At 48.9% G+C, this 121896-nt stretch overlaps 1 protein-coding gene and 2 long non-coding RNA genes across 13 annotated transcripts; all 3 read right to left on the bottom strand.

Annotated features, from left to right (window-relative positions):
• Positions 1-1288: 1288 nt before the first annotated feature.
• On the bottom strand, positions 1289-94986 carry NCAM1 (neural cell adhesion molecule 1). 11 transcript variants are annotated; one of them, XM_054647361.2, is made up of 21 exons: positions 94796-94986; positions 50053-50127; positions 49404-49622; positions 48032-48175; positions 47069-47206; positions 46538-46655; positions 45318-45493; positions 44248-44390; positions 40510-40539; positions 35261-35411; positions 34469-34653; positions 34024-34120; positions 32950-33120; positions 32203-32334; positions 30700-30714; positions 20067-20191; positions 18004-18184; positions 8947-9154; positions 8162-8278; positions 6503-7255; positions 1289-5083 (listed from the first exon to the last, which is right to left on the bottom strand). In XM_054647361.2, exons 1-21 carry the CDS (start codon positions 94848-94850, stop codon positions 4969-4971), a joined length of 3348 nt encoding a protein of 1115 aa, XP_054503336.1. In that variant the 5' UTR covers positions 94851-94986; the 3' UTR covers positions 1289-4968. The 11 variants fall into 11 exon arrangements, 10 of the variants coding, with proteins under 10 accessions (XP_054503336.1, XP_054503337.1, XP_054503338.1 ...); XM_054647362.2 differs by lacking the exon at positions 30700-30714; XM_054647363.2 differs by lacking the exon at positions 40510-40539.
• Positions 94987-96686: 1700 nt separating this feature from the next.
• On the bottom strand, positions 96687-107840 carry LOC143695644 (uncharacterized). The gene is made up of 2 exons (XR_013185062.1): positions 107758-107840; positions 96687-97107 (listed from the first exon to the last, which is right to left on the bottom strand). It is a non-coding gene; the product is annotated as an uncharacterized LOC143695644 (long non-coding RNA).
• A 4912-nt stretch (positions 107841-112752) lies between these two features.
• On the bottom strand, positions 112753-119925 carry LOC143695646 (uncharacterized). The gene is made up of 2 exons (XR_013185067.1): positions 119742-119925; positions 112753-112939 (listed from the first exon to the last, which is right to left on the bottom strand). It is a non-coding gene; the product is annotated as an uncharacterized LOC143695646 (long non-coding RNA).
• Between the last annotated feature and the right edge of the window lie 1971 nt (positions 119926-121896).

Here is a 121896-nt window from a genome sequence, read left to right as displayed (position 1 = left end):
ATGTGAACAGGGAGAGGCACCTTTAGTCTCTGAGTACTTCAAAAAGCCCTTAAATTATGCTCTGAAGCTCATGCATGATATTTACATACTGCTATCTGATAAAAGGCCAGATAATGATGATTTCTAGAAGGGATGAAAGAAAGAGCACAAAAATCTCCCTCCAGCCCCCAGCCCCACTCAGACTTACCCCAAATTCAGCCCAGGGGAAAAGGAGCCACACTCAGCCAAGATGACACTGCCAGTCAGGTGCCATGGCCTTAACAGAGGGAGAGACGAGGGAAAATTAAAATTAAATGGAAATTAAAAGGTCTGAGGGTTGAGAAAACGGCCAAAGAAACACAAAGCTCTAATAAAGGATCTCTCAGTGATTTTGCCACTGAGCACAGCCCCAGCTCCAGGAGCAGGAAAATCCCTTTTCAGTTCTCTGGGAGAAGAGGGAGGAAGCCCTGAGCTCCTCCAGGCTCAAAGGGTGCAGCAGGGAGCCAGGAAAGGCAGGGCACAGGTCCCACGATGCACAGGGACCGGGGGGATTGAGGGGGCTCTGAACCCAGAAAGGACAACCCCAAATCTCCAGGGGCAACCCCAACCTCCCCCTCCAACCCCAACCAGGACTTGGGCCAACTGGTGCTTCCCCACTTGGCAGATTTGGTGTTTTTTACATCAAATGGTCAGGGAGTGACTTAAAAAGCTCTTTTTCAGCTAAGTGGGAACTCCTGTGTGAGAATCAACTCTGGTTTGCCTGAATTGGTGAAGGTGAGACAACCCTCCCCTCCCCATAATCCCCAGAGTAAAAAAAAATTAAAGTTGGGCATTTGGTCAATTTTTATCTAGGATTTAGAAAAAAAAAATCAAGACTTTAAAATGAATTAATTGAATGAATTAATTAACTCAAACCTCATTAAGTTCAGGCTGGGCAGAGGTCACCTCTCACACCCAACACTCGGTCACACTTTCCACAGCCAGGCAACACAAAAGTGCCTTTTTGGGAGCTTCCCAGTAGCTGTGAAACTGCATTTTTGTGTTTGCTATCTCCAGGAAAGAAGCAAATAAATGTGGAGGGACAAAGAAACAAACTTGTAAGTGCTCAAGTGCTTTTGGTGCCACTCAGGTGGGACGAGGAGCAGGAGCAAAGAAGGGCAGACTGCAGGCATCAGCTTTTTTTTTTTTTTTTTTTTTTTTTTTTGTAGTTTTTATTTGAACACAGTATTCTGACAGAATGCAAAGTCAAAATCCTCAGTTAGTATCAGTATTTACACCAGTGAGAATGGGGATAAAGGTGGAGTCGATGTTTCACTCGGTAAAAAGATTTTTTGTTTTTTTCTTTTTTTAACAAGATAGAAGGCCCCCAAAAGTAGGGAATGCTGGGGAAGGATGGCCATGGAGGGGCTGAGAACAACTATCAAAACAGCCTGGTGGTGAAAGACGTGGGGTTTGAAGGCTCCATAGAAAAGTGTGAAAAGAAAACACCACTCTGGAAGCTGACGGGCGGGATGCACTATTGTCACCTGTACGAATGGTGCAGCACGAGAGAGATGGCACCGCTCCTGTGACACTGGGGACAGGCAGGGGGCAGTGCCACCAACCCTGGGGATGGACAGATGGAGCAGCCACGGCAGTGCCACCAACCCTGGAGCAGCCATAGCAGTGCCACCAACCCTGGGGATGGACACACAGAGCCACAGCAGTGCCACCAAGCCCAGGATGCACACACAGAGCCACAGCAGTGCCACCAAGCCCGGGGATGGACACACAGAGCCACAGCAGTGCCACCAAGCCCGGGGATGGACACACAGAGCCACAGCAGTGCCACCAAGCCCAGGATGGACACACAGAGCCACAGCAGTGCCACCAAGCCCGGGGATGGACACACAGAGCCACAGCAGTGCCACCAAGCCCAGAGCAGCCGTGGCAGTGGGGAGGGGTCACTGGAAGGAGCTGCTCCCTCCTGAGCTCACTCCATCCTGCCCAAACCAGAGCTTTGGGATGGAGGGATCATCCAGCCCAGCCAGTGCCACCCCCAGGCTGTCACCAGGTGCTGGGCTGGGCTCTGAGCTCGTCCCCTTTTGGGACAAAAATGCCAACCCAGGTGGGGCAGCTCCCCCAGTGCCCACCTGGCAGGTGCTGGTGGAGATCCCTGGGCAGGGTTTTGGGATGGGGCTGTGGTTCCTCCCAGCTGCTCAGCACACAAAGGTGACAAAAGCAGCCAGAATTGGGCACAAAAAGGGACAAACTGTGCTCACCCACAGGTATGGAGGCACTGCTGCTGCCCAGCTGTGGTATAGATTCATTTCTTTGGGGAAAAGGCTCCATCCTGCCCAAAATCTGCCAGAACAGGCGGGGCAGCCTCAGCTGCACCCCCAGAGCCCTCCCTGGGGTCCCAGGAGCTGAGCAAAACAAAACCAAAAACCCCACAGTGAGCACAGGACAGAGCACTGCCCCTCACAGCTGGAATGGATCCTCACAGCTGGAATGGACAGAGCACTGCCCCTCACAGCTGGAATGCTGGGATGCACTGGAACAGAGGGAATATTCCCAAGGAACACACAGACACAGCCTCCACACCCCTCCTCAGCTCGCTCCTCTCAGTTAAAGGCTTCTGCTCTTTCTAAGAGTTGTTCTCTTCCTCTTTTTGCTTTAAATTAATTCCTGAATATTTATTTCTCATTTTTGTTTCTCAAATCTGAACTAGCGCTACACCTTCCACATCCAAACTATGTTGAAGCTTTTATTATTTCAATACTATGACAAAAAACACGGTTCACACTAAAATAGTCACGCACCCACAGTGCACAAGCTTGCAGATCTAAAGTAGAATTAAAAAAAAAAAAAGAAAATAAAAGGGAAAATAAAATAAAAATTAAAAGAAAAAAGGAAATAATACCCAAAACCCCAACAGGAGGAACATCTCTATACAATGGGCTGGTCTCTCCCTACACTCCTCTGCCTTCCTTCTGCTCAAAGCTCCTTTTCACCCCCAAATCTCAGTGTTGCTCCACGATTCCTGATAATAAATCCCATTAATCAGCACTCCCACCCCAAATCTCAGTGTTGCTCCACAATTCCTGATAATAAATCCCATTGATTAGCTCCCCCATCCATAATTTAATTTTTCAGGTGCTGCCTCAGCCCTTGCCCAGGGATGGCCCTGGCACAGAATTCCAGCCCCTGCTCCTGATTCCAGGGTGGGTCCTGCTGGCGCTGGACCTGCAGAAGGGCCTGGGCTCTGCCCAGCACCTGTGGGGAAAAGATCTTTTGGGTTTTAGCTTTAGGGTCAGAGGACATGGTATTTACAGAAATTGGAATTGACTGAAATGGGGATTTTCTGAAATTGGAATTTTCTGAAATTGGAATTTTCTGAAATTGGTGTTTACTGAAATTGGGATTTTCTGAAATGGACATCTTCTGAAATTGGTATTTACCAATACTGGTATTTTCTGAAATTGGTATTTTCCGAAACTGGAATTTGCTGAAACTGGAATTGACTGAAATTGGGATTTTCTGCAACTGGAATTTTCTGCCCTGATCAGGAGGGATTGATTTGGTCACACACCTGAGCCCAGACCAGCCCAAACTGTCCAACCTCCCTTGAGCCCCTCAGAGCTGCGGGAGGGTTCTGTGAAGGAAAGGGGAGAATGTCCTAAAAAAGCAGAGATGAGATTTCTCTTATGCAGTCAGGCCCAGGTCCAGCGAGGGACTTCAAACTAAATTTAAGGCCAGAAGGATTTTCTCCAGCAACTCCCTGACCCCAAGCAGATTTGGGGATTGCTGGGTAAAGCCCTTGACTGGTGCCAAGAGGTTTGAACACCCCCACCCCCCAAAAAAACCCCAAACCAAACCCCAGCATCGCTTTTCTTCTTACTCCAGTAAGAAATAATAATAATAATAATAACAATAATATAATAATAACAATAATTAAGAAAAGATAAAAGGGGAAACGACTACTGTAAACATCCATGGTTGAAAATGTCTCCCTTTGCAAAGCAAGCATGCTGCTACCCTAGTGTCTACAGGACTGGATTGACTGAAAAACCAAAACCAAAAAGAAAAAAAAAAGGCAGCTATTTTACACATCCATTTCAACACAACAGAAGTTAAAAAAATATCTGTCAATTGTAAACACTGGAAAGAACCAAAGTTGGCCAAAAAAAAAAAACCAACCAAAATTGAACGTAAAGTTGGAAAAGAAATGTAGAGTCTGAATACTGCAAATTGAAATACATCCCCCAAAGCTGCAATTTTGGCATTCTTCCTAAAAAATAGATAATAATAATAAACCCCAAATAAAGGTCTGACGTGGCGAGCAGGATTCAGTCACAAAGAGCTCGAGACACTTTGCATACTGACCAGATACAAGGTGAACAGAAATTATAACTTATTTATGAGGCTTTACATATTTCAAACTCGACTGAAAAGTATAAAAATAAATTGTGGACTTTGTTCTTTAAGCACCAGCTGTGCCCAGAGGCACAGTGGTTATCTCTGCTATACTAACAAAGGAAACAACAGGGTCTCTTTTCTTTTTTTTTGTCTTTTTTGTGGTTTTTTTTTGTGTCTAGGACTACTTGATTTTGAGCTTCCCAACCACATTGCAACCAGCATTGCAATGTTTGCTTGTTTGAATATACACAGGGCCAGCTGAGCCCTGATTTGGTGACGGGTTTAACCCTGTTTTTAACATGTTTTACTTTTTAAAAGCAAGTGCACAACGAATAGAACCTTTCTAGAAATCTCAAAGAAAGCAAAAAATAGAAATCAAAATTAAAAAAAAAAAGAGAAGAAGAGAAAAAATTAAAAAAGAAAAGGAAAAAAGAGACATTCCCTCCCTCCCCCCATTTATGCATTTTTCTGGTTGGTTTGTTTGTCTTTCTTTTTTAAAAAAAGGCAACAGACACTAGAGGAATGAGATGGGTGTGTGGGTTGTGATTTCAATGCTCGGGTGAAGGTTTCTGCCGTCCCCTCTGGTGCTGATCATGCTTTGCTCTCGCTCTCCTTTGTTTGTGTGGCTTCGTTGGGCACCGTCTTCACCTCTGCCGCGGGGCTCTTCCTGTCCTGCACGGCGCCCTTGTCCTCTGCTGGCATTTTCCTGGGGAGAAGCACCACAAGGACAGGCTTTAGAGGCACAGAAACACAGCTGGGCTGAGCTAGCCACGGGGACAGAGTGGCTGGTGGGAGCAGATCCCTCTGGGAGAGCATTTCCTGATGCAGGAGTCTGGAGAGCCCAGCTCAGCTCCCCACCCTGCTTCATTCAGGTCTAGATTAACATTTTTTGGCTTTCCCTGCTCAGCTGCAGGGGTGCAGAAAGGAGCAGCAAGGAAAGCTCCCCCAGCTGCAGAAGGATTTGGTTTTAGCACCCCAAGCTAAAGCCAAATTGTCAGCTCGCTCCTCTCAGTTAAAGGCTTCTGCTCTTTCTAAGAGTTGTTCTCTTTCTCTTTTTAAATTATTTTAATTCCTGAATGTTTGTTTTTTAAATTTTTGTTTCTCAAACCTGAACTAGTGCTACACCTTCCACATCCAAACTATGTTGAAGCTTTTATTATTTCAATAGTATGACAAAAAACACGGTTCACACTAAAATAGTCATGCAATTCAGCAGCAAGGAAAGCTCCCCCAGCTGCAGAAGGATTTGGCTTTAGCACCCCAAATTGGTATTCATTGGAATTGGGATTTTCTGAAATGGAGATCTTCTGAAATTGGTATTTACCAAAACTAGTGTTTTCCGAAACTGGAATTTGCTGCAACAATTTGGAATTTGCTGACAATTCAGCAGCAATCCCATTTTTTTGTGTTCCTACAGGAAGCCAGTCCTGAAACCCCTGGGGTGCTGGAGAAAGGGGAACACAGAAGACGGGAATTCTGTCACAGACATCTTCACAAGCCTGAGGGAGGTGACCACCCTCAGAGGTGACAACTGCCAGCCCAGCCAGGGCCCAACATCTGCAGCACAGCTGGGACCCCCCAGCCCCCAGGTGCTGCTCTCTCTCTCCTGCCCAGCTCAGGGTGCTCCCCATCTCAGCCAGGCTCACACTGCCCCAGCCTGGGGACAGCTCCAGAGCCTCCAGTGCTGTCAGCCCTGCCCAGGGCACTGCCTGCTGCCCAGCCTGACCCTGAGTGAGCCCTGAGGCTCCTCTGACCTGCAGGAGATGGGATCACTGACCTCCAGAACATCAGCACTCTAAGGAGAGCTCTTTATACCAAACTGAACTATTCCTGCTCTTCCTTACGAAACAATAACCCAGGACAGACAAAGCTGCCCAAAAGCCTGAGGAACAACAACAATTTATCTCTGATCAATTCCCAGCTCCCTGTCCCTGCCTCCCTGGCACAGCCTCTCCTGCTCTCCTCCTGGCACCTTCCAAGCCAAGCCCTGTGGCCTCTCAGGTGAGTTAGTTGGCTAAGGGAACAGTGAGATTAGTCAAGAGAACACCCAACAGAGGACACAGCACGAGCACCAGGGCACGAGGGACACAGCACACAACCAACACAAGAGTAAAGGCGGCCGTACTCGGTCTTTGCGGGGGCAGAGCTGTCTGCAGCGGCAGCAGCAGCCTCGGGGGCTTGCCCACCAGCCCCGTTGGCAGCAGGAGGAGAAGCAGTGCCAAGAGCTGCAAAAACATCCTTGGCAAGGTCAATGTCTGGTGGCTTGAAGGTCCCTTCGTCCATTTTAAAGTCCTCGTTCTGTGAGGGGTTGGCGGCGCTGCCCGCGGCAGCCTCGCTCTTCGCGTTGCTCGGGTTCTTGGGGGTCTCTGCCGGGCTCTTCACCGTGCTGGGCTGCACGGGCTCCTTCTCGGGGCTCTTGGCCACCTCCTGCTTGGCCTCGTTGGGAGCTGCAGGGCTCGTGAGGCTGGCGGGGCTGGGGGCGCCCGCCTTGCTCCCGGCTGGGGCGGCATCGGCGGCGCTGGGGCTGAGCACGGCCTGCCCCGGCAGCACACCTGAAGATAAATTATTGGTGGCCGGAGCAGAGCTGGGGGTGTCGCTGAGATCGACCAGAGGGGCCACTTTGGGGGCGGAGGAGGGTGTTGGTGACACTGCCGAGGTGGCGGCCGTGCCCTTGGCCGGGGTGGCCTGGCCGGGAGCCGCGGCCCCGTCGGGAGCCCCTGCGGGCGGCGGGGCAGCGCTGGAGGTCAGCGTGGTGCTCTCGCTGGTGGGGCTGTTCTGGGCAGTGGCAAAGGTTTCAGTGATAGTGTCAGAGTTAGTGGTGCCCGTGGTGACAGAAGGCAGCATGTCCTCCACGGTGGCCGCGGTGTCAGCGGGGTGCCTGCGAGGGGGACACGGGGACAAGAGAGAGAGGGAGAGAGAAGGAGAGAGAGAGAAAGACAATGAAGGCCCGAAACGACAGCAGGGAGAGGGGGCAGAGAGGGCAGAGAGGGAGAGAGGACAGCACACACATGTGACATGGAGGGGGACTCGGGAGCAGAGACGTGCAGAGGTCAGACATGCAAAGGGAGCAAGGCTGGGATGGCTCAGGATCATCAGGAAGAGAAAAAAGCCAAGAGGACATGACCTGCAGGGATGGTTTGTTCATGTGGAGTGCTTGGGCTGAGGCAAATGGGATCCTGTCAGCTTGCAGAGACTCTCCTCACCTAAAACTCTCCTCTCAGCCTGGTGGTCCTGAGCTCTCCAGGCAGCTCTGCCACCCCCCTGAGCCTGCAGCCCTGTGCCACCAACACAACACAACATGGGACCCTGGGTCCAGCCCCTCACCTCGTCCTGTCCTGCAGCTGCAGGTTTGTCTAAGCCCCCCTCAAACCCAAACTCCTTCCTCACACATAAATGCAGACTCAGCTCCCAGCTCTCTCTCAGAATGCTCAGCCTTGCTGTGACTCCACATCCAGCGCCCAGCTCCTGGGGAGGATCTCTCCCCACGGGTTCAGGCTCTCACCCAGCACTGCTGGGGCTGGTTTTGCTCTGGATCCTTTGCAGATCCTGGACAGTGCTGGATCTCCACACGGGACAGAGCCTTTCAGCAAACACTGCTTCCTTCCACTTCCCTTCCAGTGCTGGGAACAGCAACCACTGCAGCTTGACAGGAGGCACTTCCTCACTGGCACGTGGAGATTTTACCTTTCTTCCTCTCTTGCTGCCCTAACTGCTGTTCCTGAGGGGCTGGGGCAGCTGAGGGCAATGCAGTGCCCCTGTGCTAGGGCTGCCTAAGGCCACATACTCTGGCTCTGTCAGCGGGGTGGTCTCGTTGGGCTCCGTGTGCTTCCCCCCGTCGTGGTTGGGGGTCCTCTCCTCCTCCGTGCGCACCTCCACGATGGGCTCCTTGGACTCATCCTTCCTGCAACGAGGGAACGGCAAAGGGAGTGATGGCTGCTCCTGCAGGGACAGCCAGGCACGGCCACGGCCACGGCCAGACACACGGCCACGGCCAGACACACGGACACGGGCCTGAGCGCTCCTGGGGTCACTGCTCCTTCCAGGCACCCAGCACGGAGCTCCGGGGGTGTCCAGCACTGGGATGACTGGGGTGTCCAGCACTGGGATGTCCAGAACTGGGATGACTGGGGTGTCCAGCACTGGGATGTCCAGAACTGGGATGTCCAGCACTGGGATGACTGGGATGTCCAGCACTGACGTGTCCAGCGCTGGGATGACTGGAGTGTCCAGTACTGGGATGTCCAGCACTGGGATGACTGGGATGACTGGGATGTCCAGCACTGGGATGTCCAGCACTGGTGTAATCAGCACTGGGATGACTGGGATGTCCAGCACTGGAATGTCCAGCACTGGGATGTCCAGCCCTGGGGTGTCCAGCACTGAGGAAACCTATTTGATGGCTACCAACAGGAACAAGACAAAACCCCAGAGGAGCAGCTCCAAACCCACCTTCCTGCCAGCCCCCTCCCTGAGGCAGCTCCTTTCCTGCCCCTGGGGCACAGAGGGGGTTCTGGGGGCACAGAGGGGGGTTTTGGGGCACAGAGGGGGTGTTTTGGGGTCAGTACTCACGAGAAGGCCGCCTTGCCCTCCTCCATGTCCTTGCCCTTGGCCCCCGGGCCGGATTTGCCGCACAGGTTGACGGCGATGCACATGAGCAGCCCACACTTGTTCAGGAAGTAGCAGGTGACATCCACGGCCACCAGCAGCGCCACGAACACCACCACGAGGATGCCAATGATGGCAGCAGTGCCCAGGCCCGAGGCAGGGCTGGTGCTGGCTTCAGACACCGAGGGAGAGAAGAAGAGAAGGCGTTCGGGTTAAAATGTGGGGTTTCAGGGCTCACACTGGGCTGCACTAAGTTGCTTTTTTAGAAGTCCACCCCTGTACCAGCCCTGTGCAATACCAGTGCTTCATCCTACAGAGAATCTGCCTGCAAGGATGGCCCTGCTGGGGCTTCTCCCATGCCTGCTGGGATAAAGCCTGGGAAGCAAACAGCACAGTCCCTGCTGTGCACACAAGGCAGGGCTCCTGCTTCCCTCTTCCTCCTCAGGAGGAAGGTGCAGAGTGTCCCTGGCCCTGCCCAAGGAGCAGTGGAAGCAAAGGCCAGGCTCTGCAGCAGGGTTTTCCTGGTAGGATGCAAATCACTGGGGGATGCTCAGCGCTGGTGAACCCCCAGCTGGGGGGTGAAACTGAGTCAAAGCCCTCCCTGGAGCTCAGGTGAGACCCAGCCCTGCAGAACCTGCTCCTGGCTCCCCAGCCTCCCACCAGCCCAGCCCCTGGAGCCCCAAACCCTTGGAATCTTTGCTCTGCAGAACCCCAGCAGAGCCCCTTGATCCCCACTTGGACAGGTGAGAAGACCCTTCCCAGGGCTTGGAGAGAGCCACAGCCCCTGCCACGCATTTCTTTGGTTAAAAACAGGAGGCAGAGAGGTGGTGTTTCATTTTGTGACCCTGAGATGGATCAAGGAATGCAGGTCCCAGCAGGAAAAGTGCAGAAAAGCCACAGTGAGACACCTGCGGGATCACAAGTCCAGCCCCTGGTGAGCAGAACATGGTCCCACAGCCCAGCCCCTGCCAGCAAGCTGCAGGGTGACATGGTGACAGGGATCCACCACCCTCTGGTGCCTGCAGGGAGTGAGGAGGGCAGGGCTCTTCCCCTCTGGGTGTGCTCAGGATCCCTGCAGGGATGATTCAATAATTCAGGTGAGCTGTGTCACACTTCCCATCCACCGCCCTGTGTGGGCCAAGGGGACCATCCCGGGATCAGACTTCTCTGGGTGCCTCCAGAGCTGCAATTCTCCCCTTCTGGAGAATTCCACTCCCACCAGAGTGCTGCTCTTTGCCTCCTCTTCCCCCCCCAGCTTTTCCAGGAGCTGTCACCCCCCAAATTCCTGCCCTGACAGGAACAGAGCCCCGTGCTCCCCCAGAGCCCAGAGGGGAGCCCTCCAAAGCCCCCAGCCCTGCCCCTCTGCCCCAGGAGGAGGAGGAGGATGGAGCTGGGGAGAAGCAGGGCAGGCCTGCAGAGCAATGTCCCTGTTCTTGTGCTATTCTGGGATTTTACACCTCAAGACAAGGAAACTGGGCCAAGGTAATTGCCTGCAATTTGGGTTTCTAGGCTGGTAAGGGAGCCCTGCAATTTGCAGGAACTTTCCAACCTTTTCCCATTAGCTGTGGTTTCAGAAATCCTAACTCGTGGCATGAATTGAAATTCTAAACCTTCCAGGGACTGGCACAAGGAAACATAATATAAAAATCCTCCACAGCCTCATGGACATGGGAGGCTCTTGGTGCTGCCTTTCTTTTTCCTTGTAGAGGAATTTTGCTGCTCCAACAAAATGCAGGATCATAGAAGAGATTACTCTTTTCACAGACTGTCCCATCTGATTAAATTCAATTGATCTCCAAATACTTCCTGAAACATTCCCTCCATCCTGTAGCTGGATTTATGTTGTATTAAATGAAACTAATATTTAGACATCCCTCAAGGGTTTGCTGGAGCCTAAACCAACTCTGTGTACAAATGAAATGCATAAATAAATGGAGAAATAAATGTATAAATAAATAAAGAAATGTATAAATAATGTGGAGCAGCTGCTCACACTGTGTGTGTGAAATAAATGTAATAAATTGATGTTGGACATTTCTGACCTGATCCACATCCAGCCCTTCCATTACTCCCCTTTTGCCATTCTCAGGACATGGAGGAACAACATTTCCACCAGTTAAATAAGGAAACACAAACCATTAAAGAACTTCTGGAGTCCTTCATTCTAAAGAAGTGAAGAATTTATTAATTACAAATTATGTTTTCCAATGGAAAATGAGCTTCCTGCGAGACTGGCTTTTCTAATCCCCCTCATTTCACAGTGCACAGGAAAACCACCCAGCAGTTTTAATTTCTGCACAAAACCTGCCCTGACAGAGAGAGCTCAGCTGTGTCTTCCTGGGGGGGTCTCACTACAGAATGTCCAGGCACAGCAAAGACACAAAAAGGGTGGAGAGAAGCAGGTGGGACTGCAGGCATGGCCAAGGCCCTACAGGATTTGGCAAAAGGGAGAAAAAGAAGGGACAAACCCAACAAAAATCCACTCTGCAGCCAGCAGCCAACCCCAGGAGAACAGCTCTTTGTTCCCTGTGCAGGAGGATTCCCAGGGCTGTTCCCCCAGCCCACCCTGGGGACAAGGACCCTGCTCTGCCAGGGACAGAAATCCACATTCCAAACCCTCTGAGTGAGCTCCCAGCAGCTTGGGGAGCTGTGTCCCTGCTCTCCAGGGGCAGAAATCCCTGTTCCAAACCCTGTGAGTGAGCTCCCAGCAGCCTGGGGAGCTGGCCTGGGGCAGGGATGGGGATTTGGGATTTCCCAGAGCTGCCCTGGATTCCTGTGCATTGTGGCCTCAGAGCTCTGCTCCTTCTGGCTCTATTGGGCCTGAAGGGACCCTAAATCCCATCCACCCCACCCCTGCCACATCCAGGGCCACCTTCCACCATCCCAGGCTGCTCCAAGCCCATCCAAGCTGGCCCTGGGCACTTCCAGGGATGCTGGGCAGCCACAGCTGCTCTGGGAATTCAATCCCAGCCCCTCTCCACCTTCACAAGGAACAAAACCCCACCTAACCCTGCCCTCTGTCAGTCTGAAGCCATTCCCCCTTTCCTGTGCCCCCATCCCATGGAAATCATCTCTCTCCCTTTTTCCTGCCAGCTCCTCCAGGTCCTGCAAGGGGCACTGAGGTCACCCCAAAGCTTCTCCTCTGCAGGCTGAACAGAGAGTGACACCAAAATCCTCTTTCCTGGATAAATCACACCCTGCCCCAAGTGCCCACCCCACCCCAGCAGCTCCAAGAGCCAGGAGAAGCTGGGTTTAAAACCTCTTAGATAAAACCTTCCTTTTATCCCCCAGAACCCCGGAGTGCAGGCACCTGCAGCTGCTCCTGGTGGAGCAGGACATTCCCAAACCTTCCAGCCCAAACAATGCTCTGAGAAGCAGCTCTGGGAATGTGGAGGGACTTTAAGAGACTGGGAATCCTCCAGGGCTGCAGCCCCTCACACACACACAGGAACTGCAGGTGCCTGGGGCAGGAAAATCCCAGTGCTTGAGCCTCTTCTGCTTCCACATCTGAGCCTCTGCCTCCTCGCTGGCTTTTCTAAAAACTCTATCTAAAATTTCATTTTACTCACACCAAGGGCTGGGACCCTGAATGTGACACCCCAAGGGCCTGATCTCTGGTACCTGGCATGTTACAAATCTGCACAAATTAGTGCTAAAAACCCAGTTCTGCTCCATTCTATCCAACAGAAAGAAGCAATTTCTGTCTAATCCATGCTGGCTGGGCTCCTGGTTGCTGTGGAGCTGGGGATTCATTTCAGCCACGTTAAGGGTGCCACAGAGAATCCTGAACCCCTCTCAGGGACAGAACCCCCTCCACAGGTGCTGCTCTCTCTGCACACCAACCTCACAAAGTCACAGAGATCACTTTAATAGCTGTGATTTTGGTGAGAAACAGCTCAGCCTCAGGCAGGGACCTCCCTCTTGGATAAGGGGAAACCCACAAAAAGCTGATTTCAGATCTACAATGAGCTCAATTAATGCAGTTAGAGGGCAAATCACACCATTTTTTAGTATCAGGATTATTTTGCTGCACTTCAGCAAACTCCAAAGCTCTAACAAAGTGTCTACACTCTACAACACTGGAAATGAGGGGGTTTGTAATAAAAAATGAACCCACAGGTTTCTGCGTGTGACACCTGCATCAGGTTTGCATTCACAATCCAGACAGGAGAGTTCCAACACAGCAGAGCAGAAAAGGCAGAGTCAGCCACGAGTGAGGGCAGGATTCTGTCTGTCCCTGTGAGAATTCTGTCAGGAAGATGAACCCACCCAGCTGAGAGGCCTTGAGACATTGGGCACAGACAATCCAAGGGAGAGACCCCTGGTTTTAGGGGAGCATCAGAGGGGATGGATTTCATATCCCAAGTTTTCCATCCCAATGGATCTCCTATCCCAATGGATCTCTTATCCCAATGGATTTCTTATCCCAATGGATCTCTTATCCCAATGGACTTCATATCCCAATGGATTTAATATCTCAATGGATTTCATATCCCAAATTTCCTATCCCAATGATTTCCTATCTCAATGGATTTCCTGTTCCAATTGATTCCATATCCCAATGGATTTCCTATTCCAATGGATTTCCTGTTCCAAAGGATTTCCTATCCCAAAAGGATTTCCTATCCCAACGAATTTCATACCCCAATGGATTTCCTATCCCAATGGATTTCCCAAAAAATTAATTGGGGTTGTTTTGTCAGGTTTTTTTGGGTAGATTTTTTTTGGAGGGGGGGGTGGGGAGTTCTGTTTTTGGGTTTTTTTGGGTTTTTTTTTCAAAGAAGCAATGCAAAAATCATCTGAGTTTTGTCCAAGGGAATTCCTGGGATTTGATACCAAAGATGGCTCTACTGAACCAGTTTAGCCAGGGATTAATGCTGCCACACCCACAGCTAGCCAGGAAGATGAGCAAGGATCAGTAATTACAACTCTGCTGCTCAGCTCACTCCATCCAAGCCAAGACTTCCTGTCAGGACAGCAAGGAAAGGGATCTGTGAGAACACAGCTCTGGAAATCCACGGGCACTGGGTGTGTCCATGGGCTGGGCGTGCCCAGCTCCACCCTGCACACCAGGGAGGGACAAGGATGAGGAGGAGGAGGAGGAAAAGCAGCAGTGGGATCCCAGCAGATGTTTATGGTCAGAGCAGCACGGCAGGAAAACCTTCCAGACATTTGGATCCACATGCAAGAGCCCCCAGAGACATCTGGGCAATCAGCAGGATGGTCTCTGACAAATCTTCTCTTTCTTTTTACAGTCTGTGGGTTTGTGGATGGGGCCTCCTTTTGCACAAGATCAGCACCAGATGTGCAGAGAAATCAGTAAAAAGCAGGATCTTAAAGGCTTTCAACATTGCACCTTCCTTTGATGAAAACAGCAAGCAAACAACACAAAAAAATCTTTCTTTACATCCATTTAAAAGGGCAAATTCATTACAAGTAACAAAAAAAAAAACGTTAAAGAGAAAAAAAACTTGGCTTAAACCTTTTTTCCTTGTTACAAAATACTGACTCTTTCAAATTAAACATTTTTTTTTAAGTTCTGTGTTTCTTTTTTTTTTTTTTTAATTTTTCTCTGAACTGACACGATCCTCTGAAGCAAAGTTATCTCCTTCCACACCTTGGTGGGACCCAGGCCTTCCCAAGCAAATATTGCTTTATTTGACTCTTTTTTTTGAAAGTTTCTAACAGAGCAAAAGCAGAGTCACTGCAGAGAGAAGCAATGAGACAAAGGAGGACGACGTTGATGGACTTCCCAAGGTCGCTGCAGGTGCCAGACAATGGTTCCCAGGAGGGGGGATATGGTTGTTTGAAAAACAAATTTGGTGCATGTGGCAAGCGTGGATGTTCCCCGTGAGATCCAAGGTGACCATGGATGACAGACATAGGAAAGGAGTTGGGGGAAAAGGGAGAGGGGAGGGAAAGGAAGGAAGAGAGGAAGAAAAAAAGAAAGAAAGAGAGAGAGAAAAAGAGAGAGAGAGAAAGAGAGAGAAAAATAGATAAAAAAAATTAGGTCATAAATACAGAAAACATAAGAATCAAAGGTTTAATTTAATCTTGTAAATTAAAATGGCTCAGGGTTCAAGGAGCAGCACATTCAGCACAAAAGGGGCAGAAGCTCAGCAAAGCCCAAAGCTGCAGAGCAGGGTCCAAGGCAGGGAGGGTGGGGAGTGCAGGCAAATGAGATTAAAATGAGATTAAAATGAAGGGACAGAAGGGGCTCAGCGAGACACAGGGAGATGGTGTCTGGAGCCTGAGAGCACAACGCTGCCTTCAGCAGGGAAAAAAGGAAAACAAGAAAAGCTTTGGTGCAGCACAGAATCCACCTGCCTGTCCAAGCCCTGCCCCAAAGCCTGGGTAATAAATCCACTTTATCCTGAGGCAGCACCAAGGCCTCAGGAATCCTCTGACTCTGCCATTCAGCCTCCCAGCTGCCTGGGAACCACTCCAATGCCAGTGGGATGATTGATGTTATTATTATTATTATTACTGTTATTATTACTGAAAATAACACCCTTATCCTTCCAGCCACTCAGAACTCTGCACAGGTGAGGGGAACAAAGGACTCCACACAATAAATGCACATTTTCCTGCAGGGAATCCCTGATCACTGCTGTCAGGTACAGCACAATTCCTGTTACAGCTCTGGCTCTGACTCCTGCACAGCTCATTCTGAGATAAAACCACAGAAATGCCATGGGAACAACAAGGAAAGGAAAGGGAAAGGAAAGGAAAAGAGGAAAGGGAAAAGGGAAAAGGGAAAAGGAAATAGAAAGGGAAAGGGAAAGGGAAAAGGGAAAAGGGAAAAGGGAAAGGAGGAGGATGAGGGAAAGGAGGAGGAGGAGGAGGAGGAGGAGGAGGAGGAGGAGGAGGAGGAGGAGGAGGAGAAGGAGAAGGAGAAGGAGAAGAAGGAGAAGAAGGAGAAGAAGGAGAAGAAGGAGAAGAAGGAGAAGAAGGAGAAGAAGGAGAAGAAGGAGAAGAAGGAGAAGAAGGAGAAGGGAAGAAAAAAGAGAAAGAAAAGAAAAAGGAACACACAGAGCCTCTTCCCTGCTGCAGCTTGGCAATGAAACCTGTGGGGCTGCACAGCAGAGGAAAAACCAACCTGTCCTGGAAATATTCTCCTCAGAATCTCAGTCTGGGCACCAGGGAACACCTCGGGAGGCCAAAATGACAAAAGCCCAGGAGAGAGAGTCACAAAGGCAGCAATAAGCAGGGCACTGCACCAGGACACAGCCCTTGCTGAGGAGCAGCTGAGCTCCAGCTCCTGGGGCAACCCTGCACACCCCAAATCTGCTTTTCCACCTGCAACACCAGAGAGGCAGCCTCAGACCCCGGCTCCTCCTGGGCTCCACACCAAGCTAAGCAAGGAGTAACTGCAGAGAGGCCAGAGAAGTTTCAGCTCTGGTAACAAACTGGCTTTCCCCTGGTTTTTAGTGGGTTCCTGCTCATGTTACATGGGTTAAAGGGCTCAGAGGGGGAGCAAGGGTTAGAGCTGCTGAAAATGAGAACCACAGAGTGAGTTAATGAGTTACTGAGGGTCCTTCCACCCAAAACTACGCCCTGTCCAAGCACCCCCAGGCTCTCCTTTGGCCCATCTCCCTCCTCCTCACTGCCAGTCCCACTTTTCCCACTTTTTCACCCATTTCTGTGCTCAACAATGTGGCCTGCCTCAGCCAAGGGGGCTGCAGCATTCCCACAAGGTCTGAGCTGCTCCCTCCAGCCAGGGAATGGGCTCAGGGGAGCAGGGACTGAGTTCTCAGGGAAAGACTGAAGGAAACTCTCTGCTTTCAAGAGAAAACATCAATGAAATCCCATCAGGATGGGCTGGAGCACCAATCCTGCCTGTGCAGGGAGGCCCTGACTCAGCACCCCTGTCTTCAACCACCACAACTTCAATTTACAGCTATTCCAGCCACACATCCTCAGGTTTTGGTTGCTTTCTGTGGGTTTCCCCACTGCTTTTTTAAATGTCCACGTGTAGAAAAGAAATCTTAACTATGCTTCCAACAGATTGCCACAAACTGCTCAGTTCCAGTTTCCCAGCTGAGAGTTCTGCTTGGCTTTTGCAGTAATTGCCCTTATCCCTCACTTTATGAGTACACTCTGTTTTAAGAGCTTCCAGCAGCACCCTAAAGCCTTTGAGTTATTTTTTCCTGATGTCCTCCTCAACACTGAATCATTGCTGTTTGAAAATCACTGTCATTTGGTAATTTGAACTGAAAAATGCTCAGAGAGAGATCTTTCACTGTAGCCATGATATTTTCTGAAAAATCCTTTCCTTAGGATTTTTCTTTCTCCTGAGAAGCTGAGAGGCCGCAGGAACAAAGTGTAACCAATGGTTATCTGCTGCTGTGGAATGCAACAGGTGGGTCTGGGATTGGCCTCATGTGGTTGTTTCTAATTAATGGCCAATCACAGTCAGCTGGCTCGGACTGTCTCAGTCAGTCACAAGCCTTTGTTATCATTCTTTCTTTTTCTATTCTTAGCCAGCCTTCTGATGAAATACTTTCTTCTATTCTTTTAGTATAGTTTTAATACAATATACATCATAAAATAATAAATCAGCCTTCTGAAACATGGAGTCAGATCCTGGTCCCTTCCCTCATCCTCAGACCCCTGTGAGCACGGTCACATTTCCCTGCCTTCTCATCCAACTGCCAGCAAACTCCTGATGCCTTTACTCCTCCAGAGATGGACTTGGGAAATCTGCCTTGTGCAGAGCATCACCCTGCAGAGCTGAAGGCCCTACTGGGGTTTAAAACACAAATTCCACTTCCCACTCTCAGAAAGCTTTTCCTACCCCACACAAGGAGCCACCATTCCCTGGGAGCAGCCAGGCAGGGGTTTCACTCCCACATACCTGCCACAGGTATGCACGCAGCCACGACCCTCAGCCTCGGATGGGGGCACCAACCATGAGAGAATGGGCTGGAAGCAAGCGAGCTCTGGGGGTTACTGGGGCACACGGGGGCAGCTCGGTGGCATTAGGGGGCGGCAGGACCCGGGCGGGCACAGCAGCGGTACCTGGGATCACCGTGGGCTGGGCGGAGGTGCGGAAGGCGTAGTGGGCAGGCTTGGACTTGCCCTGCTGGTTCTCGGCCACCACGTAGACCTCGTAGTCGGCGTTCCAGTCCAGGGACTTCAGCATGACGTGGTCGCTGCCCGACGGCAGCCGGATCTCGGGCTTCCACTCCGAGGAGTGCTTCTGCAGGGAGGGCACAGGGCCACAGTGAGCACTGACTCTGACCCACAGAAAGCTGACTGTGGAAAATCTGTATTTAATTTAACAGGGCGTGGCTGTCATAGTGAGCACTGACTGACTCTAGACCCACAGAAAGCTGATTGTGAAAAATGTGTATTTCTGTGACCCGCAGATTGTGAAAAATGCGTATTTTATTTGACAGGGCAGGGCTGTTATAATGAGCACTGACTCTGTGATGCACAGAAAGTTGATTGTGAAAAAATGCATAATTTATCTGACAGGGCGTGGCTGTCATAATTAGCATTAACTCTATGGTCTACAGAAGTTTGATTGTGAAAAATGTGTATTTCTGTAACCCACAGAAAGCTGATTGGGAAAAATGTGTATTTTATCTGACAGGGCATGGTTGTCATTTACTCTGTGAACCACAGAAAGCTGATTGTGAAAAATGCATATTTTATTTGTCAGGGTGTGGCTGTCATAATGAGCATTAACTCTGTGATCTACAGAAGGTTGATTGTGAAAAAATGCATATTTTATTTGACAGGGTGTAGCTGTCATAGTGAGCACTGACTCTGTGATCCACAGAAAGCTGATTGGGAGAAATGTGTATTTTATTTGACAGGCCACTGCTGTCATTGAGTCTACGATCCACAGAAAGTTGATTTTGAAAAATGCATATTTTATTTGACAGGGTGTGGCTGTGATAATTAGTATTGACTCTGTGATTCATAGGTGGTTGACTGTGAAAAATGCGTATTTTATCATTGGCTTTTTGCAAATATTAAAATGAAAATTATATGTATTATGTTAGAAAGTTATGCTGTGTTAATTTTCTTAACTTTAATTATATTACTATTTTTATAACTATTTTATTACTACTAAACTTTTAGAATTTTAAACACAAGTGATATCTCCTGTTCATGGCCACTGAGTGTCACTGCATGACTGACAAACATTCCATCATCCCATTATGAGAAGCTCCGCCCAGGGGGAGGAGCCAAGCGTTCCTACCTGGATATAGTCTGAGGTTTGGGACACCAGCACAACCTTTCCACTGCATTTCCCAGAGGAAAGGGAAATCCACTTTTCCACTGGACTTTCAGAGGGAGAAGATCTACACCCTTTTCTCCAGGATCCCTGCTCCAGCAGAACCAGCCCTGGCACTGCAGGAGGGCTGAGCCACAATTCCAATGGCTCTGCTGCCCACACCCTGACCCACAGGGTGTCAGGCTGGGTTCTGACTCTGGCAGTGTTGGTTTAGTTCACTGCATTGTTTATTTTATTTTTGTTTTCTTCCCTAATAAAGAACTGTTATTCCTGCTCCCACATCTTGGCCTGAGAGCCCCCCTTAATTTCAAATTTACAGCAATTTGGAGAGAGGGGGTTTACATTTTCCATTTCAGGGGAGGCTCCTACCTTCCCTAGCACACACCTGTCTGCTCAAACCAAGACAATTAAGAAACCCATTGCTTTTATAGACAGGTAGATTTAATTGCTCCTCTAATTCAAACGCTATTGGCTAGTTAAGAAACTTCTCTTTGGTAAACAAATCTCTATGATACATTCCACGTGTTCACAATACCAGGATTCACTGAAACCTTCAAATGCTGTTGGGGGGAGAGGCTGAGATGCCAAAGCAGCCTCTCTCCTGCTCAGAATCCTGTTTTCTGAGACAAAATCCCCTCACCTCCTCCTCTCATTCTGTCCCATCACTAAATTATTTCCAGAAGGCAAAAACTGCAAGTTCTGTTCCTTCCAAAGCACTTCTTCACATCTCAGCACGTCAGATTTAAACCAGGTGAGTGACAGAGATTCCTCCCTTCAACCCATCCCCTCCCAGAGCCCAGGGAGGCCCAGGGGCTCGGGGCTGTGCCACACTTACAGCTTTGTACTTGATCAGGTAGTGCCTGATCGGGGAGCCACCGTCGTCCTGCTTGATGACGTTCACCTTGATGGAGTTGCCATCTTCTCCTATGTGACCTTCCAGCTTGGGGGCACTGGGTTCCCCTGCAACGACGGGGCATTCAGGGTTATTTGGGGAAAAAACCAAAAAGCATTGTCAAGGAAAAAGTGCTTGGAAAAATTCAGAAAAATACTTCATCGTCCTCAGCTCAGGGTATGAGCTGACCCAGACACAGAGCACGCCGTGTGTCTGAGGTAAATATTTGCCACACCCAAGTGTTTCTTGCATTTGAAACACCAAATTTCCGTTTTTGTGTGTGCTGGAATGGAGTCAGTGTGAAAGAGATCCCCCCTCCCCAAGGAGACCCCAAAGCAAGGAGCAATTCCTGTGCTGTGGAACCCCTGGCAGACACCAGGAGGTTCTCGGTGGCTGCTCCTGAGGATGGGATGTACAGAGCACCACTGGGAAGGACCCCGTGCCTCTCACACAGACCCAGGTCTGCACCCTGAATTTGTTTGGGGGTTTTAGAGCTGCTGGACCATTTAAATGAGTGTGAAAACCCCTGAACAGAACCCAGAGCACATCCCCTCACTCAGCCTGCACTGAGGAACTCCAGGGCATGCTGGAGAGCAATTCTGAGAAACCCCTTTGCTCCTCTAGAATAATTTCTCCATTTCCAGGAGAAAAAGGCTATCATGTCCCAGACTGCCACCAGCAGAAAATGGAAATGTCCCTTCCTCCTGCAGGGCACCCTGATCCACATCCCCAGCCCTACAACCCACAGCTCCCACGCTGCTTTTCCTCCCCAGCTCCTCAATTCCTCCATGCCATGGAGGATCCCAGTCCCACCCTGCAGCTCTGATAAAAAAGCCAAATACAGAAGGTCTGACTGCAGATTTGCACCCTGGATTTATGGACAGGAAGGTTCATCTCCCACCATCCTTCAGAGGGAATCTGAAGCCCTTTCCCCTCCCTCCTCCCTTTCAAAGGAATATAAGCACAGCTTTTTGGTGAAATACCAATGGGAAAACTGCAAGGAGCTGTGATTGAAGATGAATTCCAGGCTGCAGCACTGCTCCAAGAAGGGAATGAATCCCACTGCAGGAGTGTGGGACACACACATTTGTGTTAACAACACAGCAGCTCCTCTGACAGATGTAAAGAGGCAACTCTCCTTTTTTCCAGGCTGTCCTGCTTTTCCAAATCCTCTCCTCTGCCTTTATCCCCACTGCAGGGCTCCCACACCCCCTGGATGCTCCAGATGTGGATCCCACCCTGGACAATTTCCCAGTGCACACCGAACAGGAAAAGGTGACACAAGTGTGGTTTAAGGCACAGATAGACAGGAAACCTCCATCCTCACCTGGGCACATTGAACACATCAGTTAAACAAGCAGAGATATTTTTTCCTCCATCCCAAAAGACAAACAGCACCACAAAGTCCCTGCTCCTGACTGTGGGGCTGAGGGGCAGGAGCTGCTCTGCAATAATTGTCCTGGTTAGTCACCAATTGTCCTGGTTAGTCACCAATTGTCCTGGTTAGTCACCAGAACTCACAGAAACCAGGAGCCAAAGCCTGGTTCTGTCACCCTGAGCCCCCAGGAGCAGCTGGGCTGAATTCTCAGTGTTTGTGGCAGAGGGACAGAACAAGAGCAGCATCTCCTCGCTCCCTCCCCACTCCCCATCTCAGAGATGATCATTAATTAATCATTAATGAGCACAGAGATCCCCACGGGCTGAGGGAACACTGCACTTACAGAATCTGACCTTTCCTCTAACACAGCCTGCATTTTGTTCCCAGTCACTGAGCACTGAGAGTAACAGGAACATCCTCAGAAAAGATGTTTATTCTTGATTTCAAATGTCAGAGATGCTGCTGTACTTTACACACAGCCATTCCCATGATTAATTACCTGCTCTGCTGAAACTTTTCCTGCTTTTCTTCACTTTGAATTATCTAATTTCTAGCTCCTGATTCACTCCTTTCTCCCCCAATAGTTTAAATTCATTTCAGCTTTGAGAAACATTTCTCTTCAAAGAAAAGAACACTCCTAAGTGCAGAAAACCAACAGGTGGAGCAGTGCAAGCCCTGCTAAGGCATAGTTTTCTCTCCAGAAATAAGTGTTTATTTCATTTATCTCAAGCAGGTGGATGCAATCCAGACAGAGGGCTGTAAAATGAAAACTGGGTTAGTGTGTCAAACAGAGGAGGAAGAAGTTTAGTGGGAAAAGTTTAGTCCAGCAGATCAGCAACCCTATAATGAGTGAAGATGTGAGTAGCTGCAGAGAGAAGTGGTCAGCAGCAGGACTCATGCTCAGACATGCACGGGCTGCAGGGCAGAACAGCATCCAGGGGTGCTGCATGCTCAGGCAGGCAGGAACCAGCCTGTCCCTCCCTCCCCAGAGCCCTCCCAGCTCTGAAACAGGGGAACCCTCGGGGGACCCCCTTGGCTGCTGCTGCTGCTTGGCTGGGGAGAGCCAGCAGCTCCACAGAGCCCACATCTCCTGCTGGATCACCAAATATCTGATTAAACCCTCTCTGTGCAGGAGGGTGCAGGACCTTGTGCTCCCAGGGATGGAGGCTGATGCTCAAAGCTCCCCCAGGACACTCAGAAAGGAGGAAGCCCCAGGCAGGAGCTCCAGCAGTGAGAGGAGCAGCCTTTGCTGGGCTGGGATCCAGGGCAGCCCAGCTCCACAGGAACCCAGGGGCAGTCTGAGCAAGGAAATGAGGACTCTGCTCCAGGCTCCCAAAGCTGCTGGTGGCAGGGGAGCTGAGGGCAGGGCTCTGAGCCACTGCATTTCCAATTTAATTCTCACCCACTCCCTGCTAAGCCATCACACTCTGATCATCTGCTGCTGCAGGGCAGCAGGAAATGTTTCCTGGTATCCTCTGAACCCTTTGGTTTCTCTTCAGGGCTTCCTTGTCCTGACACTGCTCTGCTGGATTGCAGAAATTCTGGTTTTTATTGTGTTTTTCAGAGGGTGCCACGAGCACCAGGAGTGGGTGCAACTTGAGGTGGGGAGAAAATGAAAAATCTCTGAGGTTAAATCCCTGCCCAGCTGGCAGCAAGGCAAGGTCCTGCATCCTCCCTGTGCTCAGAGAGCAAACCTGGAGAATTCTGCAGCAGAGGAAGGAGGGAAGGGCTGATTTCTGCAATCTGTGAGCACCACGAAACCAGGACTGGGAACAGACACCAAGGAGAGCCTCCAGGAGGGCAAAAGCACAGAGAAAGAACAGGCTGGGGTCAGGGTGCACACCAGGGCAGCAAAGAGCAGCAGCAGAAATAAGGAACAAAAGCAGAGGTGCAGAAACGAGACAGGAACATCTCCCACCCTGCTGGGTCCAGCAGAAACGAGACAGGAACATCTCCCACCCTGCTGGGTCCAGCACAGGGAGGAGACAGGAACATCTCCCACCCTGCTGGGTCCAGCAGAGGTGCAGAAATGAGACAGGAACATCTCCCACCCTGCTGGGTCCAGCAGAAATGAGACAGGAACATCTCCCACCCTGCTGGGTCCAGCAGAAACGAGACAGGAACATCTCCCACCCTGCTGGGTCCAGCACAGGGAGGAGACAGGACAGGGCTCTCTGTGCATGCAGCCACGTGGGGAGGTTACTGGTGTTAGTTCAGTTTTCCTGGCAAAGCCCAGCCTAAATCCTTTCCCGGCCAGAAAGGTGATTCCAGAAGCCCTGGATTGTCAAAAGCCAATTCCTGCCTGGCTCTCCCAGCTGCTCCTGTGGCTGGGGCAGCAGCAGAGCAGGAGCTTCCCCCCCTGCCCTGCTGGGACTGGGCCCAGGGTGAGGTGTGGCAGTGCCAGGAGCTGCTCTGCAGCACCCCACAGCTGCTGCAGGCTGAGTCCAGCTCAGACAGAGCCAGGCTCAACCATCTGCTGGGGACAGCAGCTCCTGTGAGCTAAGCTCAGCTTAAAGCCTTGCCAGGCTCAACCATCTGCTCCTTGTTCTCCTGGGGACCAGCAGCTCCCAGGAGCTGAGCTCAGCCTAAAGCCCTGCCAGGCTCAATCATTTGCTCCTCAGCTTAAAGCCCTGCCAGGCTCAATCATCTGCTGAGCTGAGCTTAAAGCCTTGCCAGGCTCAATCCTCTCCTCCTTGGTGTGCTGGGGACCAGCAGCTCCCAGGAGCTGAGCTCAGCCTAAAGCCCTGCCAGGCTCAATCATCTGCTGAGCTCAGCTTAAAGCCCTGCCAGGCTCCCAGAGCCTTGGTGGGAGGAATGAGGGGCTCTGGCAGGAGCCAGATTCTCCCTCTGATGAGATCTGTGTGAGGTCTGGCTCCCACCACAGACTCTGTGTGTGCTGTTTCATAGGATTTATATGCAGAATTTTGTACAGAGAGAGGATTTTATAACAGCATTTTACAGAGAGAGTATTTCATAACACAGCTCTCATTCTAGCTATGCTTGTTTTACTCACAATAAAAAGGGAATTATTTCTTAAATCAAAGTGTGACATACTCCAAATAACCAGATTTCAGAGAATTCAGGGTTATTTTGGAAGGCTACTAAACAGTGTGGATGTGTGCCTATATCTCTATAGAAATGTGTATTTTATAGGGTCAAAATGCTGCTAAAGCAACAGGAGAGAGGGTGCTCCCAGAATTGAGCCCTAATTTCCCATTTGAGTCTGTGGCTGGTCCCACAGAGAGGCAAAAGGATTTTGGCCTTTGGTGCTCACTCCAGAGGATTTTTAGCACCTTCCTAGGGAAGTTCCTTGCTGGACTCTGAGAGTGAAGCAGCAAATGACTGAGCCAGGTGATTTTTTTGGGTTTTTTTTTCCTGTTTTCCCTCCAAGTCTTTTCCAGCTCAATGCAGAGGACTGAAGTCGAGTTCTTCCCATGCAGACAGTGATGAGCAACTCCTCCAAAAAGGCTCGGTGAGATTTTTTTTGGGGTTTTTATTTTGGAATTTGGAGATCCCACAGGGGAATCCTCACCCCAAAAATCTAGGCAACCAATCAGAACAAAGTGTTTTACCTTCTGTTCACCAGCGAGGACGACATCATCAGCACCATGCAAGCCACATGACAAATTCACATGATACGCACGCACATGAGTTTGGTTGAAAGGAAAGTGGAGGAGGTCACATGGAAAATACAAAAAAATTAAAAAACTGATGTAAACAATGGGCAAGGGAAAAAAATCAACAACAGAATTACAGAGTAAATAAAAATAGGAGCAAAATTAAATTAGCCAGCATATATCAGAAACACTGAGGGGAGGGGGACAGTAAAACCGCCTGGAAAATAAGAATATTAACCACAGCAAGCACTGAGTTATGGCCTTGTGTTAGGCACAGCTGCGTCACTGCTTAGTCATACAAGGAACAAAAGGGACAAAATCATTGGAGTGAGTGCCAGGACTGCTGGAGGAATCCACCAAACTGCTGGGAAGAAAAAGGGAATTATTGTTATTCCGAGGCAGAGGAGGTGAAAGGGTCACAACCAGCCCAAAAGGAGGACAAACCACAAACCATGGCACCCCACAGTGCTGGGTGTGTGTGTCCTCCCTCTGCAGCACAAACTGCTCCTGATCAACAACAACAACAACAACTGCAGGAGAGAAAACCCTGCTGAGGGGACATGGCCAGGGACACTTCTCATCCAGGAGCTGTGGCTGGATGGGGACAGTGAGGGGACGGGCTGGGCTCTGCCCCAGGACAGGGAACCCATCCCCAAAGGGGCTCAGGGACAGGGGATCCATCCCCAATGGGGTCCAAGGACAGGGAATCCATCCCCAACAGGACCCAGGGACAGGGAATCCATCCCCAGTGGGGTTCAGGGACAGGGGATCCATCCCCAAAGGGACCCAGGGACAGGGAATCCATCCCCAAAGGGACCCAGGGACAGGGAATCCATCCCCAGTGGGGCTCAGGGACAGGGAATCCATTCCCAACAGGGTCCAAGGACAGGGAATCCATCCCCAATGGGGCTCAGGGAATCCATCCCCAATGGGGCTCAGGGGAGGCAGCAGCTGCTGGCAGGGATGGGCAGTGCAGGAATGAGGAAAAATCAGCTGCCAACTCAGCACTGAGCCCGAGCTCCCTTCCCAAATCACTCCAGAACTCCCATTTCTCACCTCTGTCTCACCCTAATGAGGCTACTCCACAGTGCTCTGGTAGTTCCCTGCTAATTTGATGTACAGAGAATTAAACCCTTAATCTTTTGGGTGCTTGTCTCTGACAAGATTAAGGGCAGACCATTACTGGGGAGAGAACTGATGGCACAAAATGTAAAATCCATTTGTTACAGCCAAGCCCTCAATCCATTCTCTTCAAACACAGAACTCTGGGCACTGTGAAGGAGGGAGGTTTAGGAGTTGCTGTGAGGTTGCCTGGAAGGAAAATTCACGTCTTCTGGTCAGGAAGAAACCTCTCCCAGCCTGCAGTAAACTCAATATAACCTGAGATTTCACACCAGGCAAGAGAGGCTGCCTATCCTCAGGAAAGGAGCTTTAGGTAAAGATCAAGGGCAGAGTTAGCAGCATAAAGAGAATAAAATGGTTTGGGTTGGAAGGATTATCCAGTCCTAGGCAGAGGCACTTTCCACTAGGTTGCTCCAGGCCCCCTCCAACCTGAAAAAAAATCCCCTTTTTTCAAGTGAGCTGAACCATTGCAAGGCAAAGCAGATCCCAGAGTGGAAAGAGCTGCAAGAAAAACATCAGAACTGGCACAGAACTATTTCCTGGAGCAACCTCAGAGGGTTAAACCCAAGGAGAGACATTCCTAAAGCTCCTCCATGGCTCCAGACATCTCCCACTGCCACTGATCCCCCTGATCCCCCTGATCCCCCAGCCCAGACAGCAGCAGAGAGAAGCCTGCAGCCTCCCTGGGTTTCTGTCCCTGCCTCCGTGGTGCCACAGGGCAGCTCTTACTCCATAATCGCTGCTGCTCTCCCTCCCTGAGCCCAGGGGAGGGCACAGATCCCTCCCAGCAGCAGCAATGAAATGATGCAGAGCACCTGCCCCGTGCTGCTGCCCTTTCCCTGCTGCTGAATTCCTCATTTCCACATTGCAATGTGGGCAGTGCTGGCACAAATGCAGCGTGCACACAAACAACAGCCCTGCTCCTGCTCACAGCCTGAGCCCCAGGGCAGGGAGAAAGGGAAACTTCCCCCTCCTCCTCCTCCTCCTCCCCACACGCAGCCCCCACACCAACCAAGCTGTGGGAAATGTTTATCATTCATTAGCTCTTAGCAGCTTTTCTGGGTGAAGATTCCTTTTTTCTTTCAGAACAAGCTGTTCTGTAAAACATGACCCCAGGTTTTCCCTGCAAGGGAAGCTGTGTGCAGCCCACACAGGAGCAGCCAGGAGGGCGTCTCTGCCTGCTGAGGGATGAAGGATGAGGAGCAGAGCCTGCCCTTCGGCCTCTCCAGCCCGTCCTCCAAGGCTGACAGGAATGAAAAGGTCTCTTCAGCCCCTGAGTGCAGCAGGGACTGGGGTTTGGCATTTGGAAATGAAAATTACTGCATGAGGAACACACTGCTGTGGCCACTGGCAGGTAAAGGACATTTAAAGTCACCTGTGAGACCATGAAACGTGCCAGTCATAAATGCCTTCATTAGAATTAATTATAAATTCCTTTGGCTGGCCACACTGTCCTCTCCCTCCATCCCAACCCCAAGATCAGCCCACACTTCATGCCTGGGGTGTTTTCCATTCAGAAAACCATTGCTACCCAGGTCAGGTAAACACCTCAGTGACCACAGACACACTCTGGGTTATTGCAAGGCACAAAAAGAGCATTTGGCTTGGCAGAGACCATCGGTGACTCAAACCACACACATGCACCAGGGAACTCAGATCCTCACTGAGGGCTTTTCCTCTCCCTTGAGGAGAGGAAACCCAACCAAGGCAGGCTGAATCCAGTTCCCATCTCAGACATGGAATTTTCTGGAAGCCTGAGGCCTCTTTTAAGGCAAGCAGGGCCCTGGGATCTCTCCTGCAGGGTATTTTACCTCCTCATTTGCATCTTCTTCCAGCACCCAATATCCCTCATTTTAATATCAACTGTATCTCCCTATATTCAAAGCAAACAGAGCAAGGCAGGGCAGCAAGAAAATGATTTCATGCACTTGCCTTTTGCAAAGGCAGCTGCAACACTAAAATGGGGAGGGTGAAAGGAAAACATTCTTTTTGGAAAGGATGATTTGGGGGGGGTTATTCCTCTTTCTCTCCCTCTCTGTGCTTTTTCTGAGCCTTTTATTCCCATTTTTCAGCCCGTGCTTGGCAGAGAAGGGGGAAGAGGGGCAGCATGCTGGGCTGTGAACATGCTCACACTGCACACTGCTGCCAGCAGCCAGCCCAGGGTGCCCCAGAGCCCTGGCACTGGGGGATCCAGGGCTCCAGCAGCCCCCAGAGCAGGGCCAGCAGCCCCAGGTACTCACTCAGGGCCACGGGGCTCGGGGATGCAGCAGCCGGAGCTGGGGTTGCTATGGAAACACAAGGATGCACAGGGTGGGAACCAGGGGTGACAGCTGGGAACCAGGGCAGGGGTCAGGAGGAGGGGACTGAGGGGGACACCCGGCCTGGGAGGCAGGGCTGTGTCACCCAGGGAGCTGCAGAAATCCTGCCAGGCCCTGCTGCAGGGAGAGGGGTCCTGGCAGCCCCAGGGAATGAGGAGATGCGGGGTGACTGCAGGGCTGGTTTGGGGTGACTGCAGGGCTGGTTTGGGGTCACTGCAGGGCTGGTTTGGGGTCACTGCAGGGCTGGTTTGGGGTGACTGCAGGGCTGGTTTATTCACAAAGGTATTTTGGTACCAACCCCAGGGAATGAGGAGATGTGGGGTGACTGCAGGGCTGGTTTGGGGTGACTGCAGTGTTGGTGTACACATGGAGGTATTTTGGCACCAACCCCAGGAGATGAGGAGATGTGGGGTGATTGTAGTGCTGGTTTGGGGTGACTGCAGGGCTGGTTTGGGGTGACTGCAGGGCTGGTTTGGGGTGACTGCAGGGCTGGTTTGGGGTCACTGCAGGGCTGGTTTGGGGTGACTGCAGGGCCGGTTTGGGGTGACTGCAGGGCCGGTTTGGGGTCACTGCAGGGCTGGTTTGGGGTCACTGCAGGGCTGGTTTGGGGTCACTGCAGGGCTGGTTTGGGGTCACTGCAGGGCTGGTTTGCACCCCAAGGTATTTTGGTACCAGCCCCACACAGGGTCTGCTCTCTTTGAACACTTTTGGGTTCAAACCCCACCCCTGTCCTCCTCCAGCCTTTGTTTGGCCGCAGATTTGTAAGGAAAAGGAAATGAAGAAAAGCAGCAAATGGTTAAAATGAAAATACAAACCCAGGTCAACTCAGACACTCTTCCAATCTCCAGAATTCTCATCTGTGCCACTACAATCCATAATTATCACTAATTACCTCATGGAGAGGCCCTCTAAGATAGACAGAAACTTCTTTTTCTTACTGAGGGAAATTAAATAAATCAAAATGACTTCAGACTTATCCCAGCAGGCATTAAAAATTGTGTCAGGTTCTACATTCAGACAGAGACTTTAAATAATAGGGCAAGGAAAACAAATGGCCTTGGTTAATCTGAGCTGTAAAATTCCTGAGACATCTCTGTGACCTTCAAATCACACTTGAGGGGACAAAACTTCCTGCCTGTCCGTCTGTCCATCCATCCTTCCCCTTCCTGCTCTCCTACACCCAAGCTTTGGTCCAATGCAATCTTTTAGGGGAAATGGCACAAGTAGGATTAAAAATCTGGGTTAAAAATAAAAATTAAAAAAAAAATTAATAAAAATATTAAAAAATCCTCTCCTGTTTTTCACTTCAGGAATCTCAAAGAAGCTTCTTCAAGCTCGTCCTTGTAATCTTGGGAGTAGCAGCAGCTCCCCACAGGGATGCACTGATAAATGGAATAATGCTCACTGGGATAAAGAGGTTTTTTTAGCTCCATTGATCAGGTTTGATTGGAAAGGCACAAAGCTATGGAGCCATCTCCACTTTTCACTCACAATTACACAAATCCATCACATTCCTGACTCATTTTGCATGGGAAGTGGGGAACATGCCATTTTAAAAAATTTAGTATGAGGTTTATTTATTTAATCACACAATCTACACAAGTGCTGGAAGACTGCCCAATGGTAAAATCATTACTTAGAAGAGGAAAAAAAATTGAATTTTTTTCCTTCCATTTTGTGCTTTCAATATTGTGGAGATATTCAAAATGTTGAAGTTTTTGGTTGGCTCTGGTCTAAACCAGATCTGCAATTTGGCTGAATTGATTTCCCTGAATGATCTCAGCATCACTAAAATTGAACTGTTTTTAATGGGTTCATAAATATGGAGCCTTCCACTACTCCACTCTGAGTCAACAAGCTAACTATTATTATTTTTATTATTATTATGATTAGATAATCACTACATTAAATATTCCAACTGCATGCTGTAGAGCACAGACAAAGAGTTAACCCCAGTTCTGTTCTAAACAATAGCAGAGTGGCTACTCCAGAGTCAGTGTGGTTAGGAAATGAACACTACCAGTTACTCCAGTCCTACAGCCCCTGAGAGGAAAAAGGTGCTAAATTAAAAGCTGGAAGTGTTAGAGGAACACTCTAAAAACACAAAAAGAGAGAGTGAAAGAAATGCAGAGAGCACTTACGTGGGTGAGGGATGCCTGCAGTTTATCCATGGATGGGACACAGACCAAAAACAAAATAAAAAGACAGAAATAGACACACACAAACAAAAAAAAATATAAATGTAGAAGATGTGAGGAGACAGAGAATATGGAGCTGGAAAATCAGCATCCAGGTGTGCCCTGCTCAGAAGGGATCTGGGCACAGCTCAGGGGACTCCAGACATGCAGGGACAGCCCTGGGTGCAGCACAGGGGCCTGGAGAGAGAATTCAGCACAGGGGTCTGGAGAGAGAATTCAGCACAGGGGTCTGAGAGAGAATTCAGTACAAGGGTCTGAGAGAGAGAGAATTCAGCACAGGGGTCTGAGAGAGAATTCAGCACAGGGGTCTGAGAGAGAATTCAGCACAGGGGTCTGGAAAGAGAATTCAGCACAGGGGCCTGGAGAGAGAATTCAGCACAGGGGTCTGAGAGAGAATTCAGCACAGGGGTCTGAGAGAGAATTCAGCACAGGGGTCTGGAAAGAGAATTCAGTACAAGGGTCTGAGAGAGAATTCAGCACAGGGGTCTGAGAGAGAATTCAGCACAGGGGCCTGGAGAGAGAATTCAGCACAGGGGTCTGAGAGAGAGAATTCAGCACAGGGGTCTGAGACAGAATTCAGTACAAGGGTCTGAGAGAGAATTCAGTACAAGGGTCTGAGAGAGAGAATTCAGCACAGGGGTCTGAGAGAGAATTCAGCACAGGGGTCTGAGAGAGAATTCAGTACAAGGGTCTGAGAGAGAGAGAATTCAGCACAGGGGTCTGAGAGAGAATTCAGTACAAGGGTCTGAGAGAGAATTCCAGCTCAGGGCTGGGAACAGCAGTCAGGGCTGGGTGCAGGAGCAAAGGGACAGAACCAGGTCAAACACCTCTCCCTGCCTGCTCTGGTCACACCTGCCCTGCCCACTCCACCTTCCATCCCCTCCTCCTGCTCTCCTTGCCACCCTGAAGAGCTCCCTGGGGTTTAACTCTTCCCTGGAGCAGGAGGACAGTGCTGGGCCACAGCAGAACATGGAAATGGCCCAGGCAGAGCAGAGAAGAGCCTGAGGAATCCATGGAATCCCCTCCAGAGCTGCAGGGGCATCTCAGAGCAGCATGTGCAGAACAGAGCAACCCTCCCTCCTTCACCTTCCACAGTCCACAGCCAGTCCTGGGCTGAACACCTCAATGTGGAAAACAAACCTTGTGACAGCGACATCACGCTCTCTGTGACCAAAACCCTTCTCAGCTGCTTTTCCTCATTAAAATTCTCCTTGACAGCCCCTTCTCCTTGGCACCACACCAAGGCTGAACTGCAAACACCAACCAGCGCACACGGAACAGCTCCTCCCTTCAAAGAAACCTTTGAATTACCAGCAAAACCCACCCCAGCCCAAGCCCACAGAGAAACCAGAGGGTGCAGCGAGGTCTGTGAGAGAGAAGAGGCGAGATCCATGCACGGAGAGGCTGCAGGGAGCAGCAGGGGAGCCTGGGCTGGGCTGTACTTACGAACTGGCTGCGTCTTGAACTCGGCGGGCGGGCTGAGCTCCCCCACGCCCTTGCCATTGACTGCTGACAGCCTCACTGCATAGGTGGTCTCAGGCTTCAGCCCCGTGATGGTCACTGTCCCCTCCACGTTGGCTGCGGGGAGAAAAAGCACAGAAAAGCTCAGGGCTCAAAGAAAGAAATGAACAAAGTTTGTTTGTCCCCCATGCGGGGAGAAAAGGGATTAATAGACCTGGCTCTAGCTGGGATCACAGCACTGCAGTGGGGAATAAAATAAGAATTTCAGCTCCACATGGGATTGGTGGTGGAGGATTAAGCTCTGGAACAGAACTCTCCCTCTTACAACCCTCCCCAAATCAAAATTATTTTGCTTTATTTGACTCCAAAATGGATTTTGTGCCACAAGCACTGCTATAGATCACCTCAACAGGACGGCTTTGCTGCTGGAATAGCAGAGTTTATTGTCCAAGGGGGACCAAGGGGTGACAGATGAGGGTTCAAAAGCCTCCTGTGGGATTCAGCAAGTGAAAACTGTAATTCCAACACAGGGTTCTTGACCTCTCAGCAAAGCCCAACCCTCATTTCCAGTTGAAAATTCCACGTGTCCCTCACAGCAAATGCTCAAAATGTAAAAATGTTTAAAAACTTGTCTGGAGCCTCCAGCCTGAACCCTGCACCCTCCCTGGACAGCAAAGTCCATGTTTTTTCAGTGCTGGTGGGGAAGGAACCAGTTTTCATTGTGCCTCCTACCTTCCTTGGCATCGTAGAGCCTGGAGTGCCAGTCCCCCTCGCCCAGGGCCCTCCACTCCGCCTTGTACCTGAGGATGGGCACCCCGCCCGTGGCCTCGGGCTCCTCAAACTCCACCTGGGCGCTGCTGGAGTAGGGCTCCACCCTGCCGATGGAGGGCGACGAGGGCGTGTCTGGGGACAAGGGACAGCAGCGGTCAGACACGAGCTGGGCACAGCCCGCAGCCCCTGGGCCCACACAGCACAGGACAGGGCTGGGGCTGAGCTCTGAGGGGGTTTAGGCACATTTAAAGATGTTAATTAGTGCACAGATGTTAATTTTGTCTCCTCTCTAAGAGGGTGGAGACTCCCAGTCCTTTCTCCAAAGGGGAACAACCAGGGCAGTGCAGCAAAATTATCCTGGGTGTCCCTCTGTCCCCACTGTCCCTTCCACAGGGCTCTGAGTTCTGGGTGTCACTCTGTCCCCAGTGTCCCTTCCACTCCTGGGTGCCACTCTGTGCCCTCTGTCCCCTCCACAGGGCACTGCAGAGCTCCATGGTGGGAATCCATAAAATCACAGGGTTTTGGGAAAGCTGCAAAAGGCCTCAGAGACAGCAGAGCTGTGACTGGAGCTGAGCAGCAGCCATGAGATTGGTCAGCAGAGAAATCATGTAAGAAGCAGAAAAGACAAATAGAACAATGTTTGTGTATTAATGCTTGGCTAGAATGACTCCCTAAGCTGCAGAAAAGTTTCTCTAGTGAGGTATTAGGAAGTTTTAAGCTTAATAATGGAGCTTAATAATCCCCAGATGTGCCCTGGAGCCCTCCCAGGCTGGCCCAGCTCTGAGATCCTGCAGCTCAGCTGCTGTCAGGGGTTTTGCTGAGCTGGGGTGCCCAAATCCAAGATCACAGCTCTGCCCAAGCACTCTGGGAGCACAGGGAAGAACAAACCCCTGGGGAAACGGGGGACCAGAGATGCTGAGCAGCTCCAAGACAGCAGGGAATGTGTGGACAGCCTCTCTGAAGGCAGGAGCTGCTGTCAGGAGCCAGCAGAGCAGGGCCCCCGTGCCACCCACCCTGGCTGCCCTCCCTGCTCACCTGCCTGCACCAGGATGAACTCGGAGGACTCCTGCCCGATGCGGTTCACGGCCGTGCAGTTGTAGTTCCCAAAGTCATTCTCTGAGTCTGGGGTCACCTGTGGGGGCAAGGAGGGCTCAGCTGGGATCACAAAACCCTTTCCACTCTGCCAAGGCACCTGAGTTTAGCTGGGGAGAAGCTACAATAAAATCCAGGTGTTTGTGCTCCCAGGGCTGTCCACGGGGGAGAGAACTGCAGTGGGCACAAAGCAGAGGCAGGCAGGGGCTGTCTCTGCTGCTACCTGATTTTCTCTTTCTTCCATTTCCTGCTCCTCTTTACCTTCCACAACCTGATTTTCTCAGAATTTATATGCCACAAACACCACCCCAACTTCACTTCTACCAAGGAGACCAGACTGAACTCCTTCATCATCACTTATCTGATGGCACCCCTGGCTTTTCCTCACCTCCAGGTAACTTGCTGAGGGGGTGTTGTAGATCTTGATGTTGCTGTAGTTGGAGCTGGGGAGCAGCTGCCCATCCCGGAACCAGGAGATGACAGCACTGGGGTAGGCAAACACCTCACAGGTGATGTTCACCTGGTTTCCTTCCCAGGTGTACACGGCCACAGGGCCCTGCAGCTTGGGGGCATCTGAAAGACACATTTGGGAAGAAAATTGGAGCCAGCTGAGCTCCCAAAAAAAGCCTCCCTGTAAGGATCCCTTGGCTGGAGTCCACCTCAATGCGGGAAAGGGAATCTAATGTGGGAAAGGGGAGCTGTCCTCTCCTGCAGGGCATGGGGAACATCTCCTGCTGAAGGGCACAAAGGGAAGGGCAGGAGCACACAGCAGCACGGGGCTGGGAAGGTGCTCTAGAGGAGAATTTGACTCCCAACAAATGGGACTGCAGCAGGTCTGTGGTGAGCTGCAAAGAAGACCCAGGCACAGAGAACATCCTGAAACCTCTCAGATGGAGACTTTCACCAGCCTGAGCTGCTTCTCAACTACAGAGGAGTTATTGCAGCCTCTGACTTGTAATTAATTTCTCTTTCCTTTCATCACTGTGTTACAGCCCTTTGTAATGGTGATAAATGGAGTATCTACCTGACCTTTTTTTTTCCTTACATAATATAAATTGGTTTTTGGTTTAAATGAAAATACTTCTCACCCTCTACACCCTCACCCTCAGCAGCACCCAGGGGAGGGAACAGGGAACACAGGGAGGGAACAGGGAAGGAATCAGCCCCCCAGGGCACTTACACTGCACCTCCAGGTACATGGCCTGCGAGTCCTGGCCGATGGTGTTGCTGGCAGTGCAGATGTACTCGCCCGCGTCCGTGTACTGGATGTCCTTGAGCGTCAGCGAGGAGACGCGAGCGTGGCTGCGCACCACGATCCGCCCGTCCAGCGTCTGCGACAGCACAGCCCGTCAGGGCAGGGCACACAACACAGGGCACAGCCCCTCAGGGCACAGGGCACACAGCACAGCCCCTCAGGGCAGGGCACAGAGCACACAGCACAGCCCCTCAGGGCACACAGCACAGCCCCTCAGGGCACAGAGCACACAGCACAGCCCCTCAGGGCACACAGCACAGCCCCTCAGGGCACACAGCACAGGGCACACAGCACAGCCCCTCAGGGCACAGAGCACACAGCACAGCCCCTCAGGGCACACAGCACAGCCCCTCAGGGCACACAGCACAGCCCGTCAGGGCAGGGGGCATGGCACAGGGCACACAGCACAGCCCCTCAGGGCAGGGCACACAGCACAGCCCCTCAGGGCAGGGCACACAGCACAGCCCCTCAGGGCACAGGGCACAGAGCACAGCCCCTCAGGGCACACAGCACAGCCCCTCAGGGCACACAGCACAGCCCCTCAGGGCACAGGGCACAGAGCACAGGGCACACAGCACAGGGCACACAGCACAGGGCAGGGCACACAGCACAGCCCCTCAGGGCAGGGCACACAGCACAGCCCCTCAGGGCAGGGCACACAGCACAGCCCCTCAGGGCACACAGCGCAGCCCCTCAGGGCACACAGCGCAGCCCCTCAGGGCAGGGCACAGAGCACAGGGCACACAGCACAGCCTGTCAGGGCAGGGCACACAGCAGAGCCCCTCAGGGCACACAGCACACAGCAAAGCCCCTCAGGGCAGGGGACACAGCCCAGGGCACAGAGCACAGCCCGTCAGGGCAGGGCACAGAGCCTGCCCCAGCAGGGCAGGGCACACAGCACAGAGCAGAGCCCCTCAGGGCACAGAGCACACAGCACAGCCCCTCAGGGCAGGGCACAGAGCACACAGCACAGCCCCTCAAGGCACACAGCACAACTCCTCAAGGCACACAGCACAACTCATCAAGGCACACAGCACAGCCCCTCAGGGCAGGGGACACAGCACAGCCCCTCAGGGGCAGCCCTGGGCACCCAGGGACACCCCCCAGCAGGGCACCCAGCCTGCCCTGGGATGGCACCCAGCCTATCCCTGCCCCTGGCAGCCCCAGCGTCTGTGACAGCAGCACAGCCCCTCAGGGGCAGCCCTGGGAAACACAGCCTGCCCTGGCAGCCTCAGGACAGCCCCAGAAGGGCACACAGCCTGTCAGGGCAGGGCACACTGACTGCCCCAGCAGGGCACACAGCCTGCCCCACAATGGCATAGCCCCAGCCCCAGGGCACCCCCAGGATGGCACAAACCCAGCCCCAGGGTGCCCCCAGGATGGCACAAACCCAGCCCCGGGATGGCACAAACCCAGCCCCAGGGTGCCCCCAGGATGGCACAAACCCAGCCCCAGGAAGGCACAGGGGCCAGGATGGCACAAACCCAGCCCCAGGGTGCCCCCAGGATGGCACAAACCCTGCCTCTGCCCCTGGCAGCCCCAGCAGGGCACCCAGCCTGCCCCAGGATGTGACACCCCCTGGCTGAGCCAGCCCCCAGCACTGCAGATCCCTCACCTGAGGCCAGGTGAGAGCAGCAGGGGCAGCTCCCTGTCACTGCGTGTGCAGTGTCTCAGAGCACTCAGGGGAAGGGGGAACATCAGAAGAAGGAGCAAAGTCTCAGCTCCCACATGGCTGAGAACACCACATAAACTGAGAACAAAGCTTCTCCCCAGGGTGGGAAATGCAGAGACCCAGCTCTGGTTAAAAAGTTTTGCCATCATGCAAAGAGGAAAAAAAAAAAAAAGAGGAAAAAACAAGAAAGGAAACCTCCCCAAAAGCTCCCAGACAGAGAACCCAGCCCTTGCTGCCCTCCCAGCAATACTGGTTTTATCTCAGTGCCCCTGAAATGGGGAAGGAAGATCAGATCCAGAGCCCAGAGCTGAATCAGGCAAAAAGGAAGCTCAGAACTTCCACCTGAACGTGGCACAGCAAGAGAGGAAAGGGCAGGGAAGAGGGCAAGAAAGCCTCTAGAGTCAGCCCTGCCCCAAGAAAATTCCAGAACCATTTCCCACTCCAAGAGAGTGTGGGGATGCCACTGACAGAGAGAAACAAGGAATGCAAAATCCCCGGGGACTGCACCCACCCAGCCACCCCAGGCTGGCTTCCCTCTCCAGTTTGTCACCAAACCCATGAAAACACAAAGCCAGGGACTCCCCTCTCCCTCCTGCTGCTCCTGCCTCAGCCTGCAAGCACCAGCTCCCTCCTGTAATTTCTGATTTTGCAGCACAAACACCAGGGAGTAAATCTGGCACTGTCAGGGCTGTGCCTGCTGCTGCATCCTGCCACCCTCCAGGAGCATCTGTTTCCTTGGAAGGTGCAGGACAAGTGCTGATAAATGAGTAAAACCCTGAGGATTTCCAACAGCCAAGTGCACAAAAAGCATCTCTGGTGTCTCAGATCTCTGGGCCTGAGCCTCTCTCTGTGCTGAGACAGGCAAAGCTTCTACAAATAAATCTCTTTTGTCACCTCAGTTAGCTCCAGCACCAGCTCATGGGCACCAGGCCAATTTCAAATGCATGAAAATAGCATCTTTTGATAACACACAAACAACTGGGTGTATTTCTCTCCTCTCTGCTGCAATCCCTGGCCAGTGCCACGAGCCACAGACTCCATCCCTGCCCTGGAGCAGTTATTCCATGGACATGTGGTGCTGTGGGCATCATTTCAGAGCCTGACATGAAGCTGCTGTGCTGCCACACCACTAAAATCTGCTTTTATCTCACTGCCCTGCTCTCCTTCTGTCTGAGTCTGGATTTCCCTCCCAAGCCCAGCTCATTCCAGCAGCACCAGCACTCCACACCTGGGAATATTCTCAATATTTGTCTCTGGGACCTCACCAGAAGAGTGGAAAGGACAAAACACCGGTGTGGGATCAGCAGAGGTGATTCTAGAAAAGGCACTTTTACACCCAAATGGCTCCTGCCTTTCTCCCACCCCAAAGGAGAGCCAGGGAATCGTGGTCAGGGAGGATTCCATGAGCAATGCAACTCATTCTGAAAATAAAGCTTGGGGGTTTTAACGCAGAAAGGCAAAAGGGAAGAAAAAGAGAGATCAGGAAGAACACTCTAAGGAAGAGAACAAGGCCTAGCCAAGAAAGCACACTGAGGTTTTCTCTCTCCCTGCTGCAGCAGACAGGACAGGCAGGAATTTGGGAGCCAGATGTTGACATCTGCAACCCTTTTACTCAAATCCCCCAACTGCAGGGATCACAATAACAAACTCCTGGTGCTGGGGAGAGCAGCTCGGTGAATCACTCCTCAGAACAGAGCAGGATGTTCTCTCTATTACCAATTATTGCAATTTATCCTATTGCAGGCATTTCCCCCAAATTCTGGCCATGCCCTGGGGCACAGCCACTGTGATCACAGCTCAGGGCCAGAGGGGGACAGCAGAGACAAATAAACTGCATTTATCCCCTGCCCTTCACCTTCTGGAGCTTTCAGCTTTCCCAAACAAGGGATAAATTCTGCACAGCCCTGCCTGCCCCTCACTCCCACATCCCCACAAAGCCCTGAAAACCCCAACCCAGGCAGGAACTGCACTGAGGAAGAGGAGGGGTCTCTCCTTGCTCTGTGCTTGCAGAGCAGTGTTTGACATTTGCATTTAACTGCAGCCCTGAATGCTCCTAATGCTGCACCCATTCCCAGTCACCAGTCTGGGGTGTCACTGGGGGTACCCAGAGATGCTGCCAGGACTGACTCCACCTCCTCACCCGAAATTCCTTCAGTAAAAGTGAAATATTTAATGCCAAACATTCCCTGACCTTCCTCTTGCTGCTGGAATCCACTGCTAAAAGCCCCCAGGCAACTTTAAAGCAATTTAAAAGCAATTTTAGAGAGATGCCCTGCACCCCGCTGGGGTATTTTAAGACACAGAGGCAGTAAGAAATTTAGAGACAGCAAACTTAATAGTATTAGTGCTCATATTAATCAAAAGCTGGAGAGAGAGAGAGCACAGAGAAAACACTGGGGCAGGGAGGGGACAGCTGGGACAGGAATTCCTCTGAGGCCTGGGGAGATGCAGCGACTCAAATTCCGAATTCTTCAGCGCAAACTGCTCTGAGAATCTGATGCCTCCACCTGCCACAGCCCTGCAGATTATCCTGAAGGGAGAATGGGCAGGATCTGCCCATGAAACACAGCTGGGTGGTGCTCAAGTTACAGCTTCCCCTTGCTCGCTCTCTGGGATTTGGGATGGCTTCAAAACGATTTAAAAAATCAGAGCCTCCACTAAGTTGATCCTAAAAATACAAATCCAAGTCACCCAGTTCTGACAGCTCATTTTGTTCTCCACCTGACCCCTGTTATTTGCTTGGGAACTTTCCTTCTGGTCCATTTTGAAGCAAGAGGGCTACAAATCAGCTGCATTATTATTATTATTATTATTATTATTATTATTATAGCACAGCACTGAATGTGAAATAAAATCAAACCCCATTTGCACCAACCCCAGTCCCTGCATTGTCCCACCTCCCCCTCGCTGACCCTTAAAAATCAAAGACAAATGGAAATAATTGAGCAATTTGGAGCATTTTCTGCAGAAATGCCCCTCGTGCAAGGTTTCTCTGCATTGGTTTGGAAGTGGAGCATGATGCAGTCTCCTTCACACAGAAGGTCAAACTGAAGGAGTGCCATGAGCAAATAGGTGAGTTGGCTGGAGCAGAGGAGGCTTTCCTGGGGAAAAATGACTTTCCCAAAATGCAGGTTAGTGCTAATTCTTCCCTCTCTGAAGGAGAGGATGATTCACACTGGCAGCACAGAAAAAAAAATGGTGAAAAGAACATTTTTACATTTGCTTTTCATTTTAATTGCCTTTCCTTTCATTTTTTAGTGACGAGCAGAGTTCCTCACTCCCAACACAGCCACTTTGCTCATCCAAAAATTGCATCACTACATGCCAAGCAATTTCTACCTCTAGAAGCTGCTTCTTGTATGTACTGGCAATTCAAGTGGGTCAGATTAATGCTTGTTTAGTTGGTTACTGCACTAGAGATTTGTTAATCTGTGATGCTTAGAAGAGAAACCAAAAACCAAGAACCTAAAGAAGTTTTGCTAAAGCTCTGAGAATCTGATACCTCTTGTTTCTCGGGCCGGGTCCACGAAGCCTGGAGAGAACAGATATAGAACACAACAACAACGACAGAAAAAAAGCAATAAAAGTTTGTCAAAGGTTGCTTTCAGGTACCAGTGTTTGCAGCACATTGAGCTGGGTGCACATGCAGGCTCCAAGCTGAACATCTCCTCTGTGTGGGGTGGGGGGATCACAGCTTCCCTCTCCCATCAGTTTCAGGCTGGAATTCGCCATTTCACAGCCTCTGTTTTGGTTTTTAAATAGCTAAAAAAGGCTGCTGGCACCTCAAGGCTGACTTATTACATCAGGGACTGTTTCCTTTGTCACATCTCACCTTTCCTACACACCTGGTGCTCAGGAAGCGCCTCTGCCCACTGAGCTGCTGAGGGCAGCCCCAGGGTTGTGCCCCTGGTCCGTTTGCCACCCCACACCGATTAATTAATGCTAATAAAGGGCCCATCATGCATTTGGAGGCCTGGTTCCATGCAGGCTGTGCCAGGAGGAGGAGCAGCCCCAGCTCCCTGTGCTCAGGGATGGCAGCACCCAGCCCCAGAGCAGGGGAACATGCCCAAAGCTCACTGCAAAGCAAATATTTCCCACTCAGAGAGAGCCACCAGCAGCAAGGACCACGTTCCCTGTGGCTCACAGAGAGCCAGGCTGCTGTGCTCCATTCCCCCCCTGTAATTTATATTTCAGCTCCCTATGATTTGCTCAGGAGTCAGAAATCCCCAGGGTGGCAGCACTGGCTGAGAGGCACAGTGACATTGTGGGGGTGTCACAGCACACACGGGTGACAGGCATGGAGATGGAGGCTCAGGGAATGAGGATCAGAAACAGAGCCCTGCTGCCAGGGGACACTGAGATAGCACAGATGGGACACAGGGGACAGCAATGGGCTGGGCTGGCACGGGGACAGGAGCACAGGGAGCCCTGCAGGAAGGCCCAGTGGCACCACAGGGGTTAAACTGAGTTTGGGATGCAGGAGGGAGCTGATCCCTCTGCTCCTCACTCGCTTATTGAGAAGATGCTCCCTTGTTTTCTGGCCTGCAAGGAATTTTGGGCAGGGAGAGAAGCTCTCAGGAGAGCCAGCTCTGGATAAAGGATCAAGGATGTGTGTCTGGGATGCAGGAGGGAGAACTCAGAGCTGATTCCCCTGCTCCTCAGTCCTTTATTGTTTTCAGAGATGTTTTCTGCCCTGCAGGGAATGGTGAGCAGGGGAAGCAGCTCCCAGGAGATCCAGCCCTGGATAAAGCATCAGGGACCTGCAGAGCTTTTCCCTCCCATCCCCACAGGCTGAGCTGCACTATTGTCACTGCTGGGTGACAAACCCAGCCATGTCCCCACAGCTGCACTGGCTGAGCTCTCACAGGCTGGGACAGCCCCAAATCTGCCAGGAGGCACAGCTGAACTAAACCTGCCTCCTCCTTTGGGGCTTTGGGTGGGTTTTCCAGAATGTTCTGGGAGTTGAGGCATCTCTACACCTCTAAAACCTTCACTGAGGGATCATTACAAGAGCAAACAACACAAAGCAAGAGAGAAGCATCCAAGTACCTGGATAACAGAAATGTTCAAAAGTGGGTTTGAAAATTCCTAAAATAGCATTGTTTGTCCTGCATCAAAGACCATCCACTTCCCTGTGCTGGCCCAGAGAAAGAAAGTGGAGAATAAACTGAATATATGCATTTGGAACAGAATATTTAATAGAATTAAATATTCTAATAGAATTTGTAGTAGAGTATTTATAGAGCTGTTCTGACCTCAGGGTTTTCTGGACATCTGAAAGGTTTCCCTCAACTCAGAGCACAAGAGAGAGAATGAGAAAAGTGCAAGACAAACCGAAACAAAATGCACACACACACACACAAAATAATCCAGCCTAGAAAGTGCATGGGATATGATAAAACAATGTTTGCCCTGAAGGTTTGAACCAGCCCATGAACACATGGCAGCACCTCAAACCTTGGCTTTTCCCCCATCTCAAGTGTCAGAGCATGAACATTCCCCTTGCTATTGATCACCCACCTGAGAGCAGCAAGCAGAGTCTCAAAAACCAGCAAAAATGAGTTAGCAGTTTTGCACTGGGCTGTGATGGATTAACTGGCCTCAGAGGGGCGGCTCCTCTACCACTTATTCAGCTTTGGCATCCCCTCCCTGCCCAAGTCTGTCCAGGCTGGGATCCAAACTGCACAGCCAGCAGCACTGGAGCCCTTGGCACCTCCCAGGGCTAACAGAGACACAAACCCATGAATGAATAACCTCCAATCCTGCCCAAACAGGTGCCCCAGGCAGGCTGCAGCTTCTGCAGGCACAGGAAACATTCCCTGCACACTGCAGGGATTCACAGCAGCCCTGGGATCCAAGAGATGCTGAGAAAGAACTGAAGCTGCAGAACTCTGGCACCCTGATTAATAAAGTTACACATGGACAACGAGGGGAGGGGCTGACGTCATGGGGGCAATTAAAAAAGCTCATTTAGGAGCTGCAGGGCAGCTGTGGGGAGCAGGGACAGTGGACACCTCTGTTGCTCCAAGACTTTCAGAGTGTCACACTGAGCCAGAGCCCCTGGCATGGCCAAGGCAGCTGAGCCCTGAAACATCATCCTGTTAATAGGAGATTATTAATTAGCAACAACTCCTCACTCCTGCTTCTATCTAGGCCTTCTCTGGCTCCAAATTCTGCCTCCTGATCACTCATGAAACATCTCCAGTGCAGCAGCAGCACACCCAGCCTGCTCTAATTAAAGGAGCAATAACAACACCAGCACTCTCTTTCAAGAAGGAAAAAAACTGCTAATTATTTTTGCCTTTTAAGAACAAAATGGTGTTGATGGGATCAACAGAACGGGTGAGCACAAAAGGCAGGCAGGCTTTTGTGCTCTGGGGATGTGCAGTGTCAGAGGGCAGCAGGGAGCAGGGATGGACAGGCTCACTGTGGCCCCTGGAGAGGGAGCAGCCCTCACCTGCACCTGCCCAGCTCTGGGGGCTCATCCCCCCTGCCAGATGTTCCCTGCAGCTGGAGGAGCTGCTCTGAACAGGGTTTGGGGTGTCCCCAATTGAATCCCCCCAGTGAACACAGCAGGAATTGAAGGAGGTGCTCAGAGCCCAGGTGGCTCTCACAGGAGGGCACCTGTGACACTGCTCAGGGTGTGGCACTGCCCCAGGTGTGGCACCTGTGGCATTGCTCTAGGTGTGCACCTGTGGCACTGCTTTGGGTGTGGCTGTGCCCCAGGTGTGCCTCAGTTGTGTCACTGTCACAGGTGTGGCAGTGCCCCAGCTGTAGCACTGTCCCAGGTGTGGCACAGGTGGCAGTGCCCCAGGTTAAATTATGGAAAACTCCATAATGAGAGGAGAAGGGGCTGGTCCCTCTGAGCTGCAGTGCAATAACTGCATGGAGTGGCAGTGCCCCAGGTGTGGCAGTGCCCCAGGTGTGCCCCAGGTGTGCCCCAGGTGTGCCCCAGGTGTGGCAGTGCCCCAGGTGTGGCAGAGCCCCAGGTTAAATTATGGAAAACTCCTCCATAATGAGAGGAGAAGGGGCTGGTCCCTCCGAACTGCAGTGCAATAACTGCATGGAGTGGCAGTGCCCCAGGTGTGCCCCAGGTGTGCCCCAGGTGTGGCAGTGCCCCAGGTGTGCCCCAGGTGTGGCAGTGCCCCCCCCCAGCAGCAGCACAGCCCCCCCATGCCCCCATGCAGGGCCAGGGGCTGTGCTGAGCCCCCCAGGCCTGGCAGGACCTTTACACCTTTACCTTCTCCTCGCTGCTGATGTTCCTGCTGGAGCTCCTCCAGGTGATGGAGGGGATGGGGTCCCCCGAGGCCTCGCAGGTCAGCGTGATCTGATCCTCCAGCTCCATGGCTGTCTTGTTCTCCACGTAGGTGATCTTGGGTTTGGCTGGGGAGGAGGAGGAGGGAAAGGAGCCTTGGCTCAGGGGGGCTCAGGGTGAGCAGCGCTGGGGAGAGCTGGGACCATCTGGGACCATCTCCTGCCCGCTGGGGAAGGGGCACAGGGGCTTTCAGCAGGGCACCTCCTGCACAAGGGAAGGACCTGGAGAACCTCCCGTGCTCATTCCCACAGCTGAGGCTCCAAGGAGGAGCCAGTTCAGAGGGCACAAATGCTCTCCCCTGGGATTGCCAGCTCCCCCTTCCACCCCCCTGCCCAAATCAGCCCTTTGCCAAGCAGCTTGGGCAGGTGGCTGCACACAGGGCAGGGAGAATTCCACATTCCCCAACAATTCCAGACCTTGGGAGGGAGGGAGAATTCCACATTCCCCAACAATTCCATACCCCTGGGAGGCAGGGAGAATCCCACATTCCCCAACAATTCCAGACCCTTGGGAGGCAGGGAGAATCCCACATTCCCCAACAATTCCATACCCCTGGGAGGCAGGGAGAATCCCACATTCCCCAGCACCTCCAGACCCCTGGGAGGCAGGGAAGCTCCTGATTCACCCCTGCAAGCCTGAGGTCACTCCCACAGTACTGGGGTGGAGCTCACCTCCCCGTCCAGGCTGCAGCAAGCCCTGCTCAACTGCTAAACCCCTTTTAACAGCAGCTTTGGTGGATCAGGACTCCAGGAAATATCCTGGAGGGCACTTCCAGCAGGCTGTGGGTGTGACCCAGCAGCCCTGGCTGTGCTGGAGCAGACAGGAGCTGGGATGGACAGGATGGATGGCTCCAGACAGGAGCTCCAACACACCCAGCGTGGCACAGGGGCACAGGCACAGCAGCAGGCATGAACTACATGAATTAACCGGGACCAAGAGCTCCCCCAGCTCCCCCCATGTGCCCAGCACCCAGCTGGGCTGCCAGGGGCTGTTACCAAAGACTTTGAGGTGGATGGTGGCATCAGCCTCTCCAGCCTTGTTCTCAGCAATGCAGATGTACTCGGCCTCGTCGCTCTTGTCCACCCTGTGGATCACCAGCTCGGAGCCGTCCGAGTTGAAGCTGTATTTGTCCTCCTCCTCCTCCTCCACCTCCTCCACGGGCTCTCCATCCCTGGGGGCACAGAGCACAGGGGCTGTGGTGGCAGCAGCCAGCCCAGCCTGGTTCAGGCCTGGCCATGCAGTTGTTGCCCTGCAGCTCAGAGGGATCAGCCCCTTCTCCTCTCCCCGTGGGCTCCAGAGCTCAGCTGGAGACCCATTCCCACCCCTTCCTGCCCCAGCTCTCACCTCCTGCCACAGCACAGAGCTGTAACCCCCCCCAAAGGTGGTTTCTTGCCTACCAAGGCAACACTCCAAGCTGCCATCAGCCTTTCCAGGTCCCTCTGTGCTCCTAACCTTCACCAAAGGCTGCAGAATTCCAAGGACAGAGTCCCTGGAGTGGGAATCACTGCCTGGCAAAGCAGTGCAGGGAGCTGGGAGGGGACACAGCTGAGCAATGGGGAGAACTGAAGGAATCCCTTGGTTTGCTTTGCTTTATTAAACTGTTTTTATCTCAACCAACAGCATCTTCACCCTCAGATTCTCCTCCCTGGGTGGGCTCTGTGCTCCCAGCCTGACCCACAGCAGAAGGTGGTGTCACTGTCACATTTTCTGGAAAATCTCCTTGCCCAGGATTTTGCTCCTGGGAAGCTGAGAAGCCTCAGAGAAAAAGGAAAACAATAATTATCTGATTGGCTTCTCCTGTGTTTTGCTTTGGAATGTGGTTGGAGATTGTTCATCCAACAGGTGCATGTTTGATTGGTTTCATGTGAATTGTTTTAACTTAATGACCAATCACAGCCAAGCTGTGTCAGGACTCTGGAAGGAGTCCTGACTTTTTCATTATTATCTTTGTAGCCTTTCTCTATTCTTTAGTATAGCATAATATAGCATAATATAATATAATATGATATAATATAATATAATAATTTAGCCTTCTGAGAACACGGCCTCAGACTCATCATTCCTTCCTTTGACCCAGAAAATACAACAAGGTGACCTCAGCCCCATCACGAGGCCATTGCTATAAGCAAACCCAGCTCATCCCAGCCAGAACATTCCCTTTCCTTTGCAGGGGAAGCAGCCCTGGCCCAGCAGGACCCTGCACACAGCCTCTTACTTTGTCCAGGACACGGTGGGCTCGGGGAAGCCGTCAGCATCGCAGGCCAGGGTGACAGACTGGCTGAGGTTGGCAGTGGCGTTCATGGTGCTCTGCCTGGCACGCACAGAGGGAGGCACTGCAAGAGAGCAGAGCCAGGGTGAGCTGGGCAGGACAAAGGTGAGAGCCACAGAGAGCTCCTGGGCACCTCTGGTGGCACCCAAAAACCCTGTGAGCATCACCACCTGCAGGGTTTAACCAGAGAGTCTGAGACATGGCCAAAGTCACCAGCACAGGGGAGAAAGGGCAGTGGGTGGGGAGACAAAAAAGAAATCATTGTGGTGGCCAGAACCACTCGTGAGTGCCACCAAGCTCAGCTCCTCACTCGAACCCTCAGGCTCCTCGAGGGGTTATTTTCCTGTAAACACCTGGCAAACACTCCCTGTGTTCCATGGACATTTTACTGGACACAGCAGAGGAAGAGGATGGTGTGAGTGTGAGGCAGCAGCTCCTGCAGCAGCCTGGGGTGAGGTGCTGCTGCCAGCCCCTCACCGTTGACGATGACCTGGATGTCCTTGAAGTTGATCTCCCCACGGGCCAGGATCCTCCCCTCACACCTGTAGGTGCCCTCATCTGTCTTCTTGATGCCCCGGATCTGCAGGTAGTTGTTGGACAGAACGATGAAGCGCACTGCAAAGCACAAAGAAAGGCAAGGGAAGCTCACTCAGCCTCTCCTCTCCCTTTCCTCTCCCTCGCCACCAGCATTGGATCTGCTGCTGGAGCTGGATCTGCCTCTGCCCCTGCCCTGGGGCTGTGCTCAGGGAGGTGAACAGATCCAGGGGGACACAGCAGACGTGGCTGAACGATGGGGTGCACTGAAGGAATCCCTTGGTTTGGTCTGCTGTGCTTTGTTAAACTGTTTTTATCTCAACCAAAAGCATTTTCAGCCTCAGATTCTCCTCCCTGCGTGGGCTCTGTGCTTCCAGCCTAAGCCACAGCAGAAGGTGACCTCAGCCCCACCACGAGGTGCCACAGACACATTCACACTGCATCACACCAGTCAGGGAGCAGTTGGGGACTCCTGCCCCTGCCCAGGGGCTCCAGCCTCACCACCTGTGTGCCAGGTGTGGGAAACCTGCTCAGCTGGAGTCAGGGCCTGTGCCAGCCCCTCTGGACACAGCTGGCTGGAGCACTTGGGAAGAAAGGGAAATGTTCTTGCAAGAAGCTTCCAGCCCCTTTCCTCAGGAAGGTGGAGGGTGTCACAACACCCAGCTTTTCTGGCTGATGGCATTTCTTTCAATGTATTTTATTCCCAGCATTCCTTGGCTGATTCTGGTGCCAAAGCCTGGCGGCCCCTTCAGTGGGAACGCGATTGCCCTGCCACAGGCAAACCACAGCACCTGGGGTGACTAAATCCACACCCCATGGTCTTGGGTCGGGCACAGCTGCTTCCCCATCCCTTGTGGCCACCAGCACTGTGTGTGGGAGGGAGATGGACGAGAAGCAAGGCCTTACCATCCTTTTTGAGGATGACATCCCTGCCTTTGTGCTTCCAGATGATGGTGGGGGGCAGCGAGCTGACCACGTCGCACACGATCACAGCGTCGTCCCCTTCCTTGAACTCCTGGGGGGTGGGAGCGTTCTTGAACATCAGCTTTTCTGGAAAATGGGAAAGGAGAGGGTCACTGCAGCTTCCTCAGCACAGCTGGAGCAGAGAAACCCCCAAACCCCAGAGATCTCCTTGTTCCCAGGTGGGAGTGAATCACTGCCCACAGCATGCCTCTTACTGTGATATTTTATAAAAATCCCTTCACCAGGATTTCTTCTCCTAAGAACCTGGGAAGCTTCAGCTTCTCCCTGTTTTGGTACTTCAGAATGTGATTTGGAGAATTGCTTACTCAGCATGTGAATTGTTTTATTTTAATGACCAACCACAGCCAGCTGTGTCAGACTCTCTGCGTCTATCACAGGTTTTTATTATTCATTCTTTTCTGACCTTTCTCTATAGTTTATTATAGTTTTAGTATATAATTTCATATCATATCATAATAAATCAGCCTTCTAAGAACATGGAGTCAGATTCACTCATCTCTCCCCTTGTCAGGGCTGCTGCAAATTCTACACAGGGGGGAAAGGAAAGAGCCAGGGGGGTGTCACTGTCACATTTTCTGGAAAAATCCCCTTGCCCAGGATTTTCTCCTGGGAAGCTGAGAAGCCTCAGAGAAAAAGGAAAACAATAATTATCTGATTGGCTTCTCCTGTGTTTTGCTGCTTTGGAATGTGGTTGGAGATTGTTTATCCAACATGTGAATTGTTTTTACTTATTGGCCAATCATGGTCAAGCTGTGTTGGGGCTCTGGAGAGAGTCATGAGTGTTCAATATTATCTTTGAGCCTTCTGCCTGTATCCTTTCTCTATTCTTTAGTGTAGTTCAGTATAGCATTCTTTTATATAATATAATATCATAAAATAATAAATCAGCCTTCTAAGAACACGGAGTCTGTCAGATTCTCAATTCCCTCATTCCTTCCAATGTCAGGGGGTCTCAGAAAACACCACAGGGGGCAAGGGAACAGCCAGGGGGGGCAAGGAAGGAGCTGGGTGGGGCAAGACAAGAGTGAAGGGGCAAGACAAGAGCTGGGAAGGCAAGGAAAGAGCCAGGGGGGAAAGGAAAGAGCCAGGGGGGAAAGGAAAGAGCCAGGGGGGAAAGGAAAGAGCCAGGGAAGAAAGGAAAGAGCCAGGACAAGAGCTGGGGGGGCAAGGAAAGAGCCAGGGGGGAAAGGAAGGAGCTGGGGGCCAAGGAAGGAGCCGGAGGGGCAAGGAAAGAGCCAGGGGGAGCGTGACAAGAGCCAGGGGGCAAGACAAGGGCCATGTGGGGGCTCCTTACGGAAAATCTTGACGTTGACAGTGGCCTCGGAGTCGCCCTCCTCAGGGCTGCTGACCACACACTTGTAGATGCCGGCGTCGTCGATGTTGGCGTTGTAGATGGTGAGCGTGGAGGAGAAGTCATCGTTGCGCACCACCGAGATGCGCTGCTGGCCCGGGCTCAGCCGCTCCCCGTTCGGGGAGAACCACGAGATGTCCTTGGACCTGGCCTCCCCGGCCACTGCAGGGGACAGAGAGAGAGAGCAGGGTGAGACAGGCCAGGACTGCAGCATCCCCAAACCCCACTGCTGAGGGAATGCCCAAAACCCCAGGGTCTGCCCCAAACCCCACTGCTGAGGGTCTGCCCCAAACCCCAGTGCTGAGGGAATGCCCAAAACCCCAGGGTCTGCCCCAAACTCCACTGCTGAGGGTCTGCCCCAAACCCCAGTGCTGAGGGCTCTACATGGCCCAGACCCCAGGGCCTGACTGACTACACAGCAGCAAACAGCCCAGTGAGACAGCCCAGCCCTGCATGGCCCCAAACCCCAGGGTCTGCCCCAAACCCCACTGTTGAGGGTCTGAGTGACCCCACAGCAGCAATTCCATCCCAGCAGGGTCTGTCTCATTTCAAACTGAATAAATAAACCCAGGGGCCTTCGGCCAGCACCCACCTTGACATAAGAAGAACTTGGACTCTCCAACGCTGATCTCCCCCTGGCTTGGAACGATGTCCACTTGGAGAGAGGCTGGGAAGGGAATGAGCACAGTCAGACACGGGCTGTGGGCTCCAGCAAAACACCTTTGCCAGCCTTACAATCCCCATGGATCCCTCATTCAATTCACAGTCCAGGATGACACCTGCTTTGTGATCTGAACTGCTGGTTTTAAACACCAGAGGTTTTAAACGTGAGAGAAGGGTTTTAAACATGAGAGAAGGGTTTTAAACATGACAGCAAAGTTTTAAACACCATAACAAGGTTTTCAACACCACAACAAGGTTTGAAGCACCAGAGAAAGGTTTTAAAGCTTTTTAAAGCAAAGGACAGCACCTCTGCCCTGTCCATTCCCATTTACCAGCAGCCCCTCCCAGTGCACACCCACGCAGGCCCAGTGCCCTTTTCCCCCAGCACCATCCCTGCCTCCTTCTTCATTGCATAAATTATGACCCATTAGGCAGAAAATGTAATTGGATTCTGGCTCTCCTCCAGCTATAGCTTAATTCCACAGCAGATCTGTGGCCTAACAAGCCCGGGTCAAGTTGAATTTGAGGACGCCAAAATAGGTTTTCTTTGGAAAACACCCTCTGTGCTTTCATGTAGTGCACGGAAAGCTGAAAATCTCTCTCCCAGAGCAGCTAATTTTACCTCCAGACCACAGAGGCATTATTCCAGCTGCCAAGCACACCTGGGGTTTTGAGAAACAAGCACTGCTTCAGCAATGAAAACCTGGCTGTGCGTGCCAATGGCAACACTGCTTAAAGTGCTGGGGAAACACCTGGGCTGGGGGTCAGGCACTGAGTCTGGAGTGGGGGAGCTCTGCCTGCCCTCAGGGGGAAAGCACAGCAATATCAGGATTTTCTGAGCACGTTCCTGTGGCCAACACCCCCCCTGCCACAGCCCTTCTCTCCAGGAGAAGCAATAATGGGAGCTGGGATAGCCCCAGTGCAAGGCCCCTGCACTTTGCTGCTCTCCTCTCTGCAGCTCAGCAGCTGTCCTGATAAATTCCAAATACCCAAAACGCCAAGAACGCAGCCAGGAGCCGGCTGGAAGCAGAGCTGGGACTGCTGAGGGCTCCAGCTCTGCCCAGGGTCACCCAGGGGCTGCAGATCTTGCAGTGACTCCAGACAGGGACATTCAGGTACCCCTGGAGCTCCTGAGCTGGGAAAGCCAGCCCAAGGAAGGGCTTCCAGAGCACTTCTCTGCTCAGCACTGGGAGCTGCTGAAATGGGAACCCTCTGGGATCTGACAGAAATTCAGATTTCTCTCCCCACACTGCACTCTGCAAACGCAGCCCTGGCAGGGCTGGCCAATGCCTCTCACCCCGTGCCCAGGTGATTTCTGCTCCAGGCTCTGTGGAAAGCACTGAACTCTCCATCACCCCCAATTCAGCACCTGGGCTGCACCTTTACAGCTTTTTTCAGCCTGGCTGTGCCACACCAGCTGCACACAACAGGAGGAAATCACACAAGCAGGGACCATCTCACTGCAAATACAGAATAAAGAACGATTTGCAGAGCCCGTGGTTATGGGGAAAGCCCTGGGGGTTTAATGCACTGAAACTACGCTAAAGAATACAGAAAGAATGCAGACAGAAGGCTAAAAAGATAATAATGGAAAATTCCTGACTTGTTCCAGAGTCCTGACAGTGCCTGACCTTGATTGGTCATTAAGTTAAAACAATTCCCATGAAACCAATCAAACATGCACCTGCTGGATAAACAACGTCCAAACCACATTGCACAGCAGCCAAACACACAAGAAGCAAATGAGATAATATTGCTTTCATTTTTCTCTGAGACTTCTCAGGAGAAGAAATCCTGGCAAAGGGATTTTTCAGAAAAATTTCTGAAATTTTTCAGATTTCTCAGAAAATCCCAGTGAAGGGATTTTTCGGAAAATGTGACAGTGACATTCCCAGCTCCTCTGTCCTCACTTCACACCAGAGAGCCTGGGTGTGCTGCCACTGTCACCGAGACACACGAGTCCCCAGAACAAGGGGCTGTGCCTGCTGGGAAAAATGAGTATTTTATGATTGGCTTTTGGCAGATATTCAAATGAATGTTATATGTGCTATGTTAGAAAGTGATGCTGCGTTAATTTTCTTAAGCAGTGTGTTAAATATAGTTTTAGGTTACAACATAATGTTAAAATAGAAAGTGTGCTGTGTAAGATACTTTTTTAAAGAAAGGACTGGCACTGAGATAGCAGCCACAGGACACCTGAATATTTCAGAGAAATGGAATTTATTGCTCCCTTATCAGCAGAAATGAACTTCTGCCTGCCTTGCTCAGCCCTGAAGAGCTGTCAGGATTCAGAGGAAGCAGCTGACCCTGCCCAGCCAGAATCCTGTGTTTGAATGGAATTTCTGCACCATGGATGAGGTGTATGAATATGCAACAGGCTGTTGCTTTTAAGGGTTAATCCTCTGTTCATGTGGGTCCTTTTTCAGGCTTATTTTGCCCAAAAAAGATACCTGGACTATCCTTAAATCTTTGTTTTTATTGTCTCCGAGTGTCTGAATCCAAATTGTCCAAAATTATTATTACTCTAATTCTATTGCTATTTTTATAACCATTTTATTACTATGAAACTTTTGGAATTTTAAAACCAAGTGATTGGCGTTTTTCACACCTGCAATCTCACCAACCATGCCCACCCTCAGCTCACACACAAAGCCAGCTCTGCTGATTTTAATCGCTGTTTAATCGTTATTTTTGCTTTGCAGCTCAGGGAAATGGGGACTATTTTTTCCACTCTTCGTTTAATAGACACTGCGAGCCCATTTGTATTCTGCTTCCAACTTCAAGCAATAAAGGCCTTTTTAGCATCACATAATAACTGCATTAAAAGGCCCTCTTCATAATCACACAATAACACTTTTTATAGCTCTGCCCTCCCCCATATCTTTTATCTGGTTATAAAGTTCCCCAGCCCCCAAAAAATGCTGAATAATTCCCCATTGATTAAAAAAAAAAAAAAAAGAAAAGACAACAAATTTGCTAATGCAACTTCCTGTTCATCTGTAGTTCAATATAATTAGTTTTGCATCTCAACAAAAGAAATGAGCTCAAATTAAGCCGTGGTTTTGATAATAGGCAGGGAGGCTGTGTCCCTGCTGGGCTCAGGCTGAGCTTAAGGCAGGAGGCTGTACCTGGGCAAGAAATAAAGGAAATAAAGTAAATAAAGTAAATTGTTGGCAACTGGGTCTGTGGCTGCCCAAATTCCAAAGGTGACACACCTGGAACAGGACTACGAGTGCTCACACTGCTCTGGCTCCACAAAAGGAGTATCCTGGAACACTAAACACACCCAGTTAGGGATTTACTGTGGGCTTCTATCCCCTCAGACAAATGGAGCTCAGCCCCTCGCATCCCTCCCTTCCCACAAAAGCACTGCTCCTTTCCAGCCCCAGCAGCTCAGCTCTGACCCTGAGAGGGCTCACCTGGAGCTCAGCAAGGACTGGAATCCTCCTGGAATCCTCACCTGGAATCCCTCCCTTCCGAAACCATCACCTCCTGAAATCCTCCTGGAATCCTCACCTGGAATCCTCACCTCCTGAAACCCTCACCTCCTGGAATCCTCCTGGAATCCTCACCTCCTGAAACCCTCCTGGAATCCTCACCTTCCGAAACCCTCCTGGAATCCTCACCTTCCAAAACCCTCACCTCCTGAAATCCTCCTGGAATCCTCACCTGGAATCCTCACCTTCTGAAACCCTCACCTACTGAAATCCTCCTGGAATCCTCACCTGGAATCCTCACCTTCTGAAACCCTCACCTACTGAAATCCTCCTGGAAGCCTCACCTCCTGAATCCTCACCTGGAATCCTCACCTTCTGAAACTCTCACCTACTGAAATCCTCCTGGAAGCCTCACCTCCTGAATCCTCACCTGGAATCCTCACCTTCTGAAACCATCACCTACTGAAATCCTTCTGGAAACCTCACCTCCTGAAATCCTCCTGAAATCCTCCTGGAATCCTCACCTGGAATCCTCACCTACTGAAATCCTCACCTCCTGAAATCCTCCTGGAATCCTCATCTCCTGGAATCCTTCTGGAATCCTCACCTCCTGAAATCTTCCTGGAATCCTCACCTGGAATCCTCACCTCCTGAAATCCTTCTGGAATCCTCACCTCCTGAAACCCTCACCTCCTGGAATCCTCACCCCACTCCAGCACTGGGGTCTCCCCACACTCACATCCCCAGGGATGTGCCCACACTGCAGCTCCCTCCCACCAAGGGCTAAACTCAGCTCTAAGGGCTCTCCCTCCCTCCCACTCTGAGCCCAGGAGGGAATTTGGATGGGCTTTGCCTTGGAGTGGGTCTCCAGGAGCAGGAATTCTGTCACAGGTAACCCAGGAAATGATGCATTACTGCAACAAAGCCCAGAGAAAACCCAGAATCAAAAAAAAAAAAAATTCAGAATCAAAAAACCCCAGAATAAATAAAAAAAGAATAAAAAACCACCATAATCAAAAACAAAAATAAAAAACAACCCAGAAACAAAAAACCCAGAATCAAAAAAACCTAGGATAAAAAAAAAAAATAAAAAAAACAGAATTAAAAAAAAAAAAACAGAATCAACAAAACCCAGAATACAAAAAATCCAGAATACAAAAAATCCAGAATAAAAAAACCCAGAATAATAAAAAAACCAAAATAAAAAAACCCGAAATCAAAACATCCAGAATATCTGGGCAAACAAAGCCCAGCAGGGACGAACTCAGGTGTCACCGAACCCCTGGCTCCGTTCTCACAGGCTGCACCTTGAATTCCCTTCATTTCTAGCAAGGATTCACCAACTCAACCCAATTCCAGGAATAAAAACCACCAGGAAGGAAGCAGCTCCTGGATGCGGCGGGCACATGGAGCAGGGGCGGGATTTGCAGCAGATTACGGTGAAAGCCCCGGGGGTTTAATGCACAACAAAGGCTTAACAAGACAAAGACAAGGCTCCTGAGCGCGGTCACTTTATTAAAAATGCGCCGAGCGCTCGGGAGGAGGAGGAGGAGGAGGAGGAGGAGGAGGCAGCAGCTGGGATTGATCCCAGCTGGGCTGCGGATCCCATTCCTGCCCCGTCGCCATGGCAACCGCTCCTAAATCTGCCAGGAACGGGAGGCGGGGATGGAGGAGCCCTTTGGGCAATGGCAGGACCCGGAGAGAGGGCAGGAGCAGCACGGAACAGCCCGAAATAAAGGGGTCCGAAGGGCAGGGACACCCCAAAGTAAAGACACCAAATTCACCTTCAGGGAGGGACGTCCCAAAATAAAGACACCAAAGCCACCTCTGGGGAGGAACATCTCAAAATAAGAACAAAGGCACCTGCAGGGGAGGGACACCCCAAAACAAAGACACCAAATTCACCTGCAGGGGAGGGACACCCCAAAGGAAAATCCCCATTTCCACCGGGATTCCCCATTCCCAGCAGGACCTGCTGGATGCTGGGGGTGGCAGAAGGGCAATTCAGTCCCTGCTGCAGGAAAAGCAGCTGCTGTTCACTTCCAGAGCCGACAAAATTCAAATTATTCTATCAAAGGGCCCAGCCTGGACACTGAGGAACCAACTGCTGTTCTCTTCCAGAACCGACAAAATTCAAATTATTCTATCAAAGAGCCCAGCCTGGACACTGAGGAGCCCCCTGGCCTGGGGGTCTCACCCAGCACCCCCAAGGGACAGGGGGGCTCTCCCAGCCAAGCCCACCCATCCCTGGGGATGGTTTCAGAGTGCCAGGGATGGGTGGGCTGCAGTCAGGGCCCAGGCAGCAGTGGCAGCACAAAAGCACAGGCAGGGCCCTCAGAGACTCCTCCTCTGCTCCATTCCAGTCAGGATTATTCTGCTCCTGAGCAAAGCGACACGGCCAAGCTGATGTGGGGAATCTGTGCAGGGAAAAGGGAATCATTCCAATTATGTCCACCTTGTGACCCCATCACTTCCTTGTACAGGATCTGCTCACAAGAGCTTTTAATTTTTAAATGACCACAAGGCACAGCAAAAAATGATCCTATTAACACCTTTCCCTACAGAAATTTATGAATTGCAGTAAAACTTCCCAGACATCTCAGTGTTTTTTACATGGAACACAATTTTATGCCTCTTTTGATGACATTCTTGATAAAAGCTTTTTATTGCTATGGATCATAAAACTAATAGTCCTATTTACCACAGCAAATATTTTCATTTACCTGAGGCAGGGTAAGCCAGGATGCTTTATGGAGCCATTAAATCAGAGGATGGACAACTTTAATTAAAAACCAAGCAAGTTACATCTCATGCTGGAACAGAAATCTGGGTGGGTGAGAGGGAAGAACCTGGAGCAGATGAGAGAAGCAGGATTTGTAAAAGCTCAGGACTCAGGGCTGCTCTTGCAGCAGCCAGGTTGTCTTGGCAGGGTGCAGAGCAGCACAAACTGCATCCTGCAGTGTGAAAAATGCCAATCACTTGGTTTTAAAATTCCAAAAGTTTCATAGTAATCAAATGGTTATAAAAATAGCAATAGAATTAGAGGAATAATAATTTTGGACAATTTGGATTAGGACAATATGAGACAATAGAAACACAGAGTTAGGGACAGTCTGGGTAACTTTTCTGGGCAGCCCGAAAAAGGGCCCACATGAACAGAGGATTAACCCTTAAAAGCACCAGCCTGTTGCATATTCATACACCTCATCCATGGTGCAGAAATTCCATTCAAACACAGGATTCTGGCTGGGCAGGGTCAGCTTCTTCCTCTGAATCCTGACAGCTCTGCAGGGCTGAGCAAGGCAGGCAGAAGTTCATTTCTTCTGATAAGGGAGCAATGAATTCCATTTCTCTGAAAGATTCAGGTGTCCTGTGGCTGCTATCTCACTGTGAGTCCTTTCTTAAAAAGTATCTTACATAGCATAGTTTCTACTTTAACATTATGTTATAACCTAAAATTATCTTTAACACACTGCTTAAGAGAATTAACACAGCATCACTTTCTAACACAACACATATAATATTCATTCGAATATTTGGGAAAAGCCAATCATAAAATAGGCATTTTTCACATGCAGGGAGCACAAAATTCCTGTTTGTCAGGCAGGAGGGGCTCCAGGGAGGAGCTGCTCCTCTTCCTCAGAGGCAGCAACCCCTGCTCCCTGCCAGCCCCGCTCCTCCCCAGCAGCACCCCCAGCCCCAGATTTCAACCTCAAGTACTGTTGCAAGGGGCAATAATTACTATGAACTTCATGATTCACAGAAAACTAACCAATCTCTATTAAAAAAAACCCATTACTCTCATAAACACATTGCAACGAGACCTAGTTGGTCCTGCAATCCAAACACCATCACCACTGAAGTGTAGAATTTGGGAAATTCATGTGTAGAATGAGGGAAATTCGTGTGCAGAATTCAGGAAATTCATGTGTAGAATTTGGGAAATTCATGTGTAGAATTCGGGAAATTCATGTGTAGAATTTGGGAAATTCATGTGCAGAATGAGGGAAATTCATGTGTAGAATTCGGGAAATTCATGTGTAGAATGAGGGAAATTCTTGTGTAGAATGAGGGAAATTCTTGTGCAGAATTTGGGAAATTCATGTGTAGAATTTGTAGAATGTCACCACTGATAAATTAAGAAAGCAGCCTTTGCTAAAGAAATCTCCAGAACACATCTCCCAAGTTCACAACAAGTACAACAAGTAAAGATCAGAATTATTTCCCATTCTTTTCTCTGATGTCCTCTGCAGTGCCACTGGAAATTGTGGGTAACATTTCAGTGTGTGTTAACAGCAAGAGAAAGAACCTCCAGAACATAATCAGGGCTATCAGAATCATCAATAAAAACTGGAATATTATTATAACCAAAGCAGAAGGCTGGGAAGAACAACATGCTGATCCACTGCTCTGTTTGCTCAGCAAGCACAGGAAGCAAAGATCCCTTTAGGCAAGGGAGAACTGAGCTTGTTCACTGCTCTCTGCTGCCCACCCCTCCAGCTCTGTCTGCACAGCACAGCCAAGGTGAAGGCAATAAATCAGAGCCCCTCCAATGACAGGAACCGTTCACACAACCCCAGATTTAGACATCATTTACAGAAGCTCAGAAACAGGTGATGCCAAGGGAGGAACAAAAAGAATCTGAGCCCGGCCAGGGGGTGCAAAGCCTTGAGCATCAGCTGTGAGTGACAGGATAAACACTGCCAGGATTGCCAGGAGCCAGGAAAAACCTTCAGCCCTCATCCCCTCGTCCCTGGCCTCTGGGCAGGCCCTGGAAACCCAGGGGAATTCACAGCACAAGAAATGTAATCACTGCAACCCATCAGCTGTGCAAGGCACACAAAAAGGCTTCAGCTGAGCTTTTGTGGCCAGAATTTAAGAGAAATTCGGGAGCTCAGCTCTGAACCTCCCTCGGTCTCTACAAGCAAGACACTCCTTGAAATAACTTACTCCTGCTTGCAAGAATTTACTCCAGGACTTGCAAGAATTTTCTCCAAGAAAGCACCAAGAGAAAACCTCCAGTGATCTCCAAACACAACTGGAAAACTTACTCCTGCTTGCAAGAATTCACTCCAAGATTTGTAAGAATTTTCTCCAAGAAAGCACCAAGATACAATCTCCAGTGATCTCCAAACACAAAATGGATTTTCACTGGATTTTCACACCTCTCTCTCCAGTGATCTCCAAACACAACTGGATAACTTACTCCTACTTGCAAGAATTTACTCCAAGATTTGCAAGAATTTACTAAATTTTATGAAATTTATAATTTAACTTAATTAAATTATACTAGATTATATTTTTGCAGGAAAGCACCAAGACACAATCTCCAGTGATCTCCAAACACAAAATGAATTTCACTGGATTTTCACCCCTTCAGTGATCTCCAAACACAACCGGATTTTCACACCTCTCTCTCCAGTGATCTCCAAACACAAAATGAATTTCACTGGATTTTCACACCTCTCCTTCTGCAGTAAAATCCAGGATAGAGGGAAAATTGAAGAAAAGGGAATCAGACTCCTGCTGCTGCTGGGTGCCTGACACTCTGAAAAACCCCAATAAAATGAAGAAGGCACCCACAGAGATTCATGTCCTCATCCCAAGATGACTTTGGACACTGATGTCTTTGGCTGATGCTAACAACAGGGCTCTCATCCAATCAGCTTTGCCACGTTTTCCTGGTCCCTGCAATGTTTTAATTGGAATTACAGTGTAAGAAGCACTCACTGCAAGGGAACGGGAAGGGAAGGAGATGCTCAGTGATCTGTGAGGGCAAAGACCTTTAAAGCACCTGAGGATTCCTGCTGAATTCCTGCCCTCCCACACTCCCTGCTCCTCCCCTGGGTGTGAAATGACAGCACAAGAACAGCAGCACTGCTCTGGAATACAGAGAACAGCCAGAAAAGGCAGCAGGAGTCAGAGAAACGTCCTCTGAGAGCAGCAGCAGAATGGAAATGTCCCCAGAGTGACAAGGGATCGATGTGCTGAGTGCCAGAGCCTGGCCAGCACTCCTGCCCCACTAAACCCCCCTGCAATCACCACCATTAATTGCTCTTTGCTTTAAAGCATCCCCAGGGAGCACTGAGAGACACAGCTGAACATCCCAGATCCAATATCCTGCTGCCACCCCATTGTTCAAGGCTGAAAAGAGGAATTTGATCAGTGCAGAGCTTCATTTGAGACAACACAACATTGCCCACCCACCCCAGGTCCAACATCCCTGCTGCCATCCCCACCACAGAGCCCATCTCTGCTTTTCCAGCCCAAATCCCAGCCCTGACTCCAGAACCAGGAATATGAGAGGAAATCACACACTGCAAACTCTGCCCATCGTTTCACACACTGCAAAATCACACTGCAAACTCTGCCCATTGTTTCAGGCTGAAAAATGGAATTTTATCAGTGCAAAAATTCAGCTGGGACAACACAACATTGCCCACCCACCCCAGGTCCAACTCCCTGCTCCCATCCTCATCACCAGAGCCCATCTCTGCTCTTCCAGCCCAAATCCCAGCCCTGATTCCCCAGCCTCACCCAGGCTGTGCAGAGAAGCAGGAACAAGAGGGGAAATCAACGCTGCAAACTCTCCCCATCATTTCAGGCTAAAAAATGGAATCTGATCAGTGCAAAAACTTCATTTGGGACAGCACAACATTCCCCATCAAATGTGGGGACAGGCATCACAAAAACAGCCATGGCAGAAGGTTCTGGAAGGGATGAAACTGGAATACCTTCTTCCCACAATTTCTATTAAATAATAAATTGTTTTCTTTGTTACCCACATTCCTTTGGTTATTTGCAAGGCCCTTTTCTCACCATCTCCCAAAAACAGAGTTCAGGATGTCACCTTTTCCCTGAGAAAACTTGGATATAAAAACCCTCCCCTATCAACACAGATGAGGAAAAAACCCCACACAAATCAAAACCTCCTGAGTTTATCTGACAATAAAAGGTCAATGCAGGTTTTTTTTGTTTATAATAAAAACAATACTGGTGTAAACTGGGGCAAATAAGGCCAGAAAGGACAAAGAACAGGTCTAGGCTGCAGCAGAAAATCCTGACAGGATGAGCAATGTCCCTGACATTCTTCAGTGGCAATGGAAGTGGAGAACTGAACATTCCTTAGAGAAAAATAAAAAGGAAAACATCTTCAGCCCTGCTCCCTTCATCCCCTGCCCAGCAAGCACATGAAATAATCCTTTGTAAGTGCCCATGAAAACTGGGATTCCTGCCAGTTTCCTGAATTACACATGGATGGGGGCTCTGCCCTCCTAAACCATGTATTTTAAGGTCAGAAAGCACCACTCTGCTGATCTGCTCCTTCAAAGGATCCAGAAAGGAACAAAGGCAAAACCTGCAGGAATGGCTCAGTTCAGCCCCAACATTCACTGGGGATAATCTGGATTCTGACAGGTCAGGACAGCCAAGAAACTGCCTTTATTTCAGTGAAATTAAACCCGATTTCGGTGACATTAAACTCAATTTCAGTGAAATCAAACTCAATTTCAGTGAAATGAGACCAAATTTCAGTGAAATTAAACCCAATTTCTTTGTGCCTGCAAGTCAGGCGCTCACAGCACAGGATTCCAACCCTGCCCTCCTCCACCCCAATGAAGTTCTCCAAAATTCCCAGCACAAACCTGTGCCATGCATTACACACAGAGCCAGGAACCAGCACTGCACCCGAGGACAGCAGCACTTTCCACTCTAATTCAGAAAACACTTGGGCTCAGGCACACAGCACAAGGTTAATGGCCATGGAAGGGCAAAAAGGACCTGGTGTTCCCATTTTCCAGGATGCCTGATGAGGGAGAAAGAGCTGGCATCAAAGCTGGTGCAGCAAGTGGAAAAGCAATATTAATTCACCTTCTGCTGCACAAACAACCCTCTCTGCTGAGATTCTGGGGTGTCTGTGCAGGCCAGGAGCTGGACTTGGCTGATCCTGGTGGCTTCAGGATATCCTGAGATTCTGGGCAGACACAGAAAGGGAGGAGTGGGAGCAGCCACCCCTTTTCTGTATTTTCTGTATTTTTTTGTATTTTCTGCATCTTCTCTCCCCACATTTTTATCAGAAGCAGATGGGGCCCCTGCCCAGAGCCTGCTCCAGCTCTGCCACTGCTATTTCTGCATCTCTGGGACACATTTCTGCTGCCACTAACAACTGCTTGCTGCTGGGATGAAGGCCACAGTGGGGCTGGGAGGGGTTATTTTTGTATTCCTGGGTCCCACAATGAAATCCCATCAACGTGGCCCCTCCCCAGCAGAAAAAAGCAGCTGGGACAGGCTGCAAGAGGCACGAGCACAATGCAGACCGAGAGAGGTAAAATAACCAACATTCCTTTCCCCAGAGCCACTGATGGCAAAGGAAAACTCGTCCACTCATCCCAAATTCCTGCTCTGCTTGGGTCAGCCCAAAATGCAAACCCAACCCAGGAGTTCCACAGCAGGAGGCAGAGCTGGCACTAAGAGCAAATCCTCCCTGAATAATGAATGGCCTCAGTTTGGGCATGGTGACCCCCCAGAAATGCCAAAGCAGATTCCTGTGCAACACTGCAAACAGCAACATTATAATATATTATAGATGTATATATGTATATATATGTGTATTATGTATGTATATATGTATTATATGATTATAATGTATTATATTATATGTGTTATAATATATTATATATGTATATATGTATACAGACATGTATTATATATGCATATATGTATTATAATATATTATTATAATACATTATAAGCATTATAATATATTATATATATGTGTACATACATGTATTATATATGCATATATGTATTATAGTATATTATTATAAGGTACTATAATATATGTACATATAATGTACAAATAATAATAATATGTATATATGTACTATAATATATTATTATAATGTACTATAATATATTATATGTACATATAATGTACAAATAATAATAATATGTATATATGTACTGTGATATATTATTATAATGTACTATATTATATGTACATATAATGTATAAATATTAATATGTATATATGTATTATAATATATTATTTTAATGTATTATATTATATGTACATATAGTGTAATAATAATAATAAGTGTCCATTATTTATTATTAATAATAATTAAAATAATTAAAATAATAAATTCTGAGCAATGGCTGATCCATGTGCCCCCAGTGCCCTTCCCCTCCCCAGACACAAGAAATCAGCTCCAAAGCAGGGACTCAGGTAAGGGAAGGATCTGGCCCAGGAAGGGAGCCCAGGCTCTCATTAGGATGTTAATGAATGCAGCATCATTAAGAGCAAACGGCTGCAGGGCTGAACACACAATCTCTGAACCCAGCCAAGCAAGTGAATGCTTGCACCAAACAACCAGGTCAAGCCTTGCCCTGCCCCAGTTATTAAAATGGGAATTCTGGTTGTTATAGGATGGCATTAAAAGGAATTTACTGGCCCTTTTACGGTTTACATTCACTCGTGCACTGCTACAGTTATTCCGAGCATTTGGCACCGCGTCTGCCGCCACAAAGGGAGTTTTGTTCCTGCTGGAGTGAAGGACAAGACGGACAAGGACAGATAAAAACGAGAGGAAGAAAAGGAGACAGAGGATGACAGAGCGGCACAACTGCACTGCCACATCCCGGGGAGCAGCAGGCTGGAAACGGGAGAGGAAAAACTTCCTGCAGCAAAGGCAGGGACACAGAGCAGGACAGAGAGGAATGTCCCTGCCCAGGGGGACTGCAGCGCTCCTCAGAGGGTTGGTGCTGCATGCCAAGAATAATAAACTGCAGAGGGACGCTCTCAGCAGCCCCTGTGCTGAGCCACGCTTGGGACTCGGCAAAAAGCCTGCATTTTCATCCTTTATTTTACAGCTAATCTGGCTAAAAAACCTGCATTTTCACCTGCTATTTTATAGCTAATCTGGCTAAAAAACCTGCATTTTCATCCTTTATTTTACAGCTAATCTGGCTAAAAAACCTGCATTTTCACCTGTTATTTTACAGCTAATCTGGCTAAAAAACCTGCATTTTCACCTTTTATTTTACAGCTAATCTGGCTAAAAACCCTGCGTTTTCACCTGTTATTTTATAGCTAATCTGGCTAAAAAGCCTGCATTTTCACCTGCTATTTTATAGCTAATCTGGCTAAAAAAACTGCATTTTCACCTTTTATTTTACAGCTAATCTGGCTAACAAACCTGCATTTTCACCTTTTATTTTACAGCTAATCTGGCTAAAAAACCTGCATTTTCACCTTTTATTTTACAGCTAATCTGGCTAAAAAACCTGCATTTTATAGCTAATCTGGCTAAAAAACCTGCATTTTCACCTGTTATTTTACAGCTAATCTGGCTAAAAACCCTGCATTTTCATCCTTTATTTTACAGCTAATCTGGCTAAAAAACCTGCATTTTCACCTTTTATTTTACAGCTAATCTGGCTAAAAAACCTGCATTTTCACCTTTTATTTTGCAGCTAATCTGGCTAACAAACCTGCATTTTCACCTGTTATTTTACAGCTAATCTGGCTAAAGGCAGCGTAAAACATCACCAAAGACACTTCACACTCTGGTCTGAGCTGCACCCATCACAAACTCGGTCATGACTAAAGGAAAGGAATCAATTCCTGTTTGCCCAGCCCAGCTTTGGCCCTTTTTTCCCTTGTGCAAGTCCTTGTCCTGAATTTGTATTTGCTGCAATGAAGCAGCTCCCAGGAGAGGCAGCTGTGGAGCTGCTCAGAGCCAGGCTGAGCAGTGCAGACAGCTCCCAATTAACCCAGCTTTTAATGGGATCTCCATCGGGTTCTCAAAGGACTCCTCCAGCACCTGCCAGGGAAAGGGAGCAGAGGAAAAACCAGGGAAAATCCTACAGAAGGAAAGGAAAAAAAAACCAGGAAAAATCCTGCAGAAGGAAAGAGAAAAAAAAAAAAAACACAGGAAAAATCCAGCAGAATGAAAGAAAATAAAAATAAAAACAGGAAATATCCTACAGAAGGAAAGGAAAAAAAAAAAAAAAACAACCCAGGAAAATCCTACAGATCCCACAGAAGGAGAGAAAAAAACCCTGGAAAAATCCCACAGAAGGAAAGGAAAAAAAAAAAAAAACGAGGAAAAATCCTACAGGTCCCACAGAAGGAGAGAAAAAACCCTGGAAAAATCCCACATAAGGAAAGGAAAAAAACCAGGAAAAAATCCTACAGAAGGAAATAAAAAAAAAAGCAGGAAATATCCTACAGAAGGAAAGAAAAAAAAAAAAAGAGGAAAAATCCTACAGGTCTCACAGAAGGAGAGGAAAAAACCTGGAAAAATCCCACATAAGGAAAGGAAAAAACCAGGAAAAATCCTACAGGGAAGAAAAAAAGAGAGGAAAAAAAAAAGAGAGAAAAAGGAGAAAAAAGAGAGAAAAAATAGAAAAAAAAAAGAGAAAAAAGAAAAAATGGGAAAAATTATAAAAAATAGAAAATAAAAAAGAAAGAAAAAAGGAAAAAAAGGGGGAAAAAAGAAAGGGGAGGGGAAAAAAAAAAGCCGTGCTGGCTGTAAATGAGAGCACTCAGGCACTCAGGTCACTGCAGTAAATCACAGCCCTTAATTTCATGTGAAAGGAGGGAATGTTAGACGACCACAGGACCCTCAAAGAGGCCTTTGTTAGGAGGAGCCCTGTGCATAAATACATTTCAGAAGCCTGGAAAAAGGAGGCTTAGAAAGGAAAATGCCTCTGGATTTTTTGGCCTTATTTTATCACCTTTCAGAGGATAAAGAAGCTGAAAATCAAGAGGAGCTGCAAGTGACAATTAAGCTATTAGCACCCCCCAGGAGCACCAGGGCTGCACCAGTTCAGCAGCACAGGGCTCCTCCACGGGCTCGGCTGCACCGCAAGGACTCAGGAGGAGCAGGAAAAAAGCAGGGAAAAGTAGGAAAAAAAGCAGGGAAAAAAAAAGCATGAATCAGGAGTTCTCCATCCTTCACCACTCCTGCAGGTGCCACCATCGCCAGTGAAGCCCAGAGGAACCCCAAACTGGAGCTCAGATGAATCCCAAACTGAACCCCAAACTGAAGCCCAAATTGAAGCCAGATGAACCCCAAATTGAACCCCAAAGTGAAGCCAGATGAACCCCAAATTGAATCCCAAACTGAACCTCAGATGAATCCCAAACTGAACCCCAAACTGAAGTGCAACTGAACCCTAAACTAAAACCCAAACTGAACCCCAAACTGAAGCCCAGATGAACCCCAAATTGAACCCCAAAGTGAATCCCAAGCTGAAGTGCAGATGAGTCCCAAACTGAATCCCAAGCTGAAGCCCAGATGAGTCCCAAACTGAAGCCCAGATGAACCCCAAACTGAACCCCAAATTGAACCCCAAACTGAATCCCAAACTGAAGCCCAGATGAGTCCCAAACTGAACCCCAAAGTGAACCCCAAACTGAACCCCAAACTGAAGCCCAGATGAGTCCCAAACTGAAGCCCAGATGAACCCCAAACTGAACCCCAAATTGAACCCCAAACTGAATCCCAAACTGAAGCCCAGATGAGTCCCAAACTGAATCCCAAAGTGAACCCCAAACTGAAGCCCAGATGAACCCCAAACTGAAGCCCAAAGTGAATCCCAAGCTGAAGCCCAGACTAATCCCAGGCTCCTGGAGCATCCTCTCCGTGCTGGGGCACACACAGGGCTGGCCATGGAGCCAGCTGGGCACAAAGCCCCCGAGCTCGTGTCCCATGGGCTCCTTCCTGTGCTGCCAATGTGTGCAACCCACACTGGGTCAAATCCTGCCCCAGTTCAGTGCCAGAAGCCCTGGGCTGTGTGACAGGCACTGAATAAGGTGGGAATAACACAACAAACCCGAGCAGGGCCTTCCTGACTCAGCTGAACACAGTGGAATGTCACGGACACATTTTATGAAAAATCCTTTTGCCGGCATTTTTCTCCTGAGAAGCTGAGAAGCCTCAGATGAACAGAAAAACAAGAATTATCTGCTGCTGTGGAATGCAACAGGTGCATCTGGGATTGGTCTCATGTGGTTGTTTTTAATTAATGGCCAATCACAGCCCAGCTGTCTCAGACTCTGGTCAGTCACAAGATTTTATTCTCATTCCATTCCTTTCCTTTTCAAGGCTTCTGATGTCTCCTTTCTCTTTTCTTTTAGTATAGTTTTAATATACAATTTTCTTTTACTATAATATATATCATAAAATAATAAATCAGCCTTCTGAAACATGGAGTCAGATCCTCATCTCTTCCCTCATCCTGGGGACCCTCAAACACCACCACATTTGGTGACCTGGAGTGAAGAAAAATTCCACAGTGGACAAAGCATTAAACAAATTGGAGCCTCCAAAGTAACAAACACCTGCCCTCAACCCACGAAAACAGGGCAGAAATCTCCATGTGAGAAGCAGCCAGCTCCTACAAACAAGAACTGGCACCATTCCAGGGCCAAAACTGGGCAAAATTTGGAAGTCAGCTGAGGAGAGGCCTGGAACGAGTTCGTTATCACGCAATTAAAGCACTGCCAATTCCTTGTGCAGCAAATGCAGAGCTGCTGCTCCTCTCAGGATGGGTGGATGGATGGATGGAGGGACAGGGATGAGCAGCAGGCAGGCAGCAGCACACACCAGCCCATGGGGAATGGATTATACATGGCTTAAATGGCCTAATCCACTTTGTCTTCAACAGGTCCCACATAAACAAGGCTCCAGTGCATGTTAAATAAAAGCCCCATGAAATTTTAATGAAAAGCAATATGCAGTTACAGAAACTAATCTGCTAAATGGAATCATTTCATAAGTGGCAAATTCTGCCAGGCAAGAGGAGTGGTGAAATAACCTTATCTAATACCCAGTATCTGAGAGCAGCGTGAAGACTGGGTCTAGGGGACAGCAGAGTGGAACAGGAGCTTTTCCAGCCTCAATTACTGGAATTATGAAGCTGTTCTGAACTCTGACATTCTGCTTTACCTTGAGCAAAACCCTGCCCAGCCTTGTGTTCCTCCTGTGCTGCTTCAGCCTGGCTGGTTATTTTAATATTTCCTTGATGTTGGTGACAAGTCCAATAGGGCACCAGTCCTGCCAGGGCACTGGAGGCTCCTGACACCCAAATCACTGCAATTCTGGCCAGGAACAGGAGCCACAGCCCAGTGCCAGCAGCAATCCTGTCCCTCAGCAGGTCCCCATCCCCTGCCATCCCTGTGATCGTGGAGATGAACACACAGAGACCAAACCCACTGCACTGCTGACAGCTCAGCAAGGAAAATGGCATTTCCCTGCATCACAGCCACCAGGCACTGCTAAATCCCTGCGTTTAAGGCCTGGGGGCCAGCACTATTCAAGTTGCTATTATTATTATTATTATTATTATCATCATTATCATTATTATTTTATTACTATTACCATTGTTATTATTGAAGTTGCAAAATCTATTCTTCCTGCCAAGAACTGATTTTGCCACAAGGTAAAACAGGATTACTAATCTATTATTACTATTATAGTAATAGTAATAATAATAATGATATTGATAATAAAATTATTAGTTTATAAAATTATACTATTAGTAAATAAAATTATACTATTAGTAGTATTAGTATTATTACTATTACTATTGTTATTATTGAAGTTGCAAAATCTATTATTATTGAAGTTGCAAAATCTGTTCTTGCTGCCAAGATAAAACGGGATTAGGAAAAAAACCCTCAGTCTTTCCTTTCAGGGCTCAGCTACTTCCTAAGGCTGGGCCCAGCCTTGGTGCAAAGCAGCAGCACATAAACAGCATTTGTTGTCTGCAGAGCTTCCTTCCACACACAGAGTTCATTCCTCACCCCTTGGAAAGGAATTAAAACCCAACCAAGCTGATTCTGCAGGCAGCTGAGATTTGGTTGGGGTGATAAAGGGACACGAGGGGCAGGCAGTGGAGAAGTTGGGAATGGTGTAAAAGAGATTGTCAGGGACCTCTGGCACTGGGAACCTGATCAATGCACTGATCAGAACCTGGTAATTCACTGATCAGAACCTGATCAATGCACTGATCAGAACCTGGTAATTCACTGATAATAACCTGGTCAATGCACTGACCAGAATCTGATAATTCACTGACCAGAACCTGATCAATGCACTGACCAGAACATGATCAATGCGCTGATCAGAACCTGGTAATTCACTGATCAGAACCTGGTAATTCACTGATCAGAACCTGATCAATGCACTGACCAGAACCTGATCAATTCACTGATCAGCACCTCAAGAATTCACTGATCAGAACCTGATCAATGCACTGATCAGAACCTGGTAATTCATTGATCAGAACCTCATCAATTTGCTGATCAGAACCTGGTAATTCACTGATCATAACCTGATCAATGCACTGACCAGAATCCGATAATTCACTGACCAGAACCTCATCAATGCACTGACCAGAACCTGATCAATTCACTGATCAGCACCTCATCAATTTGCTGATCAGAACCTGGTAATTCACTGATCAGAATCTGATAATTCACTGATCAGAACCTCATCAATGCATTGATCAGCACCTCAAGAATTCACTGATGAGAACCTGGTAATTCATGATTCATTGATAATTCACTGATCAGAACCTGGTAATTGCCTGATCAGAACCTGATCAATTCAGCTGCTGTTCACTGGAAATGATCACAGGAAACCCCACGAGTGTTTCCCTGCAGGAAGGGGAGGTTTGCTCTCAGACTGATCCTACAAAACCCCACAGGTCTGTCCCTGCAGGGAGGGAGAGTTTTGCTCTCAGACCGATCCTATAAAACCCCACAAGTGTTTCCCTGCAGGAAGGAGAGTTTTGCTCCCAGACTGATCCTACAAAACCCCACAGGTCTGTCCCTGCAGGGAAGGAGAGTTTTGCTCTCAGACTGATCCTGCAAAACCCCACAGGTCTGTCCCTGCAGGAAGGAGAGTTTTGCTCCCAGACTGATCCTACAAAACCCCACAGGTCTGTCCCTGCAGGGAGGGAGAGTTTTGCTCTCAGACAGATCCTACAAAACCCCACAGGTCTGTCCCTGCAGGAAGTGGAGGTTTGCTCCCAGACTGATCCTACAAAACCCCACAGGTCTGTCCCTGCAGGGAGGGGAGGTTTGCTCCCAGACTGATCCTATAAAACCCCACGGGTCTGTCCCTGCAGGAAGTGGAGGTTTGCTCCCAGACTGATCCTATAAAACCCCACAGGTCTGTCCCTGCAGGGAGGGAGAGTTTTGCTCCCAGACTGATCCCTGGCTCTGGAATTCACAGCCAGAGAGGCTTTGGTGTCACTCTGGAACCACAAGGAAGGGGAGGACACGTTCCCTGCCTCAGCACCCACCCCAAAATTGAAACGCCACCACAAAACCCATCCGCATATGCAGCCAGCCAAGCAGAAACATGACAGGGATGAGAGAGAGATGAGGAAAAAAATAAAAAAAGATAAATTAGATTAGTCTTTTGTTCACTGTGTCACATCAGATTCTCTTGAAACAACTTGAAAAATGAATGTGTCAGGAAATTGGGGCTGCTTATCAACTCTGCAAACTGCAACACCAAAGCAACCAGACAAACTGTGTATTTCCCCCCTCTAATGTGCAAGATAATTGCCATAAATCATATGTTTCATTCCTTAATTATTCTGAAAAGGGAACAGATGATAAAGAATGAAACACCAGGAAAAAATGAGCTGCAATGGAAATGAAGAGGGAAGGGAAAGGCTGTGCAGAAGGGATCCTGCAGGGGCACAGCTGATGGAATTGGAATTCCTGATCATTAATTAAAAATCCAGGCACCTTCCCCAAGCCCACAAACATTTCCTATCTGGGTGTGGAGCTGTTAAAGCCTAAAGCAGTTCTGGGTTGTTTTTAGGCCATTTTTTACCATTCTTTCCCTTCAAAAGTAAATGATATATAGCTGTGCCTGTTTTCCAATGAGTCCCATTCAATAATCCATTTCAGCAGGCAGATTTCTCACTGAGAAATGTCACAGTCAAGGATCCCACACAGCCACTGACTCCCAAGATACAATCCCAAGGGTTTTTTGCAACACTGAATGTACATTCTATTATTTAAAAGCACTGAATAAACATTCTGTTATTTGAAAGCACTGAATATACATTCTGTCATTTAAAAGCACTGAATATCCATTCTATTCTTTTAAAATGTTATGCAGCCCTTGGGAGCAACCCAAAAAATGGAGAGGCAATCTGATTTATAACCCAGGAAGAGGGAGAACAAGGAAAATTCAAACTGAAATATGTTTGGGGATGAGAAGTGACACAATTTCCTTATTTTCCCTATTGTCTCTGTAGGGAAACTCCAGCCATGAATGGGTCTCTTGTTCATTCTGGGGCATCACAAGGCACAGAGTGCAGCCAAATCCTGCCCCCAGCTCTGGGAGCCTCCACTGGACAGGAACAACAGGGAAATGGAAATGGGGTTTGTCCTTGTGGGACACTGCCACCCTCATTAGGGTCACAAATCACAGCCATGAGCACTCACAGGGCTCCCTCCCAGGCAGATGTGCAGAGAATCCCCATTTCTGGCCAGTGAGGATGATGATGGTGAGGCTTGGTGAGAGCAGGTGGAGAATTGCAGCTCCTCCAGGAATAATCCAAGGGGCACTTCCCCAACGAAACAAGGCTGGGAAGTGACCCTAAAGGGGCAGCAGCCCTGCAGCCTCTCTGCCTGAATGAATCACAAAATCCCCTTCAGAAGGAAGAAAACACCTTTGGCACAGGAAGAGAAAAGAAACCAACTGGAAATTCATGGGAAGGAAAATGTTTCAAACACAGCACAGCCCCTGGGAGTCCTGCACACACACACACACACAGGGCACTGCTTATAGCAATTAAAAATCCATCAGAAACCCAAACACTGCAATTCTTGCCCTGAGAACAGGCACACTCTGTTCCCTTCACAGCCCAGTGCCTGTTTTGTTGGCACAATTATCCATTTTTAACCACAATTTGCACGTCTGTCCCTGGCAGACTCTGGACACGCAGGGAAGCTCTGTGGGCTCCCCACACCTTGGGAGAATGAAGAAATTCCCTGCAGAACTGAGCTGTCCCAGCTCCCTCCCTGCACACAGAACTGGGAAATCTGTGCCCAGGGACACCAGCCTGGCTGAGGGCTCAGAAATGGCTTTTTTTAGCAGGGAAAAATGGGTAAAAATCAGCTGCATCTCCAGTTATAACAACCCTGGAAGCCAACTGTGACCCCAAAATGCTGCAGGGGGACATGGGGAGGGATCCCCCATCCCCAGGGACTCAGCAGCCTCCCCACCCCACTCAGATATCCCAGCTGCTCTCAGTTATCCCAGGCTGTGCTCCCAACCCCCTCAACCACAAAACTTCCAAACAAAAATTAGCCAAGGACAAGCTTTCCCACTCATGGAAAATTCCAGCAACATCACGTTATTGGGAGGGGGGAAAAATAATAATAAATCAACTCCCAGCAGTGCCAAAATGCTCCCCACAATCAAGGACTGACAGGGATTGAAGCTGCTCACATCCAACAGGAACAGCCTCGTGTGCCTGGGCTGGAGAAGCCTCAAACCAAGGACATTGAGTCAGGATTTCTGCAGGAGATGATAATTTAAATTAACTTAAAAAAAAAAAAATAAAAATGAAGCAGCTGCTGCCAAGGGAAGTGTTGGCTCTGAGTTTTTCTGGAAGTGCTCTGTGGGCAGGCACTGAAAGGCTCCTATACAGCACTGCTGGCATCCCATAATTTCCTCCTCTGGCTGCATGGGATGGTTTTCCTTGCACAAGGAACCCCAGAGCTGGAAAAGGGCATCTGTGCTGAGCAGGAGATTCACGCTCACTTTACACCATTTGAGCACAGGTTTTAAAAATGGCATTTTTGGCCAAGCCTGTGGGTGGCAGGGGAGGCAGGAATTCAACTGTGGGGCTCAGGTTCCCCAGGAGAAGGGTTTTTATTGGGAAAAAATAAAAATCAGAAATTTGTACTGAAAAAAATTCAATCTGAAATCCACTGAAATCCAGACCTCATAAAACAAACATTCGAAATCAAAATTCAGTTTCATCTCCTCAGGGTTTTCCAGAAGCACCTGAAGGTGAAGAGCTCAATACAAAGATGGCAAAAACTTCTGTGAGCAACAGAGAACAGCACAGAGCAGAGAGAAAATGCCACCAAAAGGGTTAATGGGGCTATGAAAGGTGCTGGTAGCTGTGGCTAACAGGATATCCAGGCAAACACAATTTCATGCACATTTAGTCAACATCAGGCTCTGCACGAGGATGCTCTAAGGGGCATCAAGGGGCACCCAGCCTGACTGATTTTACAGCCAGAAACTCAGGGCCTGCTCTGCAAGATGCTCCAAAAATTTGGTTTTTAAGAGCAGGAAATTCCTCCTGGAATATCCCAATTTATCAGGCAGGACAAGACACCTGGAACCAGGAGCAGCTCTGGGTGCAGGACAGACCCTGGGATGCAGGAAAAACCCCTGGGATGCAGGAAAAACACCCTGGGATGCAGGAAAAACCCCTGGGATGCAGGAAAAACCCCTGGGATGCAGGACAGACCTCTGGGATGCAGGACAGACCTCTGGGATGCAGGAAAAACACCTGGGATGCAGGAAAAACACCTGGGTGCAGCACAAAGCGCCTTCAGGAGCTGCTCCATCAGGAGTAGCCTCTGCAGGCTGGGCCAGCAGCAGTGCAGGGCCCTCAGCAGCAGTGCAGGACCCTCAGCAGCAGTGCAGGAGGCTCAGCAGCAGTGCAGGACCCTCAGCAGCAGTGCAGGAGGCTCAGCAGCAGTGCAGGAGGCCCAGCAGCAGTGCAGGAGGCCCAGCAGCAGTGCAGGGCCCTCAGCAGCAGTGCAGGACCCTCAGCAGCAGTGCAGGAGGCCCAGCAGCAGTGCAGGAGGCTCAGCAGCAGTGCAGGGCCCTCAGCAGCAGTGCAGGGCTCTCAGCAGCAGTGCAGGACCCTCAGCAGCAGTGCAGGGCCCTCAGCAGCAGTGCAGGACCCTCAGCAGCAGTGCAGGGCCCTCAGCAGCAGTGCAGGACCCTCAGCAGCAGTGCAGGGCCCTCAGCAGCAGTGCAGGACCCTCAGCAGCAGTGCAGGGCCCTCAGCAGCAGTGCAGGGCCCTCAGCAGCAGTGCAGGGCCCTCAGCAGCAGTGCAGGAGGCCCAGCAGCAGTGCAGGGCCCTCAGCAGCAGTGCAGGGCCCTCAGCAGCAGTGCAGGGCCCTCAGCAGCAGTGCAGGGCCCTCAGCAGCAGTGCAGGGCCCTCAGCAGCAGTGCAGGAGGCCCAGCAGCAGTGCAGGGCCCTCAGCAGCAGTGCAGGGCCCTCAGCAGCAGTGCAGGGCCCTCAGCAGCAGTGCAGGGCCCTCAGCAGCAGTGCAGGACCCTCAGCAGCAGTGCAGGGCCCTGGAACCCTGCCTGGGAATGCTCAGCAAAGCTCATTCTGGGCTGAACCCACCCAGATATTTGGATTTTCTGATCTCTTGGCTGCCAGGTGAAGGATTGCTGCAGTGGCACATCAGGCAGGTGCACACACACATCTCCTGCAGAGCACAGCACTCCCTGCTCCAGACCGTGCCTGCCACACTGACAGCACCAGGGAGGCCTGCAAGGGCTTCTTTAAACAACGCTGCTCATTTCATCACTTTCTCCTGTTCACCATTTTCCTCAGTTCATCACTTTCCCCTGGCTGAGGCTTTTCTGCTCACCCTCTGCACCTCAACAATGCTCAGCTTGCTGAGTTCCAACACGGCAGCAGCAGCAGCCAGGTCTGTCCTCCCAGAGCTGTCACTGTTACTCTGATTTAACTCCTTCTCCCAGCCCAGTCCAAGTGACATTCCACCACACAAAACCATCCTCAACTCAAACCCGAACCCTCAGGAACCCCACGACGTGCACAGAAGCACCAACAAACATTTCTGACACCGGGCAGCATTAAAATTTCCCTCAAACAAGGGGATTAGCTGCTGGATTTGGATGGATTGGATGCTCAGCACAGCTAATAATACCTGACACGGGGCACAGCAGCCAAAGCTGATCTGTGATTGCCATGCCCACGATTCTGGGCACTCACTGACACACCAGAACACAACAGGAACAACTTCAGACTGCTCCTCCCCAAAGGGTTCAAAAACACATGAACGAGATCATTCACAGCTCTTAATAAATGTATTGTGCCTTCTAGGGAAAAAATATTAATAAATAAAAAAAAATCAAGGCTGTAAGAGGATAAAAAATTAATAAATAAAAAAATCAAGGCTGTAAGAAGATAAAAAAAAATTAATAAATTAAAAAATCAAGGCTGTAAGAAGATAAAAGGGTTTAGGGTATAGGAAACCAGAATTTGAGGAGCCCCAGGAGCCCCACATGGGACCTGCTGAGATCCAGCTGCTCCTGACTCAGGTTTAAGCACAATTCCACTTTGAGATACCCAAAATAACCCCAAGCTCAAGAGCCAAAAGCAGGACCTTGAACCAAAGCTGACCCCCACATCTGGGGACAGATGTGCCCAGTGGATTCACACTCTTCCGGCAATGAGGGGGAAAAAGGATTTGGTGCCTAAGTCAGCGTGGTCAGGGAATCCAAAGTGCAGGTGGAATCTGTCTGTGCGACAGAAAAAGATAAAAAATCAAAGCTTGCTAATTGAATATTTGAAGGGAAAAATTAAAATGTTCTGTTATAAATTCCTCTTTACAGAAAGCAGAGCTGTAGGCACAGTTCTGCCTTCAATCCTGCAGCTGCACAGATAAAAATACCCACAGTAACCCAAGATAATTTCAACTCTGGAGTAGCATCTACGTAATTCATGTCCAATCAACTCCTTCCTAAAATCAGCCCTGACTCATGAATGACGGGGGATTATTTCAGTTTGAAGAAACATTTTCTTCCCCTGTGGGAAAAACACAAAGTGTTGTTTGCTCATCCATGCTCAAAAAGTCTGCTTTGAGCACCACATAATGAAGTGGGAGCTTTGTATGACTAAAACACAAATAATTAAAGATGTATTTGGATGTATTTTATTCCTTTTTTTGTATCTGCTGAAGAAAAAGCCAAACCCAAAGGATAATTCCCACAGAAGCCAGGAACTGTGGCCAAGCAGAGAACTGCAAACATCACAAGCCAGCAATTGTCTGTGCAGGGAACAATGGATCTTTCCACGGGGTGAGCTCATTAAAAAATGCACTCTGGAGGCCGGGCTGGCACTCAGAGCTCACGTGCAAGGTGATTTTTGTGATCAGCCTGCACCCCCTGGGACATCCACAGCCCTGCCCTCACCACAACAGAGATAATGAGCTGCAATTACAGCCACACACCACTGAAAATAAAGAAATAAATAAACTGAAATTTGATTCATGACAGGGGGAATACAGTCAGAATATCTGATTAAAACCATCTTCTGTCAGAGGCTGCTGAATTTCCTGAAGCCCCACTGCAGGCACTCTTCTTTTCCTGGTCATTCCACCAATGTTTTTGCATCACTCGAATCCTCCTTTTAATCACCTGCTCTATTTCCACTACTCTCCCTCAAATTGCTGCAAACTGGGAAAAACAGAACCCTCAAAGTTTGGTAACAGATGGCAGCAGGGATGTGGGATCTCCTACATGCCTGCAAGCAGGAATTCAGTCACTCCTGTCACTGAGGGAACGGCAACAAAACCCTGGGAGAAGGTGACTCACTGGGATCCTGCCACAGAGCTCTGGGGAAAACACAAAGGAGAATGGAGCTGAGATTAATGAGCCAGGCTTTGGGGCAAATTATGAGAGATTTTAGGGAGAAAAGGGACAGAAATATCTTGTTTTGGTGTTATTTTACAGCAAGCCCTAACCCAAAGCACTGGATGGGGGTTCTGTCACCCAATTATCCCATCCCAATCCCTCCCAATTCCTGCTCCTCACAACCACAAGGATCCACCACCTCTGCTTTTCCTGCTCTTTTTAAAGCACCTCATTTTGCAGAAATTCAGATTTCCTGCACAGAGGCTCCTCCTTCGCTGCCCAAATCAGGAGGGGATCACCCAGAATTTCTGGCTGTCCACTGCATAAAACACCCCAGGAAAAGGTGGGCACATTCTCTAGGAAAACCAGACAGGAATAGATAAATCTCATCTGTGCACAAGAACTCCTCCTGCCATCTCTCAGCTCTCTCCATCTACGCCAGAAGTTTCCCCCCCCCCCCTTAATTACACTTTGCTCTGAATTAAGCTGGATTTTCCCCTCTTCAACCAGGACAATTTTCCCCTTCATCCTCATTTATCTGCCAGCATTAAAATTCTGCTGCCTCCCAGTGCATCCCTGCTGAAACCCTGACATCCCAGTGATGGCATTTGGGAGCCATTTCCTGCCTGGGATTTCCATCTCGTGTTGCCCCTCACGTTCTCCCCAGTCCCAGAGCCCCCGGACAAAGAGCACAGCAAGGAGAGGCATTTGGAGCTGGAACAGCGACCCCATTGTCCTGCAGGACATCAAAGTCCAGCCTGCAGCTGCTCCTAATGGGCACCAGAACAAGAACAGGGTCCTGCCCGGCTCTGCTGAATTGGCACCAGGGTTTGGAAGGAGATTTTCTGCTCCTGCAGCAGGAACCTGCCCTGGGTCAGGCAGGAGCTGCTGTTTTCATGGGGAATCACTGTGCTGGCATCTCCCATTCTGCCTCTTCCAGGCAGCACAGGGAGAAATTCAGGGGTGGAATTCTGAGATAACAGGTTCTGCTGTGGTGGGGAGCAGAAAGGCAGAGGTGCAGAGACTGAAATGAGCACTGAGATGGTGAAAATATCTGAATGTTCATTTCAAGCTCTGTATCTCACTATAAATGGGATGGACAGATCCAAGTCACTATAAATGGGATGGATAGATCCAAGTCACTATAAATGGGATGGATAGATCCAAGTCACTATAAATGGGATGGACAGATCCAAGTGATTGATGTAAAAAATGGGAGGGAATGCACTGGTGGTGCATGGATGGGAGATTCCCACTGATCTATAGTCAATGTTCGTGCCATGGCTGTTTTTTCAGCCAGAAGGGAAAGCCAAACATCCCCAAAGCTGTGAGTGGGAATCTCCCCGGTTCCTGCTGGGATTGCCCAGGAGATCTTGGTGCCATCTCCTCTATGGCTCCCTGACACTGTGAGCAGCTTTTCCCCCTCCAGGAGCTCTCAGGGCCGTTTCACGTACCCTGGATGTTGAATAAAGCACTCACAGAGCTCCCACAGCAGCTCGGAGCCAGGAGAGCAGCCTGGGCCAGGTGTCCCCAGGGAGTTCAGGGGATTTAGGTTAAGCACCCATCTGGCTGATTCCTTCCAGTGCCTCCTCCAGGCTTTGTGCTCTGCAGGGAAAAGCTCCAGCCCCAGCCACAAACCCTGGCTGCTGTTCCTGAACAATCCAAGCGCTTTAGGAACCTCTGCAGTGCCTGGTCACACACAGGGCACACACCCAGAGGGCAATTAATTACCCAAAACTGCAAAATCCCCGTTCCCAAGTGCTCTTATCTGCCCTCCCAAAGCCAGAGCCCCTTTCTCATCTTTGCAGGCTGAGAACTCCATGGTGTGAAACTCACTAAAGGCAAAACCCGCCCAGCAAAACAAAGAAACAAGTTAATTAATTGCCCTCTTGAAGAAAAGCACAAACAAAGGCGAACTACAACACAAACATGTCAGTGCTGCAAAGGGCACGTTCACTGCTCACTGATCTGAGCCCTTTGTTCACCTGCTCACTTCTTAATTAGATCTTTTAGCTTTAGCATCTCCTCCTTCTTCACCATCAAACAGAGAGGTTTATTCTACACTCCTGCTCGTTCTTAATTAGATGTTTTTAGCCTTAACATTTCTTTCTTCACCGTCAAACAGAGAGGTTTATTCTACACTACAAAATGCAAATGTGGGATGAGAACCAAGCAGAACTCGCAGAGCTCACTGCACTTCTCAGCTTCATTTTATTCCCATTTCTTCCATCCCCTTGCCATGTTCAGAGTGGATGTCTCTTTTACCCATCCTGACAGCAGGAGTGGGAACACCACACAAGTTTCCTTCCAACAACGAGGAATGACTTCATTGTTGTTTTCCTAAGTATGCACAAAAACCAAGGGGGGAAGGACATATGCAAAGCCTGCTCCCAGAATCCTTTCCCTTGCAAATTCACAGGCAGAGTGGTTTCCATCTGTTTGCCAAGAATGTCAGATAATAAATTACTATTCCACCTTCTGTGCTGGAAAACAGAACAGCAAAGGGAGCCTGGAGTCCCCAGCCAGCCCTGCCTGATTCTCCCACCACCAGCACAAACCCCTCAGCCCCAGCCATGCTCCACTCAGTCCCCCCTTTTTGGGCCAATTTACTCTCCCCCTTAATTACACTTTGCTCTGAATTAAGCTGGATTTTCCCCTCTTCAATGAGGACAATTTTCCCCTTCATCCTCATTTACTTATATTGGATATATTAGGATAAAATTATTTATAATTATTTATAATATAATTATTATTAATTATATTATTATTATTATTATTATTATTATTATTATTATTATTATTATTATTATTATTATTATTATTATTATTATTATTATTATTGGATTAATTTATTTGAGGATAAACCAGACCTGTGAGATCCAAGGGACGGAAAGCACCTGGTCCCCACCCAGCCCTGGGGACAGCCAGGCTGTTCCCAGGCACTGCACATGATCAATTTATTAATAATCCATTCAATTTAATAATAATCCATTTATCCAGGAACATCAAAGCTTCAGTAGGCAGCAAACAAGAGACAAACGTTGTGAAAAAGAAGGAAAAAAAAAAGGCAATGGGAAAAAGTCAGGGAATAATGGAATTAGGAATTAATAATGTATAAAGCCCAGAATGAAATGGAATAGATATAAATCACGGAGTTAGGAAACAATGGTATTAGGAATTAATTCAAAGCCAGAACACATCACCCCATACTTCCCCACCAAGGGTAAAATTCATACATTTATGTAAAAATTCATGGTGTCAAAAGGAAAAAAAATAATATTTAGAAAAAGCCAAGCCTGCCAATGTCCCAGGAAGGAGTCCCAGAGACTGCAGTGAGCTGGGCCTGAGAAACATCACTGAGGCCAAATAACAACTGAACCTCCAGTTTGAGAGGAGGGAAAACCACCAAGAACCCCCAAAGCAGACAGGGAATATCAGCACATCAGCCCCAGCTCTGTGGCACTGAAACCACAAAAGCTGCACAAAACTGGGTTTCAGTGCCTCCCTGCAGTGCCCTGCCTGCTCAGCCCTGCCAACGTCTCCATGCAGCTTCTGGGGAGGGGAAACACAAATTCCCCAGGGAAACACACAGAGAGCTGCAGAAACCCCACACACAGCCCCAAAAACTGCAGCTGGAGGAGGCAGCAGCACCCACAAAACGCTGAATTCTGGGGAGCCACTGCTGGATCCATCTGAGGCTCCTGAAAGGCTTCACCCCTCCAAGCACGAGCACAGAACTGATCTTTGCAATAGCAAAAGAGGCTGATCTCTTGGGAAACCATTGAATTGCAGATGCCTTGGAAGGAAGGCAAGGAAACAGGCAGGATTTGGTTTGGAGAGGGAGGGATGCACGCTCCCTGCAGAACAACTCCTCTCGTATCCAAACGCCCACCAGTGCTGGAGTCAGGCAAGGCCAAGCTGCAGCCCTGCTCAGCTCCCCTCAGCTGCCAGCAAAAGGAGATTACAGGAGGAGAACCAGGTGGAACCAAGCCTCAGCCCAGGTTTATCCTCATGGAGTGTCCTGAATGCTGAGCAGAACAGCTCCTGCTCCATGTGGGATGCTCCAGGCACAGCACAGGGGATGCAGGGAGAGGACAGCAGAGATGGAATTACAGATTCTCTGCCCTCCCACCCTGGGCAGCAGCACACAGAAGGTCCTGGGGAGAATCTGGGCACCAAATTTACCAAAAGAGCTCTCAGGGGCAGCCATTTCTGCCCCTGGAACTGGAATCATTCATTATTTGCTCCCAGCCAGTGCCCTCAGCACCAACACACTGAAATCACTTTGGTGTCACCCAGAAGTGGCACTGTGGGACTGTAACCCACCAGGAACACTCTTTTCTTATCAGAAAGAGAAGAATTTCTCTTTATCCTGGATTCTGTGATGGTTTGAGACACAGTTATGGCAAACCCAGATGCCTGCACCAACACTGGCCCAGCTTCTTCCTTCCACACAAAGAGGATAAGAAAAACCAGGTGTTTATTTAGAGATGTCTTCCCAGTGCTAAATATTTAAAAGATACACCCACTCCATCCAAAACTCCTCATCAGAAGCAGGAGGTCATGAAGGAAACTATCAATGCACCCAGCAGACAAACAGATAAATATTGAGCATCCTCATCACCTCCTTTATGGTTCCTGTTCAAAAAATAAAAGTCTCCCACTGCATTTGATGGTTTTTTATCAACAGCACAATAAATCAGTGCCATCTAGTGGAGTCCAAAATGTTAACCTGGACCACAGCTTCCAAATCTTACCTGTCTGGAATTCACAGCCTCTCAAAGAGCCCTCCCTGCAGTGCAGGCAGCTGATCAGGCAAACTGAGGAGTTTAACACTGCTCAGCTCCCCTCACCTTCCACAAAGCTGCAGGACCAACACCTGGGGCCCAAAACACACCTCCAGCATCAGCAGAAACTCACCTTTGGAGCTCCTGAACGTGCAGCCAACAGCTCTGCAGTCACACAAAATACGGGCCAAAAATCAACAGAAATGTTCAGTGTAGGGGAAGAAATCCTGCACTGGTTTATGGGGATTTTCCAGCAGTTTAGGATTAATAATGCACGAGGATGTTTAACATGGTGGTACCACCACCTTTCATTAAAAGCACCCCAATCAGCACTGTGGGATTCTGTGTTTCTCTGGTTCAGCCCCTTCACAAGATCATTTCTCTGCTCTAGGAAAGTCAGATTTGTCCAAACAGAGCAGGAGCACACACCACAAGCTCCATCAAACCCTTCCCTTATGGTAGTGAAACTCCAGGCTTTAGGTAAGCAGAAATGTGATTATTTCCCTTTCCACTGGTACAGAACCATTTCTGGGGTTTGGGATTATAATCCCTAATGCAGTGTTCACACACCATTATCAACAAAAACCCCAAACTGTGAGCAATGAGTGAATTCAGTGGCAACAGAACTGACCAACAAGAAGTGGTGGAGCAGATGCTGCAAGGTCCCACCCCAAAGTTACAACCCCATTCTGTCCCACATGTCCAAGGACACAATTCCACACCTGTCTGGAACAAAAACCACCTTTTTTTGTCCATAACAAAAATCAGCTTCTCCTTCCCGAGCGCTGCTCCCACTTTAGCAACCCCCAGGAATTTTACAGTTATTCCCAACCCTGGCTCCCACTTAGCTCCCACGTGGGAATCTTTGGAAATTGCCATCAAACATGGAAATGCAGATACTCTGGAAGGCTCTGACGCAATGCCAGGCAGGGATATTTTTAGTTCTAATCCATTTAAAGTGCTAAATTCCAAGGGAATCAGCAGCATTGCTTTCACTCACCACTCCAGCTGCATTCCTCTGCTCCCACTGCTGCTGCAATCTCCAAGGAAAAGGAGATAAGAGAACCCTTGGCCTGATAAGGAAATATCTTTTGTTTCTTTAATGCTTGGAGGTGCTTCTGCATGTGCCACTAAATAATAAATCACACCCCATAAATCTCCTGGACACAGAGGACACTGCAGGAACCCATCAATAATGCAGGGCCCAAACCAGGAGTTGGGGATTTCTATTTTTATTTCCAGGCTGCTTTGGATGGACCAATTTAGGCTGATAAAAAGCAGCTCCTGAGAATGCACAGGAGCTTTGGGATAGGGCACTGATCACCCTCCAGACCTGCCAGAGTGCCTGCAGCTACAAACCAGAGCCTGAAAGTCAGGGCTGAACACAACAAAAATGGTCCTGAAATTCAGGGATGAACACAAGAAAAATGGTCCTGAAATTCAGGGATGAACACAACAAAAATGATCCTGAAATTCAGGGCACAACACAACAAAAATGGTCCTGAAATTCAGGGCTGAACACAACAAAAATGATCCTGAAATTCAGGGCACAACACAACAAAAATGGTCCTGAAATTCAGGGCACAACACAACAAAAATGGTCCTGAAATTCAGGGATGAACACAACAAAAATGGTCCACAATGGCTTTGTGGTTGCATTTAAATCCAGATCCAGTCTCATGAAGCAAGAATTCTTCATATAAAAATGGCTTCTTTTAACCAAAATAAGATGGATTTCAAAACTTGGGATTTCATCTGCACATTCTGGCACATTCTGCTTTTTTGGGGGGATTAATAGGTAAAATGTAACTAAAACAGAGGCAGGTTATCAGAAACTGAAGCACACCTAGTAAAAAGCAAAAAAAGCTGTAATTTATTGTATTAGATAGCACTAACAGAGACTGTCCTAAAGGCAGCCTTTAGAGTTCCCCCATCTCCCACAAGGTATTATTTTCACATTAAAATAATGCAATCCCACAGGCTTGGGCATAAACCATTTATTTCTACTCTTGTTTTTATCAGCATTTATTTCTACTGTTGTTTTACCAGCAAACACCAAGCAGTGCCATTGATAAAAGCAGAAATTCCTGAAGTGTGTTTGCCCAGAACATCAAAAACCCACAGCAAACACACTCCAGGGACTGCTCCAAGGGCACCTTTTCACTTTGAATATTCAATAAAATAATGGCAAAAGCTGCTCCAGAAATGGTGTGGTTTTAAAAAAGAGCGTTTTAAAGAGATTTTAAAAAAAAATCAAAGGGTTTGAAGTTCAGTTTTCTCCTGGAAAAGAGACTGAGTGAAAAAATACCTCAGGGCTGGGTTTGCTCAGGGCTTTGCTGATGATGTTGAGATTTTTTGTTCTTACACCAAGTGTGGGACACACAAAATGCTGAGAGATTGGTTCAAACCTTCCCAGAGCTCCTCAGAGCACCCAGCAAGGAAAAAAGCAGAGTTTACATCAATTTTTGTGTTTTCCCTCCCCACCCACACAGCAGGTCACATTAACTGCAGTGGGAGCAGCCAGGCAGGGCCTGGGTGGGAGCAAAAAAAAAATCCCATTTTCCCTTTCAATGAAAAGCCTGGTTTTTCACCAGGTGTAAGAAAGATCAGCACAAGCGATTTATTTAAAAATAAATGGTCGTTGTGCAGATTTACATTGATTTTTACTCAAGGAGGCAGTTGGAATTTTCATAGGGATCCCTCAGTACCTGAGAGCAGGCGAGAAAAATTCCTGGATTCCTCCCTGGGTATTCCCTGGGACTGGATAAAAGCAGGATTTACCTCCTGGTGCCTGATACCGTGCAAAACCAAACTGCACACCACAAAAATCCCACCTTTTTTGCCAGGAATTAAAGCATCCTGAAAGCAACAGAAACACCCATTGCTAGACAAAAATAACTTTTATTCCATATAAAGTATTTATAACTAAATAAATTTTTATTTACTAGTGTTTATACTAAATAACTTTTACTCTAAACAGAAATATTTCTTGCTCTGGAGCTAACAGCCATGCCAGCCTGCAGTGGGAAATTAAAATTACAAACAATCACTGCAGCACTACGTTATTTTTGTCCATGAAGCACAAACCACTCCAAGTTTGCTTGTATTTCATGAAATATTCATTTCACAGAGAAATGGAGAAAAATCAGAGAGCAAAATAGCCAAAGCCCATCCCAAATAAAACCCAGTGGCAAAGCCATTGTGAATCAATATAAATTAAATCTCTGATCTGCAGCTCTTTTTGCAGGAAAAAAAAAAAAAGTTGTTACAAGCTGTCTACAATAAATAAATTTAAAATTTATTCCCTTCATGTATTTCAGCTTCCCTCCTTCATTCCCAACAAACCCCAGCCAGGAATAAAAGGAATAAATGGAATAAATGGAATAAATGCTGTGAGCGTTCCCAGAGATCATGGGGAGATTAAAGTGCACAGGATTTAGGAGTGTGCAGTAATTCCTGTGTCTGCTCCACGCTGCACTGGGGATTATCTGCTGCAGACACAACTGCAACACTCCCCAGCTCTGTTCCTTTGGCTCCTGCAGCTCCCAAGAATTAAAAAAGTTCCTTGGCCAAGCAGCTGTTGGTTGTGCTTTGCTAAAATGCCCAAAGTGTCTTCCTCTCCCCGTTAACACAGTGAAAAATGCAAAATTAAATCCTCCAATGTTATAATTAGCCAATAATGATTGAGCATTTTGATCCCCTGCACTGCATGGGATCTGTGATGCACATTAAGAAATTTGAAATCAGTTTTATTTTGGTTATTTTGAGGATTTCAGAGCACACCCAGGTGGGCTCTAAGTGCTTTACCAGAGCAGTGCCACAGCCTGCACACAATTAATTCAAAACCATTTGAAGGCAGCTCTCACTAAAGGGAAATACCAGAATTGGTTGTATTCAGTATTTCCTGCTACACTTCACCTCCAGACACTGCAAGTGCAATGGGCTTTAAATGGGATTATCAGGGAAATAAATGGGAATTGGCTGCCAGGGATGGTCTGGGGGCTTCCTTCTGACTGCAGTGACACAGGCAGAAAATCCACCCAGTCCTACCCCAAACCACCCACACAAAAACCCAACAATTCTCACTCAAATGCAGCAAAAATGAAGAAAAATGCTCTCCCTGTCTTGCTGCCTTAAAGCATCACCAAATTACACAAAAATCCCTCGTGCTCCCGACAAAAATACCCAGAAAATGCCATTTTGAACACGGAGAACAACAACATTGGCTGGCAGGGGTGGTCTGGGGGTTTCCTTCTGACTGCAGTGACACAGGCAGGGCTCTGCTGCACCATGAAAATCCACCCATTCCCACCCCAAAACACGCACACCTAAACCCAACAATTCTCACTCAAATACAGCAAAAATGAGCATTGAGCAGAAAAACGCTCTCCATGTCACCAAATCACACTAAAATCCCTCATGTTCCCTACAAACATGCCCAGAAAATCCCATTTTGTGCACAGAAAACAACAACAAACACACCAAAAGCTCCACTCCAGTGACTCATTTCCACAAAGACCTTAAAAGCAACCTCAGGCCAGGCTGAACATCGTCCCTCAAGGCTTTCTCAGCTCCCTGGGTGCCTGTTTGGAACTGCTCCTTTCCATAAGTTCACTGCTGAAATTCACCCTAGCAGGGAACCCTGCCAGTGCTCTCACAGAACCAAATAATCAAGTGTAAGAAAATGTGCCCAGGAGTTGATAAAAGGAGGAAAAGCAGGAGCAGAGAGACACCGAGGGCTCAGCAAACAGCTCAATAATATTGATTAAACACAAAGCCAGGACAACAGCGTTTGGGGAGCACAGGGATAGTTCACTGCTTGTCTGAAATGCAGATTTTTCCTTCCAACAAAAGGTTTTCTCCAGCACAACCAGGATCAGTTTTCACCTCTCTTCACACCATGGGCTGGTGGTAACTCACAGGCACAGCCTGCAGCCCAGTTCTCTACTCATTGTACAAAATTCCTGGACTAGAACATTTGTATGTACATCTGTACCCATCCAGATAGATATATATATTTTTTTTTTTTCTTTTTTTTATCTGCCCATTGTCTCCTTCAGAATACCAACATCACCCACTGAAACATCCCTACTGCTCACTCAAGTCCATGTTTCAGTATCTACAGGGTTTTTGAGATTTGTGCAAAGAAAAGGAGCCAAAATCTCCCCTTTTCTGGATTTTTTCACCCAGACACAGCTCATTAACACCTCACCTCACACTGCCCCAGAGCAGCAGCTGAAGTCACACAAAACCACATCACCAGAGGAATGCTGTGCTAGTCCCTGTTATTCCAAACCCACACAATCTGAGATTTCCATAACCTTTACCTGGGAGAAATCCTGTTATTCCCAAACTCACACAATCTGAATTTCCCCACCCTTTACCTGGGAAATCCTGTTATTCTCAAACCCACAGAACTGAGATTTCCATAACCTTTGCCTGGGAGAAACTCTGTTATTTCCAAACCCACACAATCTGAGATTTCCATAACCTTTACCTGGGAGAAATCCTGTTATTCCAAACTCACAAATCTGCCATTTCCCCAACCTTTACCTGGGAGAAATCCTGTTATTCCAAACCCACACAATCTGAATTTCCCCAACCTTTACCTGGGAGAAATCCTGTTATTCCAAACCCACACAATCTGAATTTCCCCAACCTTTACCCAGGAGAAATCCTGTTATTCCAAACCCACACAATCTGAATTTCCCCAACCTTTACCCAGGAGAAATCCTGTTATTCCAAACTCACAAATCTGCCATTTCCCCAACCTTTACCTGGGAGAAATCCTGTTATTCCCAACTCACAAATCTGCCATTTCCCCAACTTTTACCCCCTCCAATTTTCCCAATGGGATCAAGACCTCGAGCTTGGCCTGCTGAAATCTCAGCTGCCCAATATTTAATTTTACTCCCCAGCTGCCAGAAGAGCCAGGGAGACCTGGGGGTGAATATTTGAGAATTTAGTGCCCATTTGGCAGGGCAGAGCTCCGGGCACTCGGGGCAGTCCTTCCCCAGCCACTGCCCGGGTTCTGCTGCTCTCAGCCCCTCCACTTGAATGGAATAAAAACCCTTTTGAGCACCACAATCCCAGAGCCTGCACAATGCACATCAGAGCTCCTTTGAGAGGGTGATTAATATGCAAGGACAGGCTGGGCTCTGAGGAACCACCACGAGCATCCCCGGCCCGAGCTGCCCTCAATCCCTGCTGTGTTTGTTTCAAACTGTGCAATAATGCCACAGATTAGAGCCCAGTTTGCCCATATTGTGCCAACACCACCAATCTGGCTGCTCCTATTTTAGATTATGAAATAATGCCACAGATTAGAGCCCAGTTTGCCAATACTGTGCCAACACCACCGATCTGGTTGTTCCTATTTTAAATTGTGCAGTAATTCCATGCATTAGAGCCCAGTTTGCCAATATTGTGCCAACACCTCCAAACTGGCTGCTCCTGCTTGAAATTGTGCAATAATTCCACAGATTAGAGCCCAGTTTGCCAATATTGTGCCAACACCACCAATCTGGCTGCTCCTATTTTAAAACATGCAATAATTCCATGCATTAGAGCCCAGTTTGCCAATACTCTGCCAACACCACCAATCTGGCTGCTCCTATTTTAAAATAGGCAATAATTCCATAATCAGAGCCCAGTTTGCCCATATTGTGCCAACACCTCCAAAGTGGCTGCTCCTCCTTTGCTTTTTATTCAAACCCAATATCCCACATAAGAAGGTGCTGGGAAAACAATGGGATTTCAATTTTTGAATGCTTAATGCACATCAGTATTCACTGTAAAAAGAACTGCACTTTGTAAATAAATTTTTAGGGTTTTTTTTCCATAAAACAAGGGCATTTACAATCCTACAGCTTGATTTCAGGGACAATTAACTAAATTCTGCAGGAATATATTGCAGTTGTAGTAACATTTTAAAGTATTTTTTATACAGTTGCTTTTGGGACAAGAGATATTAAACATCTGGGAAAGGCCATTCAAATATGGAGGCAACGATTTTCTATTTCCATTGTCTAAAATCTTCATCACTTTATTTCACCATTTATCACCTGCTCAATTCCCCAGCTCAGCCAGGGCTCTCCTCTGCAAAGGACCTTGAATTTCACTGATTCTGACCAAACTCTGCCCAAAACGTGGCCTCAATGTCACCTGGCTCATTTCTTCCTCTAACCCTTCCTTTCACACAATTCTCCATTTCTGTAACAGATTTACACACTCCCATTCATGTCTTTGCAGTCATATTTCAAGTTAATCAATGTGGTAAATGACAATTAACCACAAACCAGCAACAAACAATTAACAATTCTTGTTCATCCGAAAGGTTCAAGGGTGATAAATGTCATGAACATAAACAAAGAAGGAAAAGTGGATTAAATATTCAAATAAGCTTCTATTATAACTGTTTTTATAAGAGTAGAGGTAGGAAAATCACAGAATGATTGGGTTGGAAGGGACATCTTGAGGTGATCCAGTGCAGGAGGGGAGGGCAGGAGGTCACCAGGGGTCTGGCCAGGTGTGTTCTGAAGGTCCATGCATGGAGGATCCACGATTTCCCCACTCAGCCTGGTCCAGGAGTCATCCAACAAAAATAATAATAATAAAAAAATAAAAATGAAAAGAAAACAGGGATTTTGGTGTGTTTTCATCTGTGCAGAGAGGATTTGCTGTGCTGTATTCCAGTTTGCTCTGTTGCTGGGAGATCCTGGCAGTCTTCACTCCTTGCCAGCAGGGATTTGTCCACATCCACGTCCCCTGGGGCCTTCTCTCAGCCTCTCCTCACACCAAAGATGCTCCTCCAGTCCCTCTGCAGGAAATCCACTGGCTGTGGTCCACAATTGGACCCCACACTCCAAACGTGGCCTCAGCACTCAGAGGCAGGTGGATTTTTAGAGAATTAACCCAACTCGCCTGATTTTAACAACCAACTGTGGAAAGCACCTACCCTGATTGACCCAATGGCTGTAACAGCCTTAAAAACTCAGCTAGAAAGAAAACATATACATAAATATTTCTGTTCAAGACATGATGAGATGGACAATTCTGCAACAATTCAAGCAGTCAAGAGTTTCTTTAAATGGATTTTGGTCCTGGCCAGTGATGCCCTGGTGAAGTGGTGGACATTTGTTTTAACTCAAAATAAATCAAATCTGCTTCCCTTTTAAAGAAATCGACCATTTCAATGGATTTCCCAAATATTTTTCCACGTTATTCTTCCCAGGCTGTACTGACCCAGCCAACTCCCATTTTCCCAACACCCCCTGCATCTGTCCTGTCACAAGATCTGGATGAAAATAGAGGATGGATCAGCCCTGACACAGATCCCATTACTGCCTGCAGCCCCAAATGGATTTCCTTGCATCAGAGGTGGGACATGGCCCTGCCTGGGCCAGAGCAGCAGGAATGGGATCAGGGCCAGCCACCCCTGGGCTCTGTCCCATCTCTGAGCTGGTTTTCAGCCTGAGCTCACCTGGGACCTTTGGTGCCTCCATCCCTGGGCAGGGCAGGAGCACTGAACCCACACTGAGCAATTACAGAGCAAACAGAGATTCCTGCAAATCCCCCCCAGTTCCCAAGCCCAGCTCTGTTTCTGCAGAGGCAAGTGGAGACATTCATCTTCAGGCACAAGCACAATTTTTATCTTGCTCTTGCTCTGTGATTTCTGCTGCTCAGCTCTCCATCCTAATTATTATTCACGTTGAAGAATTCAGATAACTCCCCCTGCTCTTAAGCACAGCTCTATGTGACTCTACCCCACAGCTGCTGCTGCTGCTTCTTCAGAGGAATCTTAAAGCAATTTGCACTTGCTGTGCAGGATAAACCTCCCATTGTGTGCTGTTCCCCAAAAATCAGCTTTTCCGGCAGCTGGGCTGAGGCTGCTGATGCCCCACATTTGTCCCAGTCAGAATTTAGCTGATGCACCTCCAGTACTCAAATTCTTGGGTCGAAAGCAAGCTCAGAAGCCAAAGCTGTAACAGGGTCCAAAAAATGCTCTGGGGACGTTTTCAGGTGGCTTTGGGTATTTTAGAAGATGTCAGCACCTCCCTTGGTGGGGAGTCCTGCCCTGGGGGCCCAGTTATTCCCATTCCCCAGTTTACAAACAGCAAGGAAAACACAATTCTGCTCCTTGTCATTTCCAAAGGTCCATCTTTACAAGTGAGTCACACCCATGGGAAAGGACAGAACTGGGAAATAACCAAAGAAATCAACACCCTCATTCCAGAGCACCTGGAAAACGCAGCCCTGGCAGCATCAGATCCTTGCACAGCCCAAGGTGCTGTGGCACGAGGTTTGCCATGGAGTCAGAGCCACTGAGGCTGAAGAAGCCCCCCAAGGCCATCAGGTCTGAGCTGTGAGCAGTCCCCACCCTGCCCAGAAATTCCTTGGACACCTCAGGGATGGGGAATCCAAAGCTCCCAGGGCAGCCCTGCCCGGGTTTAACCCTTCCCAGGAGGAAATTCCTGCTGAAACTGAGAATTGTTAAGGTTGGGAGAAACCTTGAAGATCATCAAGTGTCACTGTCAACCCTGCAACAGCACCGTGTTCAGCACCAAACCCTGCCCCGAGTGCCATTTCTGGGCACTTCCAGGGATTTTCAGGGCACTTCCAGGGATGGTGACTCCATCCTGTGTGTGCCATTTACCCTGGGAAGGTCTGGAATCTGCATCACCAACCCTATGGAGAGGGATTATCTGCTTTACCATCAATACAGCGAAAAGTACCGGATTTAAAGCCATACATTTATTTAATCTGAATTTTATCCTTGATTTTGATCCATTTCCCTCCATTCCACGCGCACTGCACACCCAAACCCCCATGAAAACCTCCCTGCAGTGGCTGCCTGAGCCAATCCCGGAGGCAGGCAGGAGCAGGAGCTGCCATTTGGCTCCGGGTCACTTCAAAAGGCATCGTTGCTAATGAGCAGCTGCATTTCCCCACCAGGAACCCAGAAGGGCCCTGCTGCCAAGCCCTGCTCATTTCCATCCCCGTGCACAGCCAGCCCTTTGCTCCATGCTAATGTGTTTTCCTAAACAAAAGGAGCCACAGCCAGCCCAGAGCTGACCTTCACATTTGCTCCTGTGATTTGGATGCCTCAGAGTCTTTTTGCCTGGTGGCTCTTTTTTTTTTTGTTTTTTTCTTTTTTTTAAATCACATTAATTCCCGAAAAACATGCGCAAAGGAACCATCCAGGAGAGAGGAGCTGCTGGGAGCCGTAGTTCCCTGCCAGACACACCCTCAGCCCAGTTATCCCCATTCTCCCAGTTTGTAAACAGCAAGGAAAGCACATTTCTGTTTCCCTGTCATTCTCAAAGTGAGCATTCACGAGCGATGGCTTTGCTTGTCTCACATCCGTGGGAAAGGGAAGAATTAGGAAATAAACAAAGAAATCAACGCCCTCTTTTCAGAGCACCTGGAAAACACTGCCCTGCTGGCATCAGATCCTTGGAGCTTTCTCAGAATTCCCTGCACAAAAGCCACGACTCAATTCCAGGGGAAGCAGCTCCTCCCAGGCTGCCTGCAGAGGCATTTGGGGAAGTTCACAGTGCCCATCTCACGCTGAACGCACTGCAAAGATGATGTTTCCAAAACCACCTCAGAAAGCCACCAAAAAACCCGCAGAAATGTGCCTTTTTCCTATCACCAGGTGTGTAAAACAACGAGGAAAACCGCAGCATGGCCTTTGAAACGAGGAAATGAACTGGGCTTTGTCTCCTCCCCGAGCCGTCCCTCTGCTCCTCGCAGACTGATGGCAGCAGATGCAGGATCCCCTCCTCCTCCTCCTCCTCCTCCTCCTCCTCCTCCTCCTCCCCCAGCAATTGGTTCTGCTTCCCTGGCAGCCCGTGCAGGAAATCCACGGCATCGCCCTCCCACCCCAAACAAGCAGGAAAACCATCAAAAAACCCCCCTGGCGTTCTGTGCCCAGCGCCTGCACCCAGGCAGAGCAGTTATCCTTAAAATACATTTCTGGAGCCCAGCCAGGAAAAGTGAAGGCACTTTCAGCCTGGAGAGCAGCCACAATGTTTAACACTTAAAAACCGGGTAGTTGTGGAGTTACTCATGTGAAATGTCCTTAAAATAAACCTCTGACAAAACCCACACGCTGAAGACCCAAAATAAAAAAAAAAAAGCCAAAAAACAAAACCCAGCCCAAGAGTCAGCTGGGGAATTTTCAAGTTCATGTGTCAAGGGGATAAAGTTGATACAAAATCCTCTCTATTCTTTAGGAAACCGCAGTTCTCAGGATGCACATGAAAGGAGAGGAGCCATCTGCTCTGTCTATAAATCAGCTTCTACATTATCAGAGAACGTTTTAATTTTACAGCAGACTAAATAAAATAAATCATCACTACCACAGGCCACGGGGGTACACACGAAATGTGGAATTATTCTAAAAGCCATAAAAGACACGGTTTGGTTGGGAGCCCACCCCACAACTGTGCTCACACAACAGTTTCCTCAGGGATTCCTCACTGATGAATATCTCCCTCTTGCCTCCTCTTACATTTAAGCTTAAGGGTTTTTATAGCAGCACAATCAGAAAATAAATAAAAATAAATAAAACACCCTCTTGCACTGACATCTCCACAGCTTTCAAAGCAAAATTCCTTCTCCTCCATCACAGAGTGGGGGAAAAAAAGAAGGAACACAAGCAGAGCATCCTTTAGGGTGGAAAGCAGAGCTGGATGTGCTTGGTGCTGCTTTCACCATAAACACTGCTGCTGCTTTGTTCTAGCTTTTTAATATTTTATTTGGTTTTTGTGTTCTCCATTTTGTGCTGATTTAACAGATCCAGCTGTGCAGCTCCCTAGGCAGTCTCCATATTCATAATTATTATTATTGGATAAACATGTATTCGAGTGGGGCAACAGATGATATGCAGATAATTTTTCTTTTGCTTACTCCCATTTATTTCCCCTGGGGGGGAAAAAAAAAAGAAGAACCAAAAATCCCCAAAGCAAGGCGCTTTATTGTGGCCTCCCCCAGCGGAAAAGGGCGGCGGGGATGTGTCAGATGTGTCAGATGTGTCAGGGATGTGTCAGGGATGTGCAGCCCCGGGGATGGGAGGGTGTGGCCGGGCAGGATGCGGAGCTGGGCAGGGCAGGAGCGGCTGGAACGGGAGCGCGACCCCCCCGCCATGCACAGAGCCCCTCACGAGCACTCCTGGTTTTTATTTGAATTAAACAGAGGCTAAACGGAGAGCCGGGCAGGGCGCAGGGGGGGCGGTGATGTTAAACAGGTGGCTCGGGTCTGGCAGCAGCCCTGGGGACACTGGTGGCACTGTCACCGCGACAGCCACTGTCACCGAGAACGCAGACAGAGCCCCAGCGGCGGTAATTGCTTAAGGAGATAAAAATCCTCAGCGTGGGGAGGAGGCAGGGAGGGAGCACGGCAAGGACAGACACACGGACAGCTGCGGGGAGCGCGGGGACACGGACACGGCACCGGGGAAATCCCGGAGCGCCGCCAGGCGCGGGGACAGCTGCGAGGGGGCGATGGCACCGCCGGCCCGGGATGCTCCCCGGGGACGGGGCACAAGGGCTGAGGAGCACAGGACAGGACGGGACAGGGAACAAACACCGGCGGAGCGCAGCGCGGCTGGGGAGCGCTCCCCGGGGAGCGCCGGCACGGACAGCGCCGGGGAGGAGGGACGGACGGACGGACGGACGGATGGATGGCTAGCATAGGGAAACGGCTCGGAGAGGGGATGGAGCACACGGGGATGCGGCTCTGAGCGGAGATGGAGCACACGGGGATGCGGCTCGGAGCGGGGATGGAGCACACGGGGATGCGGCTCGGAGCGGGGATGGAACGCACGGGGATGCGGCTCGGAGCGGGGATGGAACGCACGGGGATGCGGCTCTGAGCAGGGATGGAGCTCGGAGCGGGGATGGAGCACACGGGGATGCGGCTTGGAGCGGGGATAGAGCTCGGAGCGGGGATGGAGCTCAGCAGGGATGGAACGCACGGGGATGCGGCTCTGAGCAGGGATGGAGCTCGGAGCAGGGATGCAGCTCGGAGCAGGGATGGAGCACACGGAAATGCGGCTCGGAGCAGGGATGCGGCTCGGAGCAGGGATGCAGCTCGGAGCAGGGATGGAGCACACAGGGATGCGGCTCGGAGCAGGGATGCAGCTCGGAGCGGGGATGCAGCTCGGAGCAGGGATGCAGCTCGGAGCAGGGATGCTGGCTGGGGCGGGGCCGGCGCAGGTGTGGCCGCTCCATCCCGCCGCTCCCAGCCCACCTGCCGCTCCCGAACCCGGGGCGGTGGCGACCCCGGGGGGGTCACCGCGGCTACCGAGCGGCCACAGCGGGGCCACCGCACCACGGCTCGCGCCCGGGGCCGCTCCACAACGGCAGCGCCCCGCGCCCCTCCTTTTTCTCTTTTTTTTTTTTTTTCCTCTCCCTCTCCTCCTTCTCCTTTTATTATTCCAGCCGCTCTACGGCGATCGCATCCCTGGCTCCCTCCCTGGCCGCGTCCGTGCCCCGGCAGGCGGCGGAGGGCGGCGGCCGCGGGAGCATCCTCGAGCCCGCCGCGACCCCGCACGCAGCATCCCCTCCGCGCCCATTGTCTGCGCCCCCCGCGCAGCGAGCCCGGCCCCGGGGGAGCCCAGCCCAGCCCAGCCCAGCCCGGCTCGGCCGCCTCCTCCTCCTCCTCCTCCTCCTCCTGCTGTCTCCGCCACCCCGCGGCCCCGCCGAGCCCCCGCAGCGCGGGGTCCGCCCGAGCCCATTGTTCGCGGCGCGCCCCCGGCCCGCCGTACCTGCGGCCCGCAGCAGGACGAAGGCGCAGGGCAGCACGGCGAGCGGCAGCAGCATCGCACCGGCGGGAGGGAGCGGCGGGCCGGGGCTGCGGGCGCGGGGAGGGCGCGGGAGCCGAGCCCGGCGTGGCCGCTCCGCTCAGCGCTGCGCCCGCCGCGTCCCGGCGCCGCCTGACGGCGCTGACTGACGGAGCGCAGCGCCCGGATCCCTGCGCGCTGCCAGGCGCGCCGAGATCCCTCCGCCAAGGGAAATAGTGCCGCGCTGCTGCGCGCCTGGCGCGGGGGGGGAAAGGGCTTTGTCTGGGGAGTAAGGGAGCAGAGGAATAGGAAAATAGTTATTGTTAATTGTCATCGTGTTGTTTATTATCATAGCATCATTACTGATTATTATTATATTATTATCCATTTATTGCATATTATTACATATTTATTATGTAATGTAATGTAATGAAATGTAATAATGTATTACAATTTATATTATATTATATTATATTATATTATATTATATTATATTATATTATATTATATTATATTATATTATATTATATTATATTATATTATATTATTATATAACATAACATTATATTATTATACTACATGCTATAATTAATAATATCGTCTATTTAACAATTAATAATATAGTATATTATTATTATAATTATATATGGAGGCAGGGATTATATAATAATATTATATCATATCATATCATTATTGCTTATTATCACATTATCGTCAATTATCATAACATCATTATTAGTACTATCAAATAATATTATAGTATTAGAATATAAATTATTCTAACGTGTATATAACGTGTATTTTATAAGTATGTAAATATGTGTATATGATATGTAGTATGTGCTATAGAAAGTAGGTAGTTAATATTTATGCAAAATAAATATTATATTATTATAAATTGTAATATATATCACACTATTCTTTTCTTTTCTATTCTATTCTATTCTATTCTATTCTATTCTATTCCATTCCATTCCATTCCATTCCATTAATTATTATCATTATATTAAAGCATTAGAATATAAATTATTCTGATGTGTGTATAATGTGTATTTAGTACGTATGTAAATATGTGTATCTGATATGTATTATGTGCTATAGAAAACAGGTGTTTAATATTTATGCAAATATTTGTATATACTGTGTATTATATGCAATAGAAAAATGTATAAATTATGTATTATATACCATATAAAAAGACATCTGTATGTAGCTTGTATCAATTACAGCATATTATTGATAATTTAATAGTAATTATGCTAATGTTAACGGTATATTAATTATTATAGAGTGCAATTAACATAATGACACACAACATATTAAGTACGTATTGTATCATGGAGTATAATTATATGGTATAAAAATTGTGCATATTGTGTAGGTGCTATAGAGGTTTATATACATTATGTATATTTTTATATGCTATATATATTTTATAGAGCATATATATTTATATGTGCTATATATATGTTTATATATGCTATATATTTATATATGTTATATATATTTGTATATGTTATATATGTTTATATATGCTATATATGTTTATATGTGTTATATATATGTTTATATATGTTACATATTTATATATATTATATATGTTTATATATTCTATATCTATATCTATAATATATATGTTTATATATTCTATATCTATTTCTTGCAGCAGAAAGCCAACCTTGCCCTGAGAGTATTTGGGATAAAAACCTCAGGAAGAAACACCTTTCTATCCTGAAAACAATTAGCTGATTTCTACATATTAGATACATTTTTTTATTATGAAGGGTACTGAGTTTGCAGCAATTATTACCCAACTTTTTGAGATTAAATCTCCATGAGCTTGGCTTGAAAAGAGCAACCCCAGAAGAGAACAAAGCAGGGTTTCACAAGGTTTTTGTTTTTATTTGCATGGGCAGATGGTGGCAGGACAAGGGCGCTGGTTTCAGGCCTGCAGAGGGGATGTGTAAATGGAATTTTGGGGAGGAATTCCTGCCCCATCCCTGGCAGTGTCCAAGGCCAGGCTGGAGCACCCTGGGACGGTGGGAGGTGTCCCTGTCACCTTGTAAAAATGACCTTTAGAGCATCCAGAATAAGTTCACAGACTGGTATTGACACCATTTTATAAACAATTTTATATCCCAGTCGTCTTCTCCACAAAAATCAACCAAAGAGTGAAAGCCTTGCAAAGCAGGAGTATTCCTCTGTGGTAAACAATAGTCTTGGAGAGAACATCACATCAATTAAGGCAGCTCCTCTTCCCTGCAAGCTGACATCCCCAAAAATTGGAACAGAAGGATCTGTGAAGAGAGAATATTGCACACAACAGATACCGCGAATTGTTGTGTACTGTGGGGGAGCAGTTGTTTGTGTTGGAGATATCAGCAGATCTTTATTCCTATTTAACCATATTTTAGTCCCTGATGTGGGAGTTTGAACTCCCGGGGTGGATCAGGGGAAGAGCTCGCATGGAAATCAGCAGAGGAAAAATCACCCCAAAGCCCCTCCAGCTCAGGGATGGGGCAGAATAAAGGAAAATCTGGGGACACCATTTCACCTGGAGCAGAATTCCTGAAATATGAGCTTTTCTTCTCAAAATACTTCACAGAGCAAAGACATCAAGAGTCTAGCCTGAATTTAGGCCTCCAAGTAATTTAAAAGCAGAATCATGGGTTTTATGATGAAAATCCAATGGAGACGAGTCCCAGGCATATCCAAATGGAATGAGGTGCTCCAAGTACATTACCTGACACATTTCCCTTTTTTTTTGGCCATTAACAGAGGTTTATGGGCCATGCTTGTGCATTTAATATATAAAATAAAAAGGGGAAAAAAATCCCATCAATCAATAACTGAAGTGCAAGTCTCAGTTCCTGACTTCACTGGGTACTTGGCATAAAAGTGAGCAGGAAATTTGAAGTTTTCTGCCACATTTAAAAGCAGCAGCAGTGGAATCTGTCAAATTAATTCCACTTCTGCTATGCAAATATCATAAAAGTGAATTTTAACTATACAGGCATTTCACAAATATTAGACCCAGATTTTTAAACCACAAAGCAGAGTCCTCCCTTATTTGGAGGCTCTGGAAAAGGGGCAGAATTAGGGAATGCACCTCAGAATTCCTCCTGGCCAGAGGGGGATTGTTCTGTGCTCTGCAGATGTTTATGGTGATGGATAACAACACTATGCAAAATGACCTCAGATCAATATTCTTCACAGCCAGGCAATAAAAGCTGAGACAGTCCCTTGAAACATCCCTCTCTTTGCCACAGATTATTTTTAAAAGTCTTAATATAGAAGAAAAGTAAGAGTATCTCCCTCTCCTTTTTAGACAAGGTGGCTCACAGAGATATTCCTGTGCTCTGGTGATGTCACAAACCAAGGAATGAGGGTGAAGTCATCAGAACTGGAGAGGTGAAATTACAGCCCAGAAATTCAGAATCTGAGCACTCAGAACTTGGACTTCTTTATGTCCATACCTGGAGCTCCAAGCTTTATCCTGGATTTCTCCTGGAGTTCTGCTGCCCACAGCCAGGGATGGCTCCTGCCCAGAGCTGGGAGCATTTGGATGTGGAGCTGTAGGTGATGGAAATAGCCAGGGAAGGGATGTTCCATTTCCTGGCCATGCCCTGTCACTCTGACTCACAGCTCACATGTCACCCAGCTGATGGCATCCCTGGGAGTCACCTGGCACTTGGGGGAATTCGGGAAATCTCCCATCCTTGAGGATAAAATGTTACATTTAACATGCAGGCTTCCATGTAAAAAACCATTCCACACTGCCAGTGTGCACTAAATGTCTCATTTTAATATTTTTAACCTACCCAGTCAGCTCTGGTGCTTCAATTCAAAGGAACAAAGGATTCTCAGCTGAGCAGAATCACAGAAATTAAAAGGAGTGTACAGAGTATATGAGGATTAATTGACTGTTCTCTTCCACTCTCCCCGTGATGTCACTGGTTTCTGTTTTAATTTAAAATATTAAAGGTATTTAAAGCACCTCCATCACCCAGTGCCTCTAAATAACAGACACCAGCATCACTAATACCTGGCTATTTTAAAAGAACAGCTGCTCTAGTTGCTGATTTTATTTATAATAATATTTATTCCAAGCCTCACCATCACATCATGCCCATTAATGCAAGTGTAAAACCAGTGTGTGCAAAATTAGCATGGAAAAGACTAAAACAAGAGGGTGTCTCGTGGTAGCAAGCAATTGGATTGTTTTAATTGAAAAAAATCCATCCCTCAGGCTGCTTTGATTTAAAAGAAGTAGGGATCTGCCTGGCAGGAATGTTCAAGCACATGTGCAAGCTCTGGGGAGCCACATTCCCTGCACATGGGTGCCCTGCCAGAGCCACACTCAGCACATCCACCCCCAGAGCTGCCTCTAAAGCATCAATGACCACTGGACTCACTTTGAAACTTAATAAAGGCTCCCCCATCCCCCAGAAGCAAAGAGCTGTCCAAAAAACCAACAAAAAAAGAGCAATTTACAACTTTTTGCTCCTCTCTTTCCTTACCACAGGGAGCTCCTTGCCAGTCAGGGCTGCAGAAGACGAATCCACTGGAGCAGAACTGTGCTTTAATTTTCCTCTTGCTGAGAGGCAACTAAACAGGATTATGCTGATTGCCCACCAGGCAGGCAGGTAGGCAGTCATTCCAAGGGAAAAAAAAAAAGGAATAATTCCATTTTTAAATCAGCCCAGAGCAGAGCTGAATGTTTCCCCAACATTCTTTGGTTGTGACTGGGTTTCAGGCACAGAAGAATAAAACTTGTAACAGAATCTCACTCTCTGACTCTGTGTTATGTCAGCTTCACATTTCTCCAAAAATATTGTGGAGAGGATAAAAATATGAGTAAAGGAGTGTTTCTATTTTTGCATAATGGTCTTAAGATGGTGCTGAAATGCAGTGAGAAAGAAAAAGATCCTGGAAAATTCTTGCTGTTGAGGCAAAAATCATTTTTTTCTGGAACTGAATCCATCCTCTGCTTTGTTACCCAAGCTTGGATGGAGTCTCTGGGATTTACAACACCCAGGTTGTTTTGAGGCAGCTTCCCAGGCACATCTGGATGCTGAAATTCAGCCACGAAACCTTTGGGCACCACTTTTGGAATGTCATCTTTGCCATCACCAGTCTGGGGGCCTGAATTCACTGGTGAGCATCACCCCCAGTCCCCAGGGCAGCTGCTGCCCCTCCAGGCCTGACCAGGATTTTCAGAGCTTTGCCTCATGGACCTGTCCTTGGCTTTTAGAGTTTTGATTGCTGCTGCCCTTGTGCTGCAGTCCGAATTAAAGCGATGTTAAATGATTTAAACACAAGATGCTGCTCCACAGGCAGGTTCTTCATGTAAAGCACTCAGCAATAAACAATGTGGGGGTTTTCATCTCCACATCAGGGTGAGGAGGCCCCAGGTTGGCCTGAATGCCACTGAAACCCCCCAGGTGGGACCAGGAGAGCATCCTCAGTGTGGCTTTAGCTCTGCTCACCCAGGTTCCCTCTCTGAGGAGGAACTGTTGGGTGACAAAGCAGCGGCTCTGTGCTGCCAGGAGCGGTGCCAGATGATGGAAGATGATGCATTTCTCTGGCAGATGTCTGCCATCTGCACAGCTGCTCCAGCCTCTCTTGGAGAAGGGCTGTGCTCGTCATGGAAGGGGAACAAAACAGCACAAAAACCTTTGCTAGGGCTCTTTGAGGGCATTTTGATCCCAGTCAGGTGGGACAGTCGGGGACAGACACTGCCTTTGGCAGCCAGTGGGGTCCCCAGGGCCTGGAACTTGTGATAAATCTGGAGACAAAAACATCATCACCCTTGAACACAGCCCAGCTTGTGCAGCTTCCCTGCAATCCAGCAGCACCCCTGGCAAGATGCTGGAATTCAGCACATTCCCCCATTATTTCATATTTCTCATTTTACAAAACTTGGTTTCCCCAAGTCCTCATTGTTCTGTAACCCCAAACTCGGAGCGTTTTCCCAGCACAGCCCCTGCTGAGGACACAGCCCAAAAAAGCTGAACAAAGTCACCTTAGCCGAGCACAGTTTGATTTAGTGATGTGTCTGTGGGAAACCTGTGGCCAAAGGGAGCTGAAATCAGAGCTCCCGAGCCTCAGCTCAAACCGTGGAGCACCAGGCCAATCCCGAACCAGCAGGATGGAAATAAATGCAAGAAAAACAAAATATCCCTTCCCCTCTCCCTCAAGCCCCTCTCCAAAGCTCCATTGCAGCAATGTGAGTAATTAACACCTAAGCTGGGATTTTTCCTTTCAAGTATATTTAATGTTACAAAGCCTCTGGAACTGTGGGATCTTGCCCCCTTTTTTTTTTTTTTTGCCATTTCAAGTTTTGTTTCTTGTTATTCCAGTTCCAGATGAGAAGGGACGTAAATATTTTCCTTCTCAAAGCCAAGCTATTCTGCAAAGATGTTTTTCTGAATGAAAGTCACTGCCATTCCACAGCCCACACTCCCTTTGTGCTTCCCATCATTTTTTTTTTTGAAGCCTAAACCAGCCCCTTGGGCACGCTAGCACTCAGCAGTGGATCAGAGGAAATGACTCACAATTCCAGGGCTAATCAATATCCACACTGTGCTTCATTCCCAGCATGGCTGGGAGTCAGAGCCACCACAGCACCAGGCCATTAAACACAGCCATTTGAGCTGGGGTTAACTCTGAGATCAGCTTTTATCTTAGAAACAGTCAAACACTTAACAGGGCTGCTGCACTGAAGGAAATCACTTTCAGTATTTCAAATCACTTGCAATATTTCAAATTTCCATCTTAGGTGTCTGACCAAGCCTTACTTCTGAAATAATCCCACTACAAAAGACCCTTCTGGCCCTGCAGGAAAGGATCCAGTCCTAGTGTCAGGCTGGTATTTCCTATTTTTGCTACCAAGATCAAAATATGCAGCAGAGGGAGCAAAGCTGTTTATTTGTAGGACCTTTAAAATGCATGTGGAACGTGCATCTTCCTGCAGGACTCTGGTTGAACACGTAAATTGCATTTTTAAACTCCATGAACTCCTTTTCTTCCTCCTCCCACTCTTCCCCAAGCTCTGTGCAATGTCTGGGAAGTTGCTCACACCATGGAAGATGGAAATGTGAGAAATGGTTTTTTCCCAGAAATGTTTTATATGATCTAATCAAAATATATTTCAGAATTGGGAAATCTACATAAAAAAAATAAAATCCTGCTTAATCACAGGTTCATCTTCTGCCCATTGCCCCTGTTTATGATTGAGCAGCATGGGAAAGCTGCAGAATAATTCATCTTGGCATAAAGGGAGTGTGGTCTCACTGCTGGCACAATGCAATCCTCCAAATTGTGCTCTCCATATAAATCACAGCACAAATGGAGCAAAGAGGAGGAAAATCCAATAGCAGAAGATTCTGTTTCATGTTTCTGTGCTGTGTTTCCGGCTCATTTAGGGCGTACACAGGGTGAGGTGAGCTGGGCTCACGTGGGGCACCTCTCCACAACTGGGGGAGAATCACATTTCTGATCAGCCAGGTGACAACTTGGTTATCTCTTGGGGTTTTTTCCTCACTCTTTTCTGACTTCATGAGGGAAAAAAAAAAAATTCAGCAATAAGTTATTATGGAATTTGTCCCTGGATTTTTAGTTTGCAATCTGCTTCATTTAAGCTAAAAGTACAACTCACCCTATTTTTTCCTGTAATGCAGCCCCAGGGTTGGGGTTTTTTTGCATAACAATCCTTTGTACATCAAGGCCTGGTTTCTACTTTCTTAGCTGAGGAGTAATTTTGTATTTCTGGCCTTTTTGGAATAAAATCCCAGTTGGAGATTGGTGCTTCCCCATGAATAGAGGCATCATTTTCCCTGCTGCCCCCCTCCACCCCCAGCAGCACAAAGTGCCCTTGTCAGGGCAGAGCTGGACGTAAACAAATCCCAGATGGGGGCTCCAACACATCCCTCCCTGCAATACTGATCCTGGAGCAAAGATGGCAAAAAAACCCACCAAGGATGTTTTTATAGAAGGAAAGGGGGAAACCCTTCAAGGCGTGGGGTTTGTGTTTGGCACTGAGAGCTGCCAGCAGCCCCAGAGTATCCCAGGCCCACAGGGAGGCTCAGGGTAATTACCTGCCCTGGGCCCCTGCCAGGGAAGGGATCAGCACCACCCTGCTCATGTAGGACATTAGGGGAGCTCTAATGCCATTAATTTATGGCAGAGGCCCAGGGTGGGAGGAACAGGGGGCTGTGCTCCATCAGGGTGACAGCAGGGACACAGCCAGAGGCAAAAGGTGGCACTGCCAGCACCGCCAAAAGCTCTGCAGGCTGAGAGAGGTTCTGTCCTTCTGCTGGGAGCTTCACCTGTGAGAACCCACAGCTCCAAGCCCTGTAGAATTCCCTTTATTCTGCCTTTAGGAATTTAGAATTCCCTTTATTCTGCCTTTAGGAATTTAGAATTCCCTTCATTCTGCGTTTAGGAATTTGGAATTCCCTTCATTCTGCGTTTAGGAATTTGGAATTCCCTTGATTCTGCCTTTAGGAATTTGGAATTCCCTTCATTCTGCCTTTAGGAATTTGGAATTCCCTTTATTCTGCCTTTAGGAATTTGGAATTCCCTTCATTCTGCCTTTAGGAATTTGGAATTCCCTTCATTCTGCATTTGTTCTTCCCCCTGGTTTGTGGTTTGCAGTGGGGGCTGCAGTGCGGGCTCCCTGTCCCACTGCAGGGTAAATCCAGCACAGAACGTGGTGAATTCACACCAAACCAGGGCAGGTGGTTCTCAGCTCAGACTGGCAGCTTTAGCCTCTCCAGAAAGAACAATTGTCATGGTCTCCTGGCCACAATAATCATTATTCACTTTGATTTGCTGTGGTTACAGGTGGGCAGACGGGGCTGGGGAGCTCGGGCTGTGGGATCTCAGAGGCTGAGCAGAGCTGCTGAGTCCTGGTGCTCACTAATCCATCGCTGCTGCCTTCTGCTCTGACCTTCTGCAGCTCTGCACAGAGCCCCAGCCTGCAAAATGTCCCCAGACTAATTAACCAAAGTGTTTAATAAGGAACGGGGCTACTGCTGGTAATTCAGCATCTCATTTCTGATGGATGGCGTTACCGAGAGTATTCCTGAAATCAGCCATTAATTCAGGCAACACATTTTCTGCCTTTGGGAAGATAATGGCTCCCAATTTTCCTTGGTTTAACCTCCTGCAAATCTGCAAGACTTTCTGCAAGAATAATTTCCATTCGAACATTCCCTGACTGTTTTTCCAGAAAAACCAATAAAAAACAAAAAACAAAAAAAAGCCCAAAATGGAGTTGAAAATGGAAGGTTTCTCTCTCCCAGCAGAAAATGACAGAGGCCAACTTGGAAAAGTGCAGGATTTGTTACAAGCAAGCTGCATCCTGGCAGTAAAACTCCTGGTCCTACTTGCTGCTTGCATCTGTCCCAAGAGGAGCTCAAAAGAAAGAAGAAAACTGAGATTTTACATTTACAGCCTACCTATGCCCCATTGTGTCTTTGTTGTTATCTGTGAGGGAAAAAAAAATCCATTAAAATTTGGAGGTGGGAGATAAATAAATGCAATTATATTCCTGGATATCAGCAGCAAACTCCTGACAAAGTTTCAACCTTGTTTTGGTGCTGGGGATTAGCTGATAGTGTTAAAAAACAAGGCTGAAATAAAGAAACCTTTAACTGACAAAACACAGGCTCTCCCTTCCTGCTGCTACCTAATGTTTGGGAATAAGGGGTGTAAACTGTGATTAGGAGGCAAAATATTTGGCTCAGAGCAGCTCTGAAATTTACCAAAAGCATGGGTGAAAGTTGGAGTGTTTGAGTGCGAATGGTGATTATGGTCAGTAATTACAGCCTTTCAGCCTGACAAAACACTGAAATTCCATTAAATTCTCTGATTTAAGGTGGGCTGGGCCAGATTTCCCATCCTGTTCATCATCTGGAAGCACCTGCAGATTAGGAAAAAAAAAAAAATCCTCACTTGAGGAAAACCCACAGCAGCACCTGGGCTCGGAGCTCTCTCAGAAAAGAGGCTTTTTTCTCCCCTGTTTTTTTATGATATTTACATTTCAGTTGTGGTTTCTTTTGATGAGTTCATTTGCCTTTGTGTGGTTTGTCTGATTGCGAGGCATTCCTCCACTGAAAGAACATAAATATTTACAGAGCACCCAACATCAGAAATGCCTTTTGTAGCGAGATTCCACCACTTGCAGCCTGCAAGGAAAACTTGCAATTAACTGCCACGGGCTGCTGGCATTTGCATCCAGGAGACAAATCCAATTTATTGGCTTTGAGAGCACCAGGACTAGAGGTTTTCTCAGGAAAAAGTGGAGATTTCCTGCTCCAAAGGCAATTCTGGCCTGAATTCCCCACTGACCACGCTGTGATCAGGCAGTGAGAGGATATAAAAGTGAGAGGATATGAAAGTGAGCTCTGGAAAAAACTTTGATTTGGTGCCAAGGCGTGGCAGCTGATGGGACAAAGGGAACACCTGCAGGAGCCCGTCCCACACACCTCTGAGGCAGCTTCAAAGGCTTCTGCCTCCAGCTCCTGCTCCTCCTGCCACAACAGAGGCACCCAGGTGTGACAGCAGCTCCATCCTCATCCTCATCCTCACGCAGCCCCTCCAAGCCCAGCCCAGCTCACACCAGGGGCATTTCACAAACCCAAAGCTCTCAGGGACAGGGTGCAGGACTCCCTGAATGCCCCTGGGTCTCCAAATATCCCCTCCCATGTCCCCATCCCACTTTGTTGTGACAGGAGGTTTTGGGGTTGGTGAAGATCTCCAGGGAGGTTTGGAGTGCCCGTCCCTGGAGGTGCCCAGGGAAGGGCTGGAGGTGGCACTCAGGGCTCTGGGCTGGGCACAGGTTGCATTCAATGGTCTCACAGGACTTTTCCAAGCTCAGTGATCCCATGGCAAAGTGATGCTTTAACCTGTCAGGATTTCTGGCTGCTCACAGTGACCCCAGATGTGTCACAAAGTCTCTTTTCCCAGCCCGGCGCTTGAAGAAGCAGTCAGAGCTCTTCATTTCTCGGTCTCAAGGTTGTTCATTGTTTCTTACCTATAAAATTCTTTCTCCTGTCCTGCTGAGGTCCACTCAGCACAACAGTCAGAGGCATTCTGATACCCTCAGGGTGTTGTTATCTTTTTGTACTAAAAACTACCTGTACAATATTTACCATAACTTCCCAATACCCATCACCTGTGTTAGACACTGAGCTTCTACTCTAAACCAATCCCAAAGTGCCACCAGCACAGCAGAAGATGGAGGCCAAGAAGAAGAAGGAGAAAAGCTGGACACGCCCAGATTCCTCCATCTTGCTCCCCTGAACCCCCATTCTAAAAACCCACAAAAATCTCCTTTTTCACCCTGTGATAAATTCACTGTCATTCTACTTAATTTGTCTGGCTGGACACACCCAGATTCCTCCATCTTGCTCCCCTGAACCCCCATTCTAAAAACCCACAAAAATCTCCTTTTTCACCCTGTGATAAATTCACTGTCATTCTACTTAATTTGTCTGGCTGGACACACCCAGATCCCTCCATCTTGCTCCCCTGAACCCCCATTCTAAAAACCCACAAAAATCTATTTTTTCACCCCGTGATAAATTCACCATCACTCTATTTAATTTGTCGTGGCTTGCAGATCTTCACCTAAGGTTGGTGACTCGCTCCAGGGGTGACAATCAGACCCACAGGGGCATGCTGGGCTCTGTGCCAGGCTCTGGGCTGCCCAGGACGGACAGAGGGACGTGCAGGGCCTGCCATTCCCCGCCGGGCCGGAGGCTGCAGAGCAGCACGGCCCTGCCCAGCAGGCCCTGCTGTTGCCATGGCAATGTGGCACCGGGCTCCGAGCTAAAGTTCAGCTCAGCTGGGCTCGCTCTGGGCTTTCTCTGTGGGATCTGCCCGATGTGGGTGGCTCCTGCCAGGGAGGGCACCCATGGCTGGGGGCAGCAGCACTGCCAGGGCATCCTCCCCTCTCTGGGGTGAGCCTGTACCTGTAATTCATTGATTTAAGCGCTGTTCAAGAGCACATTTCTGGTAGCTCTGCACATCCCAGCCCCTCCTCAGCGTCCTTCACACCCTGCCCTGCAGCTCCTGCCTGCCAGCTCAGGGTGAAACCTCTGCAGCTCCTCTCTCCCCTGGCCAGGCGAGGCTGAGAGGGACAGGGGGTCCCAAAGCCCCTCTGAGGAAATTCCCAGTGCTGGGGTCCTGCAGGAGGCTTGGAAAAGGTTTGGAGAATTCTCTTTTTCAAAAACAAACAGAGAATTTTCTGCTTGCTGAGTGGAACAACGGGTCACAAACCTCCCCAAGGAAATCTGGGCACTCCAGTGCTGGGGTCCACAAGGAGGCTTGGAAAAGGCTTGGAGAATTTTCTTTCTCAAAAAAAAGAGAGGATTTTCTCCTTGGAAAAGGTTTGGACAATTTTCTCCTTGCTGAGGTGGACAAAACCACCCCGAGGAAATTCCCAGTGCTGGGGTCTACAAAGAGGCTTGGAAAAGGCTTGAAGAATTCTCTTTCTCAAAAAAAGAGAGGATTTTCTCCTTGGAAAAGGCTTGGAGAATTCTCTTTCTCAAAAAAAGAGAGGATTTTCTCCTTGGAAAAGGCTTGAAGAATTCTCTTTCTCAAAAAAAGAGAGGTTTTTCTCCTTGGAAAAGGTTTGGAGAATTCTCTTTCTCAAAAAAAGAGAGGATTTTCTCCTTGCTGAGTGGGACAAAACCCCCCCCGCCCCATAGGAAATTCCCAGTGCTGGAGTCCAGCAAGAGGTTTGGAAAAGGTTTGGAAAATTCTCTATCTCAAAAATAAAGCGCATTTTTTTCCTCCTTGCTGAGTGGGATAAGGGGTCACAAACCCCCCCTCCAAAGGAAATTCCCAGTGCTGGAGTCCAGCAGGAGGCTTGGAATAGGCTTGGAGAATTCTCTTTCTCAAAAAAAGAGAGGATTTTCTGCTTGCTGTCCACCCACCTGGCCCAGAGAGGATCCGATGTCGATGTGGTGTGGGTGAGGAATGCAGGGCCAGGAAAACAAACAGGCTCTGGTGATTAAAGCCAGCCCTGGGGGGGACACAGGGGGGGACAGGGGACAGGCTCTGGGAAGGGAAGTGGGAGCTGGCTCCTGTTCCTGGCCACTGCTCTGCTCTGTGACCTGGAGCACATCCCAGATCCTTTCTGGGCTGATTCGCTCTGGGTGGCGAGGGGAGCTGGCCCTGCCCAGGTTCCCAGGCTCAGAGAGGCACAGAGGGGCAGAGAGGGGCACAGGGAGGGTCAGAGAGGCACAGAGGGGCAGAGAGAGGCACAGAGAGGGTCAGAGAGGCTCAGAGAGGCACAGAGAGGCTCAGAAAGGCACAGAAAGGGACAGAAGGGCACTAAAAGGCACAAAAAGGTTCAGAAAGGCACAGAAAGGCTCAGAAAGGCACAGAGAGGGTCAGAAGGGCTCAGAAAGGGTCAGAAAGGCACAGAAAGGCACAGAGAGGTTCAGAAAGGCTCACAAAGGTACAGAAAGGGTCAGAAAGGGTCAGAAAGGGGCAGAAAGGCAGAAGGAGGCACAGAAAGGCACAGAGAGGCACAGAAGGGCTCAGAAAGGGTCAGAAAGGCACAGAAAGGCACAGAAAGGGTCAGAAAGGCAGAAAGAGTCACAGAAAGGCTCAGAGAGGCACAGAAAGGCTCATAATGGCACAGAGAGGCTCAGAAGGGCTCAGAAGGGGCAGAAAGGCTCAGAGAGGTTCAGAAAGGCTCAGAAGGGTTCTGGAGCAGGAGAAGGGCACAGCTGCTGATGTGGGCATGCAGAGGTGCTGGCTCACACCCGTGCTGGGGTGGGAGAGCTGACACCCGAGCTGCAGCAGCCACAGGGCGCTGGAAGGTGCCTGGCAGGGACATCCCTGCTGCTCAGAAGAACCAGGGCATTGCAGGCCTCTGTTTGTGGGAAATAAACCCAGAAGGGACCAGCAGAGCAGGGTGGGACCTGGAGGGTGTGTGTGTGTGTGTGTGGGCCCCTTCTGGGCTGCATTCCCAAAGCTGGAGGTGCCACCATGGAGCTGGGAGAGGCCCAGCAGTGCCAGGCTCTGCAGGAAACACCTGAGAGAGCAGCAGAACATCCCTGGAGAAGATGGAGAGGTGGGAGGGCTCAGCCCTGGGGTGCTGGCCTGTCGCTGTAGGACACAAACAAACACGAGCTCACACTGCTGCTCTCAAGGTAAAGGAAAGGGCAGTTTATTTTCTGATTCTAACATTTATAGATTTCCAAGGGTGACAGTGCCACCTCTCCAATGACACTGCACAAACCAACAGCCCATCCAATTTCTCCTCCTCCATAAAGGAATGCAAAGCAATCAGTTATTTACAGAAAGCGTGTGAGAAAGTTCACCACAAGAATGTCAGCATCAGAAGGCTTAGAAAATCTTAAAAAACCAGGGTGACACTTAATCCTCCACACCCTGAATGGTTCAAATACCTGACAAGTGACTGCCACACCTCTGGGGCTGTTTTCCATCTGCACACAGAGATGCTGGCTTGATAAAGGTTTGGAGATACTGGTTTTAATAAAGGTTTGATAAAGGTTTGGATATGCTGGTTTGATAAAGGTTTGGAGATGCTGGTCTGATAAAGGTTTGATAAAGGTTTGGAGATGCTGGTTTGATAAAGGTTTGATAAAGGTTTGGAGATACTGGTTTGATAAAGGTCTGGATATGCTGGTTTGATAAAGGTTTGATAAAGGTTTGGAGATGCTGGTCTGATAAAGGTTTGATAAAGGTTTGGAGATGCTGGTTTGATAAAGGTTTCAAGGTTTCTTTTCCTTGTCTGGCAGGGAGTTTCCGTGGGAAAACAGCCCAGCTGCCTCCTGCAGGCTGAGATGAGCACAGGGAATTCAGACCCAGGGGCAGAGAGGAGCCTTTCCACTGGAAATGCTTTTTCTGAGCCCAAGTCCTTGCTCTGCACCCCTCTCCTGACTGGCAGTGATGCTCCATTGAGTCCAGAGCATCCCTCAGCCCCTCCTGCCTGAGGAAGCAGCAGGGAGATCCATCTTCCCTCTCCTTAGCTGTGTTTTATAGCACCAATGCTCACCTCCACATTTTAATTGCCTGTATTTTAATTGCCTCTCCCCCCCACATGATCAGTGCAAAGCTCACAGAACCCATTCAGGGGGGAAAAAACAAAGGACTGGCAATAAAACTGAAATTCATTTCCTAATGAATTCCTCCTCCCAGAGACTCCTGGCCTGCAAAAACTCCTCTCTCAGTGCAGGCAGGATTTGGAAGCATTCAGATCATGCACACCTTATCAGTTCGGGAAGTAATAAATAATAATAGCAATAATAATTAGCAATTACTTCCCGGGGTAATTTAGATTTTTAAAGAGGAGCTCCAAGAGCCCTTCCTGGTTCCTGAAGAGGCTGTGCCCCGGGCCCAGAGGGACTGGCAGGATTTAATTGTGGCACTGAGCAATTTCTGAGCTGTGCAGCTGAAGTGGAGCAGGCTGGCAGAGCCAGCGCTGGCTCAGGACCTTGCTGACACTCAGCTCTTGTGCCAGTAATTGTGGAGCAGGGAGGTGACTTTTTACCTGTGCCTTTTTACCTGCCCAGGGCTCACCTTGAGGGGTTTGAAGCCCCATCCTGCAGGCTCCCAGCCAGGCGGTAAAATTGCCAATTTCCTGCCTTTGAGAAGGAGCAAAGCAGGTGCTTTATGAGCTGCCCTTTGCTGGGAGTTTGGGGGAGGATGTGGCCTCCCCCCTCCTTTGTTTTTCACTTTCCTTTTCAGCAGAGGAAGCAGGATTGGCCTCTGAGGCATTAAAACCTAAGAGATTTGATATCTAGGGCTGCAGCTGCACCAACAGCCACTGCTTGAGCCCATTCTGAGTTAATTAATTTAGGGGTTGGCTTCTGTCCTGAGCCAGAAATGAGGGAGCCCCCATCTTTTAGGGGATTAGATGGGGGTGTCTGACAGGAGCTCCTGATTTAAGATCCTTGACCTTCTCTTCCTCCTCAACCAGAGACCAATCAATTCTGCTTTTATAGGAAAACTGGCTTTGCAGCTCTCTTCATTTGATTGCATTTCTCTATTAAAATGCGACATATCAACAAGATAAGATGAAACTCTTTTCTTACAGATGCCAAACTAAGGTTTCCACACAGCCATGGAAGACTGGGGATGTCTGGGGTTTAAATATCAGTGCAAACACTTCCTAGAGGCTTTCTAAAGATCTGAAGCACAAAATTCATCCTTAACTGCTCTGAATTTCTTTCTTCTGTCAGAAATGAGCCCTTTTTGCCCGGTGAATGCTGCGCTGGCTGCGTTTGTGAAGGGCACACATTTCCCCAGGTGAACATGAGGAGCACAGGGAGTATTTCTTCCCTGTTTGTGTGAAACTGGGCAAACTCCCCTCTCCCTTCCCACATCTGAGCAGCTCCTCCCCTGCTGAAGGGTTGGGGGTGTTTGCAGCCTGACAGATTCACCTGCGTCCCTCAGTCCTGGGGAGAAGCTGGACACGCTGCAGAGTGAATAATTCTTCCTCCCTTCAGGGCCTCCTGAAGGCTCCCAGCTGCCATCAGACACCATTCCCTGGGATCCTGTCCGTGGTGACCTCAGATTTTTTATGGTTTTCATGATAGAAAGGTGGGAGGGCAGCAGAGAAACTGGGCTGCCAAAAACTGGGAAGGGGAAGAGACACGAGGAGTAAATTCTACTTTTGTGTGAATGTTCAACCCTTTCTTTACAGCATCACGGATCTTGGCAGGTGATCAGCTTGATGAATGTCCTTGCTGGATTGACAGATGACTCCAGATCGTTCTCTGCACTCTGCTGACCCACGGCAGCTGAAAATTCAAGGCAGCTGTTCCTGCCCAGCCTTGCTCCCCTCCCTGCTCCCTCCCCATCCTCATCACCCCTTTGGCTCCCAGGATCCTCCTTTCCCTGCTTTGTGGCCCAGTTTGCAGCACTATTTTTGAGAGCAAACCCTGCTCCACTCCCACGTTGGGATGGATTAAGAGCTTGTAATTGCTGCTGCTTTAAACTCCTCATTAAGGAGCTGCCCCGAGCAGGTTTAATCAAGGCAGCAGCGCTGGTGACAAGGAGCAGTGGCAGCTGGGGACACATCCCTGCTACCTGGGGCCACATCCCTGCTACCTGGGGCCTCCCAGGGCACAGCAGGTGTGACAACAACGCTGCTGCCCACGGAGCTGCTGTCCCAGAGCAGCCTGAGCTGTGCTGGGCTTTTTCCTGAGCTTCCCTCCCAGCCCAGAGCTCTCCCTGCCAGCATCACTACAAGGGCTCCCCCAGGCTTGTTTGGCCACAAACACTCCCTCGGATTTTCCTGAAAAGAGAAAGAAAAGCGAACAAAAAGAGAAAGAAAAGAGAGAGAGAAAGAGGAGAGGAAGAGAAGAGAAGAGAAGAGAAGAGAAGAGAAGAGAAGAGAAGAGAAGAGAAGAGAAGAGAAGAGAAGAGAAGAGAAGAGAAGAGAAGAGAAGAGAAGAGAAGAGAAGAGAAGAGGCGGAAGGAAGTGGCGGAAGTGATGGAAGGAAGGAAGGAAGAAAGAAAGAAAGAAAGAGAAAGAAAGAAGAAGAAAGAAAGGAAGAAAGAAAAGAAAAAAGAAAAGAAAAGAAAAGAAAAGAAAAGAAAAGAAAAGAAAAGAAAAGAAAAGAAAAGAAAAGAAAAGAAAAGAAAAGAAAAGAAACCCTTAAGACATTCTCATTCCAAATCTGCAGCTCTGAGAGATTTGGAGCCCTCCCACATCTCACTCTGCCAGGCTGGGAAGAGGCTGTGAAACCATGAATTCAAACAGGCCTTAAAGAGTATTTCTTCCCAAAACTCTTTGCCTGTGCTTTCCTTCCAACAGGACAATGCTGTAAATCTACACTAAGAGTAGCAGTTGGGTAATCTATACATCAAAGTCATCACCCAAAAGTCCAAGAGTGGGATTTGAATTTCCTCCCCAGATCCTCCATTTAGAAATGAAGATTCCATGCAGACTGGGCTGGCTAGAGATTTTTGTCCTGGGACATCAGTTGTGCAATAAGATGCCCAATGCTTCAGTCAATGCCCACAGTATTCAGACTTTCAGGAGCAGAGCCCTGCCAGCACCACTCCAAGTGCTCCCCCAGGCTCTGCAGGCTCCTCAGAGGAGGGGTTTGGCCACAAACACTCCCTTGGGTTTTCCTGAAAAGAAAGAAAGAAAAAAGAAAAACAACCCTTGAAACGTTCTCATTCTAAATCTGCAGCTCTGAGAGATTTGGAACCCTCCCATGTCTCACTCTGTGAAACTGCCCCAGGTCCCTGCAAGCAGAGCCCTTCCCCGGTGATTTCTGCACTCCCCAAGCCTTGTTTGATCCTTCCCCTGCAAGGATTTTTTGGCAGCTGCAACCTGGATTTGTGGCTTTAATTTCTGCTGGTTGCTGCTGCTCAATGTCTGTCTCCAGAGCAACCCTCAATTTCTGTGTGGCTCCAAATCCAGGTCTCTTGGCCAGCAATGAGAGAGCCCCAGGAATCTCTGCTCCTTGAAGGGCACAAAGTGAAGGAATCCCAGAGGATGGAAATGCTGCTCTCACACAATATGCAGATAAGGAACTCCTCACAGTGAGTCCCAAATATGGCAAATTTGGCAAGGGAGCTGAGGCAATCCCACACTGGAGGTATTTAATGTCCTGTTTAAAAACAGAGCCTGACTTCCAGCCACTCTGAGCAGACTCCTCTCATCTCTCCTCCCTCCAAAACGAGGATTCTCATCCTCCTCAACCTCATCCTCCCAGGACATGAGCTGGGCTGGCCCCACAGGGTCTTGGTTTGGGACCCCCATGCCACCTTCCCCTCAAACAAGAATCCAGTTCATTTGCTTTAAAGAATGCTTCAGTAATAATGTTTCAGTTGTTTCTGTGGGAGGAAGCAAGGTAAGGACACCCTGGAAAGCTCCATCAGGCAGATGGGACCTCCAAACCTCCACATCAGGTTTTGCCAATACCAAACCTGTCAAAGTACTGAGAGAGGCTCAGTAATTGAGACTGGAGGAGTTTTAAGAAGGGAGAAATGTGTTTGAAACGATGGGATCTCAACCTTAGGATTGTGGTAGTGGCATTTCTGTAATTGGACAATTTGCACATGCAGTTATTTTTATTCCCTGAAAGAAAAGCTCTGTTTCCTCCTCCCCTGGCTGCCATCAGCTCCCATCAGCAGCTCCCTGGCAAGGCACAGCAGCTTTGCAGTGCCTGAGTGTCACAGACATCTTTTCATGAAAATCCTTTCCTTGGGATGTTTTTCCTCCTGAGAAGCTGAGAGGCCTCAGGAACAAAATGCAAACAATGGTTATCTGCTGCTGTGGAATGCAACAGGTACATCTGGGATTGGGCTCATGTGGTTGTTTCTAATTAATGGCTGATCACAGCCCAGCTGGCTCTCTCTCTGTCCGAGCCACAAGCCTTTGTTATCATTCCTTTCCTTTTCTATTCTTAGCCAGCCTTCTGATGAAAACCTTTTCTTCTATTCTTTTAGTATAGTTTTAATATAATATATATCATAAAATAATAAATCAGCCTTCTGAAATATAGAGTCAAAATCCTCATCTCTTCCCTCAACATGAGAGCCCTGTGGACACACCTGAGCACATTTGGCTGAGCAGAGAGGCAGGAGGGAACAGCAGGGAAAGCACAGGAGACCTGGAGCAAGGACACCCAGCCAAGGCCAGGGCCAGGGCCAGGAGAATCCTCCTGGAGAGCTCTCAGACGGACCTGGCAGCTGCCAGGGGGAGCACGGTGTGGGAACAGCCAGGTATGCTCAGCTCAGAGGGGTTTTCTTGCCCTGACTCACTGGATATGGAGTGGAAAGGAAATTGGGCTGGCCACGATGCAAATCCAAAGGGAGAGCAGCTCTTGCCAGGCTGGTTCCTGGGTAAAAACAACAAACATCTGCAGAACTGGGTACCACAGCAACGATTCTGCTCCAAGCCTTTCTCATTCAGCAAAACCCAAACCAAACCCGTGGTGAAATTGCTCCTGAAATCCTTCCTCTGGAAGGAAACCTGTCCGAGCTGCAAGGGCTGGTTGGATTAGGAACAGTCTGACTTTGAAAACCCCCAGTCTTCCTGGAAGGATGGAGTTCTCAATATTCACTAATTAACCTATTAGCTTGAATTGGATACCACCACAGCCACTTATTTTCCAATCTGGAAAACATTCCAGATGCAAAGGGGATGATTTCTTTTTCTCTCGCTCATTCTTTCTTTTCTTCCCTTATTTCTTTTTCTGCTTGGCGAAATGTTTAAATGCCTTGTCAACACAGAAGAAACACAGGGGGGAAAAAAAAGTGACACGATGAAAGATTCAGGAAAATGGGGGAGATTAACAAAGCTTGATGGGCAGGCAATTAAAATCGAAGTGAAGGATCGTTAGTACTCATTACCAGCAAACACGGGCAGGGAGGATTGTGCAGCTGCTGGAAATCCCCAGGATGTGCCTGGCCAGAAGTCATCCCAAAAACCCACTTGCTCTTTTGGCTGCTGAAGTCTCCCCTGGCAGTTAAGTGGATTAGCTGCTTTTTGTTGCCTCTTCACCCTTCACGCCTTATCTGGGCTAAGGAGTGTTTGAAAGGCCTTTGCAATGAGGTTCTTGTCAGGGCTCTCAGGGAGGTGAGATGTTTAAAACTCCAGCTCGGTGACAGGCACTGATTGCACCCAGCACCTCTGGAGCAGGAGAGAGGCAGGGACAGGGAGGGAGTTTGGGATTCGGGGCTCTCACTGTCCCAGGCATCACCAAAGACATGGAGGGAAGAGTGTGGTGGTGTTCACAGGATGAGGGAAGAGACGAGAATGTTGACTCCATGGTTCAGAAGGCTTGATTTATTATTTTATATATATTACATTAAAACTATACTAAAAGAATAAAAGAAAGGATTTCATCAGAAGGCTGGCTAAGAATAGAAAAGGAATGAAATGATAGCAAAGGCTTGTGGCTTGGACAGAGAGAGAGCCAGCTGGGCTGTGATTGGCCATTAATCAGAAACAACCACATGAGACCAATCCCAGATGCACCTGTTGCATTCCACAGCAGCAGATAACCATTGTTTGCATTTTGTTCCTGAGGCCTCTCAGCTTCTCAGGAGGAAAAATCCTAAGGAAAGGATTTTTCATAAAATGTGTCTGTGACAGAAGAGGACAGGAGCAGAGAAGGTGAGAAGGGTGGAGCCTGCAGTCGGTTCAGGATTCCGAGTGTCTGTGAGAGGAATCTGGGGGAAAAGGGAAGAGGAGAGGGCACAGTCTGGGTACCTTTTCTGGGCAAAATAAGCCCGAAAAAGGACCCACATGAACAAGGATTAACCCTTAAAAGCACCAGCCTGTTGCATATTCATACACCTCATCCATGATGCAGAAATTCCATTCAAACACAGGATTCTGGCTGGGCAGGGTCAGCTTCTTCCTCTGAATCCTGACAGCACCTTGGAGGCAGGAAGAAGTTTATTTCTTTTGATAAGGGAGCAATAAATAAATTCTTTTTCTCTGAAAGATTCAGGTGTCCTGTGGCTGCTATCTCACTGTGAGTCCTTTCTTTAAAAAAAGTACCCTACATAGCATCGTTTCTATTTTAACATTTTTTATAACCTAAAACTATATTTAACACAGTACTTAAGAGAATTAACACAGCATCACTTTCTAACACAACACATATAATATTCATTTGAATATTTGGGAAAAGCCAATCATAAAATACACATTTTTCACACCCTGAAACAGCTCAAGAGCACAGCAAAGTTGTTTTGATGCAACATCTTCCAAGATTGGGAGACTTTGAGCCACTTCTTTCTGAGGGAAGAAGTCGAAGCTGGTCTGTTCCTTGAGGAATAATGAAGTGGATTAATTGATCCTTTGGGCTTCCTGTAGGTTCCTGAAAGTCTGTGGATGGAGGGAGAGGGATTTATAAACTTGTCTTTTAATGGCTGTGAGGAGCTGAAATTCCACCTGGAGTCACCTCCATCCCTAGGACACCACCTGCACTTTTTGTGGCTCCCAGGTAACTTCAGCAAACTTGTTAATCACCAAACAGGCTCTAATCACCTACAAGGGAGCCCTTAAACACCACGGCAGGGATGTCAGAACGCTTTGGGAAGCCTTTCCTGCCCTGAACTTGCGGCTGTGCTGCCAGGAGAGAGAAAATCCTGCCCTGTGCCCCAGGGAAAGCCCCAAGGCAGGGCAGGAGCTGCCCCTGGCAGCCGGGGCAGGCAGGGCCTGGCAGTGTCAGTCCCAGCCCAACACCTGTGTCACAGACACATTTTATGGAAAATCCTTTCCTTAGGATTGTTCCTCCTGAGAAGCTGAGAGGCCTCAGGAACAAAATGCAAACAATGGTTATCTGCTGCTGTGGAATGCAACAGGTGCATCTGGGATTGGGCTCATGTGGATGTTTCTTATTAATGGCCAATCACAGCCCAGCTGGCTCGGACTCTCTGTCCGAGCCACAAACCTTTGTTATCATTCTTTGCTATTCTATTCTTAGCCAGCCTTCTGATGAAACCTTTTCTTCTATTCTTTTAGTATAGTTTTAATGTAAGATATATAAAATAATAAATCAAGCCTTCTGAACCACGGAGTCAGATCCTGGTCTCTTCCCCAGCCCCAAAGCCCCTGTGAACACCAGCACACCCCTGGGCCTGGCTTCCCTGCCTCTCTCTGGGGACTCCTCCAGCCCAGGCACTGATCTGCTCCAGGCTCCTGGCTGTCATCTGATCAACCTGATCGTCTGTGATCTGACAGATCAGGGGGATTATTTAGGGCTGGAGCCCCAATTAATGGTGCTCCTGAGGGGCAGAGCAGAGATGAAAACTCCCCCTGGCTTTTCATCTCTCTGCTGTAAACACAAACTCTGCTCTAGGAGGGGTCTTGGAAGGAGACACAGCCTGGACCAAGCCCTGGAGCTGAGGGCACTTCAGCTGGAAGCAGAGGATGAAAGGCTCTGGAAAAGGGGCAGGCTTAATTCCCACCAAAAAAAATAAATCTGCATTATTCCTGCTGCCCATTGATGCTGCTGGTGGTGTTCACCCTTCTCCTTTCCCAGGAACTCCCTTGGACACCTCACCTTTTACAGAGCTTCTCTGCCAGGAGGGTTATGACAAACAGCAGGACACAAACACGGCTTTTCCACATTTGGTTTGGGTTCTTTTTTTGGTTTATTTTGGTTTTCTAGCATTCCAGCAGTGAGAGTGGAAGGGCAGTGACCTGCAGTGGCACTGCTGCCTTTGCTCCAGGTGGCTCCAGGTGCCTCTCACTGCCATTAATGCCTTCCCTGTCTGCCTGAGCCGTGCTCTGAGGCTGGGGCCGCACCAATTGGTCCCTGAGGAGGACAGTGATGTGTGGCAGGGCTGGTTTGCATCAGCCAAGCAGCAGCACCCAAACAGCCAGGCCAGCCCATACCCAGCAGGGCTCTGGGAGAGGAGCCTGAGCCTGGGGACAGGGACCCACCTGGGCCACCATTAAGGCACTGCTGGGGCTTTTCTGTGGGTGTTTTGGGATTTAAAACCTCCTCCATTTCAGAGCAGGTCAGGCTAAGATGGCTCTGCAGCCCAGGCAGAGGGTTCAGGCAAGAGGGGAAGGTGTTTGCATCACTGAGAACCTTTTAAAATTGCAAAGCTGCCTAAAAGATTCCTTAAATACTCTCAGGGCAGCATTAAATCAAATATCCTTCCCTGGCAGGCAGCTGGGGAGGGGATCAGTGTCCCAGGGCAGGCCCCTGCCCCCAGATCCATGGAAGATGCATCCCTGGGAATGATGAAAGGTGCCCAGTGGTACCCAGGTGCCCAAACCCAGCACAGCCTGATTTAACCCCTGGGGTATCTTGGTTAGGGAGAAATCTCAGCTCTTTCACTGGGGACAGTCAAGACCAAGCATGGGGGCTGTGCCTGGAGCCCCCCTGTGGAACAGGAGGAAGGGTCCCCTGAGTTTTGCCCCCAGTGGATGTGAAGGTCCTGGCCCTCGAGGGTGAGGAGGATTTGTCTGTCTGTCCTTGCTGAGGGCTGAAGTGGGGCTGATCTGCCACGAGAACATTCCCAGCTCTGCCCAGGTTAATTCTGCTCCGCAATTGAGAGGGCGAGAGCTTCATGAACAGAGGGAAGGTGCAGGATTCCTGATTTATTCAGTTTGTTGCCTTCCCCAGCTGCTGTCTGGGCTCTTTGGATACGGAAGGAAGCCCTCAGTAGATCCACAAGCTGTGAAAACCTGAACTCCTTCCTTCTGCCACCCCTCCCACCTGCCAGAACCCACAGCTCTGAGCTCTCCTCAACAGCATCACTGTTTCCTCTCCCTTGTGCTTCCTGTGAAAATCCACACGCCTGCCTTGCTGGATGAGCACCAGGACGTGCAACCCAAACCCCTCCTGCTCCACAGATGGAGATGCAGCCAGGAGAGGGGTGGGGATGGCTCCCCGCAGCTCCTGGGGCTCTTCTTTTGCACTGAGGCTGCAAAGTTGGGTCCTTCCCTGCTCCATGTCCAAAGTATTACTGCAGCTCTATTCGCTGGGCCCAGGGAGAGCTCCCTGACAGGGTACCCTGTGCTTCTGTCCCTTTGATAGATGAGGCACCGTGTCCAGAGCATCTTCTTGATATCTCTTTCCTGGCCCAAAGCATCCAACACGTCCCTTTTTAATATCTGGGCTGAACTCTGCAGCTCGAGCAGCCCCAGCCAGAGCATTTCCCTGTTCATCACTCAGCTCCTGCTCCATCTGGGAGTGCCATCCATGCCCTGCTGGCTGCTCTCTTCCTGCCTCATATTGGTCACTTTATCACCACTGACAGCCCTGGGGATGCAGGGGAGGAATTCAGAGCTTCTGGACAAAGGCTTGAGCCCGGTGGCTCACAGCTCGTGCTTTGTATGCTGGGATAACCAAGGCTGCAGTTTTAGCTCAGTGCTTCTGATTTCCTTCCAAAAGTGGGAGAGAAATGCTCCCAGTAATTCCCAAACTCAGAGCCAAGGCAGAATTCAGGTTACCTGAACGTCCTGAAGGATCTCCCAAGTGAGGATGGTGCTGGTCCCCTCCGCCTCCTCTGCTCTGGAGGGTTTTTAACCCCTGAGCATCTGCCACAAGCACCTGTTCTCCCCTTTTCCCAGCTCTGGAAAGAATGCAGCTGGAATTGGAATTGCTTGGCCATTTGCTCCTGCCGGGCTGGCTGGAGAGCTCAGTGGAACCAGGAGCCACTCACACACAACAAAACCCCTCTTCATCCCCGGGGGGATCTGTGCCAGCTCATCCTCCCAGCGCCAGCAGCTCCACGTGATTCACCAGCAATTCCTGAAAAACAAAGCCAGGACCCAGCTCCTGGCTGCAAACCAGGAGCGGGGAAACTTCCCACAGATCCTGCAAGCCTTTGCAAGGGCTCGTGCTCAGCTGTGAGGGCTGTGCTCCCTGGGATGGGATCTGCTCCCTGCTCCCCAAACAATGTCCAGCATCCCCGGGGAGATCTCTGGATCCAGGCTGCTCCCATGGGAAACTCGGGGTGCCTGGAGCTGCTCCTTGCAGGAACTGGCTCCTGGCTGATCCTGCAATCAGCTGCCTGAGCCCTGGGCTGACTCAGCTCCCTGATTCATTTTTCATTGATGAATTGGGAGAGCTGCTCAAAACCAGAAACTTGGCAGCAGCGAGGCAAAAGCAACATCCCTTAGAATGAAAAAGTGAGAATGGAGGTGAGTGGGGCACGAGGTACAGGTCAGAACCTGTCTGATGCCATCGCAGGTGCTGTTTATCCCCAGCTTTTCCCTCAGCTGGATTGGATGGAGAAGGTGCTGGCAGGGCTGGGTGGCAGAGCAGTCTCTGGGGTGCAATCCCCACCTGTGAAACCGGGAGTGTCGGAGCTCCTCTGCCTGGGGCTCCCTCCTGGGCTCTCCCTGGGCTGGCAGGGACGCTGAGGTGGGAAATGCTCCTTCCCAGAGCCCCTGATTGAGTCCATGGGAAATCTCCAGCTGGCAGGGAGGCTCAGCCGAGCTGGGCACAGCTCCCCAGGGAGCTCTGTCTGTAAGTTTAACTCCTGGAAGAAGTGTTTGCTCTTTCAGTGTTTGTTCTTCTTTCTCTTCCTCTTTCAAACCCTGAATAAAAGCAAATCTGCGTGTCAAGGCTGATGGGAGAAGTGAGGCCATCCCTACAATCCCTGCCTCAGTTCTCACCCTCCACTTTTAACACTTCTGCCTCAGCCTAATCCTTCTCATTGCAGCCCTGCCTCTGTTGCTTTTCCCCCTGGCAATTCCTCAGTGTTGTGTTTAGAGGAGGAAAAGGGGTGAATTTCCAGCTGGGGCAGGTTGGATGAGCTGCAGCGCTGTCAGCAGGGCTGGGATGATTTACTCTGACCAAGCAGGAGCAGCTACAATCACTCACAGCTCCGTGCTGCTTCTGTCAGCCCGGGAATGTGCTCCCAGCCCACCACACGTGGGTTCCATTCCTGCCATGAGACACGGAGGGAGAGCTGATTCCCCCTGCCCTGGGAGCTGATCCTGCTGTGGGACACACTGGGGACGCACCCTGGGGCAGGAGGTTTGGGCATCAGTTTCTACCTTCATAGAAACAACATTTCCCCTCAGTGCTGGCAGGTAAAATCCTCTTTTTCCCAATTTCAAGCCTTGCCCATGGCGAAGGTGTCATTCGAACCACTAAGAGGGATCTGCAGGTCTGGAAAAGGGGGGGCTCTGCTCCTCAATCCCACCTTTTTGAGCTCCAGGCACAGCTCTTCCAAGCCAAGCCTTGTCTCCTCGCCAAGCTGTCTGTTAAATATTGCGGAAATGTTCGGAGCAAACAACATATTTGTGCTTTCAGAGCAAATGATGGGTTTGTTTCCAAGCAAGCCCCCATTCTGCCGTGATTTATTCCTGCAGCCTGCACCTCTCATTCCCTTTTAAAAAACCCACTGAATGCAGGTGATGTATTTTTGACGTGATTGATTTTGACCTGCCTGGGCCTGAGCTCAATGAATCAACACTGGCAATTCCTGTGCCTGTGCCTGAGGAACAGCCCAGCGGATCAGGGCATCCTTCTTCCATCTGGAATGTTCCAGCAGTGGCCCTCGTTTTGCAGCTCAGGAATCATCTCCATCAATCCAAACTGCAGCTGGGAAAAGGTGGGAATGTCCCAGAGCAAAACCAGGGCTGTTTCTTACCC

Source organism: Agelaius phoeniceus, chromosome 23 (assembly GCF_051311805.1).
Source record: "Agelaius phoeniceus isolate bAgePho1 chromosome 23, bAgePho1.hap1, whole genome shotgun sequence".
NCBI classification, from domain to species: Eukaryota; Metazoa; Chordata; class Aves; order Passeriformes; family Icteridae; genus Agelaius; species Agelaius phoeniceus.
The sequence above is the reverse complement of the archived record's forward strand: the minus strand, read 5'-3'. Positions and strand labels throughout refer to the sequence as shown.

What these genes read in the sequence shown, in the direction of transcription:
- NCAM1 (XM_054647361.2), bottom strand. Translation starts at nt 94,850, where the DNA reads ATGCTGCTGCCGCTCGCCGTGCTGCCCTGCGCCTTCGTCCTGCTGCGG. An exon ending in CAAGTTCTTCTTATGTCAAG is followed by an intron (nt 49,623 to 50,052) that starts GTGGGTGCTGGC and finishes TGTCCCCTGCAG; the next exon opens with TGGCCGGGGAGGCCAGGTCC. An exon ending in ACCTGATCAAGTACAAAGCT is followed by an intron (nt 18,185 to 20,066) that starts GTAAGTGTGGCA and finishes CCCTCCCTGCAG; the next exon opens with AAGCACTCCTCGGAGTGGAA.